Source organism: Pseudonaja textilis, chromosome 1 (assembly GCF_049901715.1).
Source record: "Pseudonaja textilis isolate UNSWEBS1 chromosome 1, rPseTex1.2, whole genome shotgun sequence".
NCBI lineage: Eukaryota > Metazoa > Chordata > Lepidosauria > Squamata > Elapidae > Pseudonaja > Pseudonaja textilis.
In genome coordinates this window covers 132,912,593-133,056,771 of record NC_141990.1, presented here as the reverse complement: position 1 = coordinate 133,056,771, position 144,179 = coordinate 132,912,593, and the positions used below count along the sequence as shown (strand labels likewise).

General features: G+C 39.4%; 5 protein-coding genes and 2 long non-coding RNA genes across 12 annotated transcripts in view; 3 read left to right on the top strand and 4 right to left on the bottom strand.

Moving 5' to 3' along the window:
- Positions 1–3,596, bottom strand: part of RRM2 (ribonucleotide reductase regulatory subunit M2) — a 9,083-nt gene extending 5,487 nt beyond the window's left edge. The window contains exons 1-4 of the mRNA XM_026726520.2: positions 3,256–3,596; positions 2,471–2,548; positions 1,319–1,477; positions 866–982 (exon numbers count right to left, since the gene is read on the bottom strand). Of these exons, the coding sequence (XP_026582305.1) occupies positions 866–982; positions 1,319–1,477; positions 2,471–2,548; positions 3,256–3,351 (450 nt within the window). The 5' untranslated portion in view covers positions 3,352–3,596. The remainder of the gene's footprint in view (positions 1–865; positions 983–1,318; positions 1,478–2,470; positions 2,549–3,255) is intronic.
- A 4,497-nt stretch (positions 3,597–8,093) lies between these two features.
- On the bottom strand, positions 8,094–8,616 carry LOC148127817 (uncharacterized). The gene is made up of 3 exons (XR_015740240.1): positions 8,521–8,616; positions 8,323–8,416; positions 8,094–8,194 (listed from the first exon to the last, which is right to left on the bottom strand). It is a non-coding gene; the product is annotated as an uncharacterized LOC148127817 (long non-coding RNA).
- A 6,391-nt stretch (positions 8,617–15,007) lies between these two features.
- Positions 15,008–29,443, top strand: MTO1 (mitochondrial tRNA translation optimization 1). The gene is made up of 12 exons (XM_026695281.2): positions 15,008–15,416; positions 16,857–17,056; positions 18,765–18,882; positions 20,554–20,843; positions 22,074–22,186; positions 23,428–23,618; positions 23,892–24,022; positions 25,377–25,581; positions 25,681–25,852; positions 27,459–27,577; positions 28,036–28,193; positions 29,141–29,443. Exons 1-12 carry the CDS (start codon positions 15,194–15,196, stop codon positions 29,321–29,323), a joined length of 2,103 nt encoding a protein of 700 aa, XP_026551066.2. The 5' UTR covers positions 15,008–15,193; the 3' UTR covers positions 29,324–29,443.
- A 4,984-nt stretch (positions 29,444–34,427) lies between these two features.
- CYS1 (cystin 1) lies at positions 34,428–42,034 on the top strand. The gene is given in 4 exon segments (XM_026726563.2): positions 34,428–34,564; positions 34,566–34,943; positions 40,064–40,110; positions 41,787–42,034. Coding segments are annotated over 4 exon segments (624 nt in total). The 5' UTR covers positions 34,428–34,462; the 3' UTR covers positions 41,884–42,034.
- A 1,585-nt stretch (positions 42,035–43,619) lies between these two features.
- Positions 43,620–54,115, bottom strand: KLF11 (KLF transcription factor 11). Of its 2 annotated transcripts, none has more exons than XM_026695283.2 (4): positions 53,751–54,115; positions 50,383–50,643; positions 48,781–49,774; positions 43,620–47,450 (listed from the first exon to the last, which is right to left on the bottom strand). In XM_026695283.2, exons 1-4 carry the CDS (start codon positions 53,943–53,945, stop codon positions 47,158–47,160), a joined length of 1,743 nt encoding a protein of 580 aa, XP_026551068.2. In that variant the 5' UTR covers positions 53,946–54,115; the 3' UTR covers positions 43,620–47,157. The 2 variants fall into 2 exon arrangements, with proteins under 2 accessions (XP_026551068.2, XP_087773124.1); XM_087916998.1 differs by having other exon boundaries at positions 53,575–53,828.
- A 4,600-nt stretch (positions 54,116–58,715) lies between these two features.
- LOC148127816 (uncharacterized) lies at positions 58,716–117,546 on the top strand. The gene is made up of 3 exons (XR_015740244.1): positions 58,716–58,826; positions 74,046–74,137; positions 115,219–117,546. It is a non-coding gene; the product is annotated as an uncharacterized LOC148127816 (long non-coding RNA).
- On the bottom strand, positions 79,043–136,167 carry GRHL1 (grainyhead like transcription factor 1). Of its 5 annotated transcripts, none has more exons than XM_026695280.2 (16): positions 135,940–136,167; positions 124,168–124,354; positions 122,849–122,919; positions 120,758–121,148; positions 119,842–119,918; positions 118,746–118,902; positions 117,471–117,582; positions 116,103–116,197; positions 97,409–97,567; positions 94,302–94,389; positions 91,919–92,058; positions 90,818–90,855; positions 88,861–88,949; positions 84,962–85,047; positions 82,118–82,182; positions 79,043–81,610 (listed from the first exon to the last, which is right to left on the bottom strand). In XM_026695280.2, exons 1-16 carry the CDS (start codon positions 135,957–135,959, stop codon positions 81,496–81,498), a joined length of 1,890 nt encoding a protein of 629 aa, XP_026551065.1. In that variant the 5' UTR covers positions 135,960–136,167; the 3' UTR covers positions 79,043–81,495. The 5 variants fall into 5 exon arrangements, with proteins under 5 accessions (XP_026551065.1, XP_087773198.1, XP_026551064.1 ...); XM_087917072.1 differs by lacking the exon at positions 135,940–136,167 and adding an exon at positions 135,896–135,939; XM_026695279.2 differs by lacking the exon at positions 135,940–136,167 and adding an exon at positions 133,984–134,857.
- Positions 136,168–144,179: the final 8,012 nt, after the last annotated feature.

The window sequence follows — 144,179 nt, the reverse complement described above, 5'->3', positions numbered from 1 at the left end:
AAAACAAAGGAGATCACTGTTGATTTTAGAAAGAGCCCGCATAATCACATTCAACTTTGTATCAAGACTGCAGCTGGAGAGGTAGTCAACGGTATTAAGTATCCAAAGGTGCAAATAACAATCTGACTTGATCTCTTCATACTCTTATCTTTCATGAAGTATACAAACCAGCATTTGCGTTTCCTGCATCAGATAAGGAAAGCACATCTCTCTCCTTCTGCCCTGGTACTTTTTACAGACATGATTGATAGCGTTTCAACAAACTGCATAATTTGGTTTGGTGGTGGCAATGCCTCAGATAAAGTCCATACAGAGTGGTAAGGACAACAATTATTATAGGAAGCTCGCTTCCCATTATTCAGGATACTGTTTGTAAGCACTGTTACACTCACTTCATGGCCTGTTTTTGTTGTCCCCCTCTGGGAGGAGGTTTTAAAGTATTTATAGCAAAACAGCTTTGTTCCTTATGCAATCTGTCTTGTAAATTCACAATATTATTTTTCACCATGTATATGTATACATTAGAACTAGATCATGATGTTGCTGTGGGTCTTATATGTGTATGTGGATATATGTGGTACATGATATAAGGTTATCCTTTATGAGCTGAATGCAATGGAATTCCATTTTAATGTATGCAGGTTTATGAGTTTGCATAGCTTTTCCTCTAGTTTCATGTTTCAACTGTGGTGCTTGTTTAGGAAAAGATTCGTTCATAAATAAGGATTTTATTTTGTTTAGCATTTGTTTTTAATCAGCTAAAAAAACTACATGCTAGACATTATTGGCAACTAAAATAAACATATATAAGAAAAATTGGGGTAATTATTTTGGTATATTGGATATAAAATTTGAACATGCTTACCAAGTTTTCATTGACAATACCATCACTTGCAGCAAAGAATGCTAAGACATGTGAAATGAAATACTTCTCTTCTGGTTTTAAGGACTCCCAGTGCTGAAGATCTTTAGAAAGATCCACCTAAATACACCAAACAACCAGTAAAAATAGTCACAATACAAGCAATTACTTTTAAAAACATTTTTCTTTTCAAAAGATAGGATGATAATTTAAGTAACACTCTTCCTTCCATTTTATCTCCTCTGACATAAATCCAAGATTGATTGGGGAGCTGGTAAATCATTAAAACTAGTGAGCTTCCATTATTGGGTTCACGACTGCACCTATCTTTTGTAGTTCTAATCCAGCAATCTGATCATACTGGCTCTCTTGACAGTCACCTTACACCTATCTTGTTAGCACTGCTCCTATCTCCGCTCAAGAGCCTCAAAGGAAAAGAGAATAAAAGGCCTTCACCTCTTCAGCTGTCCAGAATGATGCCTCTGCTTTCTTGTACATTTGCCAGATGTCATGGTATTGAATAGGAAAAATGACAAAACGGTGAGGATTGTCCCTTAAGAGAGGCTCATCTTGCACATTGTTTGATGGAAGAGGCTTCGTTCCTTTAGGCACCTCCTGAAAAGAACAAATGCAATATATTACTATGTTAGAAGCATTCCTATGAGAAAAATAGTCAATAGTTATAGAATATAGATTAAAATAAATTCTGTAATAGAACCATGGCAAAAAAAACAGAAAAAGAAAACAAAAACCCCAGTTCTTAGATTCTACATCCTAAAAAAAGAATCATAAGAGACAGTTGGGCTTTGTATAGATAGGAATTGAATGGTCCACAGAGGAAGTTAGAATACAAAAGAATCAAAGCACAGGAATGGACAGAGAATAATATGAACTACAAAGAAAAAAAGCTGACAAATTCAAGAGAATTCCTTCAAAGTTTTTAAAAATGTGTGTGTTTGTGTACATTAAATCTATATTGGCTAAGCCAATTTCATTGTATATGTGATGTACAAAGACAATAAAGGCTATTGGTGTAATATTAATAAATAATAAATAATAATTAAATAAATAAGACAAGTTTGGTCAGAAATTAGGACAAGACATGAGGCCCCAAGAAAAGCTGCAGTGACAATGATTATGGCTCCTTTAAACTACTGTTTGCTCAGCTGATTCAAAGCATTCTAAATGAGTTGCTAAACCTAAGAAAATAAACTTTAATCCCTTAAAAATAAAAACAATAAGCTAGGGCCCGCTGAAAGGCCCTAGGATCCACTCTCCTGTTTCCCTCAACAGGCCAATGCCTGTCTCTGCGTAATGGGGCATTTGGCGCCAAAGCTGCAGAGAAGACAACTGAGTCCCGCCCTCACCGGTTCCTATGCGGCGGGAACCGAGGTTATATAGGGTTTCCACCCTTTCCACCCAAAAGACTACCTTTCATCCCCACAGCGCCTCCCGGTCCCTCCGATCCCCCCCAAAAAAGTCCGGGAGACGAACCGCTCGCTGTATTGTATTAAAGGGCATCGCATGAAGGACCCGCGCAGGAATTTCGAAACCCTGGTGAATGTTTTATCCTGAGAAAACGCTCCCACAAATAATTGGAAGACTCACCACTTCGGCGCCCGGCTCCTGAAATATCTTCCGCGCCGTCTTGGTCGCCAGGACCCGGGTGGCGTTGAACGAGGGAGGCTAAGGCGGCGGAAAAAAAAGAGAGAGAGAGACGGGGAAAAAGACGAGGTCAGGGAGGATTTCCAAGGTGGGAAAGCCAGAAAGGAGGCCCGGACGGGCTTCCCTCCCGCTTTTTGTTTTTTTTCTCCGCGCGGAATTTTAGGCCTCTTTCCCCGGCTGAGAAAGGAAGGGCCCAGCCTTCGGGAGGGCTCGCTGGAGGTCAGCGGTCCTTCGCATTTGGAGCGGGTGGGGACATTTCAGTTCCCATCATTCCAGTTAAGACCCGCCAAAAAGCAAAGGACGGCGGGAGTTGTCTAATGTCGTTCGATCGCTACATTTAAAAGGCTTCGCTTGAACGAACGACCCGGTGTGCAGGAATTAGGAATCCCCGGTGAATGAATGTTTATCCCGAGAAAACGCTCCCGAGCAAAATGCCGCGGCTGTCTTAAACGAAGGGCGTCTCCGGGGAGCCACCCTCAGGAAAGCCGCCTTTTTCTCCGCCTCCCCCACTCCACAGTGTATTGCTCAGTTTGTGCTGGAAATGTAATCCGCACCGTCTCCCGCCAGAGCTGGCTGGGAGAAGTTTTTCAAGAAAAACGAGAGGCTCTTTTTTTCCCATCGCTCGACCTCCGGATTCTCCCTCCCTCCACAATACGAAGGGCTTCCCTGCCCTAAAAAGCTCACCCTCCGGGAAAGATTAATCATACCGGTCCCCTTTTTAATCTCACCGTGTTCTCCTTGTCGTTCAAGGGCACCTTCTTCTTAGGCGACAGCTGGGGCTGCTGCTCATTCCGAAGGGAGAGAGGGTTGCGAGTGGACAGCATCGTTCAGCTGGCGAGAGAGAAGGAGAGCACGAAGCAAGGAAACAGGAGAAAAGCGAGAGCGGAGCGCGGTCGCCGCTTTATATGGCTTTCGAACTTGGCGCCAGAACACCGGATCGCCCAATCGCAAAGCGAGTGGAAGCCTTCTTTGCGGCTTGCCATTGGCTGAGCCCCATTCGCCCCATTGTGCCCCAAGCGCGGGAATCTGAAGCAAAAGCCTACCTCTTCTTCTGAGTGTGTATTGGCCTAGCGCGCCAAGCAACGCGAGATTGCTGAATGCGGGAGGGAGGGATAATAACCCAAATATTCTTTTTTTTAAAAAAATAAAAGCTGCAACTGGACCTTGATTTGGAAAAAAAACATCTTCGGGACAACCACGACCCGGTGACTGAGAATCTCTATAAATGTTTTACATTTACATAATGTTTTAATGCGATTTTATTTATTTGATTTGATGTTTGTCAATCGCAAACAAGATATCTTGAATAGGTATAGGTATGTTGGAAGAAATAAAATTCTGGGTTCAGTTCCAAGTGTCTGTAAGGGGCGTGCATAAGTGTATCATCCCGTCCCTGTCCTATTGCCCCCTTTTAATCGTACCTATTTTCTGTATTCTTACTCATGTTTATACTTATACCAGTTATTTTCTAAGCGATTGACAAATAAAATAAAGTGGGGGAAAAGACACTGGAAATATGGAGGCTGTGTAAATGCAACTAAAATAAACCTAAACCTAAGCTGTGTAAATGCAACTAAAATAAAAACAAAAACAAATTTAAGCTTCCGTTCCTTAATGAATAAGGAAAGGTACACTCAGCACAAACACAGAGAACTAGTTCATCCTCTTGTTGCTCTAACTATAGCATGAAAGCCCTCGCTAACCATTGTTAAGCAACAATCCTCATGACATTCCCTGACTTTTGCCTTTAGTTGCTCTGTTGTTAAAGTGATGTTTTAATAGCACTCTTTTTCCAACATAAACTTTGTATGAACAATTGACGGTGCCACGGAAATAGTGTTGATGACAACAGGTTAGGCTCCTCCCATCTCTACTGGTGTCGAACCAAATGCATCAGTACTGGCCCTGCCCCTACTCGGTTTAGTGAAGGGGGGGAAAGTCCCAATATGTCATGTGACACCACCTTGACAACACAAGTTTGACACTCGTGGTCTAAGATAACTCTGGACCTCTGGCCTACTAATTGTATGGATTTTATGCAGCTGTTTTTGTAAATTGTTAAAAGTTTATATGGAGTCAGCAGTATAAAAATACTATTAAATCAGCCAGCTTCTATCCATCTTTCCTCTGGGCAGAAAATATTGAACTGTTCTGGTTCCACTGTTGAGTGTAGTGACATCAAACTGAGAGGTGATGATGATGATGATTTAAGATTTAATCTTCAATTCAAACTCTGGGACTGGTAAAAACTTGACAGTTCAAGTCCTAACCAAGAACCTAAGAGTTGTTAAGGTAACGTTAGAGTATATATACAGTTGCAAGTAAAGTGGTTTTTTCCCATTTCAGAATATACAGGTCTAATAAGTTCAAAATTTTCATGTATTTAGGCAGCCCTTTGCTCCACACACTGTTTATTGATTATATTTAAGAACTGCCCATCTCCCTCAGAGAGAGACTCTAGGTGCTATACAAATGAAGTATTAAAAACATGGACACCATATATACAATTTAAACAAGGCAAGTGATATTACAAATTAATTAGGAAAAGGGATTTGAGGGTACTAACCAGCCTCATGACTGTGTGCTTTTCTGTGCACCCCTTGCAAAGTCGCAGCATCACGTTTCCCCATCTTTCTTAAAGGTTGTCCTGTGGATATGTTTAAACTGGAGATATTAACACAATTCACTAAGAAAGAGCCTGAAAGAAGATGTACAGATCAATGGTGGGATTCAAATTATTTTACTACCAGTTCTGTGGGCATGGCTTGGTGGGCGTGGCAGGGGAAGGATACTGTAAAATCTCCAGTCAGAGGTGGTATTTGCTGGTTCTCTGAACTATTCAAAATTTCTACTACCGGTTATCCAGAACTGGTCAGAACCTGCTGAATACCACCTCTGGAACAGATGTGCTGTAATCACTTCTGAACCCTGCCTGCTCCCTTGAACTGTGTATCATTTTATGTTCTCAGTATTCTTTTTGCTATTATCTAGGTCAGGCTTGTCCAACCCGTGGCCCGCGGCCCGCATGCGGCCCAGGTCGCCTCGTAATGCGGCCCAGTGCCCACCCCAACCTTCGTGCCAGAGCCAGCGAGGAGGAGAGGCAGGCGCAAGGCGGGGCGAGGCGAGCGCCAGGCCAAGCAGCAACAGAAAAGGTGGGCACCATCAGAGTGCCACCTCCTGCTGTTGCCGCCGCCACCGCCACTGCTTCTGCCCCCCCCACTGCTGCCACCGCCCCCGCTTCTGCCCCCGCTGCCACTTCTGCCCCTGCCGTCGCTGCCGCTTCTGCCCCCGCCGCTGCCGCCGCTTCTGCCACCGCTGCCCCTGCCGTTGCTTCTTCCCCCGCCACCGCTGCTGCTTCTGCCCCCGCTGCCGCTTCTGCCCCTGCCGCTGCCACCGCTTCTGCCCCCACCACCACTGCTTCTGCCCCCGCCATCACTGCTGCTTCTGCCCCCGCCGCTGCTGCTGCTTCTGCCCCCGCCACCGCTGCTGCTTCTGTCTTCCAGTCCTGCCTCATCCAGCCGGGCCATTTGCAGGAGGAGAGGTAGGTGCGAGGCGGGCGAGCTTTCTCCCCCGCCCCCTGCAAAATTTGGCCGGAAAATAAACCGTGATAAAAAAACTGTGATAAAAAAAACGTGATAAAAAATAAATAATTTATAATAAATAATAATAAATAATAAAAACATCTCACTAACTTCATTTCCAAATGAATTTAATATGTTAACTATGTTTTCTATGGTTTTTTGGATGATCAGGTATCGTTACTGTTATTTTATTTTATGTGCGGCCCAAACCAAATTTTCATCTTCTAATGTGGCCCAGGGAAGGTGAAAGTTTGGACACCCCTGATCTAGGTGAAAACCTTGTAGATGACTGAAAGAAGGCTTATTGAAAGATAGTTCTTTAAATCATCTTGAGCCCCTTTCTTGTGTATAAGAATCACTTCAGGATTTTTCCACGCACCAGGTATTTTTTCTTCTCTGAGGCATCTCAAATATAGTTTTCCAACATCTTGTGTAAACCGTGACCACCAGCTTTCAGCATTTCAACCATAACACAATCATTTCCTGAAGCTTTGCCATTTTTATTGACTTTATGACACTTAATTCTTCCTATACTAGGATATCTGGCATTTCCTCTTTCGTGGGTGCTGTTACTTTTGACGGATCTTAATCTTTGCAGAGCTCTGAATAGAATTTTCCAATTATTTCTAACATTTATTGTCTTGTTCTACAGTGCATCTCCAGTATTCTTCATTGTCCATCATTTTTTCATTAAATCAATAGTTTTTTCAGATTTTTTACTGTACAAAATGTTTTTCTGGCAGTGCTATAGATATATGAGCTTCAAGGATGCTTTTAGCTATTTGTTCATTTTGGTCTGTAATGTTCATCTCTCCCAAATCTTGCAAGAGAGTGAAGTATTTTGATAAATTAATCTCAAAATAGCTGCTTTTCTCTAACTATTTATCATTCTTTATTTTTATTTTTCGTGACATCTTTATCATTTTAATATGGTCTTTTTGACATTCTGTCTTCACTTTAGCTCATACCATTCTATGGTCACTTCCAATCTTAAAGCAATTGATAACAGTACAATTGCAAAATATGGTTTTATCAGTTGATACGATGTAGTTAATTTCGCTTGCATACCCAGATGGACTCTACCATGTCCATTTTACTACCTTTGCCTTCTGTTTTCATAGTTGTTTTATTTCTATGTGCAGGTCTTTGTATTTTGTTATCTTCTCCAGTCTTTCTCTTCTGTTCTACTTTGTCCCAGTATTGCCCTGCCCATTTTCTAGACTTTGTTGTCTTTCTTATCGACAATTGGCTTGTTATGTGGCAGGTGCCTGTCTGTTTGAATTCTAAAATTCCAGAACACTTCAATCTATTAGAATAGAGCGGGAAGCGACCTTGGAGGTCTTCTAAACCAGCCCCCTGCTCAAGCAGGAGACCCTATACCATTTCAGACAAGTAGCTGTTTAATTTCTTAAAAACTTCCAGTGATGAAGCACCTAACAACTTCTGAAGGCAGTTAAAGCTTCTTCATTTTTATGTCTTTATTTTATGGTCCAACCAGTTCTTGTTTGGACGCAAATAGTATTTCTTTCAGATCTTGCAGTGCACCCACGTTGCTATTTTGTCGTGCCATTGTTTGTAGTCAGTTTGTGCAATCTTGTTTAGTTAAGCTGTTTATTGTTACCTTGTTTGGCAGTTCCTTGGTTAGAGTATTATTTACTTCTTAATTGTTGGTGTGATGTTAATCCTGATGTTAATATATGCTCATCTGAGTGTTGATGGCTGGTGGGGAGATCTTCTTGTCCCCTTTTGGCTTCTTGATTGAATGTTTTTGGCTTCTTGAATATAGATTTTTTTTCCAGAATTTGAAATCTTAGTTTAGATAAAGCTGAAAAAGAACAGCAAAAATGTTTTTTTAATTTCTAATTATTATTATTTTTGCATGATTCCTATGCAAATCTCACATGAAACAACAGCCTCTCAATATGATTATTTCACATTGGTCCATGGCATTTCATATTTGTCTATTTTGGTTAAAAGTTTTTGAATAGATATACCTAGGAGAACATGTCTTCTTCTTCTGCCTCCATTTCATCCAGTTGGTGTTGCCTCTGCCTCTCCGTGGCATCATTGGAGACCTCAGAAAGAACTGGCAAAAAAAACCCAAACCAGAATATGTGTACTACTTATTCGTAAAACTAAACTTAACATGAATTCAATCACTTTCATTTTTAAAATGAAAATAATTAAAACGTATAAAGTTAAAATAATACTCACTTTCTTCCATTTTCTGGAGCATGATCTTCATTTCATTGTTTTGCTCCACAATTCTTGCCATATCGCTGGCAAGTCTTTGATTTTCCTCTTCCAGCTAAGATGCAGAAATTATAAGAATCATATATCAATCATGGAATAGAAATAAGTAAACAAAAAGAGGAGCTTAACACGGGATTGGAAGGGAAATGAATTACTTACAGCTGTTATCCTGGCATTTTTTCCCATCAGCTCCACCTGATGTCTTGCCATGATTTCATCCCTCTCTTTCCTTTGCCTCATTTGATATTTCTGGAGACAGAGCTGGAAAAAGAAGACATTTTGAACACCTGAGGACAAACCCACTGGAGGCGGCAAATTTATTTAGTAAATAGTAGTGTGATACTGTCTCAAGACTCGTGCTATTAAAGGAAAAGCTACAAGACCCAGAAAGCTGTCCTGTCTTTCCTTAATCCTCTAAGATACACATACCCAACTTATAAGACTTCTTCATAGAACTTTGTCAGAGACAGATAATGGTGGAGAGAACTTTATTTCGGCTGGGGTCATATCCAGGTTCAATGCGATTTGGCTGCATTCTGACCATTTCTTCTAAAGCACTTTGCAGTAGTTCTTGCAAAAAGGCTTGGACCACGAAGCCAAACATCTTCATGTACTAGTTTTCAATGGAATTTGTACATGCCTTCTCATACAGGTGAAACTCGAAAAATTAGAATATCGTGCAAAAGTTCATTTATTTCAGTAACACAACTTAAAAGGTGAAGCTAATATATGAGGTAGACTCATTATATGCAAAGCAAGATAGTTCAAGCCGTGATTTGTCATAATTGAGATGATTATGGCTTACAGCTCATGAAAACTCCAAATCCACAATCTCAGAAAATTATAATATTACATGCAAGCAATAAAACAAGGATTATACATAAAACAATATTGGACCTCTGAAAAGTAGAAGCATGCATATGTACTCAGTACTTGGTTTGGGCCCCTTTTGCAGCAATTACTGCCTCAATGTGGCATGGCATGGGAGCTATCAGCCTGTGGCACTGCTGAGGTGTTATGGAAGACCAGGATGCTTCAATAGCAGCCTTCAGCTCTTCTGCATTGTTCGGTCTCATGTCTCTCATCTTTCTCTTGACAATGCCCCATAGATTCTCTATGGGGTTCAGGTCAGGCAAGTTTGTTGGCCAATCAAGCACAGTAGTCCCACAGTCATTGAACCAGGTTTTGGTGCTTTTGGCAGTGTGGGCAGGTGCCAAATCCTGCTGGAAAATGAAGTCAGTATCCCCATAAAGCTTGTCTGCAGAAGGCAGCATGAAGTGCTCCAAAATCTGCTGTTAGGCAGCTGTGTTGACCCTGGACTTAGTGAAGCACAGATGACATGGCTCCCCAAATCAACAGACTGTGGAAACTTCACACTGGACTTCAATCATCTTGCAGTGTGTGCCTCTCCATTCTTCCTCCAGACTCTGGGTCCTTGGTTTCCAAATGAGATGCAAAAGTTGCTCTCATCAGAAAAGAGGATTTCGGACCACTGAGCAACAGACCAGTTCTGTTTTTCTTTAGCCCAGGTAAGACGCTTCTGATGTTGTTTGTTGTTCAGGAGCAGCTTGGCCAGGATCCGTCCGTGTGTGGTGGCTCTTGATGCACTGACTCCAGCCTCAGTCCACTCCTTGTGAAAGTCCCCAACACTTTTGAATGGCCTTTTCCTGACAATCTTCTCCAGACTGCGGTCATCCCTGCTGCTTGTGCACTTTTTTTTCCGCTTTTCCCTTCCATATAACTTTCTATTAATGTGCTTTGATACAGCACTTTGGGAACATCCAACTTCTTTTGCAATTACCTTTTGAGGCTTTCCCTCCTCAAGGAGGGTGTCAATGATGGTTTTCTGTACAATTGTCAGGTCAGCAGTCTTTCCCATGATTGTGATTCCTACTGAACCAGACTGAGAGACCATTTAAAGGTTCAGGAACCCTTTGCAGGTGTTATTAGCTTAATTAGCTGATTAGAGTGGGACGCTTTGAGCCTAGAATATTGAACCTTTTCACAATATTCTATTTTTTTGAGATTGTGGATTTAGGGTTTTCATGAGCTGTAAGCCATAATCATCTCAATTATGTCAAATCACGGCTTGAACAACCTCCTTTGCATGTAATGAGTCTATCTCCTATATTAAGTTCACCTTTTAAGTTGCATTCCTGAAATAAATGAACTTTTGCACGATATTCTAATTTTTTGAGTTTCACCTGTAAGTAAAATTTCAATATTTGTGAATATTGAAGTATGCTGATTTTAGATTTTTAGCAGCAACATTAAACAGGCTGATTAGAAATTAAGCTGCTGGGAATAATGATTTTGCTGCCTTCCCTGTATTTGTAAAAATCTGTAAGGGATAACAATTTAATCTTCTAGCTATAAATAGATTTTAAAAAACAATATTAATATTGTATACAAACCATATAATTCTTCTACCAGTAAGAAATTATGATATTTCAAAACTGTGATCTGGAAGGAAATATATTAAAATTTTATTTGAATACTGACTATATATAAATTTCTGGAAATAATGCTGTTTGTAAATAGTCATAGCACAGGTCAACCAAAGCTACATGGATATATATTAGTGGAAAATGTGCATGTTTACATGCTCTGCCTCTGCAGCTAGCAGTGCACAATAGAGTATATTCTGCAAAAATTATCATAGAAGACATTGCTACATGAACTGTTCAGGTTCCATTTTTGAGTGTAGTGACATTAAATTGAGAGATTATTATTATTTAAGATTTAATCTTCAATTCAAACTCTGGGCTTGGTGAAATCTTAACAGTTCAAGTCCAACCAAGAACCTAAGAGCAGTTAAGGTAACATCTGAGTATATAGACATTTCCAAGTAAGATGGGTTTTTTTTTCCAATGTCAGAATATTCAGGTCTAGTAAGTTCACATTTTCCATGTATCTAGGCAGCCCTTTGGGTATTGCTTTACACACTATTTGTGTTTATTGATCATATTTAAGAACTGCCCATCTCCCTCAGAGAGGGACTCTGGGTGCTGTACAAATGAAGTATTAAAAACATGAGCACTATAAACACATTTTAAAAGAGACATGATGTTCAGATTAATTAGGAAAAGGAATTTGAGGGCTCTAACCAGCCTCATGACTGTGTGCCTTTTGTGCACCCCTTGCAAAGTCGCAGTCATGTTTCCCCTTCTTAAAGGTTGTCCTGTGGATATGTTTCAACTGAAGATTAATACAATTCACCAAGAAAGAGTCTGAAAGAAGATGTAGATATTTTTTTAAATATTCAAGTTCAAAAGTTATTCTAAAAAATATTCGAAAGTAATTTTTGCTTGATTATTTATGTCATATTACCTGTCATGTTACTTCTTTGAATTTTAATCCTAATCCTAGAGTTGTACATGCAAGTAAAGACATTAATAAAATAGAGGATCTCTTACCTCAAACAGGAGTTTCCCTGCATAGTACAGGAATGTTTCCATCCTTGATTCTATATTCTAAACTAAACTAAATTAATCCTAAACTAAACAAATATATATATGATAAATAAACAAACAAGTAAATAAATATTGTGTGTAAACCAAATTAAGTAAATAAGTTAAACAAACAAATAAGTAAATAAATATTGTAAACTAAAATGAAATTATGTAAATGCAGTTAAATAAAAGCAAAACCTGATCTAAGTTACTAGCAATCGATAAGTAAGGAGTGAAACAATCAGCGTGCACACAGAAAAAAGCTCTGAGTGAATAGCTTTCATTCAGCCTACCAAAAAGTTTTATTCACTTCTCTTTTGTGAGGTCATCTACCCATCTGCACTAGTATGAAGCATGACCTCACAAAGAAAAAGCAAAGCAAACTGATTGGCTCAATGAATGCTACTCAGAGTTTATTTTTCAGTATTTCAATATTTTTCAATATTGGAGAAAAATATAAGTACAAAATCCAGTTGATGCATTTTGTGGAATCAGAGGATGAGCTAACAAGAAAAATGCCATAGAAAAAAATAGTGTCATTGAAAAAAGCTGGGAGGTTTCTGAAGAAATGGGCACAATTTATTCTGAAAAAGTGATGCAGAAGTGAGTGAACAGAACAGAATTGGAGAGATGTCTGTGTTTAGCAGAGTAAACAATGGTATGGCTCTTGCTCCACCACAATGTACTTGCTTATTTTTTGAAAGAAGACTACCGATCTATATTTGGTGGGTCGCAGACACGTGCTTTCTCAGTTCTGGCGCCTTCCCTACAGAATATTTTTCCCAAAATTAAGTCGGCACCATCCCTTTTGATTTTTGAAAAGCCCTTAGGAGCAGATTAGGCGACAGGACTAAGACTGGCATGTGCACCTGAAGGTGGGAGAGTGTGGACAGTACAGAGTTTTCCCAGAAAGAGATCTGGGAAAGGATAAAGAGATTGCACAGTCCCGAGCTGGATGGGGAAGCAGGGAAAAGGTTCAAGGCAGGGTAGTCGCACACCAAACTCTCCTAGGATATATCTTATATCTTATATCAGTTCAAGTTTGGCTGGATTCTAGTCACTAGGTGTACAAAATAAAAGGTTGAACTCAGTTGGATTTCTCTGTGTCGTTTCTGGCCTGACACTCGGGTTCCCTTAGAGCCATAGATCTATTTAGATGGCTCCATTATTGAGGCAGGTGGACATTTTTATTTCCTTCAACTATGAGATTTCTAGTTTTTTAAGATATTTATTATGGTATTTTATATCTGTATTTGCTATTTTTATATCTCTGTTTTTTTATCTATGTTGTGCTGCCTAGAGTCACCTTGAGTAAGATTAGGAAGTATGTATGTATGTATGTATGTATGTATGTATGTATGTAGGTAGGTAGGTATGTAGGTATGTATGTATGTCAGTAGGTAAGTAAATAGTTTATTTCACCTGAAGTCTTTTCCCTTTCCACAGCATTCTTTTCTGAACTCATTACAGTATATTGTAAGCCTGAGTGCTGCCTTTTTGTTTCATTTTGGTTTTTGCATGTTTTTGCTGTCGACCTTGAATAGCTCTGGATCAGATTTTCAAAATATTAAGTCTGCTACTTAACAACAGTCATGCCTGGGCATGATTCCAGTAGATGACAATATACATAGCTCAAAGCTGAGCTGCAAAGATGATCTCTGAAGTTAGTTACTTGCTTGCAGACTGTTCCTTACCCGACCAGGTAACATCCCCACTGCTAAAAGGGAGTTGGGTCTGCTGCTCCCTGTTTATGTACAGCAGCTTACTCTGCCAATGTTAGTGGGGCTGCAGTTTTGGTTTTGGCAGTTCCTGGATTAGGGTATTGTTTTCTAATTGGATGTTTGTCAACTATGGACTTATGTATAAATGCTACTAATTTGAAACTCTATTTTCCTATAAAAAGGGTTTCCTTTAGGGAAAGAACACTACAACATAATTCCCCTCAGGGAATAAATGGTCTTGAAAAGGGGTGATAATGTCTCTTTCAATGTTGTGGATCAGCAAAGAGTTGTGGCATGGGTCAAGATGCACAGCCCTCATGGACCACTGCCAGCAGCCCAGTGGAAGTCAGTCTAGATGCTTTCCCTCAAAAGATGTGAGAGAAGTCTGTCACACTCAGCTGCAAGTGTGCATGTGCAAAATTTCCCAGGCCTCATCAACACAATCCTCAGGCATCTGCTAGCTGTTATCAAAGGCAAGAGATGGCAGTGTCCATCGAAGGAGACACTGTTGGCTTCCCAGGCTCTCAACTTTACCTCAGGTTTCTGCCACTTTCCAACTCTTCAGTATTGGCCTTTGGTATCCCGCCTTTATTATTTTTACAAATAACTCAAGGAGGCAAACATATCCAGGACATCTTCCTCCTCGTATTTTTCCCACAACGATGAGAGAGTGACTGGCTTAAAGTCAGCCACCTAACTTTGATGGCAAAGGCAGGACTAAAACTCATGTTCTCCTACTTTCTAGCCTGGTGCCTTGATCACTAGACAAAACTGGCTTTTTATAAACATATAGCATACGTTTTATATCAAATACATATTTCATGAAATATGTGCTCAAACAGTACACTAAAATCTCTATTTCACAGGGTGGGTTCATGCAAGGATTCTAGACTAAAATTTATTATTTGGTTTATTAGCTGGTAGTTCATACCCCTCAACAGTTGAGAATTGAGATCCAATCTAATCTTCAATTAGAGATTCTAATTGGAAAATTGCAGGACATCAGCACTAAAATGGAATGCATTTCATTTGAGCTAGTGAATAGGAGCTTGAAGATCCAGAATTGGAGTTGTTGAATTTTATGGCATTTATTTATTAAACCCATTTGTATGCAGCTGCAATTCAAAAGCAACTCTTGGAAATTTATATTTTGTAGAACTGTCCAGTTCAGCAGGTTTGCAGATGATGGTTGCACAGGAAATGTTTTTAAGAATCAAGATGCCTTCAAATCAAGCTTGACATCTGATGTTTGCATCCTTCTCTTGTAAGTGTGCTTGCTGTTGTTTTTCTCCCTTCCCATTCTAGCCAATACCCTTGAATTCACAGATCCCTAAGGGAGGAAGGCAAACCCAGCTCAAACATCTCATCCTTCCCGCTTGCTCAGAATCTTTGACTTTCCACCAATGAGAGCCTTCCTTTCGTTTCCGTTTCGTTACCTTTCAGTCGGTCGGACCACGTCACGCCCCATTCGCCAGTGCGCACGCGCAAATTTCCCCAAAGCCGTAAGACGTAGAATTCTCAAATGCCTCTGTCGTCAGAGGCAAGATGGTGGCGTCCAGAGAGCGGAATGGTGCTGGCATTGCCGGGTTCTCAATTTAACCCCGTTTCTGCCACGGTTTACCCGACGCCTCGGTGATTTATTCACCCTTCTCCTCTCAGATGTTGCCTTTCGGTCGCGGCTGGCACCGCCTTGCGGTCCCGGCGGTCATCGGGTCGCGGCTGCAGTGTGCGCGGAGCAGCGGGACCTCGGCCGAGGAGTCGGGCACTTCAAAATATGACGTCATTGTCATCGGTGGGGGCCACGCGGGCGTGGAGGCCGCTGCTGCGGCTACCCGGGTGGGAGCCCAGACTTTACTCATCACCCACAAAATAGACTCCATAGGTACGGCCTCCCCTGTAAGCAGCATGAATGCGTGAACATGGCCTGAAAGTGTATGAACATAAGTTAAGTCAACCACTTTGGGCTACCAAAAAGGGAAAGGTTTTCCTGCCCAGTCGTGTCCGACTCCAGGGTCTCTATGGAGATTCTCAGTCATCAAGGTCACGGTTTGTCCCAAAGGTGCTTTTTTCAAGAAGCAACTGGACTTTCTGGTTTTTCTTTTGAAAAAAAAAATTCAGCTTCTCATCCAGGAAGAAGCTAAAATCACAAATACTATAGTTATTTTTGTCTGCATAATTTAAGGATATTTCGATCAATTTGAACCAAACCTTCAGGGAAGCTATCTTAATTCTTAGAAAAAAATAACAAAACACTGAAGCTGAAGAAGCTTCTTGGATGACAAGCGAAATGTCTTCAAAAGTAAAACCAGAAAGTCATTGAAAAAGCACCTTTGGGACTCTTGGGTGCTTATATTATCCCATCCATTATAGCTAGTTGGATTTGTTGCTTTGGGCATAGCCAAGTAATTGGATTAATTGTGTAAAGTATGGTCCAGGTAACAATTTAAGCATGATAAGCCTGCTGTCTGACTATAGTATGTGTTTTACTTTCAAACTTTTTTTTTACATTTTAAATGTAGACTATTCTGCCATTCTTTCAATTGCCCAATAATGTAGAATGTTGCTGTAAACATTACAACATGGTTTTGTTGGAAGAAATATCCTTCTGGATTCAGTTCCAAATAGGGAAGAAAGACACTGGAAACATGGTGACTGCTTGGAAAGATGGTTTAATGGTGGACAGGTTCACATGCCTTGGAGCTCCAAAGTGAAAAGTACAATCACATGCTTCAAGATGAAGGAAAAGAAGGAAGGGCTGATATGCTGAGTGTGCCTGGGTTTGTTGGGATTTGAATTTGTATTCCGATTGGTTGTCAGACTCCCATGGGGCCATGCAGGGGCAATTCTGTAGGCTGTCCTGAGTTCCAGGCTAGGTTGAGCCTTGCTGGATAAAGATGTAATGAAAGGGCTTTGGGCAATTCCTATAGCTCTACCTGGAGATCTTTGTTATGTTAAATAGGCTGGCCTAGGCCCATTAGCAAAGGTGGCGGGACTGAGTTTTTGCTTCTGAGTTTCTACTCTTTTTAGGGGAAACATTCTGCCTTTTTGATATTTCATTTTTCTAGGAGATGGGTAGGTGATAACTTCCTACAGTTTCTACAACACAACTGTAGATGTATGGAATTGTTAACTTTTTTTGCTGTGTTCTTGTTAATATATTGTTACTCATAGTCATAGGACTAAATTGCTGGGAAATTGCTATTTCCAACCCATGGGAACTGTTTTTCTTGCCTGTCAGCCTTTATACCCATTTGTGTGTGTGTGTGTGTGTGTGTATTTATATAAACCTCTATAGAAAAATCGAACATTGTATTTGATGCAGGACAAATGTCATGCAACCCTTCCTTTGGTGGAATTGGGAAAGGACATCTCATAAGAGAAGTGGATGCACTGGATGGTCTCTGTGGTCGAATCTGCGATCAGTCTGGAGTGCATTACAAAGTGCTAAACAAAAGAAAAGGACCAGCAGTCTGGGGTTACAGGGCACAGATTGACCGAAAGCTCTACAAAGAGAACATGCAGGTGAGATGGGAAAGAGCAAAGTGGAAAAATAGGTTATCTTAGGCTGCCATTTTATTTCCTGGGGGAAAGTGTAATATCCAATTGGATGTACTAGATGTCAAATGAAAAAAAGAAACTGCTAAATGTATAAATAGAAGATACATGAGTTCATTGCATATTCCAAGTATTAAAAACAGTGCTTTCTTACAGTATTAGTTCGGAGTCATTTTTGAAAATGTCCATTAATCTCATTAATTTTAAAAATATACCTATTGCTTTTTACAAGATACTGAAGGAATATATAAAGCTTCAGATGCAAAGGCTTTAATGTGAAAAAAACCCATGTAATGCATAGAAAAATGTCTCTTCATATTTTTTTAAACTTGTATCTTATAAAACGTATACCTCAATCTGGAAATTAGAAATGTTTTTACCAACCCTGCCCCCCTTTTGCAGCCCTAAGAACTTCTTCCTCCACTATTCCAGATGGCTCCAATTTTTCTAAACAAATTTGGAGGGCCCAAAGGATTTCTAAGGGTGAAGCAACAATCTTTGTCCTATCAAGAGAATTGCTCTGTTGGTTTAGAAGACTACCTAATTCATAGGTGTGGTATATGCTGTTTTTCCTCATTAACCACACATATGAGAAGACCTAGAAGGAAAAAGAATATCATATTATAAAGCCCTCAAATGTTAATTTTTATGAAACCAAAACAGCATAACCAAAGTAGAAATCCCAATATTTGGGAAAGTTAAAAGCTTGAAAAGATCTCTTTTTGGAAAAAAATAAATCCAGGGTTAATAAGGAATGCTGACTGATTGTGGGGGGAATAGAAAAAAGGGATCTTTTGTTCAAGGCTTCACTTGTAGAGTCTAAATTTTCTTTATAATTTATCATCTCAGTACTCCACTGTACAAATAGAAGTGAGCAAAGCATCTGAACGTGTTCCTTAAGATGCCAAAGCTAATATATCTCCCAAATACTTGATGCAGCTGCTGGGAATTTGCTTCTCAATCTTCCAAGTGTGCATGTACGTGCACAGAAAACAGCTCTGCCACAATTGCCACCAAAGCATAGTGAACAATACCGCTTCCAGCTGCAAGTGCAGAAGGAAGCTTTTCTTGTTTCATGAAATATCCTTTTGGATGGTTTGCATGGCTTTATTAAATGTTGCTGGTTAACTGTAAATAGTTGTAAATCTTTAGGAAAGGGCAATAAGACATCTAACAAAATCTAATACATTTTGCTTAGCCAATGGATAATAATAAATTTAATAAAGTCATGTCATGTGGAAAATTCCTCAGTGCAGTAGAGGTATCATTAACAACAACAACAAAGGGTCTATTTACCAGTAATAAAGTAGATTTGGAATCTGAATTTTTACCCAATGGTAAAACTCAAAGAGATATCCTTAAGATGGAAAGGTTCCTTGCTAGTACTTGTCGGGTTTTTAAAACTTTTTACTTTTCCTTAAATTATGGGGGTTTCGGGAACCTTTGGTTTATTGATTATTAGTTTCATTTCTTATATTTGTTTATAGACAAGGTTTTTTGGGGGTTTTTTTTTTTTTTTTTTTTTTGATCGTGATGGTTTTTTTGAATGGCTTTTCTATTACCAAGTTGTTTATGGGGCCTGGGTGTTGACAATTCTCATGAAGTTCCCTTTCCATATAACAAGAAAAGGTTTTTTGAGCAAGGGGGGGGGTGAATTTTTTTCCTTTCCCAGTAGAAAGAAATTCTGCAAACCCCACTACTGACCACTTGTGAAGCCTCAGTGGAAGATCTGCTGCTGACAGTACCGGAGCCAAATCATCCTGGCAAATCCTCAGTCAGTGGAGTCATTCTGGGTTAGTATTGGAAGAAAGGATTCCATCCATCTGCACTGAGAATAATTGCTGTGGAAATCTGTTTTCAGGATCTGGAGAAGCCTAGTTGCTACCAGTGATAATTGATGCATAAGGTTCTCATGACTAGGACTTCTTTGTAAAGTAATCTATAAGAAAATCTGTCTCCTTTCATTTGCATCAAAACTTGGTGGCAAGTAGGATTTGGTTTAGAAATTAGCTCAGTTAATTGTAGAAGTAGTTTCGCTTATTTCTCAGTCAATGTAAAGAGAATGAGAAAACTTTAAGATATCTTAAAATTTTTGACCCAGAAGCTTTCTGGTTCTTCACACCTTGACTCAGATTTCTGCTTCTCAGAGTAGCAGTTTGATAGTTATCTCTGTCACCATTTAATCTGCAAGGGAGGACCTCACCTGGTTTTAACTTCTGGGCAGTTTCTAGGCTAAAGTGAAAAAAAAAATATAATGCCACCTTCTGGCTATATAGTAAATGAATTAGTGTGGAAGGGTATTAAGAGAAAGACAGTTTCATTAATAAGAGATTGGAAAACTATCTTGTATTTCAAATCGTAGAATGCATGTGATCAGTGAATGGAACAAACAAAAAAATCCAACAAACATATTAAAGTAAATATAGGGACTCTAGCAAGTCACATAATCCCATTGAACTTTTACCAATAAGGGTAAGCTGTTTTTGTTGCTGTTTCAAAGGAGCTTTGTTAAAGAGGCAACTGGTTTTTCTTTGAAGATGTTTCACTTCTCATCCAAAAAGCTTCTTCAGCTCTTCTTCAGCTATTTTTGTTGTTGTTTTTTCTAAGTATTAAGACAGCTTCCCTGGAGATTTGGTTCAAATTGACCAAAATATTCTTAAATTATGCAGAGACAAAAATAATTATAGTACACAAAAAACGAACTTCAGTTCTAACGACATTTTTTTCTATTCTAGCCTTCAGTCAAATTTCCTTTTTTGATTTGTAAATAGTCCTTAACACCCACATTTGGGACTGGTAACTCTGCTGTTAAGTGGCAAGGTCATTAAACAAGAAATCATTAACTGCAATGAACTTAATACCCATGGACCTTAAGCGAGTCAGCTGCAGTTGTTAGGTGAGACATCTTGTGACCATGCAACCTTGCAATTTGACTGCTAGGTGCTTTTTTGGTTCTGCTTATCAGAAGCTAGTGGTAAATCTGACTGCAAGAAATTCAAAGATTCTTTCTCTTATGCAGTAATACGTCAGATTGACCTTGAAAAATATTCTAGATTGACCTTGAAAAATATTCACATTTTTACAAGGCTTTTTGGCTCAGGATAGTAAATTGTTTTATTTTGGACTTTGTGATTTAGTTCAATGTGTGACTCTTGAATATCCATAAAAGATCAGTGCATAGGTTTTATTTTCAAATAGAGCAGAATTTATGCATAAACCTTTGTTGTAGATGAGATCATATAAGTGTTAGATAGAGTTTAAACAATATTGTATGACTTGGAGTGCCTAAATTAATATCCTTCAGATATCTGTGATGTTCTTTTCTTTTCTAAATGTTAGCTATCTGTATTGATCCAAATCTGCTTGCCTGGAAAACGGTAGATGCTTACAATTTTCTACTATCAGGGCAGAAATTGGTATGATACATGGTCTGTTTCCTTTTCCTTTTCCTTTTCCATCCTCAGAAGATGGAACAAAAATCCATTCTGGGAGTGTCATTCTGACTACAGGGACATTTCTGAGAGGGATGGTTCTAATCGGATTGGAAATGCATCCTGCGGGGCGAATGGGAGACCAGCCCTCCGTTGGCCTGGCTCAGACACTGGAGAAGATTGGATTTACCATGGGGAGACTCAAGACCGGAACTCCTCCACGGTTGCTGAGAGACTCCATTGATTTCACTCATCTTCAGAAACAGGAGGCAGATAACCCTCCTGTGCCATTCAGTTTCCTCAGTAAAGCTGTGTGGATTAAGGTGGGCCAGAAAATGCTGGGAAGTGCATGTGTATCCATACAGTCCTGGTCTTTTCTAGCATGTGAAAAGACATGGCTGTTTTCATATGAAAGGGGTTTGAATGGCTAGGGGGTTTCATAAAAGAACCCCTCCTAAATCAGGGCCAAAGCCCATCTAACACAGCATTCAGTGACAATTCTCAAGAGAATATCTCCATGCAGGATGTATGGGTTACAGTTCCCTTCCCTTCTTGTCTGTTTCTATATGTGGGCTGGAGGGATCTGAAGATGGTATTTCTCTATTGCTATGTTAGGAATTGCTAAGATTTACAGAAGCTGTTTCTCTAAAGCTTCATTGATGTTTTATATATACAAAAAAAAAAAAAAAATCCTAACTTTTCGGGTGCCAGGTTTTACTAAGTGTTTGAATGGTATTCTCACATCACCTTCTAAAAACTGGTGGGTAGAAATAGCATAAATTAAGTTCATTATAATATATCGAGTAGTTTAATGAAATGGGAAGATTATTTGGTAATACTATTTGCTAATAGTATTTTAAAAAAGTATTTGTAAAAGTATACAGTAGTGCACGAAGGCTTCCCCAGCTGATACAAGATTTCTCCCTTCCTTCCATCCTTCCTTCCTTCCTTCCTTCACATTCCCTAAAACTTTTCTACAAATCCTTCAATTTTGCAGGGAACATGCAGGAGAGGGGGAATCTCTATCCAATAGATCAGAGTTCCCCAACCTTTCTGGCTTTGCGCACCAGCCAGGAGAGGGGATTGTTCATGCGAGCGGCCAGCAAGTGCACATGTGCATGCAGCCTTATTTGTGCGAGCATGCCGCTCACGCAAATGGAGCGTGTGTACACACACTTGCCCACTGCTTGGACAAGTGGGGATGAGCATGCGCGCTTGCCTGCTGTTTCTGTAGCCCAGTTGCAAACAGCACAGAAGTTGAGGAGCCCTGCAATAGATCCCAGTTTGTGATGATTGTATTTAATTGAAAGTTTATTGAGCAAAGAATAATTTTAAAAATGGATCACCATTGGAAAGAACTAGATACTCAGTTTTCTGAATGACATTTGATTATTCTAATGACCAGCAACATTTTGCATTAGCTGGCGTAGCAATTCTAATTAACTTTTGATTTTTTTTTTCTGATGGGTGGAATGCAAAGTCAAGCTAGTGTATATTTGGCATGTATAGAAATGATTTAATGCATTCACCAAATCCTGACGATTCTTTGACAGCCAGAAGATCAGTTGCCCTGTTATTTGACCCACACCAACCCTGAGGTAGAGCAGCTCATCCATGAGAATCTTTACCTGAGCAATCACATCAAAGAAACAGTAAAAGGACCCCGGTGAGTCTCTGTTACATTTCTTCATGTGTGAAGTGCTGGGCTCAGCAACTTTTCCAAATGGCAGGCACTGTCATATGGTTTTGTATAGCGTTGTAGAAATCAAAAGTAGGTTTTAAACGTGTGTTATAAAATTTTATTTTTAAAAACGAGTGCTAGTCAGCATATGATGTAATAGCCCTTTGGGAATAAAGATGGTGCTTATGTTCAGTTTCTTTCAAGAAATTAATATGTATTGGTTGTTTGTTCAGTCTGAGAGTTACTGCTGTTTTCTGTTACTGTTTTAACATTTTTACTATACTATAAGCCACGTAGAATTGGTGTAATGTGTCGTGTCTTCTTCATCTGAGGTTGTATTTACCTTCTTTTAACAACTGCTAAGGACCAGATGATATTTATTATGTCCTGATATGTAAAACCATAGTACTCAAAGAGGGTGGACATTTTTTTCACAAGACTATATATTGGATGCCCTCTAGTGATATCATAGATGCCATATTCCCAGTATTAACACTAATCTCTGTGATACTCAGCAGAGTATAATAAGCCCTAAAGTAAAATAAGAGATAAACATAAATGCTGAGAAGCTTAAAATCTAAATGTCAGTCCGTGCAGCCAAAAGGAAAAATAGCTGTCAAGGAAAAAGAGGCACAAATGCAACTGCATTATACTGAGTCATGATTTCTACAGTTTCCTCTCCTCTTGTTGAAGGCTTTTGAGCAGGATGCCAGGAGCTGCATTCCCAAAACTAAATGATACCACAACTATAATTTAATATACCTTTAATCATAGTTTTAATATCCTAATAATATTAAAAGGTTATCATTAAATCCCCTTGAATTTAAACTACTTTCTCCTAAAGTTACAATTAAACATTATATTTTTGATGCCAGCTTTCAAATGACTTGGTGTTCTGCTCAAAAGGCTTTTAGCATTATGCATCCCTGTATTAGAAGCTGAGGTATTCACCACAAAGATGAGGTACAAGGACTATTACAGTCCCTCCCAGGCTTTTCAGATGTGTGAGTGAAGGCCCTGTCGGTTTCATGGAGTTGTTTCTTTTTTCTGTTTTCATCTGTTTTCTGTCATCCTAGGTGTCTATTTTGTTGTTGTTTCACGTTGTATTTTTTATGTTTTTACTTGAGATCTGCCTAGAGTCATTGGGAATTGGGTGGCATACAGATGAATAGGTTAGTTTCCTGATGGTGTCAACATTCTGATTTAGCTATCTGTCCTGTATCTAGATACTGCCCCTCCCTTGAGTCTAAAGTTCTACGTTTTCCAAATCGCCAGCATCAGGTCTGGCTGGAGCCTGAAGGTCTGGATTCTGATGTCATGTACCCACAAGGAATATCCCTGACCCTGCCTTCTGAGATCCAGGAAAAAATCATCAGTCTTATCAAAGGCTTGGAACATGCTAAGATGGTTCAGCCAGGTGAGAAGTTGGAAGAAGGTCAGGTTTTTGGGTAAGCAGTTTATGATTTGGAAAACCATGTTATTTCCTATATCCTCCCACTCATAGAGGGATTTTATCTGTTCATTGTGGAGGCATCTTTTCCTCCTTTCAGAGAAATGGTGCACTAATCAATCTGCACATCGGCACATTGTTCAGCACCAGCAGAAATACTTAACAGCCAGATTTGTAGAGTTAATGTTTTCTATGTGCATTTGATGAACATTGTTCACAAAACTATTTTATCCATACCAGGCTATGGAGTTCAGTATGATTATCTGGATCCACGTCAGCTGAGCGCCTCCCTGGAATCTCGTCTGGTGCAGCGGCTGTTCTTTGCAGGACAGATCAATGGCACGACAGGCTATGAGGAAGCTGCAGCCCAGGTGGGTGACTTGAGAAAAACATGCAGGAAGTGGATCAAGATTCAGAGTCAGCATCTGCAATGCTAATTGCATCAGTGACATTTAGCCACAAGACACTTTACTAGTTCCTTTAGATTAAACGATTCTTCCTCATTCTTGTCAGGGCTTGCTTAGGACACACAACAATGACTTTTTCACACACCTTTGGAATGCATGTGATGAGGGGGATGTACTCTTGTCCTAGAGGAAATCTGGGATTCTGGCTGCCATAGGTCCAGTCACTTGTCTTATCATAATATTCAAGAGGAAACATGCTTAACAAAGGAATATTTGGATTAAATACCAGAGTGCCCTTGAAGGGATAACAGAGATGAAGCCAGAAATCTGTGTTTTATTGTTTTGGAAAGCTGTATTAGTATTAATAATGGCAGTGAAAACAATGAATTCTGGGTTAGACATTGAAAAAGAAGGGGAATGAACCATATTTTTCTGAATAAAAGGATGTTTGGTACTAAGCTCTTTATAAAGGAAAAGTTATACAAAAGAACAGGAATGTCACTGGACATGTGTCAGGTAATTATTTTGTTTGCACACAACTTGATACGTTAAGGGTTTTTCAAGTCAAAAGTTACTTAACCAGACATTAATGGCTTCATTTGCTAATATTTCAGTCCATTTTGCATTTAGAAAGCATATTAATTAGTGACAAAGTGAACCTGAGTTTCTGCACTCTGTTTTCATCATCTACATAGATGTTGGTCATTGCACCAGCTTTCCTCCCTTTAGGTCTTGTTCTTATTCTAAACCATTCATCGTTTATGTTCTTTTAAGATTTTCAGTTTTTCTTCTGCTGGAATCCTTGGCTCATGTTTTTTATCCCAGAAACTTTCCTAGGTCTTTCAATTTAATTCTCTCTAAGGCAGAGGTGGGGCATTTGTAAAGAATTGTGGCTTCAGTTCCTGATCTGGTGTCTCTCCCCACTACTGATATGGAGATGTGACTAGACAGATTTAAACATTTTTAGACTATTGACTTACAGAGTCAGAGCATTAAAGACAAGGACAGAAGTGATTTGCCTCCTGTAGGCCTCTCACACCCATTCTCACACTTTGTTTCCTGAACTACTGAAGAAAATTTGTTGTCATAGTTCAGTCTAATAGCTGCCAAACTTCTATGGGATGACCATGTGACATTGGGGGCCCAAAAAGGACATTGGAGAGCCATACTACGAATCATTGGCTGCCTCCTACTGCTGTACAGTTAAAGTAGCTCAAGTCCAAAACAGTGGGCAGAAGACCCATCAAACAGACCAATAATATTTGCTATCCAGTCATACTTTCCTTATAACTCCTTTTAACCCTTGATCATCTTGCAGGGCCTTGTTGCTGGAATCAATGCAGGCTTGCGGATCCAGGGGAAGGCTCCTTTTATCATCAGTCGCACAGAGGGATACATTGGAGTTTTGATTGATGATCTTACCACTCTTGGCACCAAAGAGCCATACCGGATGTTCACTAGCCGGGCAGAGTTTCGGATGTCCCTGCGACCAGATAATGCTGATAGCAGGCTCACCTTCCGAGGTAGTCACTCCTTCAACATCTGTTTTGATACATTCCTCATTCTGTCCTCATCCAAATGCCATTCTTTTCTTTCTTTCTTTCTTTGGTGTATATTTCAAGGCTACCATGAAGCTGGCTGTGTGTCACAAAAGCGGTATGAACAAGCCTCTTTGATGAAAGCAATGCTGGAAGAAGGAATGGAAGCACTGAAGTCTCTTCGGTTTGGCTATAAAAAGTGGCGGCAGCTCGTTCCAGAGGCCAGAATGCGTCATCATCATAATTTCCCTCGCAGGTTGTGGTTATTGTTTTGTTATTCTAGAGTTTTGCTTACCAAGACATAAAACCACTGTTGCATTCCATTTCTTATCTTTTACTGGAACAATCCAGTACGTGTATGGATTTTAAGAAGTTCTTTGAGTGCACAAAGCTGTCCTGTATCTTTAAAAACAAATACATTTTCTTCATCACTGATTTGAATGAGCACACATGCATGAGGAATTGAACATTGTTTAAAAGTTTAAGCTGCCCCATACATAGCCAAACCTTTCCGGGCATTTATAATAAAAGTCACTAAAAGATGCAATTTGGATAAAAATGCCAAACAGTAAAATGAAAAGTAAAATAAAACACAAACTAAGCATCAGAAAGGTGTTTGTTCCAATTCTTTAAAATGTGACTTAAAAGCCAATTAATAAGCCTGGGAAAAATACATGGGTCTTCATCTGGTTTCAAAATGATGTTTATTTGGGTGCTGTTTGAGCCTCTCTGGGGAGGACATTTTATACATGACATGCAACCACAGAGGAAGCCATCTTTCCTTGTATAGATCCACTTTACCTTTGGTGGGAAAATTTCAAGGAGAGCCCCCTTGGAAAATCTTAAGATCCTCAAGAGAAGACCCAATATGAAAGAAGGCCCTCCTTAAGTAACCTGGTCCTTAGTAAGATAGTAGAATCAGGGCCTGTGTGCTGATGACTTCAGTTAGATTATATAAATAAGAACTCGTTTTTCCTTTGTAGATCTACTTTCGTTATTTATTTTTTAAGAAAATTTATATAACTGCCCCACTCACTCAGGATAACTCCAGGCAACTTACTAAAATAGAATTATATAGCCAAAGCTCTGCTACCCTGTGTTATTTTCTTATGTGAACATTTATGTTTGTTTCAAGAGAGCAACCAATAAAATTCCATTGGGAGCCCTTAATTCCATGGAGAAGAATATATAAATGATGAGGATAAAATTGTACTGCCAGTTTTACCCCTTTTATATGTATGTCATGTCCCATGTATGACACACGGGACAGAACTACTTGCAATGGCACATTTCTTTCATAGTTTTGACAAAAGTATGCAGGGAGCTCTAATATTTTCCTTTATGTAAATATCATTTGATTTTTTTTTTTCAAATATAATATGCTCATTTCTGATAAATTTGCTGTTCTTAAGGTGTTTCATATAGTTCTTTTTTCTCAAGTTCTGGTGTGTAGTTGCTTTTTAAATTTACTTATTTATTTGCATCCTGCCTTTATTATTTGTACAAATAATTCAAGGTGGCGAACATATCCAACACATCTATTTTCCCCACTACAACAACCCCATGAGGTAGGTTGGGGTGAAAGAAAAAGATTGGCCTAAAGCCACCCAGCTGGCCTTCATGACTAAGGTAGAGCTTAAATCCAAAGTCTCTGGCTTTCTAGCTTGGTGCCTTAATCACTAAACCAAATTGGCTCCCCATTTGTTAGTAGATTTTTAAAATGTTTTAGACCTACAATTCAAAATTCTGTGGAAGTAGAAATTAACTAAGTTTTTTTAAGTTATAACCTGCCTTCCTGTGACAAATTTAGAGATTATTTTACTGCTTAATATGGTAATATCTTAATATCTTTTTTTGTGTAGTGCTCTAGAAATGGTACAGAATCCAGAGGTCAGTATGGATGTTTTAGCTAGAGTTCTCCCAGAATCCATGACAAAAATCACTGAGTGGAAATCGCTGGCAGAAAGGCTGAAAATAGAAGGTACGAAATATTTTATTGAGTGGGTACATAATTATAATAGTAATAGAATTTCTTTTGCAACAATTTAGCCCAAGACATAGGTAGTAAATTCTTGTCAAACTGAGGACACACTGAATTTCTGTGAAAAACAGGTGCTGTAGAAAGAAAATGTTTGTTCCTTCTCTTCTGCAACGCAGAAGGAAATTAATTACATAAACTATGGAAAAAGTAAAATTGAATATAATGGAATTATTTCCAGACCTTAAATTGTGGCATTGAAAAAAGCCAAGCTTACCCACATTACTTTTCTTTTGATGTTATTACTCGAAAGGCATTTATTCTCCATTTTCCTTAAGTAATACATCAGAAATCCTAAGCAATTGCCAGAGTATACAGTTGAGGGTTGTTGTTTTTCTGTCCCCTATTTTTGTTCCTTCAATGATTCTTTTTTTAATTATTTTCATGGCTTTTCCTACAAGCTGTTTATGGTTTGCATGTGGCCAATCAAAAGCTGGAAATAGAGGAAGTACGTCAAGATGAGGCTCTTCATTTACCTGAGGACCTGGATTATCTCACTATCGATGTATCTCTATCCCAGGAAGTGCGAGAGATACTGGATGCCCACCGCCCCCCAACGGTAAAGTACTGGAGGAGCCAGAAAGCTAAATGAATGCTGTGTAAACAGCCAGTATTATATGTATCCTGGAAGAGTTAGAAATTTTCAAATGTGGTGTTATGTACAAGTAGACCTCAATCAATGACCTGTCTGCCTTTATTTGAAATAAATAAGGAGAAATATATCTAAAGAAACTTACTTCCAATCTACTTTGTAGATGTTTCAGATATAATAGTTATCATGCCCACCATCCCAAATCGTTCATCTTGGTTACCTTCTTCCCATAAACACACCCCTTTTTAAACAGTAAATCTGGACGTCACCAGTTCATTTTTATCCATTCTCGGCAAAAAAGACTATAAAGGGTTTTCCAGTCTTTTATAAAGGTAGTAATTGCTTCTTCTTGAATAAAACAGGTTGCTTTAACCATTTCTGTAAGCTCTGTCATTTTCATAATCCCTGTCTTTGGGTGTTTCTATAGTCTTCGTCTTTATGCATATAATACCCTCATGACAGGTTTTGTCGGACCATAAGATGCACTTTCCCCTACAAAAAAGTGGGTGGAAATGTCTGTGTGTCTTATACAGCGAATATGAGCCCGTTTTTGGCCTCCCAAACCCTCTGCGCATCCCGTTTTTGCCTTCCCCAGCATCCACAAGCACTCTGCAGGTCAAAAATGGGCCCGTTTTTGACCTGCAGAGGCCTCTGTGAGGCCTGTTTCTGCCCTCCATGGTACTGAAGTTGAAAATCGGATGCGTGGAGGGATTGGGAGGCCAAAAAGGGATCCCGTTTTTAGCCTGCAGAGAGCTTCTGGATGCCGGGGAGGGCAAAAACGGGACGTGTGGAGGCAAAAATCTGTTCTTTTTTCATTTTCCTCCTCTGAACCTAGGTGTGTCTTATAGTCCAGTGCATCTTATAGTCCGAAAAATACATTATAAAACCTGCTCTTTTGCCTTCTCTGGTTTTAGATTGGCGCTATCAGCCGCATCCCTGGAGTTACACCAGCTGCTGTTTGTCATCTGCTGAAATTTGTGAAAGGCAACCATGGAAGAAGAGGGGAGCAGACAGATAATTTATCTAGGACTGCTGAGCCACTATCTGCTGCAGAGGTGATGGGTCAAAGAAAGTTTGAAGCTGCTGGTTACAAATAGTACTTTTTGAGCCAGAGCCACTGAACAGTGATGGATATTCCTGGTGCTTACAACTGTAAATCCATTCATTTTAATTAATGTGTATATCATTTAATACATACACATCTATAACAATCTCAGTAATGGATGTTGTGTTATTTTTTTGTATCCACAAAGGAGCACATCACTGAATTTGATACAAGAGGATTGTGGGGGTCTTAAACGTCTGCTGGAGCAATTATTTCTATAACTTTTGTTTGCATTTAATAGTGTAAACACGCAGCTTTGTGCGGTTCCTAGCCACAAGAAAGAACAAGGGCAATAAGTCCAGTTAGATAAATACAATTCTTCCTAAATAACTTAAGAAAAGTGTAATTGTCATAGTGAATAACATTCATTCATATAATCTTCGGAACATTTTGCTGTACGCCGATACACTCCCTCTCCCTCCCTCCCTCCCCCCTAATAATCTGCAAGATACTGTGTAAATTCTAATAAGAAAGGGGTTAGTTATTCATTCCTGAATTTTGAGCTTCTGGATCCATTCCAGAGAGAACAAGTTGCTGCCTTAACTTGGCATGGATGAAAAAGATGAAGCAGATTTTGCAGCCTTTCTGTACCCCCCCCCCCCCCAAAAAAAGGGGGGGGTGTGCTGGAGTATTTTGCTGCTAATCTCTGGGTAGTATGCTATTTAGAGAGGAATGTATCACACAAAGGGAATTACCCTCTGAATCCCTGAGATGCTTGAGCAATCACTGTGAAACAGGTTTATTCTTCCAGCCAAAAAAATAAAATGTATCAAGATCAAGAAGGGCAATATTCATAGCCTCAAGAACACATTTGCACATGACTAATGATGGGAAACGCATGAATGGAAACAAAAATTTACATGCAATTTTCATTGATCTGATTGATAATTTTTGGAGATTTTAATCAGCATTGTAGTTCCTTCTTTTCTAATTGCAAACTAAGTAATTAATCTCGGTTCTGTAGTTAATAGATGGCAAGTTTGTACTGTTGCAGTGAAGAAAGCAGTGGTTTTCCAGATACTGCTGAGCTAATAACAAAATATACATACCTAATAGATAAGATGCCATCAAAATAACATTGGGTTTCTTATGATATTATAATACAAATTTCACAAATGACATACTTTAATTTTACTTCATGACCTGACACAACTAATAGCAGTAGCACTTACACTTATACAGTGTTCACTGCCTCATGGTGCTTTATAGCCCTCTCTAAGCGGTTTACAGAATCAGCATATTGACTCCAACAATCTGAGTCCTCATTTTACCAACCTCAGAAGGATGGCTGAGTCAACTTGTGCTGGTGAGAATCAAATTGCTGGTGGTAGGCAGAATTAGCCTGCAATACTGCATTTTAACCATTGCGATACCACGGTTCAATTGCACATTTTGTATCAATTGCACAACCATGTCATGTGCACATATTATCACCACCCCACTTGCTGCATTGATGGCATAGCCTCATAATCTTCATCGCTATAGCTACCGTAAGCTGTAGTTCAACATTTGGACAGCCATCAATTTCCCATGCTGCAGTACAACATGCTATCTATTGATCTAGCAGTTCCAAAAATATTTTATCAATATGAACATGCTCTGCACTACTGTACAAAGAAAAAAAATGTTCAAAGACAAGGATCTCCCATTGTTTCTAACTATTACATGACACCATTCACTATCTTAATTCTGGGATGGAACAAAATTGTTCGATTTATATCAGATTTCTGATGAAATGTGCTATTAAACAACCCAGGCCTCATCATTTCAGAGATATTTCCTTACCTAAACATAGAAAATAAATGATTAACAGAATTGGCAAAGGCATGATGAGACAGAAACAACCTCCAACTTCCTGCTGGTTTCACCGTTGACTTTCACTGAGGAAAACTGGCAGGGAGTGTTGGAAATTACAATCCCATGACTATGACAGTGTTGAAGCAGCCACAACTTTGCCCAATATTGATCCCACTGGAGTCATGGATCCTGTATTTGGATTCAAGTTAGCTCATTTGAAGTGTGTTGATTCAAAAAATGTTCTGTGATGCACTGTTTCACCCATCTGAAGGTTATAAACAGACAAACTAAGGTTGTACAGTAGAGTCTAGCAGAACTACCATAGTAGTACATAGATTCTCACTAACCCCAACCCTTTGCAATGAATTAATAACAGGGTTGGAAGGAACCTTGGAGAGCTTCTAGTCCAAGCCCTGCTAAAAAAGACCCTGTACCAGGGGTCCCCAAACTTGGCAACTTTAAGACCTGTGGATTTTAACTCTCAGAATTCTCCAGCCAGCTATGCTATGATATGCTATGCTGGCTGGGGAATTCTGGGAGTTGAAGTCCACAAATCTTAAAGTTCCCAAGTTTGGGGACCTCTGCCCTATACCATTCCAGACAAATGGTTATCCAACATTAGCTTGAAAGCTGCACACTGATTCAGTTATGTCTGGCATATTTAGCTATACGTAGTCCAAGAATACCTAGATTTTAAAATATTTAGTTACTGCCCTTTTATTCTAACTACTCCCTTTAACAATTCAGGTGGTGAGTGCCAATCCCCAAACAGGTTCACTGCAGTACCAGAGTAAGAGATTTTGACTATGCAAAAGAAAACATAGTGATAAAAGGAGACAAAAAAATGATCCACAGAGTATCTCAGAGATACTTTCCTTCAAATTGCCTGCACTGAGCAGGGCAATGGACCTTGTAGTTAAAATGACCCCTTCCAATTCTAGGATTCAAGGTGGCTGGGCTATTTATAAACCAAATAGCCTCTCTCTGCACTGAAAGCCAGGGTTACAGTTTGAACACTTGGACCCAGGGGCCTATGAAGAATTGGTATTCTTAATTTGGGTAACACCTAACACATCTGGCATCTAAGACCCAGCACAAAATACAGGTAGTCCTAGGAAATCACAACCTTTCATTTAGTGACCATATGAAATTACACTGCACTGAAAAATGTGACTTAACGAACAGACCACAGACACCCCAATATTCCATACAACCTTGTTTGAAAGTTACGACAACTGCGTTCCTATGGTCATTCACCCTTACGACCAACCCCAGGGTCACTGCAGCATCCCACCACCTGTCTCCATTCCCACCCTGCTGGGCCCCCACAGTGCTTGGGCCTGCTCCCCACATACCCATCACCCATTGCACTTTTGAAGCTTTCTGGACCCATGTTGGGGAATGAGGGAAAGCTACATGTCCCTGGGCCACGCAGTGATGACCAGAACATAAGCCATTTTGTCTGCTTGTGGGCAGGGACAAAATGGCAGCCATCGGACAAACAGCTTAATTTTGCTGCCTTAATGAGGTCTGCCCAGCAGTGCAAGGGCTTCTGCATGTTGCAGAAAGCTTCTACAGTGCTGTTCAGACCTTAAGGCAGCAAAACAAAGCTGTTTGTTTCCCAGCCACACAGAGGCAACCGGAATACAGCCGCCACTTCCAGAATCATGCCACGTAGCCACCCAAAGAAACAATCCATTGCTTCACTCTGGAAGATCTTGGAGGTCTTCAAAAATAAGTGAGGATGAGGAGGGTGTTTAGCCTGGTAGGGAGGGAATCAGGCCTAAGGGGGACCCGGTGGGAGTGGGAAAAGTCCTGTGGGGACCCAAGGGGCAGCAAACAGAACACAGGGTGTTTTCAGGGATAGGGGAGACTGTGAGGGCCAGAGCAGGCAAGCCTAGGCTGTGCTAGGCCTCCAAGGGCTCCCCACCCCTAAGGCATCCCACGTTCTGCTTAACTAATTGCAAATGTCATTAACAATGGGAAAAACAGGAATGGGGAGTCATTACGTGAGACACTTCACCTAATGACTGTTGTGACATGGAAGGCTCCATTATGGTCATATCTCCAGGACTGCCTATACAAAGAAAGTCTCTTTTATTGGGACCAAGCCTATGCACTCTAGTCTCCCTTCTCAGATTTCCTAAGTGCAAAGAAAAGAATGGAAAATGTACAGTTGCCAAACTCATTTCAGACAAAAAACACTTCTAATGGGACATGTCTACATAAATAGCTATATGAGATCTATTTTTATCCAATCAGGTTATTAAAGCCAGAAACAACAGTGTTATTCCACAGCTGGTAAAAATCTGTCCAAATCCCCTCGGTGCTTCTGTTTTCCAACTCTTTTTCCAAAAGCAGTGATTTTCCAATGCTAATCTAACCTTTATTCTTTTTTCCTCCCCAGAAAAAAAACCACTGCAATTTGACATAGCTGTGTTCTGGAAATTCTCAACTATATTAAAAGTGAACAACAGTAAAGCAAATAGAAATCCCAGAAGCAAATTTTAATCTTTGGAATCCACAATAATCATGCAATTATATATTCCTCAAACATATCTCCCCTCCCAGATCTATAGTTTTCTTTGCTTGTAATAACGATCTTCTCATACTTAAAATATATTTTTGTTGTAATTTGCTCCACATTCTAAACCCTGCTATTAAAATAAAAAAGCAACAGGCAGTCAAGGGGGAAGGGTTATTCAAAAGCACCTTTATTCCAAAGCATGCTCTATTGAATGTAAATTGAGACACATACAATGGCTAGCTATCATTGTGCAATTACTTTGACAAATGTGGTTAAGATAATGAAAAAAGTTGACCAACTTTTAAAAACACAAACCAGCTGGATTCCTGAGCTGTTACTATAAGAAAACATTTTGGTACTCTTGAGATATATGCTTTGTACCCTATCATCAAATTACAAATCGGTTCATTTTTAAAACTTCCCACAATATTTATTGCAAAATCCCATTTATTTTGAATCCTTAGATACTCCCTTTGTTACTGCTTTTTACTATCAACAGTACAGCTAAATTAAGGCTAACTAGGGCCGAAGTACAGCGTTTTGGCATTCCCTTCCCTATTTGAAATCTAGCCTCACTCCGAGGTTACACCCATGCACGGTTGTCCAAAGCCAAATGCTTGGGATTAAAAAGAGGAGGGGGGATAAGAAAATTAAATAAACTTAAGTACGTTTTCTCTCCCTTTTTTTTAAGCACTTTGCGGTGGGGAGCGGGGGAGCGGCTGGAGATCTCGTGGGGGTGGACTTGGGGGATTGAAACCCCAAGGAAAGTTCTTGGGACAAGCGGGAAAACAAGGAAAAGGAACGAGGATGGATCCCACCCTCTTGGGCCACCGCCCGCCAGGAAGCCGCAACAGTTGGGCTTTAGAATCAGAACCAAGCGGCTTCGAGCAGCTGCAACCGCACGGAAATTCAAGGCGCTATGGGCACCGGCAGCAGCAGGGAGGGCAGGGCGGGCACCTTCAGCCCGCCGCGGCACTGGCGGAGTCCCGGACTGGGCAGCGCCAGGCACAGCGCCCCCTCTCGGCAGGGCGTGGCGGACGACGAAGAGGCGGCGTACGCCAGGGCTGCGGGCCGGACTCCCCCTCTCCTCCCCTCTCTGCAGCTCGAGCAGCCCGACTCGGACTCGGAGCTCCTGGACCAGGTGCTGGAAGAGTGCGAGGAAAACGTCCCCCGACTCCTGCCCATCGCCGCGCCCCGGCGGTCTTCGTGCCGCGGCTCCGGAGATTGCTGCTCCCGCCCGGCAGAGGGCGGCGGTGAGGAGATCGAGGGGCAGCGAGAAGCGGCGGAGGTAAACGTGCTGGCCGAGCGGCGGACGGGACGTGGGTAAAATATTTGTGTGCGGGGGGGAAAAAAGGCAGGAGAGGAGGATCCTTGGTTCTTCGCAACCGAGAGGTTGTGGCTCTTTTTTCCCTGCATTTCCAAGCGGAGGGATGTGTGTCTTTGTAGACTGGGCTAATGCAAGACCCAGCATCTTTCTGCGTTGGCTAGGCTGGCCGGGTTCATGGGCCTGTCCAAATTATTTTCTTGGCACCAATACCGAAATGGTTTGCTGTTACCTTCTAGAATGTTTTTTTTCCAAGACACTAGCTTCTTTTGTAGTAGTTTCTAACCAAATCTCACTCCACTTAAGTTTTTGAGATCAGCAGGTACCTGTTGCAGCTAAACCTGATAGTTCTTTGAGATATTTCAAACGTCAACTTTGCTACAGTATTCTTGAATATAGCCACGCCATTTGAAGCTGATGAAAATTGAAATTTCCTAACACAAATTGAGGAAGACTAATCTGGCCTCCTACTGAGATTTATTGTGAGCATAACATGGATGAAAGGAATGGCCTGTGCTACATTTAGTTCCTCAAATAAAATAAAAAATATATAAATAAAACACAAAATCTGGTTGTTATATTATGTCCAAGCCTTTTGATCTAAAACAGACTTGAAACACAGGAAGTGGAAAACCAATTATCCGTGGCCCCTATATTAACTTTTTTTAAAATTTGGGGAAAGCATCCATGAATGTAAATCATTTAGATAAAATGTGTATTAAACTAATGAAATGAATTTATTTTACAAATAAAATAATTGCAAAGTAGAAAGTCTGTGTGTGATGCAAAATACATTTCTCATCTGAGGCACAATTTGGCCCCAGACTAGCTCAAACTATTGCTCTGAGTTTCTTGTTTATTCCAATTCCAAATTTGCTCAATTCTCCATTGGATTATCTCTCGAATAAGGCTGTGTTAAAAAGCCAGGATTCCAAGTATTGCTTGGAGATACAGCTCCCAACTTCATACCTTAGTAAAGCAAAGCCTTACAGGTCATCAGGAAAGCAGCATCGCTAGAACAGAATAAGGTTCATGGCACCTGTTCACTCAAATTAGTCTAAGCTTCATTCAGGAGTGAAGGTTTCCAGCCACATAATGGGGAGTTTGTAGTAGATTGCATAGTTCTCTCTAATATATTGTTGTGGGTTCTGAGTTGACAAGTTTGCACAATATAATTGACAAAAGGATCGATCATAATTCCTTGTCACCCAATTTTGTCCTCATCAGCTTCCAAGAAGATCCTTAAACTCTCTGGAGCTTCCGAATGGGCTGTAGGCAGGAAAGGAAATTACCTCTTACTGGTGGAAGTTTCCATTGGTTATTGGAGCTTTGAGACACCACAAGGATACAATGCAATAGCAGTGTATACTGTATACTATAAAGCATAAATTCTACCCTGAGTGCTGTACAACTTAATTTACTTTCACACATCTTGCATACATAAGCCATTTTTTTCTCCCTAGACTAGACCAAAATTGGTTCAAAAAGCTAACTATTTAACTAGAATAGTTTAACTCCTGGGACTTTTTCTTTATGTGTAACAAAGAAAGACTCATTCAAGCCAAGCTAGACTCTTGGGAACTACATGACTATGTTGTTCTCATGGCAACAATATGGAAGTAATTTAATATCCTGAATATCTACAGTTATTCAATTTGTCATTTGGGAACATTTGGTGTCCTGAAAGAAAAAGGAAGAAAGAACCTAGTCAGTTAGAAACAATTCTGACTCATCACTGAGAGCTTATTAACTACAGTATTTATAAGTCTGTGTTTGCCTTTGGGATGTAATTAATGCAAAAATTCCATGCTTTTGTTAGGGGAGATATTCCTGTGTCAAAGGACTTCTTTGAGGCCTTTATTAATCAACCAAATGATGAAAATGACATTTGGATTCAGAAAGCCAAACTGATATGCTTAATTTAGTTTCAGATTTTTGTTGGTAGAAAGAATCCTTGTTTTCTAATTTTAGCAAAGTCTTTATAAAGAAGTGCCCTCTTGTGGCTGCCTCCTTAATCAGTAATTGATTCCATACTGTATTACTAAAATCTGGATTTCTTGTATGAACCTGATACTGTACTCCAGGAACTTCTGGGGAAGTTTTAAGGAAAGCAATGCCTCAGTATTCCTAGGAGGTCACATTCCTACTGCAATGTGAGTTTAAAGCCCTATACACAAAGTTGGCTAAAACTGAGTATTGTTAACCCAGGGGCCTCTCCTATGCCTCTGTCAATCATTGCAATTCCTTGCCAAAATGCATTTTTTGTATTTGCAAATGGACCAGTTTTCACAGCTTAGTTAGTTAGTTCTTCCTTCCTTCCTACCTACCTACCCAGCCAGCCAGCCAGCTCTTGGCACATCATCATCCAGCAGGATATTTACTCTGCTGGCACTGATGATGTTACCTAGTTTGGGTAATGAAATATCTGCCAGAAAACAAGCTCTGAGAGCACCAAGAACCGCTCATGTCAACCCTGAGCTACAAATATTAATATCTGTTCTTGTATCAGGTGTAATTTGGTCCAAAGGGTAGGTCAGATTCCAAGGATGAGTCTTTCTCTTGCCTTCTCTGTACTAATTCCTTGGCTCTTCCTTCTACTCACCATTTGAACACTTGATGGACTAAAGAAGGATGAAAGGAAGACATAAGGAGATGGCACCCAATCATAAATCTGTGTGTAGCCATTTTTAAAAATGTAAATGAATTAAATATAATTTAACCTGGCTCTTAAAAGTAACTGACCAACTCCAAGACAGATTCCAGGTCAGACAGATATAATTAGACATGCTTAGGGACATCCTATGACAGAAATAGCCTGTGAACCAGAGTCTGGTATTTACGTTATGTGCTGGAGATAACTGTAGGCCAACTTGACTTCTGGATTGCTAAGTATCTAAAATTGACCACGGCTAGCCTCATCTATTAGTGCACTAGGGAAAGTGATTATTCAGAGAAGCTGATCTTCTCTGTCCTGTGGTCCTCTGTTTTTTTTTTTCCCCCACTCTGGCTGAAAACCAAAAAAGACAACCCCCCTGTGACCCAATCCCAAGAGATGGGTGTGTGGTGATGGATACCAGCTAGTGATCAGAGGGAAGGAGGTGAACCTATACTTTGAAACTCCTGAGCTGTGCTGTGGTTACATGCATCCTTGTCTCCATAGTAACAATAGTAGGTGACAATATGCTAGATCAAGGGTCTTCATACTTGGCAAGTTTAAGACTTGTGGACTTCAACTCCCAGAATTCCTAAGCTAACATGACTGGAGGAGGAATTATGGGAGTTGAAGTCCACAAGTCTTAAAGCTGTCAAGTTTGAAGATCCCTGCTATAGGTTTTATGTATTTTGGAGGAGTAGAAACACATTGTTTGAGGAAGGGGAACAATTTATAGTTTAAGGTACAAAGGTATTTACAAGTAGTTCTTAACCTACAGTTGTTTACCACTGGTGAGAAGTTACAGCGGTACTGAAAAAAGTGCCCTGCAAACCATCCTCATAGTCACATGATTGTGATTCAGCAACTGAATCAATGGTTTTTTAATGGCTGCATCCTGCAGTCAATTGATTGTGCTTTGTGACTTTCCCAGCCAGTTTTTGACAAGCAAAGTCAGTGGGGAAGCTGGCAGGGGAAGCCAGTGGTCAGTGGGGAAGCTGGAAAGTCACAAATCTCAGTCACATGATATCTTATTTATCAGCCATAGCAAAAAGGTCATAAAATTAGATATGGTCATATATTGCCACTTAACAATGAATTTGCCTGTCCCAAATGTTATTGTAATTCAAGGACTACCTGTAATTCAAGGACTACCTACGCACTGGACACGAGAATAGCAGATTGCTTGCATGCTCAGGTGCCACTTTAAACTGTAGGTGAACAAATAGACTGTGATAATGGCAGTATGAGTTGAAATTTAATACTATATACCAGCAGAAAATAGGACATTTTCTAAGAAAGCATTGATACAGACCACATGGAGTTTGTTTTGTTGTTCAGCTTTTCCATTCATGTGTTAGAATTGTTACTTGTTTAATAACAGGTTCTATACTTGCAAGATTTTCAAACACAGATAGCAGAGATCTTCCTGGCCTATAGGAAAGAGAGGAAACTGAATGATTGACTGGACTCAAAGAGATGTTACACAGTTCAGTTCAGGGTGCCCAAAATCCAGTCCTAAGATGTGGTACTGTCTCTCAAATATAGTTTAAAAGATGAGGTATTTTTAATTGTCCTTAAGGCCCCTTTCCCATTTGCACAAGCATGCCCTGACAACATTATTTTTCTGCTGTGTCCCCACAACATCATTGATCTGTTCCAAAACCAGCACTAAGAGACAAAATCTGCCCTTCACCTCAGAAATGTGCCAATAAGAAGACAAACCATACATGTGATTTTAAGTTTCTCACAGTAGGGTTGTTAGTATGATTGCTAATCTGATCTCTATGTGGGACATGAGCATTTAAGAAGTTTGATAAATAAATGAATAACCCGCATCATATTCTGTTTTCAAAGTTAGATGAACCTAATAACTTTGCTCATTAACGTAGACTCCGGTATATCTGTTAATCTAAACTGATTGGAGTAGCAGGAAGATTTAGGTTAAGTTATGCCATTAGTGTATTTACCTTGGTCTGGACACTGGTTAGGAGAACAGAGATGGCATCCCTGTCTCCGACTCTTGGCATGAGTGCACACATGAATATGTGTATGTTGCCATCCTCCCAACATATTTACTCTGCTGCTAATATTTTCATATGCTTAGGATTTTTATTGGCAAGGATGCATGTTCTTCAACTCAACAGTATTCTAGCTTGTGTCTGTGTGAATCCCCTGCTCATTATCTTGTCTTAGAACTAGAAAAGCTAAATGTAAAATATATATTGTATACTGTATACAGTCATCAACTTTTCTAATCCCAGCAATCAGAATGGTTACATAAAGGAATATCAGAGTTACTCATCTTCCTTGTCAAAAATTAGTTTTGCTTTCAGAGATGTACTGTATGTCATTATGAGATTTACTAGCAGGTGTAAATCTGTGTTTCTTTGCCATAGCTATCAAAGTGTTATTATGTTCATGTGTTTTTCAGGGTTTCTTAACAAGATCTACACCAGGGAGCAATAACTTTGCCAATCAGTAAGTTATCGTGAATCAAATAACTGGGAGTGGAGACATCAGTGTACTCCTTTGCAGAAATGAAGAAGAGCTTTCATTCCCGTGCTTTCATCAGTTAGTCAGCGTGGTTCAGTAATAATTTTCTTCACATTTTTCTACAAACATTTCTGTAGGAAATATTGTAGCAAGGAGGTGTTTTTCTTTCTTTCAATGACAGCTTAACAAGATTAAATTGCTGTTTTCCTTATTATATCTCTCAGACCATCCATATGCTTATGGAAGAAAACTGATGGAGGGACTGAATTTAATCACAACATTGTTTTCTTAATTTAGATACAGAATGGTTGAAGAAGATCACATGCATTGGCCATCCATTTGATTATAAATCTGCTATAGTTTAGATTTCTTTTAACATTCTTTTTCTTTTCATTCAGGAAGGAAACATTTTAGAATTGTTTCCTGAACATTGTTGGTACATTTCTTCTTTCATTTATGGGGATTCTAATTATAATCACAGTTTAAAGAAGCTTTTCCAATGTAGCATGACATTTCAATCTATTTATTCTTCCAGAATAATTATTCTGCTTTTGTCTTGATCTCCTTACCAACTGGGTCCCTGTCCCCATTATGCTGTACATGTTGATGACTAGTGTTTTGGGTACTAGATAGAGAATGTGTAGGAGACACCAGAATAAAAACAAAGCTTTATTTTTTTAAAAAAAAAATATGGAAAGACTACATTGAACAATTTTTACAGTGTGCCCCTGTGTACCCTAAACTTTCCAAGAATATCCCTCAGCTAGAAAAAGTCAGAGATTCTTGCCCTAGGCAAGTGATGGCAAAACTACAACGTGAGTGTCAAATGTGACATGCCACAATGTTTCGGGTGATATGCCAGCATTCACCAACACCCGACAACTATTCTCAAAAGCATGCCTCATTCTCTCACAATTTTCTGAGGCAATGGGGGCAATACAAAAAAGATATGTACTTTCACACAACCTGTGGGCCCTCTGGAAATAGTGCAAGAATAAGGTATGATTTTGCACTTTTGGAGGCTGCAGAGGACCTGGAAGAGAATTCTCCAAAGTCATTTCAAGAACATGGGACCTGGGTAGGCCTCGGGCCTGTCAAGAGAAAGAGACCAACACTTGAAAGTGAGCAGCATGCAGATCCTGCAAAACATTGGTTTATGAGGGTAATCACATTGTTCCCCTAGGTTCATTTTGAATTGCAACGGTGGTGTTAGGACTAAAGTGAAGGCCTGGGCCTCTACTTCAGACCCAATGTAGCCCTACCATTGAATGCTGCTGTTCAGAGTGGCCTAGGTGGGGTGGGGTGAATATAGAAAATTGTTTTTCTTTTGTTCAGAGGTACAAGCAATGTCAGCAAAATCAGGTTAGGCATTTTCTGAATTTTTGACAGATTGAGCCCAAAAGATTTGCTATTACTGCCCTAGAACTGGCACACATTCCTCCTTTCATGGCCCCTTTCAAATCATATTGTTCTTCCATGTAATGAGTTCCATTTTGTTTAAAATTAAATGATGTCAACCTGTTCAAAAACACTGTGAGAATTAGGTACATAAGCTAATTAAAAGGGAAATTGGAAGATAAAATGTTGCTAGCTCAATTAGGCCTAATTTTAACTTGTTTTATTATTTTTGTTCCTGATTGCTTTCTCCCATAAATCTGCAGGTTGCCTCTCAATAAGCCAGAGAGACAGGCCAAGATATCTTACGACTGCTCTGAAGAGGAGCTGATGGCAACAATAGAGCAAGAGTACTGTCGCTGAAGCCACTCACAACTATACCAATATGACCATAAAATTTACCTAGGGGCTAGGTTATAAAACTATAGTGTTTCTAAGAAAAAGTCTACTAGCATGGCATGCTGAAAGACAATCCAGAACCCTGGCCAGAGAGATACAACTACAGGAAACTCTCTTATATGAACATTTCCTATGGAGTCAAATGAGAATGTTCTTTATGGAAAAGAAAATAATTATACACAAATGTTCATCTTCACCTAAAGCTTGAGGACTGAAGTAGTGAAAGAGCAATCATATGTCCACGTTTTAATGAAACTAAAGATACTAATGAAACTAATGAAACTAAATGAAACTTTGGGTGGTCTTACTGCATACAGTCTTACTATGGAATATTAATAATAATGACACCAGTAAATTGGTAATACATTAATTATTCCTGCATCCAAAGTTTTAGGTCTGGTGGCCCATCTTTACAATACTGGTTAATGCTACAGTGCCTAAATGAAAGTATCCTTGAGAAAATCTCAGCATGGCAATAATTATTTTGCCTGAGATACTCCTCTGTGATCACTTCAGATTATTGGCCAACCAACTCTCCCGGTCACTTGCAGAGAATCGCATAGGCTGAAGTGCCTCTTATATGACAATATAAAATATTAATGTGACAAAATGTTCCTTCTAAATCACATTCCTGCCAGATGTCTACATGCAAAATGAAAGCATGAAGTTAAAAGATTCCATTCCTAAAGATGTTAGTGATGCAATGTGCCTTGTGTATCTTAGTAGATGCAAAGAGCATCAGAGGGGCTCATGTGTTGTCGATACTTTGCTTAGTTATCTGAGTGAATCTCATCTCAGACTCAATGATTTGGAAGGGCCATTGAAGATATCTAGCTCAATTCTCTGCTTAGTGTAAAATAATAACAAATGGTTATCTCATCTCTGTTTAATTGGAAGAAGCTCACCACTTCTGTCCAAAGGTGCAGTGCAAAATTGACTATTGTACTTCTATCATTCAAGGAGTTGCTGACATGCAATGTGCATGCTCGTACATGGTCCAAAGCACCTTTGTTTCCTGGGACTCAAACTCAAATTATTCTGTTTCCTCTTTTTAGATTTGTAATTATATTTTTAACTTATTCTCTTGGTTTCTGTTTGTTTCTGCATCTGTCTTATGAAGGCATATATACCTTCGGGGGGGGGGGGAATCTGTCAACATTCATGCTGGCAGGATTCTGAAATATTTCAGCAAGATTAGAATAAAAATGTTGGAAATATTAGTATATACTTTAAATGGTTCCTGCTCATGTATTATTATCTGATGACTCAGATAATAATATAATAAGACTTTGTGGAGAGTACTTATACTGTTTTCAGCTTTGCAAAATGTACTATGTAGCTTTCATGTTCACTTATAAGAAATATGTCTATTAATACAACAGTATTATGCAATTATTTATGTAATGGTATCTGCCCAGGGAGTTCAATCTGTTAGGGTTGTTGTGCTGTGGATTCCATTAATTAAAAATATATATTTCAGAACACTGGAAGTGAAACTTCTTTGGAGCAGTGCCTGCCCTCTCGACCCATCACATTTATAATCCATCTTAGACTTGACGAAATATCTGGAGATTTGTATGAGGGGACATTGAATTGTAATCTATATGCTATACTTAAGCCAAGTGTCAACATTAGCAATAATTCCTCTATTCCCTTATGGTACTGTTTCACGCTAAGAAGATTGTCCACACAAGGGAAGAGAAAATACAACCAAAACTTTATGTAGATATCCACTTTACTAGAAGAGGAATTACAACACAGCCCTTGAAGAAATACAAGAGTATTTGTATGTATATTCACACAAATAACAAGGATTTCACAATAAATGCTTAAAGTAACAAATAAGGTTTATTCATATAAAATATTAGGCACAAAATTTTACTACATGTAATGATAGTTCCCATAATCCCCAGTCAAATAGCCAATAATTAGGTCATAAAATTGTCCAGAAAGGGAAAAGTAGACTCTGTATATTGTAGAAAAGGGGGAGAGGTTTCAAACTAATTAAACTGTTGCGGTCTGATTGTATGAACTGAATTTATACCACTAACATATCTATTCTTACAAGCTTTAAAAATTAATTATATTCTTTTTCTTCTGTTAATTAAAAATTCAGAATAAATTGGGAGAAAACAACTATGTGATCTGCAGATTTATCAATTTGCTTCAATAACTTAAAATATAGCAAGTACTATGAGCATATGTAAGAGAAGAAAACATACCATAACACACATGCGTGTGTTTATACACACTCACATGTCCATAATATATATACATACCCAAATACACACGCATACACATATATACACACAAACATTGAGGTGCAGTTTTTTTTATAATATTCCTCTACTTGCATATCTAGTGACCAATCAAATGCAGCCCAGTCACTATGACCCATCATTGCCAGCCAGCTTTCTGTTCTAGCATTTACAGTAACTAGTTCAAATTGCAATGATGCAAAAGCTTTCAAGCACCAGGCAAACTATCATATATATGGCTGAGGATTACATATGCATGACAACCTGGTTTAATGTCATTTCAAAGGAAGCCTACTTACACTTGTTTTGGGAGTGCAAACCAAAATGAAATGTTCCCATCAACTGAAGGTAATAATTAATCTAGCCAAGAGCTGCTATGTTCTAAAAGAAATTCCTGATCCTTACGGTTTGCTTCATGAACACTATTCCCTTCAAAATCAGATAGTTTGATGCTTAGAATGGGCATTATTAAAATGACGGTCAGCAGATTTTCAAAACATGTTAATTTTGCCTAGATTCACCCTCCCCTCCTCTACCATACTGGATGGTGCCATGCTGTTTTTAACATGAATTGTTCCCTAAGATGAAGTGCAAGGAAAATCATAACTTCCCAATTGTCTCAGGCTGTTGCTACTGGTGTAAAATAAAGCTAATAAAACAACTGACCAAACATTAATATTACCCAAGTGTTATTTTGGAACATATAGCAAATGTAGTTTTCAAACACTCATTCTAGCAAATTCCTATCATCCACAGAAATATTTTTAATAGCATCAGAATAAATAAAAGTATTGCAAGCTTGTCTTTACAAAGATAACCAATGTATATTGCAATTGTAAAAGATCTATTTAGTTTAAGATAGTAATGATATGTCAGATATACCCCATACATTTACACCATGCTTTCATATACTCATTAAAAACATTTTTTTCAGCTTGAGATGCAGTATTTGGCATGTCATCATAGATGATATCTCATGACAAAAAAGTCTGATTTCCCACAGGACCCTCCAAAAGACAAGTAACAATTATCTATTACTTCAGTTACTTGTTCTATTAATACAGTGCTGTAGAACAAGACACAAGAAGAAAAGAAAAAAAAAATAAAGCATTTTTGCTCCAAGGCTAAGAATTTTTAAGGCAGCTTTAAAATATAGGATTATCACTTTAAGTTAAGTCTATTTTTATTTATTTGACACAGCCTACAAGTGATACCCATTCCCCCTTATTTTAAAAGCATTAATTACTGCAGCTCAGGACTTTAGTGCAAGACATGCAGCTGAATCCTCCCAGTGTCTTTCCCACACTCACAGAATAGCATCTTTCAGTGAGACAAATTACCTCATGAATCCTGACCTTGCCCTGGATTTTCCAGAAGAGATTTTGGGGAGTGTTGGGATAGAGAGAAAAGGAAAGTTCCATTGCACAAGTGCCAATATTGGATCTGATCAAGAAATCCTTCTGCCCGAATTCTACAAATCAAACAACCTCATTTGCTCTGCTGATCTTCCTAGAAAGGCTTGTGTGAAAATTCTTGATCCCTCAACAGTGAGGTGCTAAGAAGTTTTAGTTGTTTGTTTAGATCAGAGATGGGGAACTATGGCCCATGACTTGTGGTCTTCAACTTGCAGAATTTCGGAGTCAGCATGGCTGGCTCACGAATTCTGGGAGTTGAAGTCCACAAGTCAAAAAAGGGCCATGTTCCCCACTCCTGCTTTAGATGATTAAAAAATTAGTGTGAGCAAGAGTACATTTTTAACTTTGGCCTTCGTGCTTTTATGTATGGATACACCAAGGGAATAATCCAAACTTAAGTTATGGAACTATACTTATCACATTTAAAAAAGGTAGATTTAAGGATGCACTTAACTCCTTTTATGGAAATGCAAGTTTCTGACTGAATTATATTGTTGATGAGATGCAGGCCACAATTCTGTTAAAATAAAGAGGCTACTTCTCAATTACAATAATTAAAAGTATTAATTATAATGAAGAAGTAGGTATTATCACAAGTCACTGTTTCCTTCATAGTATGTCCAAACTTTTAATATCCATTGTCATTGTGTTTATATGATTCAAGACATCAGTTGTGATGTAGCAGGTGTCCTGAAATTCTGTATTAAATATCTGGTTTTGATGTGAGTTGATTAAACCCATATTTAAACAGCTGATAACCATAGGCACAGTTCTGTTCGCATGCCAACAAGTTTTGCTAACACATACAGTACATGGAACAGTACATCTTAGGCAGCATGGAATAATGAACAGGGGAAAATTAATTCAGTGCCACTGCAATCTAGGTCTTTTCAGCTTTGATGCACATGGTTGGTTTCACAACCAAGTGAATCCTGAGCTAGCTGAATAAACCAACTTTAAATACAATCTCCAGCTAGAGCACTCCAAATGGTAACTATGACATGGCTGCCAATCCTAACGCAGATTGCCTCAGGTATGAAATCAAAGTTCAGACTCAAGATGATAATCAGTTTGGACTGTATTCATAACAAGGAGAAGAATTTCTGAGAGGTAGTTTCGATCTCCCATACCACTACTTTCAGAGGATAAATGCAGAATTAGACTATAGCAGCTACATTTGTACAAAGTAGACAGAAAACTAGTATAAAACTGAAAACAACCAAGTCAGCCTGCTTCACTTTCTATTAATTAGTCTTACTCAAGTAAAGATAAATTTTCAAAGAATAGTCCTTGCTAATATTCTATCCTACCCCACCCTTAAATATATTTTCTTTTTCTGAAGTGCTGGTAGTTCTCCCAAAATCTTGGAAGAATGAAAAGAAAAATAAAGGTAATGTAACATTAAGTAGGATGAACACTGAAGCAGGGAAAGAAGGTAGAAAAAGAGGATTTCCTCCCCAACAGGAAATCATAACTTGTAGAAATTAAGTTAAAAATCAGTAAAAGCGGTAATTTTGGGAACCATAAAGTTCATCACAAAATGTGTGTTGTGGCCAGCAGGCCCACTACCCTGGCGATAACATTGGGAGGAGCATACTCAGAGCATTTTCATTCCTTGGCTTTTCTAGAGCTGCAATCCGATTCAGTTTGCCAACTTCCGTTTGCCAGCTGGGCACCTTCTTGGTCATGTGACGACGCGCATGTTTTGTCAGGTGATCGCTACGCATAAAACGGCGGTCGCAGACTGGACAGGCAAACTTCTTCTCCCCTGTGTGGGTTCTGCGGTGGCGGGAAAGCTCATCAGAACGGGCAAATTTTTTATCGCAACCTTCCCAGCTACAAGTGAAAGGTTTTTCTCCTGGAATAGCAGAATGGAGAAGGAAAGACAATTCAAAAATAAATATGTTGGATTCTCCGATGAAGTTATTAAATGTGTTCTATCAAGTAAACAAAAGAACAAGCAGAAGTAATTAAAAGCTTTTGCCCACACTGTAAAATAGATCACAATTTTGCTGCAGCTCTTAAAGGGTTATTTAATTGGAGAAAGAACACCCTTCCAAGAGCATATTTTACCAATACTGATAAGATATAGGAAGTTCAGTCCTCTTAGTATAAAGGTAGTCCTTGACTTATGATTTGTTTAGTATAACAGCACTGAAAAAAGTGACTTATGACCGTTTTTCACACAGCATCCCCATTGGTTACATTATCAAAATTCGGATGCTTGGCAACTGGTATGTATTTATGATGGTTGCAGTGTCCCAGAGTCATGTGATCACCTTTTGTGACCTGACAACCATGATACTGACTTAACTGCAGAGATACACTTAACAACTGTGGCAAGGAAGGTTATAAAGTGGGGCAAAATTCACTTAAAACTGTCTCTTTTAGCAACAGAAATTTCCGCCTCAACTGTGGTCATAAGTCAAGGATTACTTTTCCCCCCCTAACTACACGTATAAGGATTATATTTTATATTATTTATGTTGTCTTATATTCTTGTATGGACTGTACCAGTAGAGGCTAAACCAATTTTGTTGTATACATGATGTACAGTGACAATAAAGGCTTTGAAAGTAATATTAACATATTCTGAGTACCAATGGAAAGTTATGAGAGTTTATTTTGTGCTCCTGTTGTAAAGATTAGAGGTACGCTAAGCATTATGTCACAAAATGCTGTACATAACACCAAAGGCCATTCCAAACATTTCCAATGTGGTTTGATCTTGAAATTGGACCATTCTGAAGTCTATCGATTTTAGAATATTCCGCCTTGAAAAGTTTTTCCATTTTTGAAGTGTCAATGTGTTTTTTTTTTCATCTACCGCTTCTAATGTAGTTAAGTCAAGGAATGGGATCTGTAAACACCCTCCCCCTTTCCCTCTACTCATTGTATAATGACCCAACTGCACTTTTTCGCATGCCTGAACATCTTCCTTTGCCTCTAAATCACAGACATTTGCATGGTTTCTCAGCTTCCCCGAGAGGATACCATGAAGATAAAGTGGAAATATATTCCCACAATTCTAAAAAACTCCAATGCCACATCAGGAGAACAGCATATATTGGTGAAGAACACTCTAGTGAGTCTCACACCATTACAATGTCAATGTTCATTTCTGATTCTTGACTGGCATCATCAGAGAGATTAGAAGGTACATCACCTTCCTTCAGTTCTATACATACCGGTATGAGTACGCAGATGGGCTTTGAGGTGAGAGCTTTTGAAATATGTTTTCCTGCAGCCAGGAAAGTTGCAAACATAATTCCTCCTCCGGGAAAAGTCAATCAAAGGTGTACTGCTCTGGCCAGAGGCAATAAAAACTGGAGCAGGGGCCAGAGGCAATAATTTGGTGTTCCCCACAGACATCACAGTTTGTTGGCACGGGGGTGCCTGGGCAACAGCTGCCTGTGGAAGAACGAACATAACAGTCCCCTGAGGCATTGAAGGTCCCATCAGGACAGGCTGAGAAATTGGAGCCGTGTGGGGTAAGATGGATTTGACGGTTCCTGCAGTCGGAGCAGAAGGTTTTAATAGAGCAGAGACCATACCTCTTGGTCCATCCAAGGGGATCATTTGACAGATCACCTGTGGATTTGAGAGAGGGGAGGGTAGAAGGGAGCTGGTCTTTTGCTGCATATCATGCTCACAATTCTTTGGGTAAAGAGACTGCTGCAAAGCAAGCCTTGGAATTTCACATCCTTTATAGGCAGTTCTAGAGCAACCTGAGACGTGCGAGGAAGATTTGTGTGCAAGTAAAGTGTCACAAGTCAAGTTCTCTGCAATATTGCAATCCCGGGAAGCTCTGGAATGTTGCTGGCCTTGGGCCTCCTGCCAGTCTGCAGGCCCACTGTAGCCCGATGAAACTTCTGGTTTCACTTGCACACCAGGAATGCGGGAGTAACCAGAACTGTTGCCTGTGTGACGGATCACACTAGTTGCCATGGCTCTGCAAAGCGGAGGAACAGGTTGCTCAGTCCTTGCTGGCATCTGGCTGGATTGCTTCTCCATGTTCAAAACAGATGGCTGAGTGGCAGTAAGACTCCAACTTGGGGGAGTGACTACGCTGGCAGGTACGTTGGCCTTGATTGCCCTAGGTTTTGAGTAAGTAGTTTGGGAGGAGGGCAGTGATGCTGTAGAAGGCTCGACAAAATCTGGACTGTATGGTGGGGTCATGCACTACATTAAAAAAGGGGGGGAAAGGAAATCAGAACACAGATCAACATGACTAACCATAGTTATGACCATAACTAATTACATTTACAATTCATACTCTCTCAGACCTCAAGATACTGGATACTTCCCCCAAGCTACAATTTTGTATTTTCATTTCATCCTATGCTATCCTATAATTGTATGTTCCAACATTTGTCCTTCCAAAATCACAATCTTATGGTGCTTAGAAAGCAATATTCTCAGATGTACTCCTGTGTCTTACTGGGGTTCAGTGGAACAATCCCATCCATCTCTTTCAGAAAATCATGCAACAGCTATTTAGTTTTCCCCATATTATCATAGCTGTAAATTGGACAACGTTTTGTCTTTAAGTTAACAGGGAATCATAGAAAAACATGGGATGTAATAAACCAAAACCATTAACACCAGATTGTTTTCAACTGCATTTGCAAAAAAGGTATGTCTAATATGCAAAACAAATCTGATACCCATTATTTTTTTTAAAAAAGTCATCATCCCTCAAGTTTAATAAAGCACTAAGGAGATTAATTGGGGAAAGCCAATCTATGCATATTCAATTTCTTTCACATGGTTTTCTTCTTTTTCCTTACCAGTGTGGATAAAAAGTTATAATCCTTAGACATCTCAGATGTAGGTTCATTCTGCACTACAAAATCCCCAGAATCTGAGACAGGCGTTAAAGGTCTTATTTTTAATAGTTCGCCTTTCTGTGATCTTTGACCCCAGGAGCTCATACAAACAAGGGTCTCAACTGCTTCTATGTCATTCCGTTCCAAGGTGCTACAAGTAGATCTTTCACTGTCGTGACGCCTCCGTTCACGGATGGATTCGTAGATGTCCACAATATCAACCTTGAGATGAGATGAATTGCCACATTTTAATCATTCAGAAGAAAAGTGAATACATTTTCATGGTTTGCTTAAACATTCATCCCATGATTCAACATCCTGACCAACCTCTTTGGAAATCTGGGTGCCAATGCTGGTTCTTAAGACCTCCTACCCATTGGGCTACAAGGGCTAATTAATTTAACAATGCAACATTTTTTCATAAATAGAGCAGGCTTGTGTCAATCCTTAGCGGCTTTACTGCATTTTGATTGTTGCTATTTCTAAATACTCATTTCCTAGAGAACCTTTGGTCTAAAAACCTGCACATATTAACTCCTTGTCATTTTTATTACGGAATCACAAAACACAGAATAAGCCTAAGCCAGTAGGCTTTTGAGCACTTGAGCTAAAATATCTACAACCTCTAGTCCCAGGGCAGGCAGCATGTGACACTCCAAAGCCTTCAAAACTTGCCTCAGAATCTATCAAAACCTGTAGCCACACTGTGATGTTGAATGAAAGGGAAACTTTCTATAATACTAAGGGAATAATGATATTAAATGCATTTAATTAAATCACTTTTTTGTCTGAATTCCTCTTTTTTATTTAAGAATATAATACCTAGCCCTTGATCCAAAACATATTAGTCAGCCCGGATCTATAGAAACGTTCCCCTTTTATAGGCTATGATCAAATGTGATTAACTAAATACTACCTTTGTAGCTAAAAAGCCTATAGTTATTAACTGCACTGAAGATACCACCTTGGCTGAATCTTAGTGTTTTAAAAAATTAATCAGCCAGTTGGTAATAAGCCTCACAATACTTAGAACAGATAATCTTTTCATGTTCCATTGCACTATTTACAGATATCATACAGACACTTGAGTAAATACTGAAGTATACAGACTATCTCTTAATAGCCAGCTGTTAAGTGAGTAAATCCGGGTGTAACCAAATAGGCTTGCATGTATATACAGTGGAAAAGTTGTCAACAGTACTTCACACAAGTAGGCACCAATAGAGTAGTAGGTTCTTGATTCATGATATGTGAAGCCAAAAATATTTTACTCGGTGAAATCTATATGGAATTTGCAAATAACTTAAATTGTAATCTCCAAGTCCATAAATGAAGTTAACATTTGGAAGTGAAAGAAGATTAGAAGTAAACTTGATAATCATTCAATAACAGTTTGATGCTCTTATTTAATGTTAAATTCATCAAAATGAATTCATAAATCACTTAACAATTAACAGATTTAATATGAAGTAGAAGTTACCATAACATTAGGCAATATAAATAATTAACCCAACGGGACCGTCTTTTTAGTTATCAAAATATTTTCCAAGATGATACTACTGGAGAAAATAAACATTGAAAAGAAGGCTTTTTAGGTCCTCTTGAACATTTTGAATTGTAAAATAGATTCATAATCTGAGAGAGAGAAAGGAAGGAAGGGGAAAAAAGGAAAAAGCAAGCTGGGGCCTCATTTCCATACAGAAATGCAAGAGCAAAGCGGAACTGCAACAGCCTCAAAGTGCGTCCTCAGATCACCTCCTTTCACCCAGACACTGCAGTGGCAAACTGGAGAATGACACACTATACAAGAAGCCGCTGAAAATTACAGCTGCACAAATATCAGAAATTCTACTTCACTGTACTCAACAGCAAGCAAGCATTCTTACATAATGGTTATAGTAATATAAATATACAGCATATATTACATTTATTCCCCCCCACTTCCCAGGCTATTTATATGCCCACTTCTTTCCTCTCTTTTAAGGAAAAAGGAGAACAGGGAGAGGGCTAGCGACTGACATGAAGATTAGTCAAAACTACAAGGCCAGAAGGAGGTGAAGCACCTCCTCCTAAAGGAGGTGGGAGGATTACTTCCCACCTCCATGGGATCCAAATATAGTTCAAGGTTTGGAGGGCGGGGGATGTGATGGAAAGGAAGGAGTGGGGAGACGTCATGCATCGAAATAGCCATGTGAGCAAAATGGGTGGTGGTCCCTGACTGAGCCAGCGCTGGGAAGCCCTCAAACCAGACAGGGTAGGGGATCCTGACAAGAGCCAAGACACTCACAACAAAGCTCTCTCCCTCTGGTGTGTGTGTGAGAGAGGAGAGAGAATGAAAGAGGGAGGGAGGGGAGAGAGAGGAGAGAGAAAGAAACAAAGAGAGAGAGGGAAGGGAGGAGAGAGAAAAGGAAGGAAGATATAAGGATGCCCCTCCCAATCTACCAGCTGAAAGAAGAGCACTTACTGTAATCCCCAGGGCATGAAGTCATGCCATTAGCAAGCAACTGCGGATCACAGTCAGCTTAGATTACTCATGCTAAAGCACTTTATTCTGCCCTCATCAGCCATCTAGCCAGGTCTATGCCCAGAGCAAAGCCTCACCTCCACCCACCCACCCCACCTCAGGGCCAATAAAAACTGCAGCCCTCGAGCCACTCTCAGGCTGACTTCTAAGCAAGTATGCCGAAGGAATTGGCCGGGAGAATGAAAAGCATCCGCCGCAAATCCCTCAACCTTCGCTTCCAATCTATATAGGCTTCCAAGCAGCATCCCGCCACCCCCACCGCCCAGTTCACACACGCCACTCGGTCCAGATAAGTTGGAGGAGCCCCCCCACTACACACACACACACACACACCACCCGCTCGAGTTCCTAGAGAGCGAGCGCCAGGCAAAGGGTGGAATCCGAAGGGTCGCCCCCACCCCCCGGGCAGGTTTAGAGATCCCACTCGCGGGGGGACGACGAGGGCAAGGCTGATTGAGGCTCAAAGGAAAGCGCGCTCCGGCATCTTTCCAGCCCCGGGGTCTCGATCGCACCTCCCCCCTCCTCCAATTGCATTTTGCAAATGAAACGTGGGGAGCCCCTTTGCTCCCCGCTCCCCCCCTCCCCGAGGTGCATCATCAGCACCTTGGCCTCTGCTCCTCCGGGTCTACCTCGCTCCTTGGAAAGGCGCGCCGAGCAGATCAGAATCCCAAAGGGGGGGCGGGTGCAGAGCCAGGGCACGTCAGCCGCCGAGTCTCTTCAGCCCTGGAAGGTCCTGAGCGAAGGAGATCCTGCTCTGCCTGCCGCGTCCCCGTTCCCGCCCCGTGCAGCAACAAGTGGTACTCACCGAAGGGGCATCTCCCATCTCCTCGCTGCGAGGAGGAGATGTGTGCATGGCGAGAGCTCCCGCGAGCAGCGGCTGTATGACAAAGCCCAGCCGAAGCAATCGGCCAGAACCACCACCCGCCTCCCTCCCGCCCGCCCCTCCTTCCAGGGGAGGCGAGCAGCCAAAACAGAGGGGAAGCACACCAAAACACTCCATCCAGCGAAGCAGCTGGGAAGGGGCGGAGAAGGAGGAGGCAAAGAACGAAAGGGGACGGGAAGAAGGGTTCTGGCCAATCGAGACCCGAGCTGCCTCTTGGCCAGCCAATGGACTTCCTCGGGCGGCGTGATAGCCTCGTGCAGCGATGCTGATAGCAGGAAAGGACCCTCGTGGGCACGTTTGGCGGCGGCGGCGGCGAAGAAGAGCCACTCTCTGGAAACTAGGGGAAAGGTCGGCGCGAGGAGGGAAGGCGGGGCCGGCAGCGGCGGGAAAGGGCGGGGCGGCCGTCTGTCAGTGAGAGGCGGCCAGCCAGGGAATGCCCGGGAGGGCGGGGGGGGGGGAAGAAGAGGGGAGCACGAGGGTGGGGGCGTGTCCGCCTGGGCTGGGTTGACATCGCTGTTCCCGCCGCGCTCCAACAACAACGCGGGCTCCCTTCGAAGCCCCGCCCAGCGTGAGTAATGCTTCTTTGAGCTCGTGCGGCGCGCGAGGTGCTGTCCTCCCGGATTGCTCTCCCTTCCCCCCACCCCGCCCCCTCCGTCCTGCTTCTACCACATCTGGGTCACAGCCACAAGGGGCCGATGCGAGCGCGGCGGCCTCTTCGAAGCTGTGGCAGCCCTCCTCCTGGGCTCGAGTTGAAAACAAAAAGTTACAGGCTGCCCATTTCTTCAGGAAAAGAGGCGGAGGCATTTTCTTTGAGTGGTTGCTCCGTAAGCAGCTAACGGCAACCCGCTTTGCAAGAAGTTGCTTTCCCGATTTGCAAAAACTGAACTGTTTTCATTCAGTGGGTTTCTGGATTTAAGGAGCCGGTATTTTATATTTTTGAAGACATGCTCAGAAGTTAAAATTTTATTAACCTTAATTAGATTGTTCCCCGAAGGGATTTTAGGAAAATAGGAAGTCTAGGAGGAAGCACACTGAATTCCACGGGTTGGATGTATATAGTAGACACACAACCTGAGCCTGGATTAAATACCATAAAATATGTAGGAACTCCAGAGTTGACAAGGACCGTGTTTTTAATTTTAGCAGCCAAAGTTCTCTTTGCTGCTGCTAATCTTTGTTATTGCTAAGTGAGGCACTGGCACTTCTGTTCCAATGAAATTTTTCCTGATGCAAAATAATGGGAGAGAGGGAAAATAAAATTCCTTAATCACTACTTTTCTCTGGATTCCGGTCTTCAGAGTATAACCCCAGTATATTTTTCTAAGAGTTTTAAACTAACTGCTTTGGTTTAGGACATGATTAAGATTTATGAATTCATTGCAGTTGAAGGTCTGTGAAGCAGTTAATTTGAAGAAGTCCTCACTTTAAAAAGTCAGACCAGAGAGAGAGAGAGAGAGAGAGTGCAAAACAAGCAAATGGAGTTATTAAAAAAACATACTGAGTTTTCTTGTCTTATTCTGTTTTGTAATTATTTTGCTCTGAAATGTAGAGCACTTCTCAGTTCTGCACTTAAAAAATACAGGCCACCCACCTTCCATTTATGTTAAATTGTTTTTCTATAGTAGCACATTTGCAAGAATTTATGTTTTGAGCAGTACAATAGGCAATTCGAGAAAATGGTGTTTGGGTTATGAACATTATTCTCTGGTACAAATAGTTATCTTGCTATTGAAATAGATATTATTGTAGCAGGACTTTGTGTTTAAATTGTTTTTGCTGCTGTATCAACATTCCTTTTCAAAACAATTCAGGGAACAAGTATTGAATAGATTAATAATTGTAATATATCACTTTCCATTTTATAATTTTGAAGTTGATTATTTTTATTTATTAAATTGATAGCTTCTTGTACAAGAACTCAAAGTGTGTGCACAGTAGTCCTATTTTTCCCCATTACAATCCTGTGAGATAGGTTGGGATGAGAGATGGTGACTGGCCCAAAATTACCCTGAGAGTTTCTGTAGCTGAACAGGGACTTAAACCTGCATCTCCCCCAATCCTAATCCAATAATTTAACCAAGGCTCCACTGACTATCTTAATGTACAAACAAATCTTGGAAAAATTATAGACAAAACAGTGCTGCCAAGAAAATAAAGAAGACATATTTGGGCTAATGAGAAGCTGTACAGGTAGTCTTCAACTTACTGCCATAATGGAGCCTTCTTATTACAATTGCAAGTTATTGCAGTTATTAAGCTTGTTGTGGAGATTGCCTAACTGCCTTACTTAACCCCCATCCCTTCTCTCGCAGTCCTTAAGTGTCTGCATGTGTTATTAAGCAGAGCACAGGATGCTTCGGGTGGGGAAGGCCTTGGGAGGCCTCCTAATGCCTTCCTCAGCCCATGAGGGACCTTTTGACCTGCTTCCTGTCCCTCGGGGAGTCTATAGGTCTTGTGCCTCATTTCCTACCCATTGAGTCCCATTCCCTCTTCAAACCTCATCAATCACTCACTTTCTATAGATCTCGGGAGATCATATTGTGAAAGGAGAGCAGATTGTTCCACCCCTCGGTATCCCTTCAGCTGATGTGGTGCAGTCCCAGATGTGTGTGCCATTTTCAGATGGCCACAATTCTTTGGGACACTCTGGAAATGCTACACACTTCTGGGACAGGATGCTGAGGGGCAGAGCATCTTGCTCTCCTTTTCCAACACAAGCTCAAGTGCAAGCAAGCGAGCAGTTGGTGGGGAGGAGGAGAGGAGAGTTCAGGACCCAGGGGCATAGAATGATCCCACGGCTTGCAGGGATCAGCAAGGTGGAATGGATGGGAGATGCTTCTTGGGGGTGTTAGGCTGTGTCACCCCATGGCTGATCATAAGGGTGAGTCTGCCTGAATTTTGTTCATACAATCATATGGTCCTGCAGCAGTGATAACTTCAAAACTGGTTGTAAGTAGCTTTTCATGGGTCTGTCATAATGTTGAATGATCATGAAGTAACTAGTCATAAGTGGAGGAAAGTCTGTAGAAGGAAATCTGTCAAAAAACCAAAGTTGAGGCAATAAAGCTGAGAAGGTAAAAAAAAAATCCAACTAATGGAAAATATTACTTGACTTATTCCATATGTTAGCAAAAGAGTTTATTTTTATTGGTTTTTATTAATAAAAATGTTAAAACAAATATTTATTATTGGTTTATTAAACAAATACCATATTAAAACATGATTTCTTGTTTCATCCAATTTACGAATGCTAGGCCTGCAGTATTTTTCCAGATATGCAATTAACTAACTTTCATGTCTATATAAATGACTGAGTACAGTAGTGAATTGCATCAATATACAATATACCAGCTTTCTCAGTCTGGTCTTTGTATGAGGATAGACTGCATCTCTTACTGTCACAGCAGGCTATGATCAGGGCAATTTGCAGAATGTGGAGTTTATGCATATCCAACAAGCGTCATGTTGAGGTTGGTAGCATTAATTTGATCAGAAAGAAAAAGCAATTCTTGGTAGATTTAGTGGCAAGAAAATAGTCTAGTGACTATTCATATTTTGTATGAAGACATAGTTTTCTTTATCATAATATACACAAGTTTATCCATAACTAGCTTGATACCCATGCTTCGCTATGAAACTATGTGGCCGGGCTTAGTTTTCTGGGAGGAAAATAAGGGAGGGGGGAATTCTGCCTCTGCCTACCAGCATCCATCGGTATTCATCTGGCTAGCGTCCTGTCAGTATGTGAGAGAGTTGAGGGCTGTTTGGAAACTGAAGCAGTATTTGCTGTGCAAGCAAGAAGGAGACAGCAAGGAGCCTAGTCATGGTTTAGCTCAAGTGTTCTGTACTAAAGCTGCTTGGTGCTGTGAAACTGAAACCGAAACTCCTCTGCTTGTATTTTGCATTTGGAACAGATTTTTTTTCAGGTGGGGAGGAGGAGGAGAACTCCTTAGCATCAGAGTGTGTTAATAATAATATATGAAATAGTAATGCTTTGATGGTCATTTCAAAAAATCCTTTCTTAGTGAGTACCTAGAAGCCAAGAGGAACATACCTGCCAAATTTCAAGTTCGTCGGCTTTACTGTTCTGGAGATTTTGTGATGATGCATGAGTGGTATTTCACTTTTATATATATAGATTGGCTTGGTAATGTCTAAAAAGGAATAAAAAGTCCAGGTTCTTAAATATGTTTTCCTAGTTAGAGAAGAATCTAGAATTAAAACCCCTATTATGTATGTTGAGCTTTTGGGAGGAGAATAAGAAAAGGGCATGTCCCTTCCTTGTTTCATTGCATATTGTGTTATTATTTTGACCTTAGTCTTTGCATACCATCCTGGCATCTGCAATCATGAAAAAGATTCACAATTAACAATATTTTGAATACATGTAAGAAAACCTTGACTGAGACTTCTCCTGGAAATGGATGGGCAGTGGTCGAGGCTTTGGTAAGTAGAAAGAAATAGTTGAGAGCCCATAAGAAACAGAAGAGTAACCTTTAGGTTTTTTTCCTTTTGCCCTTTGATTCTGGACTTTTTCTAGGCTAAGTGCCACAATTAAACTTTGAACAGTATTCTGGGAACCACAGTTCCAAAAGGAGTAGGTGAGGTTAAGGGAAAAAGGAATTGAATGAAAATTAAACATCATGAATACATACTTTCCAGCCATAGGTTTCTGTCACATTATTACAATTTGATGTTGGCATCTAGAGGCCGGATTCTGACATTTGGAGAGCATTCAGATTCCAACTAACCCTGTGGCCCCTGGGTTGTATCCTTTCCTCTGTTCAAAATCTGACCCAAAGCTGACAAGGGTCAGGGAGCAAACACACATGCCTACTAGAACTGACTCTTGGAAATGCCAGCAATGCCAGCTTGCAGTCACAAACTAGGGGACAGGTCACACAGCGAGAAGAACAGCTCATCTCACCTGCTCTCTGCAGCAGTTTTGAAGTAGAAAGGAACCTGGGAACAGCAATAGCTGCTTTTTACACATGGCAGGTATTTATGTGTTGACTTGCAGTAGAAGTGCATAAGACATCCTACCCAATTTGGCAATTTGAGCTGGGAGTTATTTGAGCCATGTTCCATACCGTACTGTTCTGAAAAAGGGTCAAATCCATGTCAGGTTGCCTTGTGCTGTATTTGAACACTGGTTTAAAATATGGTATGAACAATTTCCCAGAGATGAATGGGAGTTCTATTGATGTAGTAGTACATGTGAAAAACAACATGAAGTCTTTTTTCCCTTTCTGAAAGGGAGAGAAAAGATTGGTTTTTTGGGGGCGGGGGGAAATAATGCAGAGATCTGATAAGGTATCTTGAAGAGAAATACACTTCGTTTCAAATTAGCATGTAAGAGGCTAGTGATAATGCAAGTTCATTGTATGTCAAGGTACTAGTATGTACCTACCCAATTGGGGGCTGCCAAAATCTGAAAGAGTTTTTTCTCTGTGTCTTCTCTGTCATCTAGCAATTGCCCAGATTTGGGCAGCGTTACTGTTGTGCTTTAACTTTTCAGTCTCTCAAAAGCAGAGGACCCGTGATAACCCTGTATCAGTTGGGAAGCTATACAAACAAATCTTCCTTACAGTTGTGGCTTGACTGAGCAATAGTATCCTAGAACGGGTTTGTGTTACTCTGCTTTGGGTACAAAGTGACTTCTCATAAGAGAGGCTGGCAATTCATATAGGGGGGTAATACGTTTTTTTATGGGCGGTGGTGGTATGGTTTATAACTTTTGCAGGGCAATGAAAGATGAAAAGGGTAAAATACAAGTTAACTGCTTGCAGACAAATTATAATTTTCAGCAGCAGGTTTTAGGAGGCCATTGAGCAAACATAATTAGGCTATTCTCATCCCCCAAGACCAGTCTGTATCATTGACTCGTGGAAACAGGATAGTGAATGGAGAAGGCTTTGAATTTTCCTTGATCTTTGATTCTCCCTCACTTGGAGAGAGCAGGACCCCAGAGAGCGAAAGCCAAGAGGGAATTAGCAGAGCCTTGATGTCAGTGAACACATTTTCTAAGTGTAGTGAGAACACTGGCTACCTTGGAGGGAAACTTGTTCATCCCTAAAATATAGTTGCTATGAAACCTGGGAGAGAGCTATATGAACACCTACACTTACAGTTTGGGGGCCAAGGTGAATTAGTTTTATTTTCTGTCTTGCCTAGGTTTAAGTGTCAGTAAACACAGCAGGATTACATATGTATAGGATGAAGTTTGTGTAATTTTAGGACATGACTGTGGCTATTATATTTTTGAAGATATTTTCAAGGAAGTGCAAAGCTGTTTCTATCACATTACAAGATAAAGAATTTTCCAGGAATTTTATGTTGCAAAACTACAGCTGGAGCAAGTTTCTTGCAATCCAAGAAATGCATGTGTCTTGTTTGTCTTATTCTTCTAGGAATTTTCCAGGGTGGCAGCCATCTGAAACCTTCCATCACTTCTAGATAATTGATTTTCTTAGAAAAAATATTATATAGCTTTATTGCCTTCAGTAATCAATCATGTATGACAAAGAGATATGAAACATCATAAAAATCTAAAAATTACATAATTGTAAAACCTTAAAATTAAGGTAGTACTTTCCTAACTAAGGCAATGATGGCTCTAAGAAATTTTGCAGCTTATCTAGAGTTGTTCTGATCTGATAGCATGAAGCAAATAAAACAATTGCTTACAAGATAATACGTAGAAGTAAAAACATAGTTATGAATACATGGATACATATAAGAAAAATAAAAAATATATATAAAAGAAACAATAGGACAGGGACGGTAGGCACGTTGGTGCACTTATGCACACCCCGTACAGACCTCTTAGGAAAGGGATGAGGTCAATAGTAGACAGTCTAAGGTTAAAGTTTTTGGGGTTTGGGGAAAAAAACCACAGAGTCAGGTAGAGTATTCCAGACATTGACCACTCTGTTGCTGAAGTCGTATTTCCTGCAATCAAGTTTGGTGCGATTAACCTTGAGTTTGTATCTATTGTGTGTTCTTGTATTGTTATGGTTGAAGCTGAAGTATTCATTGACAGGTAGGACATTGTAATGTATGATTTTATATACTCTACTTAGATCGGACCGAAGGTGGTGTAGTTCTAGATTTTCTAGGTCTAGAATTTCAAGTCTGGTGGCATAAGGTATTCTGCAACGAGTAGAGGAGTGAATAACTCTTCTTGTGAAATATTTCTGGACTTTCTCAACTGTGTTAATTGTGTTAATCTCAATTGTAGCCATAAGTCAAGAACTATCTGTAAGGTAATCCTTTAGGTTTGAAGAAGACACCCTATTGTGTAGTTCATCTGTGGAGAGAGAGAGGTGGCTTTCCAATCTGGAAACACAGAGTCTAGCACAATGGGGGCACTGGAAGTCGATCGTTATAGTGAAATGTGGGTGTTATTTTTTGACACCACTCAAGGTTTTCTATCATTTTTTGGTGGCGCCTGTCTTCAAAGCTGGTGGAGTCTTCATAGCACAGGGCTCACCAGTGGATTCTGTCAGAAGGCACAATTACCATTTCCCTTGACTGGCTATGACAGTGACATTGGGTTTCTTTCACAGTGTCTTTGTAGTGCTTGCACGGTCAAACTCAAGGTCTCTTCTTCAGTTCCAGTATATTTTAGAACAACTTGCAAGGCATAGGGCAGCCACCCATTCTTATGATGTGTCCCACCTATCTCATCTAGGCTCTGATAATCAGGGACTCAATGCTGATGGAAACCCTGCAAGCTAAGACTCCAGGTTGGAGACATGGTCTTGCCAATGAATACCAAGAATGGAGCAGAGTGCGCACATGTGAAATTTCTGCAACTGTTTGATGTGTCTTCAGTACAGAGTCCAGGATTTACACCCGTATAGGAGAGAAAAGGTAACCGCAGCAATGTACACTTTCAGCTTTGTGGAGATATGGTTGTTGTATTGATTGAGCACTCTAATATGCAGCCACCCCAATGCCTGGCTGTTTTTTCTGAGCCTAGAATCAATTCCCTTGTCTATTGAGATAATGCTTGCAAGTATTGGGAGGCTGTTTACATTTGTCAGTTGTCAACAGCGAATATTTTGTTCTTTGGGTTTTGTTATTTGGCATGAGCCAGTAAAGTACTCCAGTTTTGTTCAAGGTGATAATCAAGCAGAATCTCATGATTTGTTCAGCATTATCTCTAGATCAGGGGTCGCCAACTTTTTGGACCACAGGGACCACCAAACTCATAATTTTAAATCCCGGGGACCACTAATATGAATTTTGACTGACAGTGGCTTGCTGACGTTCATGGGAGAGAGAGAGAGAGATGATCTAACCTCTCTCTCTCTCCCTCCCTCCCTCTCTCCCTTTCTTCTCTCTCTCTCTCTCTCTCTCTCTCTCTCTCTCTCTCTCACACACACACACACACACACACACACACACACAGGCAGGGGTGGGATTCAAATTTCTTAACAGCTGGTTCTGTGGGCGTGGCCTAATTTGTCGGTGTGGCTTGGTGGTCATGTGACTGGCTGGGCATGGCTTGTATGTCAATATAAATAGTTATATAAATATTGAATTTTTTTATAAAAAAGAGCAACTTTTACTCAAAATCAGGCAAAGCAGGCAAGCAGATTAAGTTGCTCAGAGAATCACAGATTCATTCAGAGATCTATCTGCCATCGGCTAGCTGAGTCTGTCACATAAAATTTGCTTGCAAGCAAACTCATAACATTTGCTAGCAAGCAAACTCACAAAATTAACTCACAGCACACCATATATGTAAATATTGAATTTTTTTATTAAAAAAAGAGCAACTTTTACCCAAAATCAGGCAAAGCAGGCAGGCAGATTGAATTGCTCACAGAATAATAGATTTACTTAGAGATCTGTGTTTCTGCATCGACTAGCTGAGTCTGCACTGCTTCAGTCCTAAGGAAGGTCCTAAGAAAGCAGAGCCGAAGTTCTAAAGATTAGCTAGAAAGCAAGTAATCCAACGATTTCCTGCTTTCTAGCTAATCTAAATCTCCCAGCACAGCAGAACAGCTGATGGTCGGAAAAAGGAAAAATAGCATCTTAGCAGGCAAGCTTGCCAGGTAAGGAGTGAGCGGGCAGGTAGAGTACCCGCGGGCCATGTGGGCTGTGCAGTCTTGTGTTCCTGCGCAGCCTGGATTAATTGCTTTGGGGGGTGTTCTGGGGGTGACATTTCTCTGCAGATCACCAAAATTTTCTTTCAGACCACCAATGGGCCGTGGGCCACCGGTTGGCGATCGCTGATCTAGATCCCTATCTTTGTGTGCCAGGCATGCCCACTCATCAGCAAAGAGGGTTTCTTGAATGACTGTATGGAGGCATTTCATCTGTGCATTCAAGCGTCAAAGAGAGAGCCATCCAATCACTATTTGGTATACACTTCCTTCTTCAGACCCTGGACAGCATGTGACAACATGCAAGTAAAGAGCAGAATAGGACACAACCCTGTTTTACCTCATTGGAAATGGCAAATGCAGCTGTATCATTGTAAAGAACCTGTTATGGCATTCCATGATTGAAGTAACTGAATCAACTTCATGAATTTATTTGGGCATCCGTAACATCTCAGGATGATTCAGAATGCCTCCCGTTTTACCATGTCAAATGCTTTTGTCCAGTTAGTAAAGACAGAGTAAATAGGCTTGTTCTGCTTGATGCACTTCTCGTGGACTTGCCTTGTGGCAAACATCCTACGTGCTGTATTCCATTCTGGCTGAAAGCCACACTGCACCTTTGGGAGGTTCCCTTCTGAGATAATGATAAGCCTGTTCAGGACAATGCAGGAAAAGATCTAGCCTGTGATGGACAGCAGAGAGATACCTTTGTAGTTTCTGCGGTCTGGTTTGTTTTCCTTATTTTTATAGAGAATCACAATATGACAGTGTCACAATGACGGCACTGAAATCATCAGGCATCTCCTCTGTGGACTAAATGTTTGCCGAGATGTATTGGAGCCCCCTTGCAAGGCATTTGGGTTAGTGCCAATTGAGTAAGTTGGAAATGTGGTCAGCCCAGTGATTTTTCAGTCCTTTCTGGTCTTTGATAAGGCTCAACTCATCAGATGACAAGGGGAGTATCCTGATTGAGAAGGACTATAAATCCAGAGAAATTACAATATTAATTACAAAATACAGTTAGTCCTCAACTTATAATCACAATGGACGCCAAAATTCCTGTTAATGAGTGAGACATTTGTTAAGTGAATTTTGCTCCATTTTATGATCTTTCTTGTCACAGTTGCTAAGCAAATCACTGTGGCTGTTAAGCCAGTAACATGGCTGTTAAAGGGAATAGGGCTTCCCAATTGACTTTGCTTCTCAGAAGTTCACAGAAGGAGATCACATGACCCCGGGACCCCATATGAGTCAGCTACCATGCCTGAGTTTTGATCATGTGACCACAGGGATGTTACAACGGTCATAAGTTACAACGGTCATAAGTGTGAAAAACATTCATAAGTCACTTTTTTCAGTGTTTTTATAACTTCGGTCACTAAATGAGCTGTTGTAAGTTGAGGACTACCTGTACTAAAATCAAGTATTATAATTATACTAAAATCAAGACAAATTTAAAATCACTCTTAACAAAATCCAAATCAATTCAACTAACAGTGCAAAGTTTGGTGTATGGTTAAGTTTTCATTGTTTTCCTAACTTCTGGAGAAGAGGCCCAAGGCACCTCCATAGAGAATGCATTCCAGCCACAGAGGAAAAGGCTCTTTGCCACGGACTAGACAGCCAAGCCTCTGGCAGCTGACAAACTCTTTGAAACAGCTTGTCTTTCTGATTTAAGTAACAGGACGGGTATAGCAAAAATGCTGGTTTCTCAGACAGTAAAGTCCTGCATTAGAACTTTAAAGGTCCTACAGTAGGTAGTTGGCAACATCTGCAGATCTTTCAGTGTAAGCATTATAATGATGCATGGACTTTGTACCAATAAGCAGTCTTAATGCCCCATTTTGTATCCATTGCAATTCCATGTGCAAATAAAGTGCATAGATGCTTTAAGGTTAGCTTCACATTAAGGCACAGCCAGTAATCAAAGCAAAATATAAGTAAAGCATACAGTAATTAACTGTCCCTAAGCCACCCCAGCTTAGAAAAAGCCAGAGTTGCAACTAATCTGATGTTAAAAAATAGGACTTCTAGGTTGGGAGGTGTCCAACTGTCATTTTGATTCCCTACTTAGTCTGTAAGCTAAAACAAAAAGAGATCAGCTATCAGCCTGACTGCCTTTCTTTGCAGCTTCAATATTTGCTTTTAGGCCATGCTCCAGTCCTTGTTCTCCGCCATCCCTCTGCGTACTGATTTGTCATTGGGGGTGGATTGATTCATTTATGCATGTTACTCATTTACTGTCCACGCAAGCCCCAGCAAAGAAGCGTTCATTATATTTCAGGCACCATTGCATGAATGATGGCTCATGCAGCTAACCAGGAACCAGGAAGGAGGGGGAGACTTGTCTAGATCAGCTGGAAATGACCAATAGGAACATCTCAAATCTCACTTATTCCTGGTCACCTGACTTCCCTCCAACATGATGGATGGCAAATCATAATAGATTTTCAATATCTTGGAGTCGTCTTTGATTCTTCTTAAGGAGAAAAATACTAATAAAGCTCTCACTCATGAGTTGGGGATGAGAAGAAAACAACATCTTGTGTGGGATGGCAGAAAACCCTAATCTTTTTTGTTATTTTTAAGATTGCTAACCTTGCTGCAAAATTCTGTAACATGGCTAGGAGGCAGCAAGAGATATAGATGGTTGCCACTGACCCATCATCCAGATCAGGCAGTCCTAAATTCCAGATAATACTTGGATCAAGTTGTGGAGGCTTTACTTGGTAGTTGCAGTTTGTGTAGCAGCAGTTTTTTTTTTATTGACTTTGACTCCTAGTGACAGCCTGGACAAGTCTGCTGTTTTCTTGGTAATGTTTTCGGAAGTGGTTTGTCATGACCTCCCTGAGAGAGGTTGAGAGAGAATGACTGGCTCAAGTAGGGGCAGTTTACTCACAAGGAAGCAAGAACGTTTCTCAGAGTCCAAAAGTGACTTATAAACATATTTTGGGATATAACTGAGTCATAGCCACAAAAGGAGCAAGCCAACAAAAAACAAAAGCAATGGGTCATGAGTACATTTCTATAGTAGAAATAGAAAAAGCCTGTCAGGCTTTAAATGTTTGCTTTTTCAGCAGCTAATAATCAATCAAGGCATTGCAGTAGGAAAATGTCAAGCCATGTTTGGGCAAAAGGAAAACAAGGCTTTTTAGGAAAAGTGGGGGGGGCGGGGGGGGGAAACATTCATTTAAAACATTCCTACCCAGAGGCAAAAGTTGTCATGGGAACTAAGTAAAAATCCACAGGCATACTCAATGTAAGTGCATCTTTAAATACAACCCCTAAAATTGAGTGTCTTTTCAAAAAGATATGTTGGTTTTATGCTAGTATTGTCACAAATCCCAAGATCTCTGTCACTGCTCCAAAACATGTAGTTGCAAATTCAACTGGAGTTTCTAAATAATATTCCCACAGGAATAAATAACATTCCTAAATAAATAATATTCCTAAGAGAATCCTAACTGTAACTATAAAGAAATAGTATATTCATTCAAAATCTGTACCAAAATACTGTCTCCCAAACTCCAAAGTTTTATGACAGCAAAATGTAACTAACTAACATATACACCCTAAAAGCAATATAGGGAAGGATGTTAAAAGATAACAACAAAGAATGTGCTGTGTTGTTCCACAAACAATACTCATAGCAATCCAGATAAGAATTCCTCTGGTTAGTACTCCTCAAATTCCAAGCCTAAGTTTGATACCTGATTTGTTTTAGTTCCATTCCATTATTCTTAATAAATATAAATTTAGAAAATTCAAAAATGAATATAAAGATTAGTCCCTGCACTTTTCTTGGCAATGTTTTTGAAAGGTTTTGCCATGGTCATCTTCTTAGGTTTGAGAGACAATGACTAGAATGTATCATAGATGTGTGGAAATCACATGTCTGATATTTTATATTTCATGAATAATCAACAGGGTTTTTTTAATAATTTGAAGAATATCTGGTAAAATATTTTGCTTGAGTAGCCATAGCGGAGAAGATTGGGGAAGCGTATTTATTTTGAACCCAACTTGCTGATGGGTGCCATGTTAATTTGATATTAAACTGTTACAAGGCCAGCAAAATCAGAATGTTTGCTCATTTACCCAGTTTCATTTAAAGGTACCTCTCATTTGTATTACAAGAACACTGACTAAGTTCAGGGTCTCTGCCATTAGATGCTTTGCAAACATGGAGTGCAATAACCCTAAACTGCCTGAGTAAATAAGAGCAATTACTTTGAAGAAATGATCTTATTATCTTCAGCATTGAGGAAATCAATGAACGGAGAGAACTTACACATTTTCTCACCAAGTTGTAAGCTTAGGAAATTTAACCTGTCATCTGTGCAGCCCCCCCACCCCCCATGCCCCACTTGACCTGTTTTCCTTTTCATTGAACAATAATTTATATAGGAAGATGCATAATAAATATAGTAATCTTTATTCTTTATTGGGTTATTTGAGGACTTTCATAAGCATTCCTTAAAGAAATTAGAAGTAGATAAATGTACCGTATATACTCGAGTATAAGCCGAGTTTTTCAGCACATTTTTTGTGCTGAAAAAAACCTCCTCATGGGCGGGCTCAGAAAACAACACGAGCAGTCGCCACCACCTCCTCCCCCTCCTCCCGAGCGGACTGAAAGCAGCTGGGGCTGAGGAAACGAAGCCAAGCGGAGCTGAAGCCACGTCTAGAGCTCAGAAAACAACGCGAGCCGCTGCCACCACCACCTCCTCCTCCTCCTCCCGAGCGGACTGAAAGCAGCTGGGGCTGAGGAAACGAAGCCAAGCAGAGCTGAAGCCACGCCTAGAGCTTAGAAAACAACGCGAGCCGCCGCCGCCACCACCTCCTCCTCCTCCCGAGCGGACTGAAAGCAGCTGGGGCTGAGGAAACAAAGCCACCTCGGCTCACGTTGTTTTCTGAGCCTAGAGCCAGGGCGCTTTCATTGCACGGCGGAGCTTCTTGTCTCAGGAAACACCGGGCGTCGTTGCTGCCCCTGAGGGGAGGGCGATTCTGGGCTGCGCGATTGGGGGACTTCGTGGCTTTGGGTGGGTGGGTGGGTGGGAGCGAGGACGGACGGAGTCCGCGAAGCGGGGCTTGCCTGCCCTTGCTGGCTGCCTCTGCTTCCTTAGGGGTGGGGAAGGGGGCTCATCTGGACCAAGGGTGAGTCTCCCCCTCAGTTTCTCCTGAAGGATCTTCCGTCGCTTTTGCCTTCTCCCTATGTCTTCCCTCTGTTAAACCCCCCACACACACACACACACTTATTTTCAGGCGGATAGATTTCGTGTCTGAGCATTCTCACATGACGGTGGGTCTTTCCCCCCCCTAAAAACAGTTAAAAAAAGAAAAAACAATATATCCTCATGCAAGAACTTTTCTGCTTCCGATTACCCCCATGCTTACAAGTTGCAAAGGAAACACGGAAGCAGGGAAGCGGCTGCCCAGCTCCGGAGCTCCACACCATTTTTCTTTCAGAGGGAATCTCACTCGAGTATAAGCCAAGGGGGGTTTTTTCAGCACAAAAAATGTGCTGAAAAACTCGGCTTATACTCGAGTCAATAAGTTTTCCCAGTTTTTTGTGGCAAAATTAGGTGCCTCGGCTTATATTCGGGTCGACTTATACTCGAGTATATATGGTAATCCATTATTTTGTTTGGAGGCATGTTCCTTTATGAAAAAATATTATTTGGGGTATAAAGAGCATCCCAAATAGTGAAAGGCAATAATTTTGTTTGTATTGGGATAAATAGGAGTTATGCTAGCCAAAACAGCCAATTTACGAACGTACAAGCAATAGTAATAGCACTTAGATTGATATACCACTTCATAGTGCTTTACAGCCTTCTCTAAGTGGGTTTACAGAGTCAGCATATTGCCCCCAACAATTTGGGTCCTTATTTCATCATCCTCGGAAGGATGGAAGGATGAGTCCATCTTGAACCAGTGAGGATCAAACTCCTGGCTGTGGGCAGAGTTAGCCTGCAGTACTGCATTCTAATCAACGTGCCACCACAACTCTTTTAAGCCACCGTGTTCTTTAAATTTGAAAAGTGTCCAAAATTTCAGTGGCATCCCATTACCTTATTATCCCATAATGTGATTCATTGATATGAAAGTAGGTGAAAATATGAGTGGTCCCCCAAACTGAGTGAAAAATATATAAAAATTCCCCCACAAAAAGAGAGTATGCTGATGGAAAATGAAAGTTTTCAGCATTAGAACTATCAGTCACACATAGCACCCCCCACAGTTATTATTTACGTATTATCTTTCTATTAAATTTGAGCACTAAAAGCTGATAACACACAGAACAATGTTAAACATGAAATATTAAAAATTAAGGACATAAAATAAAAGAAAGCTTCAATTAGCAATCAGAAACCTGGGCAAAGAGATATTATTTGATTGCTCTTCTAAAGGTAGTGAACAAAGAGCGTGTTGTTGGATTACATTCTGCAGCCTGTGAGGAATGCAAGAGAAAGTCTTCTCTTACATTCCTCACAGGCTAGAGAAAGTCTAGAAAACTTAACTTCAGGCCCATTCTTCCAAGGAAAATGCCATGCATCCAAAACATACTGAATTTTGAATCCTGGATCAAATTATGTCTTGAGAAAAGTGGCTCTGAATCTTTTTCTGGATTCAGTTTCACTTTAGTTTCCTTCATCTAATCCCTTAGTAGGTTTGGCTATATTCAAAAATATCAATTGGGTTTTTTGCACCTAGATGGCAAGAAGCAATACAATTAGATATTATTAATATATTTATAATCTCAGTGAATGATGAAGTGCATGTGAGAGTGAACAAAGTATGGTTACAATGGAAGGAGATCATTGGAGTGCTCTGCGATTGATGCATGCCAATCTTAAGGTATAGAAAACAATGGTATGTCTAGTAGTTTTATGTGGTGTCAAGTGCTGGCCAACCACCAAATGCAGTAAGCGTTGTGCATAGAGATGTGCATGCTTCATTGGTCATTAGGTATTTTTCTTCTTGACCTTGTCAGTAATCATGTAATATGGCGGTAAATGGCCGTTGTGCCAATACTGAAAAAATGTGACAGAAATGCCTACATGTTGGTATGACCATGTCCTATGAGCAGTACCTTATTGTGTTGCCTGCATTGCTTTCCACTTTAACACATTTCTTTAAAACTCTAAACTTATGCAAGAGTTCCAGCAGTATGACACAACTTTTTCAAAACTAGGCTTCCAGGTGAGCCTGCTGAACACTATTGCCTGGACTTGCACAGTTGAGGTTTCAAGAACCACATTCATTTCAGACAATCATGCTCTTGTGAAATTTGACGCCTCTCCATCCATTTCCATGTGAAGGATGAAAAGGGGAAAAAAAAGAAAAAGGATGGCAATGAAAAGAATAGGCTCATACCTACACATTGCCAGGAGATACCAGGCTGATTCATCCACTCTAAGCTGCCAACAACATAGGCCCTTGAGTTGAATAGCATGTCACACCTTGAAATTCCACCTGATTACTGTAAACTTAAAGTGAAAATGCCATTTTAGTACCAGTTCAACTAAAGATGACGAGATTGTGATGTACATGAGCTAACAGCATTGGGATTTTTATCCCTTGGTTAGTAGACTGAAACGAAGATTTGCTGTACCATTGCTTCAATTAGCTCAGAGAGAGACAACATGGTACTGGAGAATACCTGCTTTAGTTCTTGGCCAAGTCTCCTGCCTCATTTTATTTTATTATAATTTTTAAAAAAGGGAAGTGAAGGGTGTGACATACTGCAGTGCAAAGGATTTGCCTTTAGTATCAGTTATGCATCAGAACACATTTTAACAGAATAACAATTGGAAGGGACCTTGGAGGTTTAATACAGGTTTAATATTGAGGGTTGTTGGAGGAGTGGTAAATTACTAGTAAAAGCAGAGCTAGTTGACCTGGTTTTTAAATATCTAAATTGCTAGAAGGCAGCAAAGAGATTTATTTATTTATTTTATATCCAACCTTTATTGTTTTTATAAACAAAGCAGCAAACATATCTAATACTCCTATTTTCCTCATAACAATCCTGTGAAATGAGTTGAGTTGAGAGTGAGTGACTGGGCCAAGTTCACCCAAATACCTTTCATGCCTAAAGCGGATTAGAACTCATGATCTCCCGATTTCTAGCATGGTGCCTTAATTAGTAGACCAAACTGGCTCTTATACAGGTGGTCCTCCACTTACGACCACATTCGAGTCTAAAATTTCTGTTGCTAAGTGAGGCAATTAATGATTTCCACCTCATTTTGCAACCTTTCAAGCCATAGTTGTTAAGCAAATCACTGCAGTTAAGTGAATCGTGGTCATTAAGTGAATCTGGCTTCTCTTATTGACTTTGGTGATTGGAAGCCAGTTAGTAAGGTTATAGATTCGTGATGGTGAACCTATGGCACGCATGCCACAGGTGCCACGCAGATCCATTTGTTTGGGCACACGAGCCCCAGCCAAACTTACCTTACTATGCAAGCGCATGCCTCCCAGCTGATTTTCAGCCTCCCAGAGGCTCGAGGGAAGCCTCTGCAGCCTTTGGAGGCCGAAAAACAGACCTGTTTCATCACTTCCTTTATTTCCGGAAATACTGGAAGTGATGAAACAGGCCCATTTTTTGGCTCCAAAGATTGCAGAGGCTTCCCTCGAGTCTCCGGGAGGCCGAAAAAGGCCTCAAACGGGCCGAAAATCAGCTGGGAGGAAGATGCAGTGCAAGTAAGGGGGCGGCATGGGGGGATCGCATGCATATGCGCAGAGGGCATGGGGGTCCCTGCGCACATTGCCTTCTGGGACATGGCATGCGCAATTTTCGGCACAGGAGCCAAAAAAAGATTAGCCACCACTGTTATAGATGGTGGTCACATGACCCCGGCAACTCATCATACATACTTGCCAGTTGGCAAGTATCCAAAATTTGATCACATAACCACGGGAATGCTGCAATAGTTGTAAGTGTGAAAACTGCTCATGTCATTTTTTTTCAATACTGTTGCATTTTCAAGGGTCACTAAATGAATGGTCGTAAGTCAAGAACCACCTGTACAGAAAATGCCAACTAATTGGTGGTGTTCAGTGGTTATCTTTATTTTGTGCAACCAAATAAATTAGGTGTTTTGTAATAGGTCACACAGCTCGTGGCAGCCATTTTGTCACCAGAGAATTCTCTTAGGAGCCATTTTGTGGGAGATCCATGCTATAGTCTGTTTGTTGGCTCCATATGCTTATAATTCCTAACTATTTTGAAGATGGGGAGTTCTTTCTTCAGAGGATTGGCCCCCATTTACAAAATAATTGAGAATTAAGCAACTACTAGCATATGGCCCCCATTTACAAAATAATTGAGAATTAAGCAACTACTAGCATATTATGAATAAACCGATTGTAAATAATAGTCTTTATTATCATGATCTTGATTAATGGGTTAAAATAAATTTGTATTCTGTGTTCATAAATGTTCACTTATGCAGACACTTACTATTTTTTACAGATGACAATTCCCCCCCCCCCCCATTTACAAGACTGACAGTGTGTGCTTTGATGAAAGGATGTACGCTTTAGTTTCCAAAGTCTGTTAAAATATTAATTACAATTCATGTGTGCCTGCCAAGGGCAGCTGAACAAAGGGCTATAACTTGGTCCCATGACTTCTGGTCACTCAACCTGTGTTTAAGTACAAAGCTCAAACTGTTAGCTTGGAAACCAACGCAGGACACTCAGCCAGATCATCCGTCTCTTTCCAATAAACATCAAGTAGCCATGATTAAGATAACAGCCAGCAACAGATTAAGAGTCTTATAAACTGCATGTTATAAACTGCAATAATCAAGAACCTCAGTCTAGTTTCTTTCAGAGATTCCCTAGAAACAGATAATTATAATCTGTTTACCTGCTGTTAGGCTGAACCTCAAGCACACTTCTTAGCCTGTCTAGACATAGGTTTCCCTCCACCCCCAATTTTGCTCACTTTAAGGCCTGTGGACTTCAACTCCCAGAATTCCTCAGCCAGCAGGGCTCCTCAGAAAGACCTTTGCTGCAGTGCTTCTACAAAGGTTTCTGCCCCAGGAATAATTGCCAGTGGTGTCAGTTTCTGAAGGAGCATAGCTATAATTCTATGAGAATTTTTGGGAAGCAACTGTGAAACTCGACAGTGCTTACTTCTGACAATGTGTATTTTATTTGTGAAAGACATTGAGCTTAAATCAAAAGAAAACAAATTGCCCACTGAAATTTAACCTTTAGCTTTTAAGTCAAATTGTAACATGTTCTTGCAAGGAGGTGCTATTGTTTGTATTGGATGATGTCAAAGCTAAAGATTGATAAGACAAATTGCAGTAAAACTTGAATTCCTTAGAGCAAGGAAGACCCATCTGGTATCCTGTGTAGCAGATGATGCCAAAGTCTTCTTTTCCTCAGTTCAGAAACAATTGCTATAATGGCATGCTATAGACCAATGTTTTTCAATCTCGGCAACTTCAAGATTTGTGAATTTCAACTGTCACAATTCTCTGTCAGATTCCCAGACTATCCAAGTCTGGGACTTAAAATCCACACATCTCAAAGGTGCTTAAGGTTGAAAAATACTGGAGTGGGGAATATGGAGATAAATTTGAAGAAGCAAGGCAAAAGCAGTAATGCACTAATTGCAAGTTTAGCCCCCCAAAAGAGAAGATGAAAACGAAAACAAACCCTTGGGATTGCCATGCCTTGATTCTCTTGCCTATTGTCAGGGGGTGGAGGGCAAAGATTTAGAGAGAGTGAAAATCTCAAATGTCTAAGATTCTATTATTATACCACGCAATAATAAAGTGGAGTTTCAGCAGTCTTTGTCAAATGTTTCCTGCCTGGCTTACCTCAAATCTTCACTCTTTTTTTTTTTTTTTGAAGCATTTACTATATTATGCCACATTTTTTGACTCCCATCTTGTACCTTCTAAGACATAATTTGATGCACTCTATTTATATATTTTTTTATTTTATGGGAAGCACAGTTTGAACAGGAAAAATAACCACCCTTTTTTTACCCACTCTTTTAATTTAAAAAATTGTCTAGATTGTTCACTGACCCAATCAGTCATAAAATAATCCATAATATTCTTTAATGCAGGTGGTTCTCATTATTTTGATCAAACCTTGGGATCTAGGAGAAGAGTCTTTTCTGTTGTGGCTCCTGTTCTCTGGAATCTCCCCACCCTCCAGGTGAGATCCATTCCACTCCCACCCTTTTGGCCTTCTACCAATTGACCTGGGCCCCAACAGGAGCATAATCTCTTAGAGGTGGCTAATGGGTTAGATAAGACCCGCCTCCCATCCATTCCCAGTACGCATCTTGCTCCCTTCCTCTCTGTCCTGGTCAATTTAAATTTAAGGTTAACGTGTTTGTTGTTTTAAAGTTTTATATTGGTATTTTTTTTAATTAATTGTAAGCCGCATTAAACTGCAAGCCTTGATTAGATAGGTGGCATATAAGTTTAATAAACAAACAAAGAAAGTAGATATCAAGACCAATTTAACAAAGGCATGAAAAAAGCATACTTTTTGCAAAGTCAAAAAACCCTCTGCTATTTTGTGCCTATGCAAAACACACACACACACACACACACACACAAATCCAAAACCTTGGATAAAGTTCACCTGGTCAGATACTGCATATTTTCGGGCGGTTATGAATATTAAGATCATGGGTAAAAATAGTCACCTGTCAGGCTACCAGATTTGGGGCCAAGCTGAACATTTGAAAGGGGGTTATTCAGTAAATAATTCAGAATATCCTTGCCTTAGGAAAGGACAGTATTAAAGAATATGCTATGCAGGCATTCCAATTTTAATTATTTTCTTTTTAGAGTTAAACCAGTACTGTACTGTTCACTTACTACTGTTGCAGTGTCTTGACTTAGTACACTAAACCAGGGGTCAGGGAACTTTTTTACCTCTTACCCCCCAAAAAATTTATAAACGCAGACGTTACCCCCTTGATTTGAAAGTAAGGAAATCATACATCCAATAACATTTTGAATTCAAATACACCAGTCCCTCACCCCTTTCCTAAGAAGTCTGTAGGGGGTGTGCATAAGTGCACCAACGTCTACCTTCCCTGTCCTATTGTTTCCTTTTATTTTCTTATATGTATCCATTTCATGTATTCATAATTATGTTTATACTTATACCTATTATCTTGTAAGCAATTGACAAATCAAATAAATAAATAAATTTGTTGTGGCTATTGCCAATTTCTATTCAAAACAAAGGCAGTAGAGACTGTCTTCAAATTGGCAATAGGCACAACAAACTTCCATGTCAAAACACTTCAGCTCAGCAATTCAGAAAGTTTCATAAAAATATTGACAGTAAAAAAAAAAAAGCGATTTAGGCCACAGAAGTCAACTTTTATGTTCTGTCAGGAATGCAAAGGAATGCAAGTGACTGCCTCCAGCCTGTGCTTGAACCCAGCCAGTAAAGGGGATCCCACCGCTTCTCTGGCTAATTGATCGTTCAGGGAGGAAACTTAGCATTAGGAATCGTCTCCTAACGTGCAGCTCGAGGGCTTCTGTAATGCGAATCTCTTTGGATGACAGAGCAGGCTTCTTCTGTACTGCACTCTCTGTGGCTGCACCTGCTGACCGCGCCACCTTCCAACTTTTATAGACGCGTCTGCGGAGAGAGCGCGGAAAATTGGCAATCCGAGTAAGGCAAACTACTCCAGGTGGCTCCAGAGATGGGTGGGGAGCGGAAGAAAACAACCTTTTATCTCAGCCGCCTTAATTGCGCAAATGGCCATCGCCTCGGACACTTGAGCTGCTGCCAGCCAAACCAACCTTTTCCGTTTGGCACAAAAAGCCGCCAGGAGGAAGAGGGAGGGAGGGAACCTGCTCGCTCGGCCTCTCAGCGCCCCGACTTGTTTTCGCGGGCTCCAGAGACACGAACCGCGACAGCGCCAGAAGCCCTCCCCTGTCCTCCCGTCTCCCCCCGCGCCCTCCCGGTTTCAGTCCAGCTCGCGAGTTTTGGCTGGCTGAAGCAAACGCGACCTCCGGCGTGCAGCGGCAGGAGCTGCGAGCTCGCGGCAGGCAGCGCTGGGGCTACGTCAGTCGGGCGCGCGGTTTAGACTTCGGCTCTTTAAAAACGGCGTGTAAACTGAGATGCTCCCATAAGAGAGCCGAGCGCGGCAGCAGTCGTTTGGGTTAACGGCAGCGGGCGGCCTTCCAGCGCCCGCCCACAGCTGCGCTGGCACGTGCGCGCTCCGCCACCCTCGCCTTCAAGTTAGGCTTGTCCCGGAAAGCTTCAGACCGACCGCCTTCGCCCCTGCCCCCACCCTTCCCTCTCCGGCACACGCTCCGTCTGGTTAGAGTAGTCAGTAGCCAGATGACCCCCAGTACCCGCTCTCTCTACAGCGCTTGCGCCATACAAGTAAACGCTGGAGCAGTCCACTGAGAGAGCGGGGGAGCAGAGCAGAGAAGGAGGATGCGGTGACACTGACACACACTGACACTGGCCGTCCGTGCTATAATGGACCGTAATAACTGCTGCTATGCCGATAGTTCCGCCATTGGCCAGCGCAACCTCCTCATTACCCCCAGATTTTCACTTTTACCCCATTTGGGGTAATTTACCCCTTTTCCCCGACCACTGCAGTAAACCCTTACATATCTCCTGCCTCTCCAGTTCACCTTTGTCTCCTTTTTTATTTTGCAAGAAACCCTGTACACACCCATCATTTTTATTTTCTTGGAAATCTTGGAAATAAAAGCAATGTTAGAGCCTACAGCTTTGCAACATGCCGGTTTTCTGTTTAAATGTATAATGTGTGTGGGAAGGAAGATATAGGTGCTCTTTACACTGATATCAAGCAGGGTCTTATACATCCAAGGAAAGTATCTAGATAGTGTCATATGGCATCAAAAATTTAAGCTCATAACTACAGCAGTGTGAGGGAAACTCATTCTGTTTTTGATGTACCTTGGGGACACCTCTGACTGACTGTGTGATTATAGAACATTGAAGAGGGGCAAGGAGTGACGATAAGCATGTATTTTTTTACTTATCTCAAATCATAACTTCATAGTTATGAAGAATTTTGAACTCAGCCTAATCATCAAATCTGTTAACACTTCGGTTATGTCACATCTTCAACAGGAGAAAGAAGCTAGCTTTGAAGATTAGTTTGCCCCATTCCTCCAGCCCCGTATGTGGTACACTATAGGCCAGAGCAAACCAAAGGCAACTGCCCAAGCAGGCCAATTATAATGAGACAGAGCCCTCAGGTCAATCTTGTTGGCATAGCTCTTAGTTGTGAGCAAATGTGTACACATACCAAAAGTAAAAGGTGAGAAAATCTTTCTGACATTTATGTTGGGGGAGGGTGTTTATGAGAGGTGGGGGAGAGGGAGGGAGGGAGGGAGAGAACTGTAGTTTCCTACATTTGTGTCTGGCTCTAGGGGATGGTGCTTATTTCCAATTCACAGCTGAAGAGCCAGCATTGTCCGAAGATGTTTCCGTGGCCATTTGACTGACATGATTATATGCCAAATATTGGCATATGGAGCTGGAGCAAGTAAGGAAAGCACACTCCATCACCTGATACTTGATGTTGAACTGCCGACCTTCCAGTCGACAAGCTCAGTGTCTTAATAGCAGTAGACTTCTATACCACTTCAGAGTGCTTTACAGCACTCTCTAAGCAGTTTACAGAGTCAGTATATTGCCCCCAACAATCTGGGTCCTCATTTTACCGACCTCAGAAGAATGGAAGGAAGAATAGAACAGAACAGAACAGAACAGAGCAGAACAGAGCAGAACAACAAATGGTTATACAATCTCTTCAAAATTTCCAGTTTTAGAGCATTCACAACTTCTGGAGGCAAGTTGTTCCACTGATTAATTGTTCTGTCAGGAAATTTCTTCTTAGTTCTAGGTTGCTTCTCTCTTTGATTAGTTTCCATCCATTGCTTATTGTCTTGCCTTCTGGTGCTTTGGAGAATAGCTTGACTCCCCCCTCTCTGTGGCAACCCCCAAGAACACTGCTAACATGTCACCCCTAATCCTTTTTATTAAACTAGACATACCCAATAACAGCAACTGTTCTTTATATGTTTTAGCCTTCAGTCCCCTAACCATCTTTGTTGCTCTTCTCTGTACTCTTTCCAGAGACTCAACATCTTTTTAACATCATGATCACCAAAATTGGATGCAGTATTCCAAGTGTGGCATAATAAAGTGGTATTAACACTTCACATGATCTTGATTCTATCCCTCTGTTAATTCAGCCTAGAACTGTGTTGGCTTTTGTGGCAGCTGCAGTACATTGCCGGCTCATATTTAAGTGATTGTCTACTAGGACTCCAAGATCCCTCTCTGTTACTATTATTGAGCCAGTTACCATCTGTGCATTTGTTTTTTCTTGCCTAAATGTAGAACCTTACTTTTTTCACCATTGAATTCATTTTGTTAGATAGCGCCCAATGTTCCAGTCTGTCAGGATCCTTGTATGTAGTGTATTTTTATAATGTTATAGTTATATAACATTATAAGTATTTATATCATTATGAAAAGTGAAGTTAAATGAAACACTATGTTAGATGTACAGTAGTATATAGTAACAAAAGGAAATATAATCTTACTATTAGCAAATGGTGGGAAAGAGGATTTAACTAGGGAAATGTAGATGAAATTTAATTTAGAAATATCATATGCTGCATAATAGGGACCAGTTCTGTTTTACAAGAGGAAAACATTCCAAAAGATGCTTTACTTGGGCAGTATATCAACATAAAAGTTTTTCTTCATTTGAAAATCGCCCACACCACATCTCATTTTAATCAAAAGAATAATAATTTGTCCTATATTGTAAAGAGGTCTCTTGGTAAATGGAATAGAACAGAATTACACTAAATGTATTTAATATATCTCCCCATTATCTCTTTTTGTTTTTTGTTTTTAATAACTTTATCATCACCCAGAACTTTTTATTTTCAAAAAAGCTGTGAAGTAGAAGTGAAGGAGAACAAAACTTCAGTTTCAGATATCTGTGGGCATTGTGTTGCCTTTGCTTGCTCTGAGCAAACACCCACCTCCACTTACAACAAATACCAGTCAAAGTTAACTGAATGGTTACAAATAGACATATAAAATTTAATTGCTCTTGCCTTACAGCAAATGTTCAATTACACAGACACACAAAAGCAAACATGGGCAAAATCACTTCCATTGAACTCTACAAATATGGCTATGGTTAAAAGCCCCATGTCCCACAGAATAAATCAACAGCTTAATTCATACATTACATATAAATATAACTATGAGTGCATTCATTCTTAATAGAGAAAAATCTTATATTTGCTCAATTTTTCTGTAGCAAAACCTCAATTTTCTACAAAAGATAGAAATTGTCATGCATGTTTACAGATACAAACATTCTCTTGATACAATATCTTCCTTCCAACTCTGAATTATTAACAACAGCATTTTCAGCAACTGTTTCTAGTTTTCATCAACAAGATCTATTTAATCTTTAATCTGTAAATACACGATTATTTGCATTTATTAGATTTTATTAAAGTTACTAGATTTTTCTTTTAGGGAAGGATTCTCTTTGGGTTTGCTTCAACATATACAATCTGTTCAACATTTCTCAGGATTCTATTGCTATGCAATATACATAATACTAATAATAGTTATAATAATAATAGTAGTGGTAATAAGAACCACACACAATAGATAAAGAAATCAAATAACAAAGAGTCTAAAATTCCAGACAAAACTTTTTGCTAGCCTGTTGCAGAATTAACCTCCTCAGCTTCATGGTCTCTAAGGTACTGGATGGCAGTTTGCATTATCCTAGCCAAAATGTCAGGAGGTTGGGGAAGGCTGCGACAGAAAAGTCAAGAACCAGTCAACAATGCAGGTTTATCACTTGAATGCCATTTAGAAATGGGCTTCATGTGGATTTTTTTTCTCTGTTACTATTAATTTTTGTATATTTGCTCAAAATATTTTGGGGGCCCATAAAAGACATTCAACGTGATTACTAAAAACAATATACAAATCCAACCATATTAAATAAAGTTGGAGTCTGACCAAAAGGAATCTGGAGTATGGTCATATATAGTGTGGAGGCACGTTGTATGGAGAAAGTGTATTTCAAAATAAACATGTAGAACATGTAGTTCTTTTGGCAACCCCAAAAAATAACAAGTAGTTTTATTGGCTAGTTATAGTAGGCAATGTGTTTCCCCTGACTGGCTACATCACTTTCTCCTCAAAACATATACTGCATTCTTTTCACAACTGTGCAACTAGCATTGGTATTGCAGTGTGGGTGGACTCTATTAGGAATCCCCTTATGTTGTCTGGCTCACATATTATTTTAATTTTTTTAATGACTTTTGGTTGACTATATCACAGTCTTCTTAAACTGACATTTTGGGGGTTGTACAGCTTGGAAATCCCTGCACAAAACAAACTACATAATGACTTAACATGTTGAATGAAACCAGGATTATAGTTTGCTAACAGCTTGCAGAGCTTATTTTTGGAAGCATCTATTCTATGCCATAAACCTTGCAAATGGGCTCGGATTTATAATGGAAAATCTCTGTTTCGTGTATTAAAATGGTAGGCATCTACATTTTGGAACGAAGAAAATAATAGTGTTTGAAATTGCAATGAGAACTGAAGCCCCAAAATCACTAATACCAATTTTGATGCTTAATGGTTCTTCAGTTATAATCATAGGATACATGAGGAAGTCTGATATCAGATTCTAATAATAAAAAGAAATTAAATAAAGTATGCAAAAAATGTCCTTTTACCTATGTTCCCTTAAAAGAGATTGAATACGCTCAACAAAAAATTAATTTAGCACCAAGATTGTTTTTCTTAGTGATATGTTTATATACATTTAGCCTTTTCAGGTTGGCTTCGCCATATGCTTTATGTTATGCATGCATATAGATATCTAATCATACCGCTGTATATCCTGAATATTATATATAATATAATCTATGTACACATTTACAACCCTTCAAAATACACCACACTTATATACAGATATAGTTCATCAGTGGGCTACATACAATTAAAGTTCTTCATAAAGCAAGAAACAAAAAATTGTAGCAGAAAATTATAATCTTATGCCCTGGGCAGCTGTAAACATCACAACAATCCAGTCCTACACTTTTCTGAAACTCCCATAAGCACCAAAGGTGTTTTTGGAAGTTCTGAGCTGATAAAGAAACTCACACACATATTTAATGGATAAGGGAATGTGTTGATAATATAACAAGTTCATTTTAATTGTGCTTTGCTTATATATGCAAATTTCATTAAAAAAATAAAATCAATGTCTGTTCTTCTGTTTCAAGTGCAGTGTTGCAGCCAAAAGGCCTGATTTATCAATTGATAATTCTTATTTTTTAAAAAAAAATGATATTCCAAAGGTTCTTTGGAAGAATAAAATAACTTCTTCCTTAAAAACATATTTAGATCCTGAGGACAAAAACAAATGAGGTTTTGTATTTAGAGCCTTCACTGAAAGATCCCACAGGAGCCCCAAAAAGTAGGTTTCAGATTTCAGTAAGAGTGAGTTTGTAAGATCCAGCAGCTTCTTCTATCTGTAACTGGAAGGTGTCTTCATTGGAATAATGCTTCACAATATTATCATCCATATTCACTAAAATACTAAGAAAAAAAATGGGGTATTAAGAACAGGACCTACTATCACAGCGGAACCAAAAACTGTCAGAACCAAAGTAATGAACAAGTTAGCATCTTTGGACCTAATAGATCAGAATATTCTGGTTAGCCTAGCAAAGTAGCACACTCTTCTCAATGAGGAAATTATATTAAGCAAAGAGTCTGTACTTCATGCTTTCCATTTAATCAGAAAAAAACAAACACTATGGACTAGTTTCTAAGCAAGCCACAGAGAAAATGTAATCAAGGCAGTACAAGTCTATTAGCCGGAAACCTTGCAAATACTAAGACATTAAGGAAAATGTCATAACTTAGCTATAGGTATCAACCTTTTTTCTTACCTTGTGCAGCCTACTATGTTTCAATTCACTGTCAATAAAAAGGTCATTTGCATACTATAAACCAACTTTGAAGGGAGAAGTTGGCTGTATGCAAGATGAAAAAAATAAGAACTGCACACCAATTAAGAAATTTTAATTTAGGTAAACTCACCCTTTTTTACATTTCTTGAAGACTTTTCCTATTTTGTCCAAGGGGACTTCATATTTGTCAGATATCTAAATATAAAAATCAAATAAAAAAGGTCAAATCTTTGAACCACAGAAGAGAAAATACATTTATACAATACACAACAGCAGAATTACTTGCTAATACCTATGACAAAATATACACTGGAACTGAAATCATGATTTAAATTCCCCGTCAAAAAAAGAGAATGATATAAATATGCTTCTATGATTTCATTGACTATTTTTATTTATTTCTATTTGTATTGCATCTCACCTTTATTATTTTTACAAATAACGCAGCGAACATATCCAACACACTTCCTTCCTATTTTCCCTACAACAACAACCCTCTGAGATGGGTCTAGCTGCGAGAGAGAATGACTGGCCCAACATCACACAGCAGACTTTCATGGTGATCATTTTGTCTTTGTGAGCTCATTCTTATTAGAACAGAAATCTCTGGAGGAGTGGTTGTACCCATGCCTTATCAGGTCACGCATCAAGCCAGCCCATATTTAATAATGTCAAGTTTATAAATCATAGTTCGAGACTGGTTTCCTCACTGATCACAAATTATGGCTTCCCAAATCAGAGAACAGGTTGAATTAAGCAAATTTCTTTAGCTGCAATTTAGTGTGATATCTGAACTGAGTTAATCTCTGATGTATACTGTTGAATTTCTCAATAACTGTGCACAACTCCCACAAATTGTGGGTTGGTTTCCGAACATTTTGTTACCAGGCTAGGTAACATATTCAGCAGAATTTAGAGGATATCAGGGTCAGTGTTCTTCTGCTTATAAGGGTTGTGATCAGTAGGACTTGTGATGATGAGGTCACATCAGGTGAGGGTTTTTGATGGGTCAGGTGTGGGTTGTGTCAAGTGAAGGTCTCATGATGGGGAGGTCAGATCAAGTGAGAGTCATTGGGATGGGGCTTGCATGGGTTGATTGAGGGCCAATGCTGCCTCTGGTTGGTTGTGCAGTTGATTTGAATTCTGAGGGGTTCGTAGACCGGTTGTAGGTTGATGTGTCTGTTGATGGAACAGTGAAGTAGCCCAATTAAAGCTTTTCTTAACACCTTAGCCATTAATTTTGTTCCTTTAATTTTCAGTTTTTCATGATTCTTTTTCATAGTAGAATTTACATATACCTATGACCATGAAGAAGCATATACAAAAAATGTCTTCATCCAGGTTAGCAGCATGGGATAGAGATAAAAGAGAGAGAAATACAATTTATACTTTAAAATGTGTTATTATGAACCTGTGATGAACATAAAATTTAATTTACAATGCATTTTTCTTGATAATGAATGCTGAATTTAGTGTGGAGAAAGTTACATTTCTGAAACTTGCAACTGAAGAAGTTGCTTGACAACTAAATTTTCTCCAAACAAAAATGACCTCTTGAATGATCGATATGATTGAATAGAAATCTGTAGGTTTTCTGAAGCTTACAGTAGTGCTCTGCCCTAAAATTATTCTGTAGTTTTTGTATTTCCTCCAAAATCAGCCTTTGGCTTAACAAGTGAATAAATAACCAATGAAAATAGATACCCAGAAAAATTAGAATTAAGTACTGTAAATATATACCCCTCATTCTATTCCCTTTTGGGGATAAGCAATTTTAGGCCATGTACAGAACAGAGAAAATGAAATAGTAAACTAATGAAAATAAGGCGTGAGGTAAGAAAAAGAAATAAATAGCAAAATATAGTTAATCCCTTTACTGTACTTGTCCATATCTTTCTATCCTTGCAAACAATCGTTGCTTCTACTATTGTAGGTTCTACATTAGCCATCTTTCGAATTTTAAATTTTTTATTTATTTCCCTCTTTTTCTCGTCATCCCCATTCAATCATAATTTGTTTGATTTTCTTGAGTTTCTCAATTTTTCCATTCTTTATTTGATTGCAAATTGAACCTCTCACACTCTCTCTAAATGTTCAAACATCAGTTATTTTTTTATTTAATAATTCATAGGCCGCCCATCTCACGTACATGACTGTGGCCAGCTAACAATTAAAAGATTGTGAAAACAATAAAAACAATTCAAATTAAAGCAACAAAAATAACATAAGAATAGCAGTTGAAAATCCTTATAAACACAAACTAACCATGAAACAGGCATGGTTCTGAAATGTTTCTGTACTGATGATCACTCACCTTTTTGTTTTCAGTCTACATTCATTCAACACTCATTCATTATTGATATAATTCTTAAGTACCCTATTGCATTTGATTCAACTCTTAGGTTTCTGCTTGCATACCCAACCAAGGTTATATTGTTACACTGTATATAACATTACAATTCCATTAAATAGTATGAGCACAAATCCATATTTTCCTATGTCATGATTAGCAGCAGGAAGTCCTATAGATATTGACTTTTGTCTTCCATTTTGGTTATGGTCAATTAAGCCTTTCGCATAATTCTTTTTAGGAAGATAGAGACGGTGTAATCCACTGTATGTTACTAGTTGTAATCACACCCCATGTCACATGCAGCATTCCTGGCCATCCATAAAGATACTAGTGGTCAGGTTCCAGTGTTATCCCAAGCGTGCTATTACACGTTTCTGTGCAAGATAGAATGTCCCAGCTAGAAATAATACTGTTGCTTGAATCCCACCAACTAGAAAGTACATGCTCTATGCTAACACAGAATAAGAATGTAAGTCCAAATTTTTTGTAATAATTCAAGCACTTGAAATCCTACACTTAGAGAGCATACAGTGGCCATTTAGATTACGTGCACAGAAGAAGATAGGTAAGTTTCTCCATTTTTTTTCTTAACATATGATAATAAAGATCCTTACAACTTACAGCTTCCATAAGACCTTTCAGAGATGGAACTTTAAGCATAAGTGCATCAAATACTTCTTCTGATTCTTTCCGGACATACAACAACACTAAAAGAAAGGTGATAAAAGGAGAAAAAAAAATATAAACACTATTTTCTCTCTTTGCCAAAAGCAGGTGACAAAACGTGAAACAATTAATTTAGCCTGAGGTGATTTAGAAATAGCACTTTTAATATGGCAATGGCCTTATTTTGCTTTGACAAAGCAAGGCAGAATATACGCAGTCCCTTTCCCAATGCTTAGTTAATACACGGCCAATTATGTCACTACACAGTACAGTATAGCATAGTCTGGCCTCTAGTCCTCTGTAAATTAACCTCCACTGCTGCTGGCAGCAAGTAGAAGGTTTGGAAGGGTACCCTGCCAGGTTTCCAAATTTGTTCTGAACAATGAGCCAATTAACACACTGGTACTTGATTTTTTTTTTCCCCTTCAGTTTGTTCAATGGTTCTTAAAATATATTGGAGGGAAATGATTGTGCAAAAAGGATGGGATTTAGAAGTCAAGCCACTGCTATATTTAAGTTTTGTTTTTTTAAACAAAATAAAGTAAAAATGCATAAAGGATCGTGAAGCTCAATGCTTCCAATTTATTGCTATGTATCCCCCCATTATCAATATATTAGATGCCTTTTAAAATTGTCTGGACAATCAAGGACTTTCTGTTATCACAGAATAAACTGAAGAGATTAAAATACACTATTGACCTTAAACTAATAATGTAGATGTAAATTTTTGTTTAAGTTTGGGGGGGTGGAAACCTAATCACCTACTTTACTTTCAAAATATAATATTCTATGTAAGAAACAGTAATGCCTTACAGTAATCTAGGAGGGAGTTGAACCTTCTGACAATCAGAAGTTTCACTAAATTAAGCCAGTTAGACTCAGTTAGCATGTGTCTACATTTTCCCCCTTCTGTCAGGTTAGACCTGTAATTCAGTAACAGAGGGGAAAGAGTCTCTGCAGAATATAACCAAGATTTTGAGGGGAGAGACAGGATCTAGGGCAAGAATCACATGCAAGTAGAGTGCCTGAAGAGGTTTAACATAGGAGGCACTCTACAGTTCTGTTTCTGTAGTTCAGTTTATATTCCAAAGAAATACAACAGTTAATTAGCACATGTGACTAAGAGTACAGGAATCTGCTTTACTGAATTAAAACATTGGCCTATCTAGTCCAGTGTTTTTCAACCTTGGTAACTTCCAGATCTGTGGACTTCAACTCCCCAGAATTTTCCAGGTGGCATGCTAGCTAGGGAATTCTGGGAATTGGTCCATACATCTTAAAGTCAACAAGGCTGAAAAATACTGATACAGCCAAATATAATATTGTCTAACCTGACAAGCATTGTTTGCCAAGTATAAAAAAAAGCTTTCCTAGCCTTACCAGGAAATACTGAGTTTTCTCCTTCTGTAAACACCAGTTCCTAGGTACTCAAAAAACCAGAATGCTATCAGAGTTTTGTTTCCTTGCAATTCTTGAATCTAATTCTAAAAAAAAAACTGATGAGACTAAGCTCACTTAAAGCCAGAAAGTTCAACCTAATATATTGGTTGTCCTCAATTTACTTCTCCTGAACAACTGATATCAAAGTCCTCTTAGATTATATGTGCTACTGTTATATTAACAACATGTCAATCAACAAGGGTGAGTTCAAAACTCCAAAGTGAGACAGAGAAAAAAAAATCCTTGAAGCCAAGGAGCTTAAAAATGAATTCCAAGGAGAAATGAGGTCTGAAAGAATACACAGATAAGATTCTTGAATTCTCAACAGAAACCAGTGACTCACTTTGTGACTTGCACCAAAATAGAAAAACAAGCCAACTGACAGCACTTGCCCTGTTGAGAAGTCACATGGAGAAAATGTGACATATTTCTTGACTTAGCTGCTTTTGGACTTTGGATTTGACTCCCAAGGACACACTATTTAGACAAGGTCTGATTTCTCATGAGTGCCTAGGTCTACGAGCTCTTCTGTAAAACATTACAGGAACACAGATCCATTCTTTCTCATCTTCCTTCCTGGCTAGTTAATCAGATGATCACTTACACATAAGAGGTTAATTTTAATTAAGGCCACTCCACATATATCTTGTATCCACATATTCATTCCTTATCAGGAAAGGAAGGGAGAAGAAAAAAATACCAGCCTTGGGATGTTTCTAGGCAATCTGAATATATTTATCTATTAACTGTATATTTTACAACTATTTTGTAATTCTAGGTTGAGTTCCTCTTCTCCTATTTTTTTCCTACATTAAACTTATGAGGTAGAATAGGACTGAAAGAGATTCACTGAAAATAACCTAGTGAGCTTCTGTAATTGAGGTAGACTTGACCTTGTTCTCCTAACTCTGAATCCAGTGTATTAACTACTACAGCATACTAGCTGTATGCAGTAAAGAAGGGTTTTTCCCATAATATAAGGCAAAATACCTCTGGTAGCACCATTTTCTCAATGACGTTTTTTTTCCCCCTTATCATGAAATCCTTGTTTAAAACCTGCAGCCTGGAGGCCCCCTGAAGAAATCTTGATTCATTGCACTACACTTAGCACATCACAGATTCAGGATTGGCCCCAATGGCTATAATTAGCTTGCCCCATGCCTCTTGTAGAAACTGTATAAGTCCAACTGGACCAACCAATTCAATGTCATGCATAAGCAAAGTTCTAACAAGAGAAAGGTTTGGTCCATCTAGATGATTTTTTTTAAATTGATGATTTAGTAATCAACTGGTATGGTTTTGGGAGATGTGTCATGAAGATGGGGGGAAATGAAGAATGGAACATGACTGGGAGGAAATATTTTTTATATATTACTGGCAGGGGGCAAAATGGTAGGAAACTGCTACCTGGCCATTGCAAGAGAAAAAGACCTTCCTTTCAGGTTGCAGTCTAACCACGACAATCAAGAAAGCAATGAAGGTAGGTCCTCCGACCTGTTTTTTACTGGCAGATAAGTTGCTAGTATAACATCTATTACCTAGGATGCAATTTTGAATGAAATTATGGATCTGGCAAGTGGGAGAGGCCTGGTGACAGCTCTCCAAGCTATTGCCTGAGTTAATTTATGATGCAGCAGGCTATGGGGTGGCAAGCATAAGTCTACTGGACTTATCTCTTATTGATTCATCCAACACTCTTCCAATTCTGAGTGCTTGTTGCTCTGTTTGAGTGACTGAGATACTGTAGAGACATTAACAGTCACAAAAATCTCTCCTCCTGAACAATTTGGGGTGATCTTTGGCTTAGAACTGCACAGCCTCAGACCTCCTTTCTTGGGGGACTTCCATTCCAGGCTGAGATTGCCTGGACATTACAGAGACATTACAAAAGGTTTGCACTGAATGATCCTTGCTGATATTGGCTGCTAATTGCCAACCAGACACTATTTAAGATTTTGGTATTGTCCATTATAATACAGTCCTGAATATCTTTGGGCCTGTCTGAGGACCACTTATCCCACTAGAGAACCTGCTTAATGATTTAGTAGATTTTTGAAGATTTGTTTATTAAACAAATTTATATAGCTGTTCAAATGTGGTTGACTCCAGGTGGCTTACAGTGTTAAAGGAAAACCACACTGCCAGAAGCTAACCTATCTAATATATGAGAGAAGGACTCCTCTGATCCCCAGTTATGGTAGGAGATGTGTTTAGCGCCCCCAGTAATTAGAAAAATGCCAAAAATACAATTCTTTTGACAAACCGAACGATTATGCTGATTTTGTCTCAACTTTATGGCTCTGTTTTGTATTTTGTATTTGTTTTCCTATTGTAAGATGACTTGAATGCTTACTAAAGCAGAAAGATGAAATATAAATTTAATAACAACTAAAATTCCTTGAGGGATGGATTACCTCTTTTTGGTTCTTCTATTCGGGATATCTTAATTGGATTAGCAGCAAATTCATCTTCATTTATGTAAGCTCCTCTCTTCATGGTAGACCTGAAAGGAAATCAGTTAATCAATTAATCAATCCAAACAACATTTTGGCATTATTGCAATCACCAAGCAGAGGGCTGTCCCTAAACTAAACTAAACATTTCAAGGCATTGAAGAGAAATGAACTGAGAATATACATTTATGTAATAACTACTAGTTATGCCATTAACAGTTAAGCACCTAGTTAAGATGTTAATAGCCAATATAATCAAGAGACAATATGTTTAACACACTTCTGTAACCATTAGGAGGGCCTTCATTTTATTGTAAGGGTCCTGAAATCACACTACCACATTATGTTAGTATGATTTCATAATTAACAATTAGAATGGGGAGAACCAGGCTACAGTTCAGCATCAGCCGTGCAAACTCACTGGATGACTTTAAGCCACTGACTATCTCTTAGCTCATCCTTGGGCATTCAAAGAAAAGGCAGGATGTAATAACTGTAAATGAAAACAGCCACATAATGTTGGCATTGCAGAAAAGGAAAATGTATTTTTTCATATGCTCATCTCAATACTTACTTTCCTTATATGGAGTTTAGATTTGTGTTCAATTTATCCACTTAGAGAATGTTGGCCAGAACAGCCTGTTCCTTAACAGTTATTAAATGAAATCCATTAACTAGATGTGTTGGCAAATTAACCTGAAACTACCTCACGCAAAACAAGTACTGTTCTGCTGAGCCACTGACTTTCCCCCATGCTGCACCAGAGATATCAGTTCAAGCATTAAATTGTTCACAAGGTTGCACTGAACAGAAAATTGGTATACACATAAATCAGGTGGTGTAGTTGTGAGCTTTCTTTTGCATGGCATAATTCTATGTCAATACAGACATGAAGGCATCATTGTTTTAGAATAAACTAACAAGTGCAAGGCGCGTGTCAAGGTGATTCATTCATATTTCAAAACTGACTTCTGACTGAATCCCTCTGCATTGCAAATGAGCTAGTAATAACTTAGCTGAATTACCCATTGGTAACAAGGAGACAAGATCATAGAAGTACAGAGTCAATCTGAGAATGGTATAACAGATGCATGAAGAATGATTACTTTTCCAAAACTGAAATATTTCTTGGCTTCTCTGATGCCACACTATATAGTTGGGAAAATATTTAAACGCAAATGTGGAAAATAGTTTTTTTTTCTTCTTACTACAGGTAGTCCTTGACTTACTACAGGTAGTCCTCAACCACGATTGATCTCAAAATTTCTGTTCCTAAGTGATACAGTTGTTAAGTGAATTTTACCACATTTTACGATCTTTCTTGCCACAGTTGTTAAGGGAAATACTGCAGTTGTTAAGTTAGTAACACGGTTAAGTAAATCTGGCATTCACATTGACTTTGCTTGTCAGAAGTTTGCAAACGGTGATTATGACCTAAGTGCATTGCAACCATCATAAACGTATGTCAGTTATCAAGTGTCTGAATTTTGATCACGTGACCATGGAGATGCTGCAATGATCATACTGTAAGTGTGAAAAACAGTTATAAGTCACTTTTCAGTAATGTAACTTTGAAGGTCACTAAATGAACTGTTGTAAGTCGGGGACTACCTGTATGATGTAAAATAATCTACTTGCTCGATGAGAATCTGTTCAGGTAGAAGTATAATTCTCACGATCTCTGACCCGTATGGCTACAATGATCACATGAGTGATATAACACACACACCCCCACCCAAAAAAAGGCCATAGGAACTATAGTTCATTATTTCTAGATAGCACTGGGTGGGGAAGGTTATGCTATATCATACTGCATATTCTAGCCCAGTTAGAAAGCCACTTAACCAGAACAAAAATAGCTAGAGCATTCTGTAAATATAATTGGAACCTGAATAAGAAAAATAGTAACAAAACTTACCCTTCTCCTTCCATTTCATCAGATGCAACAGGAAAACTCTACAAGGAAAAGGAGGGAAACAAGCTATTTTAAATATTCTAGAACCATGTTGACAAGTGATCAATTAGTATAAGCATCATCATCAAGCATGCTGGCATATTGTTGTCTTTCGCAATGTTTCATTCTCTGGACCTATTAAATGGTATCCCACTATATTTAGATAAATGCAACAGTACTTTTTTTTTGTTCCTACCTCTCTTATAGTACTAATAGTACTCTTACTATTTTTCTACTTGGACCTCAGTTTTTATGTGATGGCAATCAAGATTGATTCTTTACACAGTACAACGTATTCTTTCATTTCCAGATAACTCATGACAAATAGAAACTCTTTTATTTCAAAGGGAGTTTATTTTGTATCTTCTGGACAGCAGCTTTGAGAGTTCTATGAGGCTTTTTAATGTAGTATGGGCTCTTGCTGCTTATAATTCTTTTTGTTTTAGTGTCAAGCTTCCTCTACTTTAATATCTTTGAGTTAAAGTCTCATTGAGGTGCTCTTGCAGGAGAGAGTACATTATTTCTTTAGCTGCAGTAAATGAAATGATTTAACTAATTAAATTAGTGCATCTGTACAGCATTTGACACTGCGATATAAATAAGGTCAGTATAGATAGAAAACTTTTTTTAAAAAAAAACATTCAATGAAGTTAGAATGCATCAAAATGGAATTAGCCTTATTAATGCTGCCTTCAGGATCAATCTTTAGTTTCCACAGAAGAAAAATACACAGACATATCTTAAGTGACTGGTTTGCAAGCCACTTGCATGTCCAGCCTCTTTTCGTGGTTCCTGAAGCTTTCCAGATTATGTGGTCAGCACTATCCATTAAAATATCACTTTATCCTCTCTGCAAAGACAATGCTAAGCAGTCTGTCTCCAGGGATACCGTTTCACCATCCAATGTTTAAAAAGGCCAAGAAATTATTGTCTGTCCCTCAAATTGCCAAAAGGACAACCAATTAACTGCAGGCAATTAGGTGACAAGGATCAGCTCTCTACACCCGCTCATCCTTTTCAAATTGCTGTCCTCCTTTGATAAAATTAACAACAAAGAAAACTTACATGAGTTCCACGCTGAATATTTGAATAATGAACATCAGGTATGAAGAGAACTGGCTGAGTGTCAAGATCCATAAATGGCTTGAAGATGGTGATGTCTGTTCGCTTATGCGAGGGAAGCATAGGTACCTTGACATCAGAAACTGGTAGGGAGGAGAAAAAACAAGGGGCTCTTAAAATTAAGTATGTCTCAGAAGACTTTTTTTTAAAAGCACTGAATTGTGAAGGAGGCTCTGTTTTAAACTTCTTACAAAGCTCTATTTAGCAATATGGGTTGCGGTTGGAGCAGAGGTGGTATTCAGCAGGTTCTGACCAGTTCTGGAGAACCGGTAGCGGAAATTTTGAGTAGTTCAGAGAACTGGCAAATACCAGCTCTGACTGGAGATTTTACAGTATCCTTCCCCTGCCGCGCCCACCAAGCCACGCCCACAGAACCAGTAGTAAAAAAAATTAATCCCACCAGTGGGTTGGAGCTAAGATGTTCTCCACCACTGATACAAAATGCTCTTCCACATGTCACTTTTTGTATTTCTCAATCCTTTGAAAGCTATACTGCTATCATCTTCCTTTCTCCTCACCATAAACTCTGAAAGCAAACAGGGAACATTCTGGGCCATTTACGTGTTCACCTCCAGCTGATCAATAGGAAAGTGGGGGGAAAAGTCCAACCCCAATGGTACCCCAGATTCCTGAGCATCAAAATTCCCTTCCCAACCACTCCAGGCAACTGGGTAATAAAAGAAATAATTATTGCTTCTCTTCCCACCCAGATGTCTAGTACATGTTGTATCTAGTATCTGTCAATTTGCAAAAATAATTGAGTGGTTGCTGTGAGAAGCTCAAGATCAAGGGAGGTACTTATACCACTCTATAAAGCCTTAATAAGACCACACCCAGAGTACTGCATCCAGTTTTGTTCACCACATTATAAAAAAAGATGTTGAGACTCTAGAAAAAGTACAGAGAAGAGCAACCAGGATGATTAGGGGACTGGAGGCTAAAACATACAACGAACGGTTGCAGGAACTGGGCATGGCTAGTCTAGTCTAGTGAAGGACCAGGGGAGACATGATAGAGGTCTTCCAATATTTGAGGGGCTGCCACAGGGAGGAAGGGGTCAAGCTATTTTCTAAAGCGCCTGTAGGCCAGACAAGGAATAATGGATGGAAACTGAACAAGGAGAGATTTAACCTGGAAATAAGGAGAAACTTTCTGACAGTGAGAACAATCAACCAATGGAACAGCTTGCCCTTGGAAGTTGTGGGAGCGCCATCACTTGAGACTTTCAAGAAGAGATTGGACTGCCATTTGTCAGAAATGGTGTAGGGTCTCCCGCTTGGGCAGGGGGTTGGACTAGATGACCCACAAGGTCGCTTCCAACTCTGATTATCTGTTATCTGTTAAGCTTTAAGCTCAAATACAGTTTTAGTGACAGAAATTAATTTATTTTACCCCATGGAACTCTTACAGTTTGGCTGTAAATCCATTTCTAAACTATGCAAAAGTTTAATTTAATTTAATTAATTAGGCTCATATAAAGCGAGACTGATATTTTTGTTTGTTTGTTTATATCCTGCCTTTATTATTTTTTATAAATAATTCAATATGGTCACACACTATAATATGGCAAAAATATATTTTCTTCAATAGCCAAAAGTTTTACAAGATAAATCTCATAAACTTCCTATATTTTACAATAAGGTGTTATATATTTTCAAATGAAATTTCATCTGATTTTTGATATTTTTCCCTGAATTTTCATGCAAGAACATTGGAATTTTGCAAGATTTGGCAGTCTAATAAATTTTCAGCCAGATACAGTTAAAGGTATAATTATAAAGGTAATTTCCAGTCATGTCCGACTCTAGAGCACGGTGCTCATCTCCATTTCTTAGTCAAGGGAGCCAGCATTGTCCAAAGACATTTTCCATAGTCGTATGGCCAGCATGGCTATATGCCGAGGTGCATGAAACACTGTTACCTTCCCACCAAAGTGGTACTTATTTATCTACTTGTGTTTGCATGGTTTTGAACTGCTAGGTGGGCAGGAACTGAAGCAAGTAATGGGAGCTGACCTCAAAATATAGTTATGGATATAGGTATGGACCTACATTATTATATAGTATAAAGCACTGCCTGTCTTACTCCAGTGACATTCGAACAGTTTACATTATTCCTTTTCACATGGAATATTTTCCTTTCTTAACTCAAAGTTCAGTGGAACCAGTAACTTAATTGTCCCTAGTCAAAATAGGTAACTTCTTCTTTCTAAAATAAAGGGGGAAAAGTGGGGGAAAAGGTTTGCTCATTTCTGGTTTACATAGCAAATAAGGTTTATTTGACTATTTCCACCCCCGTTAGAAGGCACTCTATATTTTCTACTTACAGGCATTCAGCTGAGAACTGGGGTCACTGCATTTGCCTTTTCTTTTGCTTTGTTTCCGTTCTTCATCCCGGATCTTCCTTTCTGCTCCCTATTGGGAGGGAGGGAGAGAGGGAGGGATAAGGTCCAGTTCTTGAGTTGTTTTTTTTCAAATCCATCTTTGGAGTTCAACTTCCCTAGTCTCTCTGAAGTCAGACCCTACACACTGTGTAGTACATTACACATTGTGTAGTACACAAGCTAGTCCACCTGCAATAACCTTAAGGCAAACTTGTATTAAAATCATGGATGAAGCTTAATTACCACACATACCATGTGGGCATGAGGGCTAAGTAAATCAGGACCTAGGAAATCAGAGCCTACTCTGTAAGCCCACCAACAGACCATTAAGATATTTTATAAGGCCATGAATGGCATACACTGTCCTAACAAATATATTCTTTAAAGTGATGGTGAATACCATCATTTACTTGTAAATGACATTTGAACCCGTTTTAAAAGACTGTGTATAACTTCCAAGCAGTGTAATCCACCTGCCAATTTTATGACCAGCATGATATTTTTTATCTCAGAATAAAGAGATGCTCCACGCCAGGTTAAAGTGGATCTGTACTGATCCTACCCCCTAAAACAGGGGTGTCAAACTCACGTCGTCACGGCGTCTTCATGTGATGTATCAGGACTTCTCCCCCCCCTTGCTAAACTGAGCAGGGGTGGGAGGGGCCAGCATGTGACGCATCTGGCCCGTGGGCTGCGAGTTTGACACCCCTGTCCTAAAAGGTCATTAACTATGCCAGTAACAATAGGGCAATGAAGTGGGTCAGGTTGTATCCACAACAATAACAAGGGGAAAGAAGAACATCTGGAACATCTAAAGACAATTTAACACTTATTTCAGCTATGTGCTGGGTACGATATGAAGGTGTGACATCATGGAGACCGGACAGAAAAACATAGTTGGTAGTAAGATGGGACTATTTTGATTGCAGCTCAGAGATGCCATCCAAGGAAACAAACAACCTTGGCTTAATATCAGAAACTGCTGGGACAAATGCAGTCTTGAAAAACATTGTTGTTTTTCTAGGGAACACAAGCAATTATCTATAGCTATAGGCCAAATGATTGTTGTTGTTTTTTAAAAAAAACCAAAATCTTTAAAAGGGCCTATTACTATTCCTACCATTACTATTTATTTATTTATGCACCATCCTTCCTTTTCCTTTTTTTTTTAAATAACTCAAGGTGAAGAACATATGCAGCATGCCTTCCTTCTTCTATTTTCCCCACAACAAGTAACCCTGTGAGGTATGTTGGGCTGAAAGAGAGTGACTTGAATAAGGTCACTCAGTTGGCTTTCAGGCTGAGGTGGGGACTAGAACTCAGAGTCTCTCACTTTCTAGGTGATGCCTTAATCATTAGGCCCAAGTGGCTATAGAAGCAGTTCATGTTCAGATTTGTCTATAAACAAGTTTTCAGGGCTTAGACAGCTAAATTTAAAACATAAAGTATACAGTAATATTAAATATATAATCAAACATTACAACATTGAAATAAAAATAAATTAAAGATTGAGATTTATTATTGACTACAGCATGGAAGAAAATGCAGGCATATTTCTTGAAACCCCTGAGGAAATGACAGGTTGTGTCACGCCAGCTGATCAAAAGAAGCTGGAATCTGAACTGAGCTTTACAAATTCCTTTTAGCTGCTCTCGTCTCTTTCAAAGCAATCTTGATTAAAGCGGTCTTAAATAGAAATTAAACAGATAAGCCTTATTCTCCAATGTCTCACTTAAATTTGGCATTACTTTTTTGTTGACGCAGACATAATTTATAGGACAGAGTGACCACTTGATAACAAACGTGGAAATGCCAAAAGTCATTGGGAAAAAAACCAAGTAGGCCAAAGTTGGCAGACTAGATGAAGTACAGTGTTATGTTCTTAAAAGCTTAAAATAACCAGGGTTTAGAGTTTCCCTGGATCAAAAATTGTGTCGTGTAATAATGTTCAGCCAGACTAAAATTACCACAATTTTAAGGGCACAAATCTTCTAGGTAAGATTTGTGAAGTAAATAAAACTATAATCTACATGCTATCAATTATAAAATAAAATTTAACAGGTGGAATCTAAGAGGGAATAGAAAAATTCATGTTGGTTGTTACTCGAATTTATTAAATATCCTGTGTGTATAAAGAACGGAAGTCCAGCTCTGTTTTCTACTGGAAATAGAATTCAAGGTCATAAAATAGCATGCAATATTTTGAGTTTACAAGGATTCTTCATTGTGCAAAATAATGAGCAAAGGAAGAGGAAAAAAAAGGAAGGGGGTAGAGAACTGATGGAATCTGCCTTTGGCTACCAACTGTATGAAAGGTAGAATGCAGTTAATCACAACAAGGCACTGTCAAATGCTGAAAAAAAATCTGACTGCATTTCAACTTGCTCAAGGACAGCACTATGGAACAAACAGAATACATCATACCTACCCACCGTACTTACCTACATGCATACATACATACTTACAGGTAGTCCTCGACTTATGACCACAACAGAGTCCAATATTTATGTTGCTAAGTGAGACATCTGTTAATTTTGCCCCACCAGATGTTAAGTTAGTAACATAGTTGTTAAGTGAATCTGGCTTCCCCATTCCCTTTGCTTGCCAGAACCTCATCATATGATCCTGGGATACTGCAACTGTCATAAATATGACTCAATTGCCAAGCGTTGAGTTTTGATCACATGACCATGGGATGCTGCAGTGGTCGTAAGTGTGAAAAATGTTCATATGTCACTTTCTCAATGGTGCTGTAACTTCAAATGGTCACTAAATGAATGTCTGTAAGTTGAAGACTACCTGTACATAATGTACAATACATAGTACACTGTGTTTCTTTGATGCTCATCTCTTGGTATCTTTTTACTGGTCATCTCCCCACGACCATAGAATAACCCTCTCTTTCACCAACCCCAATGTACCAAAGGATAGCCGATCACCTTTGTATCCAAATTGCTGATTTTTTTTCTTTTCACGTCTTGGTACCTATTGAGGCTATATTAAATGTTCGACCAAAACAAAAGATTCAAGAAGGACTTGGGCAGCTTTACCTTGTCACAGAAGACTTTAATCTGGCAGTAAGCTCTGTGGATGGGTTTGTTGCTTCTGTTGTTGTAGCTGTAGGTGTCAATTTGAAGATTGAGAGGGAGGCCTTTGACCCCTTTCTGTGAGGAGAAATCTGTACTAAGGCAGTTCACAGCAATGAAGACCTGCAGGGCAAACGAAGCATAAACTAAATCTAAAGTTGCTCTGAAAAACAATTCAGTGTTGTGGTATATCGCTTCCCTCCAATATATACTGTAGTAATCATACATAAATCAGGACAAAGAGACATCTTCATCCATCACTAACCAGAATCCAAGACCCCCCCACCTTTACATATTGGAAATAATTTTTTTTTATATGTGTGTTTTTCTTTCGTATTTTTTTTTTCCTTTTCTTTTTGTCCAATATCATTTTTTTAATTTAAAGTGGTGTACTGTAACAAAATAGTCAAAGTATAGTATGATATTGTAACTTGAGTTGCAGACTGGACCCAAGTTCAGCCCTTGGCATCTCCAAAGTAAAGCATGACAGACTCCCATCTGGGAGGATACCTAGAGAATTATTTTCATTACCTTCAAAAAGCTAGACTTGCTAGCCCAATCCATATCAAGAACTGCCTACACTTTAATGTAAATTTATAGAACGCTGCATGCCAAAACAAGAAGACACAAAGATAGTTTTTCCTCCTGTGCCATCACTCTGCTGAACATTTAATTCCCTCAGCACTGTTTCATTTCTCATCTTTTCTCATTTTCTCATCTTTCCTACTATCTTCTCCTATTGGTTTCTTATGATTTATCAATTGTTGTAACTTATGATTAATGATTGTAACTATGATTTATGATCTATGACCTGTTATGTGCTGTTTATATATACACTGTTTATATATACACCTATGCACCAGACAAAAATTCCTTGTGTGTCCAATCACACTTGGCTAATAAAGTATTTATTTCTATTCTATTCTATTCTATTCTATTCTATTCTATTCTATTCTATTTGTATTCGTATTCGTACTTGCTGAGTTGCACATAGAAAGGTAGGGTTCTGTTCCTCAAAGAAAGGTGATTTGGGTCTCACAAACCTGCAACAAAGATTATTGAGTATTGTTGCTCTATTTTAATTCCCAGGAAAAGGTTTTCGTGAAATTTTGTATCTCAGAGGCCAAACTAATTCAGCCAGGCCTGAATACTATGCCTTTCGACATCAGGAATTCCCCCTCCCAGTCTGCAACTCTGCTTCAAATAAATTGCCCAATTTGTTAAAAATAACATTTAATAAATATATTTAGATCTACTTATATGTACATTGCAGACCAAGGGCCTATTCATATGACTAAAGCTTTTCAGGATTTTATACCAAAGCAGCGGTGGACATATTAATCCCACAGAGTAGACATATTAATCCCACAGAATTAATCCTACAGATTTTACATACATAGTTAATTCTTAGTTACTGAACAAATGCTCATCTGGCATTCAGAAAAATAATTGGGATTAGTGTCTTGATGAACCTAACAATATGTATCACTAGCTAAGAGGGTTTTTTTATCTCACTCTCTATGTTTATATTTTAGAAAAAAATATAAAAACAGGAAAAGAAAACAAATAAAAGGGATAAAGTAATAAGCTACAAATAATTGAACATGGGAGCCAGCTTAGATTTCTGTTTATTCAGTCACTCTATAGGTGACTGTGATTAATGCATATCAGAAACAGTAAACTTTGCACAACTGTATATGTTCAATGGTTTTTCTCACATTAATTTTTAGTAAAAGTATCAACTCTAGAAAAGCAGAGTATTGGCAGTGCAAGATACTTGTATCTCGTGGACTGATCCACTGCTTTTAACTCTTTAAGGTACATTTTAAAAACTCATTATTTGAAACACTCTGCCTTAGCATATTTTCAAGGATTCAGGACGATACTTTTTGTACACACTATGTGAAAATAATTGTCAATCAACAGCAAATATTAAGCAATATTATCCCAACTAACGTATAGTGTAATTTACTTCACTGCTGCTTTCCTTCAAAAGAAAAACTAAATTTAGAACTGATGTATGGGGAATGTGAGCCTCCTAGTGGAGCAAACCAGGCATTGCAAGAGAAAACAGATTTCTTAATTCATTTTTGTGTATGGTATGTCACACCATAAAAGTGTTTAACTTTTACGAACAAAAGAGGAAAAATTGATTTTTAAAATATTCCTTGCTGTAAAAAGCAGTCTGCATTGCAAATGAAAAAAATTGTAAAAATATATGTGGTATAGAAAAGGTAAAGGATTGCCCTGTCTAGTTGTGTCTGACTCTAGAGGGCGGTGTTCACCTTCATTTCTTAGCCAAGGGAGCCAACATTCTATAGTCATGTGGCCAGCATGACTATACGCTAAGGCGCATGAAACGCTGTTACTGTCCCATCAAAGTGGTAGCTATTAATCTACTTGCATTTGCATGCTTTTGAACTGCTAAGTGGACAGGAGCTGGAGCAAGGATAGGAGCTCACCCTGTCGCATAGCACTTGGATCTCAAACCCAAGCTGTCAGCTTCACAGCTGACAAGCTCAGTGTCTTTAACTGCTGAGCCATCAAGCCCTATATGTGGTATAGCTCCATGCTATTACTACCCCACTGATTAACTGATTTTGTGCTAACAAATCAGTATCAGTTCTTAACTACCACACCACCGTTACACAATAATAACATCTAACAACTTTGCACATGCATTTTCCTTAGAAGCCACATCTGCTTGAGAACTGATTTCCAATAGTCATTCACGTGCACTGTGTGAAAAAACAAAACAGACCTAATATCTGGGGGATTATCAGATATTAAAATCGATATCAGATTCTTTGAGCTTCAATAAATTGGGCTGGGAGACAAAGTTTTGAATCACTCAAGGCATAAAAGGCATTGCAAAGAAAACAAATTACTAGTTTGAATGGAATGACAGCCATATGGTTAATAGAATGCTCCATATTCTATAACCTGTTCATCAAAGCAACCTTTCCTTCTTCTCTCCCTCTGAAAACTTCAAAACAACCAAACATGTCAGTCTTTTCACTTACTTAGGTGTTTTCCCAAAAATAAGACCCAACTGAAAAATAAGCCCTAGAATGATTTTTCAGGATGCTCATAATATAAGCCCTAACCCTCAGTTAAGATCATCAGCCGGATGGGTGCATTTAGTATTATATTTCCCCGAAAATAAGACCTAACTGGAAAATAAGCCCTAATGCATCTTTTGGAGGAAAATTAATATAAGACCCCATCTTATTTTCGGGGAAACATGGGTAGGTCTGAAAGCAAACCCAGCTCTTTTGTTAACATCAGCATGACAAATCACTTTGAAGTCTCCCCCTTATCTGCAAATAGAAGTCAACTATAAATGCTACATTTTGTAGTGATTACTCTATAAGCTGTTTTCCTGGTCTTTTTTGTGGTTTACAAAAAGCAAGGATAAGATAGGTGTTTCTACTTTTAAAATTGGATTAACAAAACATGCAACAATAGGAGTATTTTGAGCCCCGTGAATAACCTCATAGCTTTTTTTAAAAAGTGAATTTCAGAAAATTGATGTTTTTCGGTGGGGAGATAATTTTGAATCCGTGTTTTGAAGGAAAAAAGAAAGCTAGGTGATTATGCTAGGTATTTCCCACCCAAAAGTTGCTGAAGGATCAGGTAGCTGGTAAAGTTGTTGAACCCCTTGAGCCTGTACAGCAAGATTCCTCTTAGAATAGTCTTTCTGGTTTTAGACAACTATTCTGCATTCTTAGATATATGAAAATTGGCTTGTGGATTTTGATAAAAATTTTCTATCATTTGGTCCTCACATATGGATTTAGGAAAGGCGAGACTATGTACAAGTATACATGCTGGTGCATTTTGAGGTCCTGCTTGTGCAGCAAATCCGATAATTCTTGGGAAACTCAGATATCCACAGAGAAAATTGCTCAGTGCATGCATAATAATGCCAGCTACTTGCAGACATTATTATCCTTCACCGAATAAGAAAAGAGAAAGCATTGGAGAAGTTTGCACTACACTATCAGACTGTGACCAGAGATACTATATTTCAAAAACAAAGGGCTCAAAATAGCTCAAAGCCAAGATGCCTGCAAGTATTTTCTGCAGAGATCAACACACATTTCTTGTCTCATTATACACTCACGAAAATAGAATTCTTATTTTTCTCTTGGGAGGTTGGGGGATGGGGGGAAGAGGTCAAGCAAGGTATTACAAAGGAAGCAAAAAAGTTGGTAAAATGATCAGTATGTTGTTCTACTGTCATTTTTGCATTAAGAACAGCCAATAAACACTAAACAAAGCTTGCCGCTCTCACTGTTCTTGGTAAATCCTCCCATTAAAAATTATTGAATAATTCTTATTCTTCTTCAAGAAGGAAAAGAAACCCCAACATTGACCAAGTTGAGCCCCAACATCACCACCACTTCACAGCTCAAAAATGTGTGGAGAAGTTTGAGAGGAGGACACCTCTGCACAATATAGATGTAAACTTAAAAGATGTTTTCCCTAAACATGAGTCCTTCTGCTGTACATTACTGGGATTTCAATTTATGCCGGTCTATGACTGTAATTACACATTTGATTGATTGATCAATTTCTGGAGCTCCCTTCCCTGTCAATATAGCTCACCGAAAGTTACTGTAGCAATTTTGAGAAAGCAGCTGAACTAAGAAAAAAAATAGATCTACAAAATTTCAAAGTACCCCTCACAAGACAGTAATATATAAAACAGGGACAGTGGTTTACCAGAAAAAAAAAAGTCATAGATACATAGCATTCTGTAAAAACCTAATGGAAGAACAGCACCTATAACACGGAGAGAGAAAAAACAAGAGCATTATTCAGGAATTCACAGAGGTAAATTAATATGCCATAAGTCTGCCTAGATAAGTGGGTGTGTTCGCTTTGTAATATTTTTCCCACACTTAAGAATGCTGAGAATTATTCATTCAATGAGTTTTAATAAATGGGAATTATACTCCTGTACCTCAATTGCCTAGAAATACCATGTCAGCAGATCTAACGTGGATAATCCCATGGGAGATATTTTGTACATTTAGCAAATCTAGTAGTAGTTGATACAATCTAGGTTACAAGCATTTTTAGCAGCAACCAAAGGGAAATATGAAAGAATATATTCATTAACAATCACTGTGTTTTGTATTCCATAAGTAATCTTTGAGAGGAATTTTAATGTTGGTGGAAAACGAGAAATCTGTTGTCTGCATTAGACAGGTGGCACTATGGTTGCTTAATTCGGATTGTTAGGGAAAGAAGATCCAAGCTGGAACTTAAAAATGGTTGACATATTGTAAAAATCGATTTGGATTGGTCAGAAGGTAAAGTCACTGCTCTATTAGCAATTACAAAGCTCATGAGGATTATTGAGATTTTTAAACTATGAAAAAATCTGTCAGACAATTGGAAAAATTATTTGAAATTTGATGGGAAAAGTGAAGGCTGGACACAAAAGAAGCTCTTGAGAGATTTTACAGAGGTTAAGTGGTCTGAAGAAAAAAAAATCAATGAATTGGGGACAGTTCTGTTAAGATACAGGAAAACTAATCAAGCATATTCAGTAAAAGCTAGCTGCCTTAACTTTGAGGAAAATCTTTCATCCCCATTATAAACAACACGGATAGGTGGACGGATGGATTGATTGATGGATAGACAGATGATAGATGGCAGATAAATAAATATATAGACAGACAATCATCCAACCAGAAAGATTCTCTTGCCAATGTAATCAAATCTGTGTAAAGAATTCTTTTTTGTGGCAGCAGCTGAAAGAGTTACTAAAGTTTAGAAATACGTTTAAAAGAAGACTATCCAGCAAGTCCTACTGAACTATGTCTCAAAGCAGGGAGACTATGTCTGTGTCAGCTATGTCTCTACCAGTTCGCACCTATTCACTAGAACCGGTTGTTAACATTTTAAGCAGTTTGGAGAACCGGTTGTTAGAAGAAATTACTGACCTAATCCTGTAAGAAAGGCAGGAAGGAAACATTCTGGTATTACTTAGAGAAACTGCCTCTCTGTTAACCCTTATTACATTCTTGGCAGGACTAGACTTCCTGTCTCAGGAACTTCTCTGGAATTTTTTCCCCCCTCCTTTGCTGGTACTTTGCTTGTGTGGAGTGACCATTCAAAATTACAATGGCACTGAAAAAAGTGACATGACCATTTTTCACACTTACGACTGTTGCAGCATCCCCATAGTCATGAGAGTACAGGCGAGGAGATGCGTGCCTCGATGTGACTGATATTAAGTTGGCCAGGCCCAGCCAATAACATGACCACCAAGCCACGTCCACCCGGTCACATGACCACCAAGCCACACCCACCAACTAAGCCATGCCTACAGAACCGGTTATTTAAAAATTTGAATCCCACCCCTGTCTCAAAGTTTGTGGTTCACAGTGAGGAAACCCATGTGGAGTCTTCCAGAGACAGGCAAACAGTTTCCCAGTAAGAAGGATAGACAACCTATAAAAAATGGAGCTTGCAAGCTATTTGACAATCCAGTGCCATGACCTGTTGACATAAACTTTAATTATGAAGATTCTTTTCATATAATCCACACTTTAAGAGTAATGTTGTCATCTATGAAAAGAGAGTGAGTGAATAAACACAGTTTATGGGAAACCTCTGGGTGAAGCACGGCCTTTCCTTTGTCTTCCTTATAATCTGGGCCAAGCCAGAGGGTGTGGGGGGAGCCCAGCTACAGACACCTGTCTTTTATCCCTGGAGGAAGGTGCAGACAGCTGATCCTGCACTCGGTCTAGCAGGGACTCTGGCAGTAGAAGCTAACTGCTTTGGCCCTTAAAGGTGCTCCTCCCTGCAGGGCAAGGAAGAACTACAAGGCCTGTTTCAAGGAATGAAGAAAGTGGCTTCAAAGCCCTGATGCCTCATTCCTGAGGGGCAGGGCTTGGCTCCTGCCCCAATTTAAATGAAGTTCACCCCATGGGAGAGAGTCTGGGCCAGAATCCACCCCTTGGGCCTGGCTGTTTCTCACTCTTAGTTGACGTAAAGGTTGCAAGCTTTATTCAGGAAACCAATCAGTTAAGATTGCGTATATATACAGATAATCCTATGCACACATCCTACGCAGTAAGTCATGCCGAACTCCCAAGATTGATTTCTGGGTAAACACTTTTGATGTGTTATGATTGAAACGGTGCCATATATTTTCACAGATATTAAACCTCACTGAATTCAAACAAGTCTTCTCTGGTGTAAACCTGAACAGAAGTGGGTTGCCTGGCTTTGGTGGCAGGAGTTATAAATCGTGTTCATTTTTGGGATTACATTGGCTGGAGCCTATTGCAGTTAGAGCAGAATTAAAGCACACACAGGTGCCTTGTAATGGAAAAAAAAAGGCTACTAGCTAGTTAAATCACAGCTTCTCATACATCTTCATTATCTTAGAACAGCAAAGTTATGAAAGCTAAACGTTAACTAGCTTTAGCTAATTAAACACACTGTGGTTAGCTATCCATTTCCTATTGCTTGTCATCCCCAATAATTAGACATGCATCCAATAGGGCACTTTGCCTTTTGTTTATTAAAGCATCGTAGAGATTCAGAACAGCAGAACAGAATTCCACACAGAGAGATCAATGATAAGCAAGGATTTTTAGTGGTTCAGTTTGAAGAGCAGCAGCCATTTCATAAGATTGGCTTAGATAATACTTTAGAGAGGAAACTGGGAAGATAACAGGTCATTTCACTGAATGCTAAGATGTCAACTCATATGGCTCTTCAACTGTTTTTATTCCAGATGGCTGCTGATTGCTGTATTATAACTATGGCAGAATTTGGGTTTTTTTCCTTTTCCCTCATCATCCCATTTTTCTTTTGTGTTAGGTCTTCTACCTGTAAGCCTAGGCAAGTAAGAAGAGACTGCTTTGCATGTGGAAGTGTTTTTACTTGTTCTTTAGCTGGAAAATGCCATAACAGATTACCCATAAAACATATTAGGATAGAGCAATCTAATAAAACCTGGGCCTAACACCTAGCAGTTCGTAATCATGCAAATGAGAATAGATTGACTAATAGGTACCACTTCGGTGGAAAGGTATCAGTGTTCAGTGCGCCTCTAGTATATAGCCATGCTGGCCACAGGACCCAGGAATTGACTTCAGACAACCCTGGTTCCCTTGGCCAAGGAATAGAAATGAGCACCTCACCCTAAGAGCCGGACATGGCTGGACAGGGAAACTTTCATCTTCTTTTTTAAAAATAACATCCCCAAATGGAAATGGAAAAGGAAAAGGAGGGAACAATGCAACAAAGATCAAGCAATGATCAGAAGGCTGCGAGCTGCAAATACAAGGAAGAAGGAACAAGAAGTTGCAACCCTCAGCACAGTTACTCTCAGCACATTCCACTGAACACATTAAAATTTATTTTGAAGGAAACGTGTAGAAAACTGCTAACGCCTGTGCTATAGTCTGAATTATCACAAATGCCAAGTGTGACTGAGTCATCCATATGACTCTCATTTAGTTTCATCCTAGCCAAACTGGTTATGCAGACAAAAGGGGCAACACCTTATTTTGAAAATCCAAGCGACTGAGTATGTCACGAGAAAAAAAAGCATCCTTACAGAAGTGACCTCATAATCTAAAGGAGTGCATTAATATAATCAATATATTAATTGTAATAATTGAGCTGCTTTCCTCCATTTTTACTTTTAAAAGAATCCTACGTGATGCTCCCAGCATCCTATCTGCTTCTCTGGAGACTGAACTGCTGAAACCTATCCTCAAAATGGACGTATTTTGAGAGCAGTTTGGTGCTTTGGTGCCAAGGTCAAGGCCAGAATGAAAACAAAAAGCCTCTGAGAAGTTACATTGCTTCCGACCCTCCATTTAATAAAAACTCCCAAACTGTGCCCCGTTGATCAGTAAAATAGCTAAATTTTATCAGTACAATTTTTGAGTTAACGTCGAATACAAATGAAAATTGGAGCAGAAGTCCTCTGTGAGATGAATTATTCAGTGGTGGGATTCATTTTTTTTTTACTACCGGTTCTGTGGGTGTGGCTTGGTGGGCGTGGCAGGGGACGGATACTGTAAAATCTCCGGCCAGAAGTAGTATTTACTGGTTCTCCAAACTACTCAAAATTTCCGCTACCAGTTCTCCAGAACTGGTCAGAACCTGCTGAATACCTACCTCTGGAATTGTTTCAATTTCTACCTTTCAGTAGTCACAATGATGAAAAGAAAATATTAGGCCTGCTTTATTTAGTGATGTCACCCCATCACTGGAGATCTCGTCCAGCCTGCCAACAAGTCAAAACTTGCAGCTTTTGACACAGAGGGAGTTACCCATCCTGTGCCAAGGGCTGGTTGGAGCTTTCCCACGAATGCATCCACATGTACAGGTAGTTCTCGACTTACAAGAGTTTCTTTAATGACTGTTCGAAATTACAACAGCATTGAAAAAGTGACTTATGACTGTTTTTCACACACATGACCATTGCACCATTTCCCCCTGATCACATGATCAAATTCAGACACTTGCTAACTAACTCATACATAATGATGGTTGGGGTCATGTGATCAGCTTTGCAACCTTCTTGACAAGCAAAGCCAGTAGGGAAGCCAGATTCACTTAACAACTATGTTACTAACTTAACACCTGCATTGATTCACTTAATAACTGTGGCAAGAAAGGTCGTAAAATGAGGAAAACCCCATCTAACAAATGTCTTATTTAGCAACATAAATTTGGGGCTCAATTATGGTCATAAGTCGAGGACTTGCCTATGTAACAGGTGGCTGTGGATGACCATTGTGCCACAGAATACTTGAATTCTTCTAATCAGGACCAAGAGCAGTACTTGGTAGCCCTGGACAGTTGCCAAAATCTTACACCCAACAGCCCAACAAAGATGCTATTTGGCCAGTCCACTGGGCCATGTCATGTCCTTTGGTTCCTCTGAATGTACCTTTAGAGACTCAACATTGCATTGATAAGAAAAAACTGTAGGAAATAATAAAACTGTTAACTGTTACCAAATGTAACAGATAAACACAAGGCTGGGACAACAAGCAAAGTAAGATCTGTGGTTGCAGGCTTTTCCAACCATTTTTAGGTGACTCTCAATCAGTTTTCCAGAGAATGCAAATAATCCACTAAAGCCATTTGTCTGGATGATGCATTCGTCCCTAAGACAGCAAGTCACCTGTATAAGATCAGTGATACTGGCCAGGAAGATATGGATATCTAAGCTACTTCTAGCATCTTAGCAGTTCACACATGCTTTCTAGATTTCCATGTGATTCTGAAAGCCTTTGCACATCGGCATGTGCCTGCAAGGGCACTTCAGCCCCATTGGTAATTGGTAATACAAGCCAGTTCCATTTTATTTCATTTTAAGGTTACAGTGATAGATCAGCTACTAGGAAGGAGAGGTGAGAAATAAGAGGTTTTTCTATATCAGGCTACAATGCCTCTTAAACAGGAGTCCCTTCCTTTTCTTCCTGCCCTCTCCCACACAGCCAGAGTGTTGAGTCTCTGTGCCAACCCAAGAGAAGTTTCTTCTGGGCTGCAAGGAATAAATAAATTGTGTTCCACTGTCTCAGAATCCTTGGTCTCCTCTTTCCCTACTTCTGATTTCCCCAACCTTGGCAACTTTAAGGCACGTGGACTTCAACTCCCAGAATTCACCAGTTAGCCAATCTATTGCCTGACTTTGTCCAATCTGCCATAGTTTGTCCAGTCTGAAGTAACTGGTTTAAGAATACCATGATAATCAAGAGAGAAACACTAACAGTGAGGATAAGATTTGTGGATGATGATGCCTAATTCTATCAGTTGCCAGAACTAGTAAGTCTCACTACCACATGCCAAGAAAAGGAGTTTTTGGAAGAAGTGATAGTGGGCCCAAAGGCAGGGGAAAGGAAAGTCTCTGTTCTGCCCAATCTGTCTCTGTTCTGTACTTGATTTTTGTATTATAATATAAAATTTTGGGAAATCAGTAGGTCCATGTGTTTAAAAATGTGAGATATATCCCCCATGATTTAAAAGTTAAAATATTATTTTAAAATGATTAAAAAGGAATGGTCAGTAGCTGCCTCAGGTTGTCGATGTAAGAAATCTGAACATTCTTTTAACTCACATGATTTGGTCTTACTGTGTTACAGCTTTGTTTTGGTTTCAAATTAATACATATATTAATATAACTTTGGAAATAGATATATTTCAGGATTTTAATATGATATTGAACTACATTCCTAAATTGTGCATTTTGCTATCTCATGCAGACTTTTACTCTTTTAAGTCTTAGGTACAACAAAGAGGATAATTCTAAGTAGCTAGAGAAGTAATTCACCTTCCTTATTTTAAGGAATGGGTCCAAGATATTAATTTGTTGTCTATTTTTGAAAAGGATTTAGGTTCTAAAAATAAGATGATATGGTACTCTGTTATAGGATACATTTAATGACTTATAAGTGTAGGAATTCCACATAGGTATTTATACTTACCATAGTAATCATTCTTTCTATTAACTAGAGATTGGGTTTTGTTATGTGTAGTTCATTTTAGTTACTATTCAGAGTTCTCTCACCCGCTCCCTCTATTTCCTTCCTTCCTTCCTTCCTTCCTTCCTTCCTTCCTTCCTTCCTTCCTTCCTTCCTTCCTTCCTTCCTTCCTTCCTTCCTTCCTATTTTCTTCTCCTTTGGATGGGGATTGCCTTTGAGTCAGTGTTGACTCTGGCAGCTGCCTAGACTAGTCCCTGCAGATCTCTTGGCAAGATTTTCACAAGTGATTTGCCATGACCTTCTTCTGCCTAGGATTGAGCGAGAGTATCAGACCCAAGGTCACCCAGCTGGATTTGTGACTAAGGCAGGAATAGAACTCCAAGTCTCTAGCCTGATGCCTTAAATTGGCTCTCTTCGTGATATAATCACTATTTAATATGGTGTGTATGGGTAGGAGGGTTTCCCCTTACAAGCTTTGCACTAAGGAATGGAATTTGGCTTATATAAATAGTCTTCGACTTGCAACCATTCAAAGTTACAATGGACTCTGAAAATGCTACTTAGAACCCCAATTCAAATTCATATCTGAGTCGCCCCCCTCCCAATCATATGACTGCATTTTGGGCACTCTGCAACCGCTTGCATTTATGGCACTTTGCAGTACCCCATGATATAGAATTTTCCAGTCTGTGTTTTCAGCAGGTGTGATGGTCTTTTCCAGGAAGGGTCTTTTGATGTGCACACACCCTCTGCTGGGCAAAAGAACACAAAACAACACCTACAATTTTGACGGTGATAAACCGATGATAATAATCATCTGGAGTAATAGCTTCATTTCTCTTATGAGATAGATATAAACAGTTGTGATGGCATATATTTCAGCACTTTAATCTCTCTAACCCTAACTCATAACTTTACAAAGAAGCTAACAAAGCTAAGGAGCCCACCACTCAAGAATTCACAACAGAAGACATTTCAAGGAGAAAGACAAGCTAGCTTTTGCTCAATACATTTTTAGAGGCTTATTGCTACAAGATACCCCTAAGGCTAATTATTTGGAAACCTGCAACTATGTTTAGAAAAATGATTGTACAGTACTGTGTGCTTGTTTTCAAACCCACTACAAAATGATGAAGTAATAATTTGCTGCAAGATGCCAAATGGCCATGAAATACTAATCTTATAATGAGAAAAGTGGGAATAGTTGAGGAGAATGAAGGAGAATGAAAAAGTATCAATACTGTATACTACTTTAAGAACCAGGCTACAAATATGTTTGTATTTATTTTTACTCAATTGCTTTTCCTAACTTGGTGCTGGCTATAAAACTGAAGGATACTGTCTTGGAGTAAGCTACCCTATGGACCATCATTTATCTTTCCTGGTTTCTTTTTATTCTCAGTAAGTCCTTCAATTAATTCATATTATATCTGTTTCCGTTTTGTTCTCCATTTTGTAGCACATGTTACCTAGTTGACTTTGACTAATCTTGAAAAGGCAAAGTGGGGTGTAACTTACTTAGTGTTTGGGTGGGAGATCATTAAGGCTAAGCTGAGAAGTCTGAAATAAACACCTCAGAAGGAGGCAATGAAAAACCATTTCCAGATGGTTGCCAATAACCTATACAGAGATCAAGCTCATCTCAAAGGACTGCTTATCTTTTTATTTCTGAACCGGTTCCTCCACTCATCTCCAACACACCATTGAATTCATGTCTGCCACACATTTGTGCCAATCTAAGTTAATGGTGTTAAATGAAGTTTCTCCAAATTAAATGATGGTTCTGGAGCCAATTCATAATATCCTTTAAATACAAAACTTGCTGTGTTGATTTACCACACAAGAAATGTACTAAGGACCTCACTTAAACTCAGCTTTTCTCTCTGCTTTCCCTGTGCACAGCACCACATAAAAGTCTTTGTCTGGTAATTAAAAATAAATGGAGCAGTCAAATGAACCATGTAATAAAAATAGTGGAAATTGGCTAGATCTCTTCCTGATAAGACCAGAGTGCTAAGAAAGAATTGCTGCTCTGTCTGCCAGTAATCTGATCTAGAATCGCTGTCAAATCTGTTCTCTCTGAAGGAGGAGGAAAAGATTAAATAAGAAACACAGCAATCCAAAATAGTTATGGGAAATCAGTTTTTGCTTCCTGCTATTTGATAATGTTGTAAGATCAAATTCAATTAGAATCCTTAAAAAAAAAATACTTCGGCCTGTTGAGATGGAAAAGAGGAATATTCATGATTGTTCTGCAGCAGTCTTTCCTAACACTTTAACCCCAATACTATTCGATCACAATTCTTATAATTCCCAGCCAGAAAATACAGCCAAGGATGACTGATATTTTCTACAAACTCTGGGAACAGAGAGTAGGAAAAGATATTTAACAACATCATATTTTTCTGAAGGCCATATTTCCCCTAAAAGGAAGCAATGGACTGCTCCTACAAATCTTCACAATTAGGCCAACCTATGTATTTAGAACTCCAATATACACATTTCACGATTAAAAAACAGCTATTTTAATTCTTTCAACTAAGGACATTAGGATGATATAACGATGCCCTTTGACTGTATCAATATATCTACAGAACATCTGAGGAGAGAGAATTGCTACCAACATGTTCATTGGTAGTGTAGGAAAAGGAAAGGGAGACCCCAAGGACAGAGTCAAGAGAGGAATTAGCCTGGAATTATTATGTTAACACAAGCATTCTAAGTCCAACTCCTCTTGAATTCCATTAACTCTTTAGCCAATTTAGTGCTGAACATTAGTTGACTAGATTCTTGTGTACAGGCACGAACAATAAATCAGCTTAACTCGAATTTAATGTGTAGTCCTGACTCTTCACACCTGACAGGTAGTAAGCAACTGACAGATTGCTCCTGGGACACCATGAGGGGCAACCTTGATGACATGGAGCCCAAACCCCTTCATTTCTCCCAAAGGCTCTGGATCAACATCTCATCCTTATCCACCAACCTGCTAGCTCTCATTCTAGCTGACGTGAAACAAAAGAACACAGGAATGATGTTGGCCATGTTACAGATCATTCTCTTTCATATGCACACACAATTTAGGATTAGACTGTCCACCTGCAAATCTGTACCACCACCCCCAATTTGGTAATAAGCCAATAATATGTACAATGGTGTTTAACTGAATAGGTATGTATAGAATTGCAGTAAGACATGTACATTTTTGGTCATTGATGCCGATGCTCTCTCCACTATCAACTTACAGTGTAACACTCGCATATCCTACCAGCATTTAGAAGTTTTCAAACATCCTGAAGCTACCTATCAGGATCAATTATTTGTTTGCTAGCCTTTGGCTCATTCTACCTGTTCTCAAGGATTATTTAAGAGACACACCAGGTGAATTTGCATGGGACAGAAATGGAACAAATGGATGGTTCTTTCAACGTGGGCTCCAACGACTACCAAATTTCAATTATCCCTTAAAAAGTAGTTCACTTTTTAAAAGTGCAATAAAGATTAATACCATGTTTTAGAGATCACCATGCAGGAAACGTTGGCATTTGAGATCTTCTTCATAATTACGCCATTTTAAGCATCAGTATATGCTGACGTACTAGAAGGATAAACACACCAGGCTTTACCTGATGAGGAGGGAATATTTATTTAGCAATAAAGATTTGGAACCGCTTCATGCCCATCCCCTAATCACCTCCTCTGCCCACAAATCCTTCCTTAAAGAGTCCCCTGCCAAATTCAACTGTGAAAGCCTTCCATTTCCTCTCTTCTGAACATTTGCCCAGATCATCTGTCAGGTGCAGCTAAGAAAAGGGCAACAATCTTGTGATTCTCAAAATGGGGGGGGGAATCAGGGGGGGCAGGAAACATACTCAACAGACGCTTTTCTTATGTCCTTGCTTGACTGTTAATGCAGGGGTCTCCAACCTTGGCAACTTTAAGTTTACCCCCAGCAAAGCTGGCTGGGGAATTCTGGGAGTTGAAGTCCACCAGGCTTAAAGTTGCCAAGGTTGGAGACCCCTGTGTTAAGGAATACATTGCTCAGTCTTCTGCCTCACCCAACTTTTAACATGTGATTTTAATTCATTTTTTATTTATTTGTATCTTGCCTTTATTATTTTTTTTACAAACGAAACAAGGTGGCGAACATATCCAACACACCTTCCTCCTCCAATTTTTCCCATAACCACAACCCTGAGAGAGGTGACTGGCCCAAGGTCACCCAGCTGGCTTTCATGGCTAAGGCGGAACTTGAACTCAGGGTCTCTCATTTTCTAACCCAGTACTTTGGACATTATGTTTATTTATATAAAAGCCTAGGGTACCCCTAGATTTTGCAAAATACATATAGTACATGGCAACAACCCAGTGCTTTGTTTGGAAATATACCCATCTATTAAGATACTTTCAAAGGCAAACGTCAAGTGGTATGTGCAGACAGAGATGAAGGGAACAGATGGAGAGAAAGTGGTTCAACATATCGAGAAAGTGAATTATTCAAAACTTAGCAGAGATTTTAATCCAGGTTTCAGATTATGATTATTACATAATGTCAGAAAGACTGACATTGCAGTCCTAAGAACTATTAGTTGAGAATAGATCCTATTGAACTGTTAGTTGAGAATAGACTCTATTGAAAACAGGACTTCCTTCTAATTAACTATGAAAAATATTACCCTCTGAGTTATATATACTGCCATCAATGCTATGGTTTGTGTAAAAGGAGTCCCAGTGATGTTCAATTCTTCAACAAATAACTCTTGATCTGAATGCAGTTTAGAACTGCTATGGAAACCATACTCTTAAGTTCAGGATCTAGATCAACATGGGGAAAAAGTTACATATCCAGAAAGGGATCCTGATTTACGAGGTAGTCCAACTCCAAATCTTTCTTGGTGGTACTTGAGAATTAGCTGCTCCTTCTCACTTATAGGTTTTTGTCAATGTTTCTTTATTTCAAACCAGCAAGGAGAAGACACAGAAATGGCTTTTGGAATTCTTTCCAACATAAAGCTATGCTAAAATTTGTTTTGTTTGAGAGAAAATGAGGAATGGCATTTGAAACAGCAGCTGTCTTCCCCCACCCTCCAAACACACATGCAGACAGAAATGCATCTTGAAATGTTGAAGTCCTTTTTGTACACCTGTTACAGGTATTGCAGCTGAGGAAACAGGAAATACAAGGTATTCTGGAACTCTATTTATACTCTAGGATATAATAGCAAGAGAATCTTGAAAACCTGTCAGAGTTTCTCTCTGATACTAAACAGAATCAAGTCAGGATTATCATGTGTTTCTTTACCATACCAGGGCTAAACTGATGTTTATTTAACGCTTTCTTCCCTCAAGGCTGTCTCCATATTCCCCTATATGTACACATAGATATATACACACAAGGAGGCTAGAATTACTAGCCCAGAAAGTCTTGGCATACTGGTCATATTCAGGATGCTATTTTTTGTAATTATTTAGCAACTCTCCTAAATAGAGGGATATACAGAATCCTGCAAGACAGGTTCTTCTTTTTGATCTCTAGCAAGAGGCAGACCTTGAAAATAACCCAGCCCTAAATTCCTCAGGGAGGAAAGCAGTTCTCTTGAAATCCAGTGACAAATCCAGAGGTTTATTAATGCAGAGAGTATTTTAAAAAAAAAACCTAAATAGTAACTTTATACACGTTTACTTCCCCATTAGATCAGGATTCTATTAGCTCCAAGGGGATTCCTGATGAAAAGATCATTTCCACTATTGCTTTTTCCATGATCTATACCTGTTCTTTACAAGACCCATATTACACATTACAACAGACTTTTCTATCCAAATTCATTCCACATACATTGGCCTTCAACTCACCTATTCAGCCAAAATGAACAAAGATCTTTGACTATGTTGGCTAATGTTTATGGGAATTGGGGACTAATGTACCTGGACAGGTACCAGTTAAGGCCTAGGTCACTGCTGCATCTATGACTTGAATCTAGAATTCTCCTAAGATACCTGGTAAATTTAGAAACGGTAAGCCCATCATGAGCATGAGCAAATTCTAAGAAATTATTTCAGAATCATTTGAGAATTCTTTTAATATCTCAAATAATCCTGAATATCTTTTTTTTTGCTGAAGTTGAGACTATTTTGAACGAACCAAGAAATTTTGCCGATTGAGATCAAACTGATGGCTTGGAAAACTCTTGGCTAATACAATTTTGGTTATTGTTCATTGATCAAAGTTTGCTTCCCTTTTAAACATCTAATAAATATGAGAATGATTTGTTTATGTATTTATTTGTATTAAATTTATAGGCCGTCTGTTCAAGGAGACTCTGAGTGGCAAATAAGTTTGCCCATCATTCCCTCAAAGCTCCACACAGAAACACAAGGAAAGTTCCATTGGTGACATCATCATAAGCCTATCTAGTGATATCCACAGAGCAAATGGAAAATGAAAGGTGACTCCACTCGATTGACATGCAAGGACACTTGGTGGAGGAGATGGACTGTTTGCAGAAGACTACAAGTTCCAGCCTGCAAACACACCTCTGTTTAAACTGAGATGACTGAAAGCTATGTGTTTGAACAGAAGCAGCAGTCTCTGATGCTGAACCAATCGCCTTGTCTTCTGCTGGAAGAATACCGAAAAGGCCTAGTACACTTTCTGACTCCTGTTCATTCACGTTTTTTTGATCAGACTAAATCCAGAGGCAAGGGAAAAAACTAGTCAGAAAAGGGTCATTTCATAATCCAAGCTGTGATGCTTTCATCAGCTTCAAACTTTATTTTCCCAGAAAGCTTTTGACAATCTTTTAGCGGCTATTTCATCATAGTTTGTTTTTAAGAGAGCTATGAGATTAACTTTTGTTTTCTTCCTCGTGTTTTCCCACAAGAGAGCTTCTTACCTATGTCAGTGCTGGTTTTTTGGACCAACCAACTATTGATTCATTGGTTGTGACAGGAATTGGCCAATCAGCCTGTCACCCAAGCCTGACACCATAGGCCAAAAACAGAGAGAGAGAGACTGTCCCAAAGTCACCAGCTGGTTTTCATGCCCAAGGCGAGACTAGAACTCACAGTCTCCTTGTTTCTAGTCTGGTGCCATACCTACTAGACATAACTGGCTCTCAACTTAAGCTTTCCCTTTCTTCCATTAATACTCAGAAGTGTCCAGAAGGAAGAGCTCTGGCACTTACCTTTGCTTCATCATTAATGTCCCAAGTGAAGGAGATGGCATTATAGGCTATCTCTTCAATATTATTTATGGTGTTGAAGCTCTCCTTATAATCAGCTGTTGACAACATAAAGGAGGGAAAATATATTAAAATAACTTAGTTGACCGACAAACACAGACCCAAATTAGGGGAACAGTCATTTTTCTTCTGAATTGTCTTGGAGAAGACAAAAGAAATTTCAACGTTTCTCTGGGCAGCCCTTTAAGTTTTTATTTACGTCCAATGCAGGAAATGAAATTAAGAAATAGCAAATACCTGCTACCTTTGTCATGCCTTCAATTCTCCTTTAAAAAATGTCAGACAGCACAACCAGGATATGTTGCTCTTCATAAAAACTCATAATAAAGGAAGATATGCATGTGCGTCTGCCTTTAAGTGCTTAGCATTAATCCCCACTTTTATTTACAAGAGAGAGAAAAAAAGATTGACTGCGTCTCAGCCTTCAAACCAAAGGAGCTGGAAATGGGCCAGTCACAGCTTGGCTGTAGGCAAATGGGTATCTGTAATGTCGTCTTTCATCTCCTTGCCCAAACTGTACCTAAGGCTTGACTTCTGCCAGCGACTCAATCTTGGAACCTGTTTTGCAACTTCAAAGCGTTGTTTCGGATCTCTGACTAAGAAGCAATAGCAGCTTTGCTCATGTGAAGAGTGCCTTTCGCCTCTGCACTGAGTCACCACTTCGGATCCATACATTTACAGAACCAAGAGGCTCCAAGATCGATGGCATGAACTACAGGCAACATTGAGGCCAGAGGGGTTTGGGGCTTAAGAATGAAAAAAAAAAGGGTATTTGGGGAAAGAGGGGTAGAAGAAAAAGAGTATCCTAAGTGGCGATGACTGAACACTTAGTGAACTTCAGAAAATAGAATTATTCAAATTTCTGCGATGTTCAGATACGGTAAACTTGACATAGGCAGATACTGCAGAACAAAGCTGTAACAGCCACAGCCAGTTCTGTTTGAGCAACCTTGCAACCAGAAACACAGTCCACCCAATGAACCATTCTCCAGCTTTCAGCGTTAGAGATTCCTTTTAACATCCATTGCAAGTTCAAACTTCTGTTACTCAACTATGGGCCCATTGACTGATCGATTGGTTGGTCAACTGACCAAGTGATAGAGGTTGGGATATTTGTTTAAATCTGTAATTCTCTCCCAACTGAGATATTCTGATGGGCAGTTGGATTTCCATCTAACTCCAAAAGAGGGACAGGCAAGATTGGGAACCATGGAAAGCGTTGACTGAAGAAGATCCTAAGCTCACAAGCAAACACAAGACCTGAAACCTGCTAAGTTGAGTTTTGGCACCTGCTGCTTGAGAGCTTCTTACCTATGTCAATGCACCTTTGTTTAGCCGTGTGTTGCCTGGAGTGCCAGTACTTCCAGTGCCTGAGCTGATCCTCCCGGCTTTTATCCTCAGCAAATACAACCATGATGACACTCTGCAAAGAAGAGGAAAGAGAAAGGCAGGGGGGAAAAGCAGAAAAGCTTCATTAACAGAAAAGCCATATGGTGGGGGTGGCAGAGTTGTGTGTGCACCCGTTTTTTGCTGAAAGGTAGACACTACTTAAGACTAGCAACTCTGGAAATTTATCTCTGCCTTCTGTATCTGTGGGCTGTGAGGTGCAAGTGAAGTGAACTTTCCAGGTTTAGAAGAACAAGTGTCTCAGATTTGAGAAGGACAATACGCAGCCACAAGGAAATAACCACGAAGGGTGCCTGAAAACCAGGGAAAAGGCCAAATCACTTCCTCCATCGATTATTCAAAACAGCAATACACCTTTCTTTCAAAAACTTCACAGGCTCAAAAATAAAGTTCTGGAGATAGACTTAAACAACAGCAGCAAAAGTCAAAATCCTCAGGCAATAATGTAATAACATTTCAAGAAATTGTAACTTGGAATAGTTTTGGAAGCAGCATAATAATAAAATAAAGGAATATTCTTGTTAAATAGGCTGATAACATTCTGCTTTTCAATGGTACTTCAAGATGTTCCCTACATTCTTCCAAAAGAAAAGAAGAACCTCTATTTATTTGGGAAAGGTAGAAAAAACACCTGCAAAGTGGATTACTAAGTATCACTGAGGAAGTCTGGTTCATTATAAGGTCATAATCAATTGCATGTTTTTGCAAAATCAAACCAGCCCAGCCACAAAATTTTGTCATTGTTCATGATTTCATACTTTTTCATAGATAGGTGTTTGATGTATATGAATATTATGAATGAAGAAGGTAGTAATTATTTGTCAGCCTGATCTACCTAACAACCGCTTTCAATAGCATAAAGAAAGAATTGTACACACCCGGTCCAAAAACAACTGGGTTAATTTAGATTAACACTAAAGCTTCCCAAACTGCAAACAAAATAGATGTCCTTATATTCTAAGGAAAAACTTGCTAAAAAGAGGGGAAATAAATTGATGGATATGATCAAAGTCAATTGAGAACAGTTAAGGACTATTTGTAGCTCTACAAATTATGGGTAGCCCATAAGAAGTTTGGGACATCCAAAACAAATTATCTCCCATTTTGCACACCAGAAATACTATTACAAGCCTTTGCCATTAGCTTCTCCCCTATATACTTTCTTTAATTGTAACTCACTCTAACTTTACTGATCGGTTGATGGATTCCTTCACCACCACTAATTTCCTTCAGTGTAATGGGATAAAACTGTCCCTTGTTTAGATAAGTCATCGTATTATCTCCTGGCTTCTGCCGAAGTGATTTTGAAGCTTCCAATGTATATTCAAAGTTGTTCCTAGAAAAATTAAGAACAGGAAGTTTTATAAACAACTTATTTCATGAAATCATCCAAACATAACAATCCCAGTGTGCTAGATATTAGATCTGAAGACTAAATGGTGAGAGTGACCATAAATTGCAGATACGTGAGAAAAGAAAGGAGGATTGGAAATTTAAGGTGACATCACCAAAATCCACTCTCATAATTTTAGGAATGAGGCAGAGGATTTGCAGACTTTAAAAAATGCCACCAGAAGTATCTAGAATTTATTACTCTGATTTAAACATCTGATGTCTCTCGATTGCTCAACAGCTGTGAAGATATTACACTCACTAATCTACACTTGGGTTACAGTACTTTATATTTGTGTAGCATGAGAAAAAAAATGCTGCACTGAAAGTAATAAGAATAAAATAATAAAATTTATACAATGCTTTCAAAGCACTTCATTTTCATTGTCTGATTAAATGAAACTCTCAACTCTCCCCCAACTTTGAAACACTGTGACTAAAGGGATGAAAAGAGCACTAAGACGCAGTAATGCATTTGTGGTAGAAGCATTTTCTGATTCACAGCTCACTTTCTGTGGTACACCAAAAGAGCAATGAAATACACTTCCACAGACTCAAAATTAATTCACCTGCTTTTCGTTGCGAGGCCACCACTGCTTTACAATCTGCAATGCCAAACTTTCAAGTTTCAATCCAGGTGCGGAAAAGTACCTCATTTTACCTAGGCACATTCTTGTGTACGTGTTCTGATTCATGTGATATTTCCGAAAGGATTAGGGGCGGAATGGCCAAATCTCACCACTCGGGGCTTCAGTATTTCCTTTCACAAAGGAGAGCATGAGCAAGAAGTCTGAGCAAATGTGAGATGTGCCAAGACAAGCAGAGCAGAGCATCGGAACCCAGCTGTTGTGCAAGAGCTAAACTTGCAGGAAAATACACTTACCCAGTAATGCTTTCAAACACATAGTCTTCAGAATTCACGTTGGCCATCCGAAGATTCAGCTCAGAAGGGAAAAAAACCTGGAGGTATTCATTAAGATTTCAGACAAAGAGCCATTTTTAAATTGTACTTCAGCACTAAATTTATCATCAATAGACTATTTGCTGACACCCATAATTCAGATACAAAACAAGCTTGGTTTAGGACCAAGGTAACCCATGTATCACACAAACATAATTTGGTCACATTCAAGGTGAGTGAGCCACGTCCTGTAAGGTGAGCCATATTCTCTTGCATACTGTACAGAAGTTGCTTTTGTTTTAAATTTAGAATTATATACCCATATCCAGCCTGGAAAAAAATCTTCTATTTCTAATCCACTGGACTGAAATTTCAGGTTTACATAAGAATTAAATAGGAACTTGATATCCATGTGCAGATTAGTGAGTACACTCAAAATCAGAGGGAAAAGGAGAATGAATGCCATTGTTGTTTATTCTCAGAGCTGGAGTTAGGCTCTGCTTTTAAGTTGGTCAACATTCAACATTCGTAGCCAAAATTCTAAGATCTGCATTTTCAATCTTTTTCCAACATAATCTCTAATTATGTTTATTCAGAATCTATAGTGATTATCCTACACGAATGTCTTTAGCAGAGTCTGAACAATGAGCAGGAACAAAGGATGACATCTGTTACATCAAACTTCTTGTAATTATTCTCATCTATTATTCTGTTAACAAAATTCTGATACTTTTACTGTTTTATTACTTGTATGGTCATAAGAACTCATTTTCATAAGTCTCTGGAAGGCCCAAGATCACGTTCCAATGTTATGTTATAATGCTTTTCTTCATGACTACAGAAGACCCATTTCTAGGCTAAGAACCCCATAAGCAAAGGATGCAGGTTACTTCTGTACCTCTTGCACACCTTCTTTAAAAGACTCTGAGAAGGTGGAATCAGGAGTACGTCGCTGGGAATTTTGAGGCTGGCTGTTGGTGCTAAACTGGTCGGTGTTGAGGCTCCGATCTAAAGCCACCACCCTCTCCGGTGCTTCTGGGTGATAGACGTTTGGAGGGATGCCCACAGTAAAACTGTGCGATTGCGTTTCTGTCTTGATTGAATGGGTGGGCATAGATGCAATGGAGGCAGTGACTGTAGTATCTGGGGTTGTCAGGTGGCCCCTCTTGTCAATGCCCATTTGGGAACTGTGTGGAAGGACAATATTTAAAGGCATGTTTTTCAAGACTTGCACTCTGTTCTCCCCAGCAGAAATAAGCGACTGTTCCATCAGGTTTGGCATACTGTTCCTAAACAGACAAGAGAATTGATTGAGTGGTAGATTAAGCGTATGGCAGAAAGAATCAATTTCTAAAGGAGAAACGCTAATGCCAAAGCCTGTTTGATGTTACCTTTCCTCCATGAATTATTCTCTATTGCTAGCAGTGGGCAAAAAAAACCTCACTAATCCAGACAACACATTGTTGGAAGAAAGACAACAGAAATACTAAGCACTAAGGGAAGATTTCTAACCCTTTCACTATTTGTTCCCCCTTTTTTTAATTTTCTTTGGACTAGAGATAAGGGGGCAAAACAAATGCATACAATACATTTCTTTCAAACTTAGCATTTTTGAATATTGGGATAAGTCCTTTGCCCCCTTTAACTGGTGACTATCTTTTAGTTCCTGGAATCTCTCAGAAATTCCTTAGCACCGTCCTATAGTTGGTATGCCTAGCTTGAGGCTTTACACTAGCAGTTTGCATTCACAAAATACACATTTTCATCAGAGACCAAGTATCTCAAATAAAAGTCAGTACAACTATCAATTAAAGGCCAAACAGGCAAATCTTGTAGTGCTCGTATAGTCAAAGGTAGCAAGGTCACATTGCATAATTAGTTACAAAAGTTCCATCAGAAGCTCCTAACAATTGAAAGATTCGGGCTATAATTGAAAAAGATATCTGTCTATGAGAAATGGAAAATGTTTCTTCCATAATATTTGAGTCCCTTCGAATTGGAAGCTGAGAGAGAAGTCGGCAGTTGCAGTCTCTTCATTTCAACTACTTTTGATAAAATCACAGAATTCTGAGCTGTAAAGGAGGAAGAATAATCACATTCCTGCCACTTTTCAAAATTAAGCCACAGCCTTTTCTATAGATCTGTAGTGATAATCTGGACAAAAATATGAATGACTTTCGGAACATGTCTCGTGTTTGAATTTTCCAAGAATTTAGTCATATAAGCCAGACACTTCTTTATTTATGTTAATCTACCTAAATTAAGCTGAGAACAAGAGTGGAGTTATATTTGTATTATTGCAACTAGCAAATTTGTGTAAGCTGAGATACTTTGATTTAATCAACAGCCGAGGGTAAACAAAATCCTGATGTCAACTCACTATAAAAAAAACCAAATCTCAATGTAGTTGAAAATTATTCCTTTCTTTAAAAAGGATCCTGGCCAGGGGTGGGATTCAATTTTTTTAACAACTGGTTCTGTGGGTGTGGCTTAGTTGGTGGGCGTGGCTTGATGGTCATGTTATTGGCTGGGTGTGGCCAACACAATATCATTCACATCGAGGCACACATCTCCTCGCCTGGCCTTTCATGACTGTGGGGATGCTGCAACAGTTGTAAGTGTGAAAAATGGTCATAAGTCACTTTTTTCAGTGCCATTGTAACTTTGAATGGTCACTCCACACAAGCAAAATACCAGCAAAGGAGTGGGAAAAAAACTCCAGAGAAGTTCCAGAGACAGGAAGTCTAGTCCTGCCAAGAATGTAATAAGGGTTAACGGAGAGGCAGTTTCTGTAAGCAACACCAGAATGTTTCCTTCCTGCCTTCCTTACAGGATTAGGCCAGTAATTTCTCCTAACAACCGGTTCTCCAAACTGCTTAGAATGTTAACAAGCAGTTCTAGCGAATAGGTGCGAACTGGTAGAATCCCACTTCTGATCCTGGCTTAAAACATGTATATATACAGTACATTTCAAAACTGAATACTGAACCTTTTCCCATGATCTTGATCAGACTGGTCTACATCTGGTTTCACTGTAGAAGCTTTCCTTTCCCGGGGAACCTTGGAATATAAAATGTATCAATTGTTTTATTAAAAGGACAATAACTAAGCAGAGTTTTTTAGGATATTAACAATCACCGGAAAACACTGTATCACTAATACATTTTAAAAGCATAAGCATTTGGCTTGGAGATATCAGTTAAAAACAATCAGTCTTGTTTCAAAGCTAACAACTTCAGAATTACTTTATCAATCAAATAGGAGATTATAGCCAAGGCATTCTATTTGTTATATCTCCTATTTCAGTGTAACATTTGCAGTTAAGATACGATGCAAATACTGTAGTAATTCTAGAGTCTAAAAAAGATAAAAATGAATGATGATCACAGCCTTAGTAAACATGAAGTAGATTATCTGTACTTCAACAACATTTTTTTACAAAGCAATTTGCTTGTTAGCTCAGTATCCTCCAGCGTGGAAATCTGCTGTATCAGCACCACCTTTGCATCCAAACATTTTTGTCTGCTAAACACAAACCATATAAATGACAATGGGAACACCCTCCTTAAACAGCTGACTATTTGTCAAAAAGGCAAGACTGTTGTACAAAATGGCTTTAAGCACAACTTGGCAAATCAGAGGAGTGTGTTCTATGTGCAGTCCTACGTGAGTCAAGAAGTACTGGAAAAATACAGACTCAACTGTAGGCAGTGCTTTGTTTGCTTGTAAGTCAACCATAAGCTATCATAATCAAAACATAGAATTTACAGGGTTGGTCTATATAGTTCAAGAATTCTGTGTTGAAACTCCAAGTCCAATAGGCTATTAAAAGGGTGATGGTGAGGTGATGGTGATGGTGATGAGATGATTATGATGACAATGATGGCTACATCACTGAATCCCTAAGGATTCTTGGCAGTTTACAGAGAAGACACATCAGAAACAATATGCATAATAACCATGCATATACATAATAACCATGCATATACACTGCTTTGATTTAATATACAAATACTGTAAAATAAAATTAACCAGACTTAATCAAAATGAAATAAATCCACAAATGTCTTTACAAGAGCTCTCTTCAGTCTGACAGTTCTGAAGAGAGATCACCTTAGGGAGGATAGAAAAGTAGGTAAAGCTAAAGGTTTCTCTGTCCAGTCCTCTCCGACTCTAGGGTGCAGTGTTCAACTATTTAGGTCTTAATAGTAACATGAGCTTGACAGAAACCCATACAGTTTACTGTTGCTAACCCCCACCTGAAGAATGTGAATTAAATTCAAGCAGTCCCAAGCTCCCATGAGCTACCTTATAGTAGTCGTACAAGAGGCCCAAAGCAGCTGCACTGTCCTCGTCCCCATTGATGCTCATCATGGCTTTGGTAGCTGCTGTGAGGGGGTTTTCAAGAAAGGACTTCCAGGCTTCATCCTCACTAGTGTACGGTCGCCTTTGGGAATAGAGGGTTTCATTCTGAAGAACCAAGACAGGCCTTTTGCTTGAGAGAGAAAGAAAGGAAGGAAGGAAGAGAAAGAGAGACTGAACGAAATACAATTACAAAGATGTTGAATACAAATGTTGATTGGCATCCAGCAAGTAAAGTACTTCCACCACCCATTGAAGTTGTGTGTGACAGACTGCAATGCCCTTGTTGCCACTGACCATGTTTTGTCATGAATCTGGGAGATGTAGATTATCTTACACACTAAGCCATAATTGTCAGATTCAAACTTACCCCAAAACAAACCACATTATGACTTAGGATGAAATGTTGGATGACAATCTGAAGGGTAGGGGACAGTGGTGGGATTCAAATTGTTTTACCACCAGTTTGGTGCGCGTGGCTTGGTGGGATGCTTTGCCTAACGCTGGCGTGCAGCTTTCCCCACAACAGCTGAGACCTGCAGTGCCAATCAGCTGAGAGGATAAAAAAGAGAAAAGTGCGGGTAGGAAGGCCAATCCTGCGCTTTTCTCTTCTTTTTCCTCTCAGCTGATTGTCAGAGGATTTTTTTTTCCTCCTCTCAGCTGATCACTGGCTTTTTTACTACCGGTTCAGCAGAACCAGTCTGAACCAGTAGAATACCACCACTGGTAGGGTACCCATTATCTGACACATTATCGTTAACTGGAATAGTCTGACTTGATTCACACCTCAAAGCACACAAATAAAGACAACATTTTGTAAGCTGTGCATATCTTGCATATTAAATTAATAGCTTGCACCTTCTTGGACAGGCTCAATTCATTCTGCAGCAAAAGGCCCCAGCACACAAACAAAGACACTCACAGACTGTTTCCCAGCTATGGAACTTGGCGGTCAACTTTATTATTATACAATATTATACACTATTACTATCCCAATTCTATTTTTTGGCAAAATATTTTCATTTTCATTAGCTATTGATGATCAAAATTTGGAAATTATCCATGGTGATTTAGGAATGTTGATCCCACTGTAACTTTCACATGCACTGGAATTTCAGTATTCCCCATCAGCCTGGCCATTCAAAATTTGAAGAAAGTTTAGAATGTTGGAGGGATTTGTAACCTGTTGTAAGCTCAAAAATTGATTTGGTCTTGGAATGACCCACCAATGAATTTCAGATTGTGCCATGATGGAAAGAGATATTTAATGTCATTATTTAGGTGTGGTGCAGTTCATATGATTATCACCATATTTCATCATTTCCCACTTTGGCCTATTAAAATTTCAAATTTGGTGACAATTTCTGGAGGAGTTTTTACTGTACCCAAATGAGAAGGACAGATTCTGTTTGCACACCTCTGACTTAGAGGATTTCTTATGTGTTTTAAGGATGTGAAGACCTGCTGGTATCTGCCTGACATCAAATCAGATAATTAGTCAAGGCCTCCCAGTCATGCCTGGGGATTTGAGCTACAGGTAGATAACAGGTATAAAACCTAGCTGGAATTTAATATGTAAGAGACATTTGTGTTTACAATAAATTATTATTTCCTATTAAGTTTAAAACTTAAAGTCGACATACTTATGGAAAAGGCTTCAGAGAAGTTAATTTTTGTAGAACAATTAATGCAAATTTGAAAGGCAAAAGGCAAGCACAGAAACCTGTATTTTAAAAAATATCGACTTGGTTTCTATGTTTTGGATAGAGCCTCAAAGCTTTCTCTCATCTAGTGAGCTAGAACAGAGGTCCCCAACCTTTTGGGCACCATGGACCTGTTCCATGGAGAAAGGTTTTTCTGTGGACCGGAGACGATGTAATGTTACATGGTGCCTGCATCCCACAGGGGTGGGGCTTTGCTTGTTTCCATGGATCGGTTGCTGGCATGCCGCAGACCGGTGCAGGTCCACAGACCGGGGGTTGGGGACGCCTGAGCTAGAACATAGCAATTCAGAGCTACCTATGCTGGATACCATCAAAACCTCCTCTAGCCAACAATCTTACCCCATCAATTCAACCTATGTAGAAAACAGTGTGAAAAGCAACACCAGCATGACCATTTTTGCCCTCAAAATCCACATTTTGGGTCCAATTCAAGTGAGACTTTCCATTTCTGGTGACTCAGATGGATTGAACTCAGTGATCTGTCTCTTATTTCAGCATGCACACCTACCTATTTATTTGATTTCTATAGCTATCTAGAATCAAGTTGGTTAAGTTGGGCGGCTATAGAAATTGAATGATCAATGAATGAACAAATAAACTACTTGCATAGAAAGAAACTTGCACAAATGCCCACTATCTAAAAGGCTTTTTTGGCCTAATAAATATGTTAAAAATATTCAACACAATTTTAAAGATAACTTCTAAAATGCTGTTTACCCAATATCTGCTTTGTCCCCGCAGATGAGATAATGCTGCTTGAGCTGGCTTTAAACCAGTTAAAACACAGTTTGTCCTTGAGCATGCACAATGTTTAGTTAGCATTTAAGGCAGAATCAAGAGTTTTGCTTCATACTGTATATTTCTGGAAGGGCTGGAACCACATGTAAACATAAGATGCTATCAGTCCTTGAAGCAAAAGTAGCAGAAACCTACAAAGGACACTCTTTTTTGTCAGGCACTGATGTTGGGACCTATATTCTCTACAATACCAAGCCAATAGTCCCCAACTATCTAAATACCACCTGGCTGGAGAAAATAGATGTCACTCTTCATCATACATGTCCCTTTTTTTCAGAAAGGATAAAATGTGGCCCAGATGATATAATTGTTGGTTTCATAATTCACTGAATAACCATTTCCACAAAGTACTCATAATGGAGTCTACATCAACCTGTAGAGTAATAATACCAAGAGAAATACCACAAGGCTACAGCTGTCCAAATTTTTTATTAATAACCTGTACCCAGATGATTAGCGAATTTTCAGATGGCCCAAACTAGAAAGGGTTAACAATTTAGAAGAGGAAGAGAAAAGTCAGGCTTGAACAATGGGCCAAAATAAACAAGACAAAATTTAATTGGGAGATTAGCAAAATACCAATACTAGGGAGCGAAGAAAAATGGTATAAGTAGAGGACAGGGAGCACCTGGCATGGTGGTAGTATATTTGAAAAATATTTGAGTGTTCTGTAGAAGATCATAAGTTGAACATGAGCCAATAGTTGCAATGAGGTTGCAAAGAGAGCAAATACTATTTTGAGCTATATTAACACTGAGTCCAGAAACAGAACATTGAGCACAGGAAGAAATTGTCCCAATCTGCTCTGCTTTGCTTAGATAACATTGGAATAGCATGTTGTCCTTGGCACTGCAGTCTAAAAAGGACATCAATAAATGAGGGAATTCAGGAAAAGGCAACCAAAATGGTGAGAGGATGGGAAATCAAGTTCTGCAAGGAACTACTTATGTTTGCCTGCAGAAGAAAAGACCGAGGGGAGGTATGACTGGAGACTTCAGATTGTCATACTGAGGAAGAAGTAGAATTGTTGCGACCGACCTGGGGGGCAACGATTGGAACCAATGGCTTGAACCATGCAGATTCAAGCTATATATTAGGAGATACCGGTATATAAGAGATATACAGGAGATATATAGGATATGTAGGAGATCCTGCCAGTAAAAGCAGTCAGCCAGCAGAACAGCCCATTTCATGGACCAATATATTCTCCTTTACAGAAGCAGTTGAGCAATCCTTTGTGCAAAGTGCTTCAGCATAAGGCAGAATAAAATAACCTCTGAAATCCTTTCCAATTCTATCATTTAAACTTTCAGATTATTGGAGAGGAATTGCTGTGTTTGCTCTGGGCTAAAATGTGTGTTAGCGAAGGCCAGAAAATTGCCTAAATTACTCTGAAGTTTTCGATCTGTTGGATAGAATTTATTTCTGAATTGCTGAATTATGGGGGGAGCCAGTGAGTTCCACTCTAACTGAAAGAAAGATGTGGTCTCCACTGTTCCATGGGGCAATCGTGTGGGATTTCACACACAGGATATACTTTTCTTCCACGTTACTTATAAAGTATTTTCATGAAAATTCTCAGCAGAGAAACTGAGGCATGGTATAATATTTACTATTCCCTTTCAGCAAATCCCAAGTGAAACAATGGATTAAATTGGTATCTGGCCAGCTGGATTAAACCAAATTATGTAACCTGGTGAAAGGTATACAGCCTAAGGGTTACTTTGGGATTTATCACCATTCTTGAAAGTCCACATAATGCCTGTCAAGCAAAATATTTTTTACCACTTTCACCTGATTTAACATCTGTACACTCTTCTGAAAAAGAATTTGTCCTATTAAAAATCCACAGGTAATATCTACAAAGGCTACTGCTCTTGAAAGAATCGAGATGTTCCATTCAGTCCATTTAGTTGTGAACAGTTACTGCCTTCAAAATCTATGTTTTTTTGCAAGTCCTAAAATAGCTAAAATGTAATTCCATGATGAAAATCTAGGTTTTAGTGGTTATTTTTAAAATCCTAATAGGACTACGCAAAATCTGGCTTTGAAGGGTGACTTGGAATGCATGTGTGGGTGTGCATGTTAGGCCACTCAGCATTTCCTTAAATCCAAAGCATATTTCCCTGGGATTGTATGTCTGCCCCTGTGTGTGCCCGTGGAAAGAGACGGTTTCTTTAAGCAGCTGCTGACAGATGCAATGTGTATTCCAAGTCACCCTTTCTCCTTTAAATCCAGAAATTAGCACAGTTATAAATTCTTTATTATGTGGGACCATGACATTACCCATTCTTCTTTCTACTACATCATCCGGTCTGGACATCTATTTGTTTTATGAATCACATCAAATATATTGAAATGGTGTCTTTTTTGGCTGAAATTAGACTGGCATCACCAAGAATAGATTTTCTCTAATGGCAGAAAGAGTAGGGGTGTATTTTAAGCAGACTCACTGACCAGTTGTTAGCAACTGAAAACATCAGACAAGATCTTGATTCCGCAGGAAAAATGCAGTTGTTGCTTTCCATCCTCTTTCTCTACTAATTCCTTTGCCTGCCTAATTTCCTCCTTAATCTATTATATAGCCAAACTAAAATTCTACTTGCTTCAGAACTCAAGGCAGGTCCATCATTTACAGGTTGTAAATGCTATATTTAATGGAAGTTAATATTACCCAGTTGCTGTTTGATGTCCTTCATCTGGAAGTTCTGCCCATACTGTCACCAAGAATTCCCAAAATGTTTGAGAAATTCTACGCAACACTTTCTACTTAATTCCCTCCCTTATCCTCCAACAAAGAACCATGAATAATATGCATGATTTCTCTAGCAGATTAAAGTAGCCCTCATCTACATAACAACCACCCAGTGATTAGTAGATGTTGCATCAAGATTATGCTCCTGCCCAAAGTCTCCTATCTTTCTATGCGAGCTGTTGCAGTTTAATAATAAATTTAGGATTAATTCAGTCTAAACAGTACAGGACAGTTTTATTATTCCTACTACTTCAACAAGTCATCCATCTCCAGAAGACACCTGCATTATGAAATATTTTGATGGACACTAGTCTGCCAAATAGATATAGTCAAAAATGTATTTTCAGTACAAAGTCTTTGATTTAAGAATTGTCCAATGCCATCTGTAAAGTTACTATTGGCTGCGAGTACAGATATTCACTTATATGGTGTAATAGTTTGAATTAAACAAAATACGGTTTGCTTAATGAACCACAACCGAAGGGGTGGTTCTAAACAGCTCCTATTGTGGTTTAGTGAAATAGGTGAAGCACAATCTGTGTAGCATATGGAAGAGCACACCAAGGTATCTAGTAAGCCAATGAAGTGTTTTCCTGCTGTTGGAAGACTAGGAAGGGCTGTAAAAGGTTCTATTAGGGGAGATTCTACCCAAAGCCACCTCAATTTTCATGTAGTGTTTGGGTTTTGAGGTCCTTCACCTCTTTTCCAACTACTTCTGCTTAGGGTAGAACAAATTTCATTCTACACTTCAGTCAGAAGTAGGATTTGGATGTGAGTTCAGCTGTGGTTTCCTACAGTAGTGATTTAAAAGTATGCAAACTTTTGCAAGTTCAATATTTCTGCACTAAAGCAGTGTTTCTCAACTTTTTATTCACCATGGACTCCCTTTAAATACCTTTTGTGGCCACAAACCATAGCCACAGACCCCCAAGATTTAACTCAAGATTTAAATTATAACACTTCTTCAAGCTTTCAAGGGCTCCTTGTGATGACATCGTGCCCCCCCCCAGGGATTCGCGGACCACAAATTGAGAACCACTGACCTAAAGGATAATCTGTTCTCCACACAATTCTCCAAACTAGATAAAGACAATCCAATTTAAAAAATGAGTCAAAAGGGTTGTACTTACTCATTTCTGGGTAAATTATTATGATGTTTGACACAGCTAGAAGAGGCCCTAGTAGCAGGGGAAATTATGAGGAGATGGTATTTTTTTCCTTTAAAAAATGACCCTATAAATTGGTCTCAACTGGCAGATCCCCAATTATACCATTGCTAATATATAAAAAAGGAAGGCAAACTTTAACTACATGTTTTCTGCATCATTCTCATTGCATCATCTCCACATAAAATCCTCAAATGCCTTAAAGCTAAGCTAGCTCTGTTAAAAAGGAGTGTAGAAAGAATTATCTCTAGAGCCATCAACAAAGCCCAGGGTTTGGCAGTAACTCAATCTCTGAATAAAATGGCAGGTTCTTTTAGGAAAATGAGACCATGTTTTCTAAAAAGCCCGCAAAATATGTATATGTTTGACAGCTGCCCTGTGTCGAGTTTTAAGTTGTGACGAGTCAACTGGCAGAGTGAACTAGCCACACAATACTAAAAAGCATTTGGCAAGATCTGCAAATAAGTCTTCTATTGTGCTTGTAATTACTTCATAAGTGCCAGTTTGTTTTCTGCTTGAATAATTTGCAAAAATAGATAATAAAACACTACGGCACTAATGCATTAGAGATAAAGTAGTTATAATACAGAGGTTCTTCAGATGATAAAGTGTTGGGACTTTTTTTGGGGGGGACTCATGCTTACAGAATACAGAATACGAACTGTGTCTTTCCCAGGACATAATGAAATACAGTTCACTATGTTCAGGGAAAGACATAGTGAACTGAGGACAGTTCTAGTAAAAGCAGAGGCAGTGACCACCGTGGAACGAAAAGCCAGCAAATAGACTGGCCTTTCGTAATTCCTCTCTGAACAAGAGGAGGACTTGAGATTGCCCACAAGGGCTCCATTCAATTCCTCCTGATGAAGAGACTGCAAGACAGGAGTCTCTGGTGGATTTAGAGCTCTGGGAAAGAAGGGAATAACCATCTTGCTCAAACTGTGGTTGGTATTCTTGAAAGGACACACATTTCCTTTTCTAATCATTTTGGAAAATTGTTAACTGCTTTGCAGCTATTAGGAACCTTTGGTTCAACAAGTTTTACAGCGTCAAGCGAAATTCCTTCAAATCTTCCTTCAAATCTGAAAAGAAGTTTTAAATGCAAGTTTAAAGACTTGTATGGCTGTTTAGGGAACAATTTTAAAAGAATCAAGGGTCACACCTGCTTGATCAGAGCTCTGTAAAGCTAGAACAGTCAAAGGAAAAACATATTTAAGCTTGCATTTTTTTTCTTTTAAAACTTAGTGCAATTAAAAGCTCAGCACATTCTTGTTCCTTCTTTCACCGACCAAAAAGTTTTAGCCCACCAGAGAATTTCATGCACCTATCAATTATGTCCATTTAACTTTGGCTTTCTAGTATATTTTCCATCCACCTAATGAGTATGGATTAGGATTATTGATTGATGATTGACAGTTCCTCTGTGAATTTATGTACCCACATAACAGGGATGCCTCACCAATCAGTTATCTCTATGGTGAGCAAATACTTTTTAGACATATTTTAACACTAGCGGCAGTGGGAAAAGCAACAGGTGCCACTCAGGGAATATAAATAATGGCAAATAGCCATTTGAAACTTCTACCTCCCCTAACGAATGTTTGGAATCAGATGAGGTTTTATATTAAATGAGAACAAAAAACTTTAAAAAGTTGAGAGAACAAAGAGCCAAATACAGAGGAGTTTGCCAAACAAAAGACTGTTTAATTTGATGGTTTGATAAAGCAATCTCAGAGAGTTTTAGAGAGAATGAATTAAACAGAATATTAAGTCACTTTTGCAAAACCCTGAAAAAGCTAATCACTTCGATTCTCTGGTCTATTGAAAAATATCTATACAGGACCAGTTTCCAAATTCTGCTTTGGAAAAGGTCTACATAGAGAAGTAATATTCCAGTAATCTTTAAAAACAACTTGGCAATATACATGAATTCTGTCAAGTCTCCTCTGCAATTTCTTTCAGTAAAGAAAACAAACACTCTTAAAGGCAACAATTAAAAAGTATGATTAATAGAAGATATTCTCTCTCTCATATGCTGGAATATCATTCTAATGTTTTACAATTTTAGAGCATGGTAGTTTTCCCAGTGATTTAATTACTATCCCTGGAAAATGTAGTCATTACAAAATGAATTCCAGGAGTCAGCGTAACTACCCTAGTTTTAGACAAAAATCATTGGAGGCGATTTCAACAATACCTACAAACTACAGAGTAAACCATATACACCCTGAACTTGGTTGTTTTCTTGCAGATGTTTTATTACCCAAATTAGTACTGATGATATTACTTAGTTTCGGTAATGAAACATCTGCACACACAAAAATCACAACCAAGCTCAGAGAGCACCAAGGAGCCCTCGTTTCAACCTGAGTTACAAATATCCTCCTTTACTGGTAAACCATATATACAGTCACAATGGGATCCACTTTGGGTATGGATGAGTAAAACTACTACTGTATAGGATAGATATAAAAAGGGAAACAGGTACCTTGTCTTAGCTAAATCTGTAGGAAACTCTCTTCCAATTCTAGAAGTCAAATTTGCTCATATCATAAAAAGTGTTATCCATACTACCAGGCAACATTGCACTAGAACAAGAAGATTTTACAGTAGCTGTTCTCCAATTCTCAACAACCCTGTGTGATAACATATAGACACGTGTAGTTAAATGCAACTAAAGGTCCTGTTACAATGAGACGCTTACATACACGCTTACATACACGTTGCATCAACAGCTTGATAAAGTCCATGTTGTAAAGTAGGAAGATGAGAGGATGCCAGCATCCATACAGATTCAGTTTTGAAGCAGCAATACACTCTCAAAATTCTTACATGGCCAGATAATTATTGAAGCATCAAATTAGAGTTAGAACTTGGGAGCCCAAAAAATGACAGCTTTCTATCTGCAGCAGTTTTCTGTCCCCAGAGCCTTAAAGTCCTAGCCAAGATCTAATAAGCTTCTCTATGAAGCTACCTTTAATAAAAATTCTCTTCCAAGAAGAGGTAGCACATACCTCATGGAACACATAATTAAAAGAAATTTTTAAAGAGTTATCTCACCATATGCTAGCTAGAAAAGAAGCAAAAGTATTGTTAAAGGAGCTCTTTTCATGCATTCAGTCCAAAAAGTCAATCCCCAAACCTATATAGCCATTCTTTTATCACAGGTAATAAAGGCAGAAACGTTTGAAAAGAGACACATTAGAGTCACCGCACACAAAATAAAGTCCTGGCTAGATGACATTACTTATCACTTTATATGTTTTACCCACACACATATAAGATCATTTTAACAATGTCTTCAAAAAGAGCAAATTACCTGGACAAATCCACCTTTCCTAGAGAGTGACTTTCATAAAAATCCATTAGTGTTTTTTTTTCCCCCTTCAACAAGGCATTAAGAGGTGGCTCTTTGATATCCACGGAATAAGCCTGCACATCAGGGCCTACTGGAACCTCAGTCTCAAAGCTCAGCAAAATCTTAAATCAACAGCATTCAAAGCAATTAACACAAAAGTAATGATGCCCCAGTTGAGGCAGCTCTCTCACTGCCCAGCCCTTGTCCTAATCTTCAAAGAAGAAGGAGAGGGAAAAAAAATATATGTACAGCCCTTCATTAAGTTTCTGCACTAGATAAATCAGTCAAAGGGACAGCCCTGGGCAAGGCAAAGGCAAAGGCTTGCATTGGAGCCACCTCCATGGACATTACTTTTTTTTTTCCCTTCCTTTTTGGAAGGTGGGGACCTTAAGCTCCTCCTGAGACACAAGTGATTATTCATCACACTCAACATTTAAAGAGGCAGTGGTGGAGAAGATTGGGGGGGGGGGGAGAGAAACCACTCCGCATGGGTGTCAAGTTTCAAAGGCAAGCTCTTCTCAGTCATGACTTCAAGTGGAAAGAGCCAGGCAAAATCCAAAAAAGCAACCAGATAAGGCTGCTTTGGCCAAGTCAGTCCAGAACATTAGAAGGCAGAGAATCAAAAGCATGGCCACTTCATCCCAAGCCTCCCTGCTGTCACTTCTGCCTTGGGGACCCTGTCCCACCAGGCAGTGCTTTCAAACGCACAGCTGAATTTTGTTTGCAAATTCAATCCGGGTCTAGCCAAAGTTGAACACCTGTTTCTCCCCCCCGCCCCCCAATCGGATTCCACTAAAGACCGCTGCCCTAAACACTCTCTCTTCCTTGTTGAATCTCAAGGCGGGCTGGAGTGTTTACCCTTAGCTGAATGGTTGCTTAACAGTGATCAAGTGGACGAACATCAACAGGACACACACACACACACGTGTTCAGGCGACAATCTGTTACAGGCGCGACCCTCCCGGGCAGGACTTGCTCCCTGAGCGAACTGGCGCCGATTCTCCGACTTCGACTTTCGATCGCCACGTTCGAAACCCGTCCGACAAGGCGCCCTCCAGTAGGATCTGAGTTTCGCTAAAGTGACTCGCCGGTTATCTATTCTGGGACTTGTAGCCCGACGCTGAGGAGGAAAGACCCTACCTAGTTAAGGGACGCCCATTCCAGAAAAGCAACAAGACAACCGCCCCGATTTCTGGGAAAGGAGCCACGACGAATCGATGCCCCACCACCCGCCCTTGGAAATTATTTGGGAGAGGCAACGCGCGGGGTGCAGGTTGTGTAAAAAAAATGGAGCTGGAGGCACGAACTCGGAGACGCGGCTCGGCGCAGGTGTCGCAAGCAAGCGGAACCTACGCCGCTTTGACTTCACCCTCCACGACAAGGCGGCTACCGCGTTGGGATCATTTCGGGAATCAGATCTGTAAGTTGCACACACTGAATCCGCGGGGTCGGCGGTCTCTTTCGCTCCTACCGCGCTTCTTCCCTACACACACACACACACACATATATATATGGGTTAAGATTTGGGCATATATATATATATATATATAAGATTTGGGCTTAAATATATATATATAAGATTTGGGTAGATATATATATAAGCCCAAATCTTATATATATATATATATGCCCAAATCTTAACCCGAGAAGCCCAGATCGGCTGCGGGGCGAGGAAGACCCGACGCGGCCGCTTGCCCTGTCTTCCACCCCCACCCCCATCCCCGCCAAGCTCTCGACCGATTCCGATCGCTTGGCCCCCTCCGCCGTTAGCAGCCGCAAGAACAGCCCGAAAACCGTGCCCAAACTCCCACGGGAGGAGGGGGCGGAGTGTGGGTTAGGGGTAGGCACACCGGTCGAACCTGCCCAGACTCACCCCCTTTTTCCTCTCCTTCCAGTCTACCCAGCTCGATCACTTACTTGTCGTATTCTTGTGTCATGTCTGGTAGTCAGTGGGTGGCAGAACTGGCCTGGCTGGTTGGGACGGGAACTTGCCGCGGCCCAGGCGAGTGAAGGGAGGGGATGAGGAAGAGCAAAAAAAAAAAAAAAAAGAAGAAGAAGAAGAAGAGCAGCGCAAGAAAGATCGTACTCAGATCGCCGCACCAAAACGGGTTTTGTCGGCTTTTCTCGCTCGCTCAGGTGGCTCCCGGGAGTCGCAGGTGGATTCGGAACTGCGCCTCGCTTTCCCATTGGCTGGAGCCGAGAGGCTGGTGCCCGGGTGGGAGGGAACGAGAGCGGAGCAACGCCCCAGCGGCACGCCGGATTGGAGGATTCCAGCGGAGGGGGCGGGGCCGAACGGCGGGGCCGCGTTCTAAATGGAACTTTGGGGGGGGGGGGATGGGGGGGGCGGCGGGAGGGGGCGGGTTGGAGATGTCATTCCCCCGTTGCGCTGCGCTGCCGGCGGATCGCCTCGGATCCCGACGGAGGTTCTGTCAACGGAGCGTCGTGGGGAGGCAGCTCCTCCGGCGTGGTTCAGAGGCTCCCCCTCGAAACCTCTTCGGCGCTTCTCAAGAAGAAGAAGAAGAAAGGGCCAAATTATGGAAACGCTCCCCCTCCCCTCCCCTCGGAGTTGAAAGGGAAGAGAGGGAGAGTCGCCGGGGTTGCGTTACTGAAATCTCGGCTGTGGTTGAGAGACGCAAGATCGGAAGGAGGATTTTTAAAAAAGTGTGGCCTAAGTTGTGTCTCACCGGCGGGGATTCCGACGGGCTTGGGTGGGGATTTCTGCGTCCGCGTGTTTGTTCCACTTGCCGGAACTAAATCCAAAACCTGTTCCCCGATTTCACTTTTATGTAGCGCGCGGACGCGGTCTATTTGTATTTAAATTACTACTTGCTGCCTTTCTGATAAAGTCGTCTTGGAAACGCGTCTCAAATATCTCGAAGAAGTGTGCCTAAAAATCAATGGGTATTTATTTATTTTACTGGGAGGGGGGAGGCAATAATGCCGCGCAAAATAAACATCAACCTGAAAGATGCATATCCAGCAATGGAGCTTTCTGCAAATAGTTGACTACTAAAAAAAACCATGCACCCGATGGTAGATGCGTGTCTACCAAAGTGTTCCAGAACAGAGATGCTGCTATTCGAGCGATTACACTTTTGGTTTGCGTTCCAATTTCTGAGGACTGAGACAAGGCCTTATGTGATGATCTAGGAAGGCAGGTTCCTGTACACATGCTGTAAACAAAATGCTTCGTCATACCGATTAATTTCTATCCTAACCTCCCCAGTAAAATGGATTGAATAAAGTGACTTTCCAAAGGCAAATATCTTGTAGGCTGGTTTTTGAATTTTGATACTTGTTTTATCTCTACATTTCCTAGTACTGTAATATGACATTGAAATATGGGTAAGATCAGTCATTAATGAAGGATGAAAATGATCACCAAAACATTAAAAGTCACCACCCTTTGAAAAGATAATTGGACATTTTCTTTCAGTTTTGTTGCTTCTATATTGATATATTAGAGTCTTGTATATCAACTCCATTTTTCCATAATTTGGTGTTACACTACCAAGCCTCCATAACTACATATTTAAAATTTATAACATTGACATTGTCAGAGGAAACATGTAATATTCAAATCGCATATAAAACACAGTTGAAATATTTAATAATAAAATCAGCAAACATTACACTCCAATAGTCGAATGGTAATAATGGAGGAATCAAACAGGAATGTGAGGGGAAATTGTGCAACGTTCCAAAATGGCATGGGGAAAATTGGGTGGTGTAACATAGATTGATAGTGAAAACAAGACATGATATTTAAAAAGTGAATGGGTCATTTGGAGATCCCAGAATGAATGGACGTCTTTAGTAACTAATTTTGAGAAAAAGATATACTTGTTTAGATTATATGAAGTAAACGTAAGCCCATCAATGTATAGACACAACAAAGGAATGACTAGAATTCTAAGAACATGATTTACTCATTTGTTTAGAGTGAAAGATTGAATTAGTGAAGGATACAAGAATTATGAGAGATTCTAATGTGGCGAAGATAATTTCTTGCGAATGTCAAGAGAGGATTTCAGGAAACAAAAATGTACTTGGAAGAAAAATGAAACAAATTAGCATAAAAACAGCTGAGTGAAGAGAACATTTGAATTCTGTATGAAAAAAATATTACAAGTGACTCTCCACAAAAAGAATGGAAGGGAAAACAACATGATCAAAACTTGTCATGTCCTTGGCAGAGTTGATGATCCAAGGACCTTGGAGTACTAATTTCTAATGACCTAAGTGCTAGAGCCCACTGTAACTACATAGCCAAAAAGACATTAAGAGTTGTTAACCTAATCCTGCGTAGCTTTTTCTCTGGTAATATCACACTACTAACTAGAGCATACAAAACATTTGCTGGACCAATACTCGAATACACCTTAGCAGTGTGGAACCCGCATTATGTATCTGATATTAACACAGTTGAGAAAGTCCAGAAATATTTCACAAGAAGAGTTCTCCACTCCTCTACTTGTTGCAGAATACCTTATGCCATCAGACTTGAAATTCTAGACCTAGAAAACCTAGAACTATGCCGCCTTCAGTCCGATCTAAGTATAGTATATAAAATTATACATTGCAATATCCTACCTGTCAATGAATACTTCAGCTTCAACCATAACAATACAAGAGCACACAATAGATACAAACTCAAGGTAAACCACACCAAACTTGATTGCAGGAAATACAACTTCAGCAACAGAGTGGTCAATGTCTGGAATACTTTACCTGACTCTGGGGTTTCTTCCCCAAAAACTTTAACCTTAGACTGACCTCACCCCTTTCCTAAGAGGTCTGTAGGGGGCATGCATAAGCGCACCAACATGCCTACCGTCCCTGTCCTATTGTTTCTTTTTATTTTTCTCATATGTATCCATTTCATGTATTCATAATTATGTTTATACTTATACCTATTATCTTGTAAGTGATTGACAAATCAAATAAATAAAATAAAACAAAAGAGAAGTGCAGGTATTTGAGTCAGAATGAAAAAATATTGTACATCACAGACTGTATAGAAGTGTGAAGAGCTACAGGTAAGTTCTCAACTTATGACCACAGTTAGGACCAAAATTTCTGTTGTAAACCAGTGCAGTTGTAAAGGGAATTATCATGTGACCAGACCTGGTTTTACATCCAGTTTTACTACTGTTGTTAAGCAAATCTAATTTCCTCAGTTGACTGTGCTTGTCAGGAGCCAGCTGAGAATGTCACAGATCATAATCAAGTAACCGTAGGATGCTGCAACCATCCGAAATGTGAGCTGATTGCCAAGTGCCCAAATTGTGAACATATGATTACAGACAATCTTAACTTGAAGGATAGGTCGTAAGTCGCTTTTTCCAAGGCTGTCCTAACTTCAAGCTGTCATTAAACAAATGGTCTAAGTCCAGGACTACCTGCACATTAATGGGAAATATGAGGAAAAATTGCTTCAAGGAATATAAAGTGAAAACAGCTGTGGAGGAGAAAAAATTGCATAGAGCAGAAATGAGGCCAAAATGAAGATGCTATCTGATGAGGAGAAAAAGAAAAAGATAGTTGCAAAGAATGTAATAAAACAAGAAACTCTGAAAGTCCAGAGAGACAGAAAAATGAAGAATTATTTTGACTGCTTATCTTAATAAAAGGTCTATTAAATACATGAATGTTAAAATAGCCAAATGCTAATCAAAAGATAATGGCAAGCAACTAAAATGGCTGTGCAGAGGAGTCGGTGTCTGTCCACTCTATTATATAGAAGTGAGGATTGGGTGTGTCAAGAAAAATATAAAAATAAGTGGAATGAAGTGGGATTGTTAAGGAGTGGGTGTGGGAGGAGAGACAAGGAAAAACAAGGGAGATGAATTAATGTGGATTGAATTCACAGTGGCCAAGCTGGGGTGGCAAAACCACTGGCATGATTTGGTTCGATTGAGAAAAGGAGCATCGGATTCCCAATCTTTCCAATGAAAGAGGAGCGAATGGGAGAGGAAGAAGGAATGAAAATCAGGGCTGATGGAGTTTGTGAGTTGGTTGAAAGGAGAGAAGTCTAAAGAACAAAAATCAATGTATGAAGAACTGTACGAACGATGTCTGGAAAAAAGGAGAGAGAGAGATGTGAACTGATACAGTGTGTGGTGTTGGTTTGATGTACTAGTAATAATATACTAATCGCATTTCCTTTTCTTGTTTTTTTCTTGGGCCTTTAATTTGGAGGGGAGGGCTTGAATTTCTTGCTTCTTACTACACTCTCCATACTGTTGCTTGGCCCAAACAAATTGCAGAATGGGTAACAGTGGTGAGATTCACATTTTTTTTACTACTGGTTCTGTGGGCATGGCTTGGTGGGCCTGGCAGGAGAAGGATACTGCAAAATCTCCAGTCAGAGGTGGTATTTGCCAGTTCTCCGAACTACTCAAAATCTCCATTACTGGTTCTCCAGAACTGGTCAGAACCTGCTGAACACCACCTCTGATGGGTAAGTATTGAGCGTGTTGATGTGTGGAGGAAGAATGGAAAAATCCACAAGGCAGCCATGGCAGTTTATTTGAAGCTTTAGCTTTTGATCGTAGGCATCAGCCTGACTTTTTTCACCCTTCCTGTGAACACATTATATAGAAAAGGAGAGAATAATTGAGAGAGAGGGACAGAGAGAGTTGCTTAAATCAACATTTTGGTTCACACATATATATGTTTATGTATGTCAATTCTGAGTCTTGGACAAACTTTTTGTAATCAAACTTAACTTTTTCCAGAATTTTCATAAAATCATCATTTTATTGGATAAATAAAATGCTTTGTCCTTAAAGAGCTCAGGGTGATCCATTATTTTATCCTCCCAACAACTATGGGATGTAGGATGGGCTGCAAGAGAGTGATTAGTCCACCATTGAGACTCGTGATGATGGGATGACAAGAACCTGATTCCCCCAGTCCAATTCTTTAGCTGCCCCATTAGCTCTTTGTGGTCTTTATCAGTGGTGTGTCTCTCACTCATAAAAGTAAAAGAATGTTGTCTCTTACAGTAGTAGGTGGCCATCCAACTGAAAGTTGAAACAGCACCCTAGAAAAATCCAATAGCAAAGCACTCCTATATTATTATCTAACAAAATGACTCTTAAATGCTACATAAACTTTAGACTTCTCACTCCATATCCATGCCACACAAATTTCAATTCATAACCACCTAATTCCAAGTGCCTTTTGTTTTTTTAAAGTTACCCACTTTTTCATCAAGGAGATATGGACAAAGTCACTCCGGGTGCAGAGAGGAGGAGGAGGAGGAGAAAAATGCTATAAAGAAGAGGGAAGAGAAACAAACTGGATTAAAATATCCTCTGGTGAAGAAGTACAAATCTGGGAAAGTACTTAGGTGGTTGTTTTTAACACATCCTTTTCATGTCTCCCTCTACTCCCAAAACGTGCGCCTCTAAACTTGTTCGAATTAATCAGTCAGAAGAAAGCTGCAGCTCCCACGTCAACCAGGCTGATTCATCAGTGATTCCATTCATAGAGCTGCTTTCAGTGAAGTAACACCCTTTTGTTGCACAGACTGGGTGGCTGCAACACATTTGACTAATGGGCCAAGCAGAAGTAAACGGCTTGTAACATTGCTGTAATTACACTGGAGTGGAGAAAAGTTGTTTACAGCTCTGGTTTTCAATCTTTCAATTCCTACTGCTCACTTTCTCTGAAAGCATGTGGGATCCCCCAGTGAGGGAATCAAAAGACACTCCACCCCACCCCTGGAAATTTGTACGGTACACTGATATTATAATTTTTTGTGCTTTAAAAGATTTCATTGAATTCTAAATGACTTATTGAATAGATTAACCGAGTTGGAAGGGACCTTGTAGGTCATCTAGTCCAACCCCACCCTCACCCCCACCCAAGCAGGAGACCCTACACTATTTCTGACAGATGGCTGTCCAGTCTCTTCTTAAAAGCTTCCAGTGATGAAGCTCCCACAACTTCTGAAGGCAACTGTTCCATTTGTTTATTGAGCTCACTGTCGGAAAATTTCTCCTTATTTCCAAGTTGAATCTCTCCTTGATCAGTTTCCATCTTGGTCCCCACACAGATCGCTTCTGAGACTCACTGATAAAAAACATGTTGCCGATTGAGAATCATTGTTTCATGGCCCGAAGCCCCCCTAAAGGCATGATTGCATGTAAAAACCTCCAGCATTCACAGATGAGGCTGGTGCTTTTTAACTCATCAATAGATGAAGAACATTCCCAAAGAAAGTGAAACTGTCATGATAGCAGACAACTTTTATTTTATTATTTTAATAGATTGGGCAATGACCCATCACATGGCTTTATATCAGTAAATCAAATAGACTAACCATTTCAAAACATTAGAGCATCCTTTTTGGGAAGCATTTTTTTCTTTTGGGGTGCTTGGAGCCCTTTGAGCTTGGTTGTTTACTCGCAGATGTTTCATTATCCAACTAGGTAACATCATCAGAGCACTGATAATGTTACCTAGTTGGATAATGAAACGTCTGCACTGATGATGTTAGCTAGTTGGGGGAAATGTCTGCAAGAAGACGAGCAAGCTCAGAAACCATCAAGGACTCCATAAAAGCTTTCGTGAAGCTCCATGATGAGAAGAGAAACGTCTTCAAAGCAAAACCAGGAAGTCCAGTTGCCTCTTGAAAAAAGCACCTTTGGGACAACCATGACCTGGATGGCTGAGAATCTTCATAGTTCATTCCTGAGCTGCAAATATTCTCTTATACTGATACTCTTTTCTCTTCCATCTTCCAATCTCTATTGACTCTTTTCAACCCTGGCTTGTTTGCAAAGGTGGAAGCAAGCTTTTCATAGAACAACGTCCACAATTTGATTTCTGGTAAATCAGTATTTTGTGACTGCTAAATGTATGTAATAATTATTTGAATGCACCCATGATATGCTCTGAGAATTTCCAATATGCTTAAAGATCATCTCCTTTTCTAAAGAACAAAAAGATTCAGCCTTTTTCATTCTGATGTGCTGTAGAAACACAGGGTAGGCCTTGTATTGGCACAGTTGTTGAAATATTTAATCTTTTTCTTAACAGCCAAGCATAGCTACCTTTTTTTTTGTTACTGCAAGATAAAATTGGCATCAGCAGTGCAGTGCCTGCCCTGTATTATTTTTGTTAACGATTTAAATCTGTCAGTTTGATGACTCAAACCAGTCCTGTGATGGCTCATATTGCTCATACCACTATTGGAATATCTTCAATTAATCACTCATCATTTGATTCTCAAAGCAATCGCGTTACTATTGGAAGTGGAATCCCCAAGGAATAAGTGTTTGAAAAACATATTGCTATTGGATAATTTTAATCGGTGACTTTAGTAATCTCTGTCTCTCTCCCTTTTAATGTGTATTGTTTTGTCATCAGAAATGGCAATCTAGTTTTCTGCTTACAGATAACAGATAATCAGAGTTGGAAGGTACCTTGTAGGTCATCTAGTCCAACCCCCCGCCCAAGCAGAAGTCCCCACACCATTTCTGACAGATGGCAGTCCAATTTCTCCTTGAAAGTCTCAAGTGATGGTGCTCCCACAACTTCCAAGGGCAAGCTGTTCCATTGGTTGATTGTTCTCACTGTCAGAAAGTTTCTCCTTATTTCCAGGTTAAATCTCTCCTTGTTCAGTTTCCATCCATTATGGTAGAGGATATTTTGCTAACTCTATTTAGAAGAATTTGGAACTTCTGCTCTATAGTCCTGCCTTGATGGCATCCCCAGCAGAGATGCCAAACATTTGCTGACTCTTCAGAGAAATGGTGTGACTGCAGCGGCGCTGTTTCAAGTCATAATCACACAATTTTTAGTTCTGCATAATCGGTTCCCAGATGAAGCTAACCCAACAGATTCTCCATTTGATTACAGCTTGGTTTCAAGCCAAACAACATCCAGATAATTTATGTAGGATTTGCTGTGAAGCTCTGAGGGAAACTGCAATCCAGAATGTGCTTTTTAAATATTTTCCACCTGCTACATACTATTACTATATGATATTTTCTGTTGCACATTAGTCTCACAATGTATCCTGTGTAAAAGGAAAATGTGGATTTAAAATTAAAATGGCTAATTTGCAACTGTTGTCATGGGGGTCTTTGTAGATCTTTAGGTCCTTTGTGGGACTCACAAAATATAGACAGCCAGGTAATGGG

Excerpts from the sequence above, each read along its gene's own strand:
- KLF11 (XM_026695283.2), bottom strand. The coding sequence starts at position 53,945 with ATGGAGTGTTTTGGTGTGCTTCCCCTCTGTTTTGGCTGCTCGCCTCCC. Across the intron at positions 50,644-53,750 it reads AGATGGGAGATGCCCCTTCG|GTTGATATTGTGGACATCTA; the intron begins GTGAGTACCACT and ends TCTCATCTCAAG. Across the intron at positions 49,775-50,382 it reads ATAACTTTTTATCCACACTG|TGCATGACCCCACCATACAG; the intron begins GTAAGGAAAAAG and ends TTTTTAATGTAG.
- GRHL1 (XM_026695279.2), bottom strand. The coding sequence starts at position 134,030 with ATGGATTTTTATGAAAGTCACTCTCTAGGAAAGGTGGATTTGTCCAG. Across the intron at positions 88,950-90,817 it reads GATGAAATGGAAGGAGAAGG|GTCTACCATGAAGAGAGGAG; the intron begins GTAAGTTTTGTT and ends ATTTCCTTTCAG. Across the intron at positions 85,048-88,860 it reads AATAGAAGAACCAAAAAGAG|TGTTGTTGTATGTCCGGAAA; the intron begins GTAATCCATCCC and ends CCTTTCTTTTAG.
- MTO1 (XM_026695281.2), top strand. The coding sequence starts at position 15,194 with ATGTTGCCTTTCGGTCGCGGCTGGCACCGCCTTGCGGTCCCGGCGGTC. Across the intron at positions 17,057-18,764 it reads TCTACAAAGAGAACATGCAG|AAAGAAATTCTGCAAACCCC; the intron begins GTGAGATGGGAA and ends CTTTCCCAGTAG. Across the intron at positions 25,853-27,458 it reads CATCATAATTTCCCTCGCAG|TGCTCTAGAAATGGTACAGA; the intron begins GTTGTGGTTATT and ends TTTTTTGTGTAG.